Here is a 121896-nt window from a genome sequence, read left to right as displayed (position 1 = left end):
CATGGTTTGTTAGAATCAAAAAAAAATTTGCAGCTGCAAGCTAACCCTCACCCTATGTTTCTACATTAAATAAGATATAAAATAAATACATAGACAATAACATACAATAATAATAACAAGAAATGATTACCAGTTTCAATGTTGAGTTTATTGAGCTGTGACGTGATACCAAGATCCTTAGCATACTGCTCCCCATAGTAGACCAGTAGCTCCCTTCCTGGACAGATTGGTTTGAAGGTACGGTAGTATATCTCACCGAGATACTGGAATGCTACAAGGTTTTGTTCACCTTCATTGCGTGCACAGTTGATGTATCGCATCCAGTTGCCTGTCTGCTCACTGTTACTGTCAACATATAGTGGTGAGGTTTGCCTTCTGTACAGATCTACATCAAAGGGGGGGGGGGTCGGGCGGGGGGGGGGAGCATTTTAGATCTCGAACAGGAATTGAAATTGTCACGAACTGCACTTATTCCAAAGGGTATGATATATTATTCGTTTTCACTTTTAGCGGTACTAATATTTTCTATAATAATTCATGTTTAATTGTATATCTAATTGTCCTATTAATGAAAATGAACATATTGTAATATATTGCACGCATGTATTAACATTAACATTTGCTATATTCTTGATTTCTCTCTATCATGTACGTTATAATGATAACACGTGTTTACTTTTCCACACAAGATAATAGATTTTGTTAAAATTTAGAATCTTATATAACTAAACATTAAAAACTGAAATCTGTTCTAGGAAGGCCTAGAAATATGCATTTATTTGTAATAGATATTTTATATGTATCTAAGTGATAAAAATGTTAACATCTATGGGCGTTAGTATTTTGAATCAGACTCAACATAAAAGTTAATGTTTCTATGCAATAACATTTATACAACAAAAAATTCATACCTCCCATGCATATCCACTGTCATATCCAGTCTCTAAGTCCACAATGTCTCCATCATACGGACCAAACCGGTATCCTTTAGGGATAAACTTGGTAGCAAAGATCCCCTGACCAGCCCCTGGTATTGATGACTGCTTGACCACTAGACCATCTGGTAGAGTCTTACTTGCTCTGTCTTTCGAGCCTTTAGGGACAGGGTTGTCCTTGATGATGGTAAGGGGGTGCTTGGAGCACTCACCTTCAAAGACCTCATGACAGTCCTCACAATCTGAAAAAGTTTATAATAGAATTTGATTAACTATAGAATATCATTGTCAGTCAAACAATCATGTTTTTTTTCGTACAATCAGTAGTTTTTTCGAGGCTGCAGAGACAGATTTTTGTTTTCATTTCATATTTCACTTAGATAGTTAATGCTGATGGTAGATAATTGGTGCCTCTGTGTCAATGAAGGGCATGAACACTAATAAAGTAATAAAGTTGCAGAAGTTTTAATTTTCATGAGTTGATGGCTTATACACAAGTTCCAGATAATAGTAAATAATTGTCTTTGAATATGTCATTCATTTTCCCCCCTTGTTTTATTATTAGGTGATACGTAACGAAGTCTATGTATCACCTATTGATTTCGTCAAGATTTTCTTTATTATTTCTTTTTATTCTTCCTCGAATTTGTTCGCAGGATATCTCAAGACTGAATAAAGCCATTATCATGAAACTTTCAATGATGATAGATCTTAGTCTAACTTAGAACTGTGTGACTTTCCAGAGAGTCAAGGTCATCGTGACGTCATCCAGGCGCCATTTTGTAAAATTCAACTTATGATCATATCTTCATAACAGGAATCCATTTCTCATTCATATTTATCATGATTAAGAACAATATCCGTCCGGTCAATTTTAAGTCATGTCATCATAATGGCCTCCAAACTCAAAATTTAAATTTGCATATTATGACGTTTGCATATTTTTGGAAAATTGATTGTATCTCTGTAAATATTGATTGTTTTTCTTCCAAATTTTGATATGTTCTAGCTGAGATAATTTTCTACAAATGTAGTAACCATAATTTTCCGGTTTGACAAAGGTATCATGGCGTATTTTTGCGATTAAAGGAGGCATGTCAATTTTTCACATTTTGCGTGTATTGTCTATGGGACATGACTATTTCTCAAAACTGGATTCTACATTTCCGTCTTTTGCGAGCAACAGCTCCGTTGTTTCAGCTTTGTTTACGCTGAGATTCGAGTATGTTGTAGCTAAGACAATCTTTCACAAATGTGTCACGTATTTTTCAATCAGATGCCGGGATCATGCTCACATTTCACTTGCAAAGTAAGATTTCAGAATTCCATTTCCCGCTAACGTGTAATCGCTATGGGAGATGTTTTGGTATATCGGTATACGCACTTGATTTCCAACCTCGAGATCCCTGGTTCGAGTCCGGGTGTCTCCAACAATATTTTTTTTTCACTTTTTTTTCCTTTTGACCTTTCACTGTACCATCTCCTTTGATTATTAAAACACGTAGATTCGCAAATAATGTAATAAACAACCCTTTTTACTTTATTATTACCCTATTTTCACTTGATCCATTACTTTTTGCGTGTAATCCCTATGGGAGATGACTTTTTCTCAAATCTGGATTCTACATTCCTGTCTTTTACGAGCAATGTCGCCGTTATTTCTGCATGGATTTTGTTGATTTTTTAGTATGTTGTCGCTGAGACTTTGTGCTATCTAAATCAACCCTCATTTTTGTAATAAGATGTCAGGATCGCGCTCATGATCATCATCATGATCATCATTATCATGATGACAATCATTTATCAATTACATTTTCATTTCTTTGAATAAGATAAAATCGTCAAAATGTGTTCTTCATGATGTAAATTAGAGTCAAAGGTGTAACTGGTTACTGTACAGGGTCAAAGGTCATATATTGTTTCAATCTATCTTCCCTAGATCCCTGATCAAGGGGACGCAATTTAAACTTGACACTATGGATAGATCATAATAGGAAAAGCATTTTATAAAATAATATATCGTGTAAATAATGCATTATTCGTTATGTAAACCATTATCATACGTATCACCTAATTCGTCGAAGTGACGAATTAAAGTCTAGTTTAAAATTAGATTTATTCATTTTGTGAAATTTATTTCTAGTTCTTCCTTTGCTGATTCAAAGGCATATTCCAACAAAATCTCCCCATAGGAATACTACTCACATATTTCATAGCTTGACAATCTTCGCCCTTCCAAACCAAACCCAACCATAACACAACAATTCAGAGTAAATCACATCAAACAAAACAAAGTAATCCAGAACAAATTTATCTTGTGTTTACTTACAGATGTAGTGATCATCGTCAGGAACATCATCTTCTTTGTAGGACTTCCGGCTCACTGCTCTCCTCGGGTATCTAGATTGTCTTGGGGATGGTTGGGGTTTTTCCTTTCTCCTGACTGAAATAAAAATATGCACAAATTGATTTAGTTTATTCCCAGCTTATCCTTTTCAGAACAATGTAGACTTTCATTCTATAGTTTACGTTGTTGTTGTTCTCTGGCATGAATCCATATTATATGTCAAGCTTTTCAAGTTGTTCCCTTTAGTTCATCCGTTCAGTTTCAGTTAATTCTGTCAGTGCTTTGGTTGGGCAAGTTGTAACTTGATAGACAGGATACAAGAAATGTTCATTATCTTTTCAGATCCCAATTCTCTTTTCATTTCACTGCTTACTAGATGGAGATGTGTGCTGTATGAAAGGGATTCATTCGTCCAAGAGAGGAAACTTAATTTTATGAATGTACAGTGCATATAAGTAAGGCATTCACTTATAGGATACAGAAAAAAGTAAAAGTCACATCTGGGAGATGATATTGTTAAGATTTCCTTACCCGAGAGAGACTTTGCCTTTCCACCAACACATCCACCAACTTTCATACAAAACGATTGGGATTGCTTGGGAGACTGGTCGCCTCCTGATGAAGCTACTCCTGTCAGGGTTTGCTCAGTCTTCTGGTCACCCGACTGAGTGTTGGGATCACCTGACTGAGTGTTCGGATCACCTGACTGTTTCCCCTGATCACCTGATGATGTGGTATCTGTCTGTGCTTGGGTGGATTCGTCAAAGTCCTTCCATTCAAGGAGGTCAATGATTCGCTCTCCCCCTATATGATGAGCATCATCTAGTGGATTGCCGTCATCATCATACACAGTACCTGATGTTACAGTGTGCTAAATTCAAAAGATAGGAGTTAGTAGATATACTGTAGAGATCTTAAGATTTGATATAAAGCAATATGTACTTTATTATATTGTATATATACTGTTCACATTTCATGCATTTATATATTGTATGTATTTAGGCTACATGTAAGACGTCATATCAATATATTACAAGATCTTTACCAAGACTCTGTATTCAGGAGTGGGCCAGAAGGAAAATTCAGTGGCGGATACAGGGAGGGGGGGGGGGGGGCCTGGGCACCATCCCCTGGAAAAAAAAAACACATGTTAATTTCACCTTTATTTGAAGACGGGCCCCCTCACCTGGTGCTCGTGGGGGGGGGGGAGGGGGTGCAATTTTTCACATTGTTTGGGGGCAAAAAATAATTAGAACCAAGCTCTCATTCAATTATTCAATTTTACAGAGGGCTTTTAGAGCTTTTGAGAGCGTAAATGCTCACAGCTCCTGTGTATTTTGTTTTACTTACTGGTTTAGAACTCTCTTCCGATGATTGTTGCTTCTTTGCATGAACTGGCTTGGGAGCTTTCTGTTGAACCTTAAATGGTGCCTGGAAAGATCCTGGAAAAAAAAAGATGTACAACTGCATGTTCAATTTGCCTCCATCTAAATTCAGTTAACATTATGGCTATTAAGTGTTCTTCATATATACTACCATAAAGCATACATTTTCATGTACATTTAAGTTCAGTTTTATGACCTTCGACCTCACAATCTCAAAATCTGATCTCTTGTCTTTCTATGGTGATCAACACAACTAAAATATTCATTGATAAACATGACTGTTTGACCTCTAACTATATTAAAGCTAAAGGCCAGTTTTAGAAACGCCCCCCTCTCAACAAATGAAATGGAAGCTCTTATTACCAATCCGGACTTGATAGATATAGGGTAGTTCCATATACTGTACATCTTTCTGTGCATAGTGCTTGTAACTCTACCAAGCCTGGGCCTTCTCATTTTGATGATTCAAGAACCTTGCAGTTCATACTTATATGCTAGATGATCAACCTTTTCTGATCGATTCCACAAGTTTCTTTCACAATGCAATCGCATGACCAGAACTGGTCTATACCTTTAAGTCTGACCTACATATCCCAAAACCTAATCAGATCATCTTACTTTGGCGATGGATAGTGATTTAAAAAGAAGAGAGCAATTACTGAAAAAACTAGAGTTCTTTTGATTTTTAAAGATTTACTAGGTTCATATCTTCATCGGATAGCAATGATCAAAATAGACTGTACATCCTGGAAAAAAAGAAAGATGTACTGATATTACTACGTCTCCAATTTGCCTCCATCTAAATGCAGTTAGGATAATGGCTATTAAAGTGTCCTTCATACTGTATACTACCATAAAGCATACATGTACATTTAAATTCACTTTTGTGACCTTTGACCTCACAATCTCAAAATCTGATCTCTTGTCTTTCTATGTTGAACAACACAGCTGAAATAGTTTTTGATATGGTAACAAGGATTTTAAAAATAATCTCACACACAGTTGACTTTTATACCTCTAACTTTGTTAACCCTAAATCTAATCTGTTTGTTTCACTTTGTTACTAGTTCCAAGTCTGATGTAAATGGCTCGAATAGTTCTTGACATCTTGCGATAAGATGACCACAGCCTAGATTTTTAAGGAAATAGACCTTTCACCTTTCACCTGCATACTCCCAAAATCTAATCAGATCATCTTACTATGGTGATGGATAATGATTTTTAAAAAGGAGAGCAGTTACTAAAAAAAACTACAGTTCTTTGGAATTTTAAAGATTTACTAGGTTCATATCTTTGTCTGATAGCAACGATCAATTTTAACATGTACAGACTGTGTTTGGACAAATTAAATTCCTTTCAAAATAATAAATGCCTTTATACTTGCTTTCATACCAAACAGATATAAATACTACTACTACTACTACATCTACTGTTATTACTTGTAGTACTACTAATATTACTACTCCTGCTACTAGTAGACCGTCATACCCCTAAAATCTAATCTGAACGTCTTCCTATAGTGATGCGATAATGATTAAAAAAAGTATTAAAGCAATTACTCAAAAAACTACACAGTTCTACAGATTTACTAGGTTCATATCTTCATCTGATAGCAATGATTGACATAGACTGTACATGTATATATTTATATGGACAAATTACATTCCTTTCAAATAATTGATGCCTTTATACTTGCTATCATACCAAACGGATATAAAATTGCCATTACTACTACTACATCTTATCTAATACTACTACTACTACTACTACTATTAATACTACTACTCCTGCTATTGTACTACTACCTCTACTACCACCACCACTGTTAAGACATACACGTACTAACAATAAGGACAATACTAACAGCAGTAGTAGTAGTAGTTGCTGTTGTTGGTTTTTACAGCGTTTTCCATCGTCGTTGGATGATTGTCTCCAGGCAATGTGAGAGGGCGTAGTTTCTGGTCCTTTGATGATGATAGTAGACTTTATTTCATTTAGTACATGTACAAGTTTAATCTGCCATAAGGTCCTTGAAGCTTTACAGCTATGCCTATATTGGGCTATGTACAGTACATGCACATCTTACATGTACATGTAGTACTACTGAGTAGGGCCAACCAGTACTCTCTCCATCTCTCCATCTTTCAATCTTCCTCTCTCTCTCGCTCTCGATTAATATCATGCTAAATGTACATTATACATAATTGGATAAATAATTTTTATATCAGTTGACATGAACAGTGGTAAAAGATAACAAAGCCGCAATCTCACTAGATAAGATTTTGTTTGATACAGTGAAAATAATTTAGACAGATAAATCTAGACCAACCTCTTGACTTTTTCTTGGCCCTCTTTGGCTTCCACTCCTCATCCCCGCTATCACTCTCCTCTACGATCTGTTTCTTTCTTCCGCGACGAGGTTGCATGAAAGCTGGGGGACTGACCTGTAGTCCTGTATATAAAAGACATCTTATTTATTCACTTATTCTGTGTTCTTCATACACAGCTTCGTACATGCATACAAACTGCTTCGCAAGAGAACCCTGTATTACATAATACAATTAAATTACAACATGAAACAATAGCATACCTGCCAACATTTGAAAATAAGAATTAGGAATTTTTAGCACGGTATGCCTTCAAAAATAAGAAATCGCTCTTGCAGCGGCAGTGTAAATGGCAATACGCAGTAAATCTGTACCAAAAAGCGAATACAAATTCGCTGCTTGATAATAAGTTGTAACTTTTTTTTTTTTTTTATATGTTCTCTGATCATCATCAAGATGATTGGATGTAAAGTAAAAATCACTAGTTTCCTTTTAAAAGAAATAACAAATACAGTACATTGGATCATTTATAAATGGGTGTATCTTTCATTAAGCTTTAAAACTAATATTGATTAACTATCAATGATAAACTTGCTAAGTTGTCGAATAGACTTTCTTGTAAAAAGAAAGTTACCACACCTATAATATGTAGAAATCTAGAATTGAGGTTTAGATTATCGATCTAGAATCACACTCTAGATACAGGTCTAATTTAGTTCCAGGAGGATCTAATATTTGATCTTGTCTAACTTTGTTAGGCGTAGATCTACAGTAGATCTAGAAGTACTGCACAGCTTGTATCAGCTTGTAGTCTAGATCAAGTATTCTCAGACTCATTTTAAGACAAAGCCTACCTGTTTCTCATTGCATGCAAAAGTTTGAAAATGGGTTCAACTAAGGAAGTCAGTCTGAGGTCTAGGTTTTCCTTATTTAAAAGTAATCTTAGATTCAGGGACAGTTTTAACTTAATTAGTAAAATATGGGCCGAAGAGCATATCGGGACATTTACCCCCCCCCCCCCCCCTTCCCCCAGGAAAATTACCCCCCCCCCCCTCCTCTCTCTCTCTCTCTCTCTAGGACAACCAAGGAAAACCACCCCACAGACAAACTACTCCCTTTTCATTAAAGGAGAAGTCCACCCTGATGATATTTGTATGTAGATCTAAGTTGGTTTTAATAAAAGCTGATTTCGTTGTTGTTGGAGGGGGGCGGGAGGGTTGTCTTTGGGTGACAATTTTACGGGGGGGGGGGGGGGGGGGGGGGGGGGAGGGGGGTAAATTGTCCCTCCTGTAATTAGCCGGGGTGATTGTCCAGGGGGTAATTGTCCTAGAATTGCCAAAGTGACATTTAGATGATCCATGCGATCTTGTGCCCGATAGACGACTACATGTAACATACCAACTTCGATCATCATCTCATAGTTTTCTTTGATGTTCTTGAGACGAAGTTTCTCATAGTCACTGGTCTCTGCCCATTCCTTGGCTGTGAAGTAAGCCTGGACGGCTGAATAATCATCAGTTGCTGGGAGAGGCATTATGACAATTCAATAGGGTGTTCCTGAAGGAAAGAAAAGGTGGAAAAGAAAAAAGTTTCAAGTTCTAAAGACCTAAAGTAGATCTATAGATGTAACATAAAGTCAAAGTTAAGATATGGCACACAATTAACAGTAAGACTTTAATAGATAGCTAGCCTAGACCAACTAGCCCTACAATTAATGAAACCAAATGAATATAAAATACAAGGTGAGGTAGGGTGTCCGGACTCTTTGTCTCTCTGAAATTGAAAGTGACAGTTCTGTTTTGGATTCGGATTGAATGAAAAATAGTCATCGAATAGCACCGACAAACCATCATGAACATTTTTCCTTGGCTTTATGTCTCATTATTGTGTCTGACATAGCTTTTAGAATAGGGACTAGATGTAGATCTAGGCTAGTCGGAAATCTCGTCTGGTAAGTGGTAATGCCTGGTAATGGTATGGGTCATTCTTTAATAAAACTGACATTTGTCAATATTCCCCATAATAGAGGCGGTAGACTACGTCGAGGAGCCAGGTGTAATCTCAGTGGAACAACTGTCGATATCAGAGACTGAAGCTTTCGGTCTAGTGACAGTCTACTGATCGTGTTGAATGACAAAAAGGAGTCACTGCACTGCGCCTCTGCTCAAGGCCTACTCTAGCTCTGCATCGTTGGGAAGGCCAGTGGTTGGTGGTGTCCAGAGACCAGAGACTAGACCCGGTCAAGACGCTTAATTGATTTAAGGAAACTAAAGCATTGTCTTTCGACATTTTTGCATATTATGAATTCAACAAAAAATATACATATCAGCAAACACTAACCACTATGAATATAAGGCTATCTCCTTTAGTTTCGAGTCTAATATGATATTGTCCACAAAAAAAAATATAGGTCTAGTATTAGTCTACCTGTCATTCAATTTCAACAAACCCACTCAAGAACAGACACATTCATGAGAACTTTAACAGTGCGTAGACTTATGAAGGGGGCAAAGTTCTAGGACAGTTTAGAACATTTTACAAAAAAATGAAAATATGATAGGGTCTAGACTATTCGATCTAGATCTATAATTTCTCATATTCTACACAAATTTATTTATTTCAATTAGGCCTAGGCCTATAACCAAATGGACGGCAATTTTTTTTTTTTACTAGGCCTAGTCTAAGTTAGATCTACAGATTGGTTCAACTAGAAAATTTACCATCGAAGGATTTTGGAGATATCGCGATCTAAAAATTCGATGTCCAATCGTGTGTGCGCGCTGCATGCAGACATGGCATCTAAAAAAAGTCCCCCCAAAACGAGACCTAACTTCACGCACGGGGGTTTAGTATAGACCTCTACTAGATCTAGATCTAGATCTAAGTTAGACTCTAGGCCAGGCTAGACTCTAGTCTAGACCCTCTAGTCTAGTTTATCAAAAAATGTGATCCATAAAAAAATATAAGGTAATAAAAATAGGTCTAGTCTAGACCGTCCCCTATCATAATTTACGAGGCAAGATATCATACAATCAGTTGGTAGACCACATTTTACTTACAATTTTGAGGAAATCTGCTCTCAAATTAAAGATTTTCAGACCCTTATCGGTACCGTAAGTTGATAATTTTTCGGAACGGACACAAAATTAAGATTGCAAAATTTGCCGATCTTTTTGTCAATATTTTCACAATTTCGTACCCAATTCCAAAGAAAAATTCAATTCTGGTTAATTTTATGTCCTCTTTCCATTGGTGATATCAAATTTTCGAAATCTTACTGATTTCTCGAGATAGCGAACTTAGGTCACGCGCGAACTTTGGTCACACGTCCATACCACTATACATCATGACATGTAGGCCCTACCAAGTAACTTCTTCACAGTAGGAAACCGTCCGGATTTAAAACGACACTCGACAGTTGTGTTTGTGTTATTCTTGTCATTTATTTTTTCTGATATAGGGTCTACCGTAGCTTGCAATTCGCAAACGTTAAGTATACTCATAGCTATACTTACTCATATGCTAATATCACCCTGTTTTTCAGATCATGTCTGCAGTTGAAAAAACATCCAATGTCTGCTTTTACGAAAGATTTTGCTCAGGGACTTCTAATCTCACAATTCCGCCATCGCCATAAATTCAATGTTCCGATATTGATCGCAATTATTATCGGAGATCGAGATCGTTCGCATGCGCTTTGCGCACGCTAGATTTAAACATGTTAGTAGCTGAAGCTATAATTGCTGTCTGAACATTTTATTTTGCGTTAAAATTAAAGTCGAGAAACTACTAAAATCAATAAGCAGCAAAGACTGTGTTTATCATTTTTTTTTTTTTTTTTAAAGGGGTCCACTAGCTACCACCCCCTCCCGCCCGCGTTATTTTTTTATGCGGCACAGATTGGGGCATGGTGCGTGTTAAACCTATGGGAAGTACGTTCTTTCCCTTCTGAATAGTGTCTGCACGCCGAGACTAGTCATGTTTCAACTTTCGACGAATCGACACACGTACATCATGACATGCACGCTGTCGAGGGTCGCGGAGAATTGCGCCACTTTTCGAAGTCAATTGCGCTGCCGCTCTATCGCTATACGCATAGCACTGCGAAGAAGTTTGAATATCCATCGCGAACTAGATTATGTCATGATGTGTTTGGATAACGTTCCTCTTCGTTTAAGGGTAAGTTTTATTGACTAATTATTGTGATATTCTCCTTATTGACGTGCTGCCTTCTCTTCAGATTTCCAATTTCATTTTAATTGTTGATGTAATGATTTTCCATACGGTACGTGGATTACATGTAACACTATTAAAACAGACTCTAGCCTAGTCTTAGACCGAATTTTCCGTCTCTTTCGTTCGTTAGCCTAGCCTCTTATTGGGGTAGGGTCGGCCGGCTCTCTCTTTAGAGACGGAAGCCGTCTATACACATGCTCTTGACAACGCCACGGCCAACTCTGGTCGTAGCGTTTTGCCCCCAAAATCCCCCAAAATGTAATTTTACCTCATTCATTGATTATTTAAACTTAGGAGAAGGTTTTACTACCTCGGTTCCACTTACCAAATTTGACTGTATAATGCGTTTAATGGTCCCTTTTCAGGAAATTACGGGTCTAAATTGACAGCCGTGTTGAAAGTCATGCAGTGGTGTTCCGTAGTCTTCCTGCGTATGTTGTTATTTTTTATTTATCTAAATCTCATCCCTTCTAGTCTGTGCGCAAGGCAAAAATGATTATGAAGGAGATGCTGTGATAACGTCATTACGAACTCGTAGCTCGTGCACATTGATTTCCATGCAGGCGCGTACACAGGGGGGGGGGGGGTGTTTGGGGGGTTAAACCCCCCCCCCTTTGGTATTTTTAAATGTGTAAACCCCCCTAAAAAATTCCTAAACCCCCCCCCCCCCTTTGGATTTTTTTTTTTTTTTTTTTTTAATAATTAATTAGGGGGGTTTACACATTTAAAAATACCAAAGGGGGGGGTTTAACCCCCCAAACACCCCCCCCCCCCTGTGTACGCGCCTGCATGGAAATCAATGTGCACGAGCTACGAGTTCGTAATGACGTTATCACAGCATCTCCTTCATAATCATTTTTGCCTTGCGCACAGACTAGAAGGGATGAGATTTAGATAAATAAAAAATAACAACATACGCAGGAAGACTACGGAACACCACTGCATGACTTTCAACACGGCTGTCAATTTAGACCCGTAATTTCCTGAAAAGGGACCATTAAACGCATTATACAGTCAAATTTGGTAAGTGGAACCGAGGTAGTAAAACCTTCTCCTAAGTTTAAATAATCAATGAATGAGGTAAAATTACATTTTGGGGGATTTTGGGGGCAAAACGCTACGACCAGAGTTGGCCGTGGCGTTGTCAAGAGCATGTGTATAGACGGCTTCCGTCTCTAAAGAGAGAGCCGGCCGACCCTACCCCAATAAGAGGCTAGGCTAACGAACGAAAGAGACGGAAAATTCGGTCTAGCCTAGTCTAGGCCTAACTAAGTTAGAGTAGGCCTACTACTAGCAGCTAGCGTGAGGGTGGCACACATCAATGCCAATGAATGGGGTTTTGTAATAACGGCACTCAAAGAATTATGCCGACACTTCATCCCAAATTGTCCGTTAATTAGCTAAACACTAACTTAGGCCCTAGGTGTAGTGTAACCTATTTTTGTTATAAATTTGTTCATAGGCCTAGCCCTAGGGCTAAGTTTATAGATTCATAATCAATATTTACTTCTTCATTTCTTGTCTGCGTTTGTGTGTGTTTGTAAATTGTAATCATTTTATTCTTTGACTTTTGCACATGCAGGCAATATTGCCAGACGATCTAGTTCAGGACATACATGTATGTTCCTTCGATGATGATGATGGTCCCAACTTTTCGGCAACCTTTCGCCTGAAGACGAAAACAATTGATAGTTGGCAGCAGTGGCTTTCGGCTTTTCAAGAGACTAAAGTCACATGGAGGGTAAAAACAACCATGCCAGCATGTGGTCGATCTGTGATATTCAAGGTAGGACACCAACCATGTCCATTTCATTAGATTGAATTAATTATACTTTTTACCATTACCATCCTGTTGTATTTATTTATGTCTTACTATTCCTGAACAACAACTTTTTTGTTTTTTGTTTACTGTTCTTGCATTCTTTGATATGTTTAATGTCACTACATTGTTATTTATCTGTGACCAGTGAGCAACAAATTTCCATGTAATGGACAATAAGATAGATAGATAGATAGAAATGGTTAGTAAAAAGATCATCGCAGCCAATGGCTGAATTGCGATCCATTTCACAAGGTTATATACAATACAATTGCAATTCAAATTGAAATAACACAAGATATGACATAAATCAATAATCAAACATATAGACATTTCATAAAAATTCATTGATTGTATTCATTTTTGTTAAAAAAAGAAAGAGATAGGGAGAGGTGTAGGAGAGGGAGAGTTGGAGTGATGACAAAGAGAGAGGAGAAAAAGAGAGAAAGGAAGAGAGAGAAGGGGGACGAAAGAGAGAGACGGAAAGAGAGAGAGAGAGAGTGAGAGTTGAAGAGAGGAAGAGACAGACGAAGGGTACCCTATCATTACAGATGAGGGGAGATGGCAAGAAATGTTCAGTAATGCAGAAAATTGAGATAAAAACTATCAAAATTCATTCACATAGTTCAATCATGGACTGTGAAATTCTAAAAATACAATTTATATATAAGTAAAAGGTCAACTATAGGCAATCCATACTTCTTAAGGCAACAAAACATAAACAACTTCCTATTACACCTTTTTGTGAGATCGGATACATGACTATCCCACTTTAGGTTTGATTGTAAAATTATTATTAAATCAATTCAGTTCAATTTATTAAATTCATTTTTGTCAAATATTATGAACTTAAATGTTATGTTTTATGTTGTATGTTATGTGATATAGGTTATGTGTAATATGTTATTTAAATACTGTTGTGTCAAATACTTATAATATTGTAAAAAGGTTATTGTAATTGATTGTCTTGGTTATTGAAAATGAAATGTAATTGTAAAGCTAATGGAAACAAATGCTTCTTTTTTCATGTTTCACTTGTCCTGTGTATCTTTCGATATGAAGTCATTTTTTGTATTAGCGATTGCATAAATTTTGTATTTTTATTTTGACTCTTCAGAAACAGTACAGATGCCAGCACGGGCAACAAAGAAACAAACAGTACTCACATTTCCACCCAAAAAACACAAATTGTGTATCAACTATGACAGTGACCATCAGGAAAACCGAATATTCAAGGAAAAGGCAGAGCAGGTGGGTAAAACTCTAGCATTGCATATTCATTTTTACAGAGGGTCTAATTACAATGATTATCCTGTTTAATATCAATATATGACTGATTCAGTTCTATTTTATCAGTCGGAGGGGGTGGGGTGTAAAATCTTGCCTTCAGGGTGCCGTTGCATAAAACTTGCTATTATAGAAACTTTTCATGGAATACTGGATTTTGATTGGCTCTTGAGCAACGTTACCATGGTAGTTACCATTGAATCATACCTAAATGAAAGCATACCTAAATCATACCTCAATGAAAGCCCTACATAAAGTCTGTGTGGGAAAAAGCAACAAACTTAATATTTGATTTAATAAATTGATTTGTTTCTGATTTTTTCCAGCAATGAGTATTACAATACTGTAGTGGACAAATTTACCTTTAATATTAATTCTGCGAAAAGGGATTAAAAAACTTTTTAACAGAGAGTGGGATGTTTATTGAGAAGTGAATACCGGTAAGCTATCTGACCATATCTGACTATACATTACCATTCTATACTTTAAAAAAAATGGGGAAAAAATGAAAATAAAAAATAAACATTCTATGCTAATGACTACCATTTTTTTTCTTCTTTTCTTTTCATTTTTTTTCTCTTTTTTTTCTTCTGCATACAGGAGTTTAGATACCCACATGCCGGAATGGCCAACTCAAGTGGTGATAGCCTGGAACCACAACCATGTATTGGACATCCCCGCCTCACTCAAATACAGGGATGTGGGTGAGGATGCAGTGAAGAACCTTCAAGAACTGTTCGAGCAGGGGCATTCTCCACAAACCGCTCTCACCATATTGCATAGTGATATGCAAGTTGATGACCCCGAGGGATATATCACAAAATCTGCCGACAGGGCTGTGTGTCCAGACCTTCAATTTTGTTATAGGTAAACAATTTTTCCTATCATCATCATCATCATTACCATTCATTATTAAATGTTACCATTAATGATAACGCAGTTGATAAAATATCTGATTTAAAATGTATAATACAAATAAAAAGGAATAAATATTTCTCTTTGCTCAAATTTATTTCAAAATGTTTGTTCCAGTTGTAATTCCATTTAATTTCAAATGTCAAATACATTCAATTAAGACCAAGTATTGCACATAACGGCACACAGTGGAGGTGCCTTGGTCAAGTGGTCTAAGGCCCTTGACTGGAGATGCGAGAATCAGGGTTCTCTCCCTGGCATGGCACTTGATTTAACTCAAATACTCAAGTAAATAAAATTACAATTATTGCAGGTTCTCTGTGACACTGTTGTACAGAAGTTGATATGTCCAAGGATACTATCTGGCTCATGACATATATTGAAATGCTTCCTGATGGTCTTTCCTTATCGGTTGCCTGAGAAATTTGGAATAATGAATGATATGTGAGTTTGTGTATTGTGTTTTTTTCTACACTGCAGACTATACTACCACATTTTTAAACAAAAATATGGAGCTGGGAATGGACAAGAGATGATTGATGCCATTGAAGAGAGAGTGTTCGCCCCATACAACGCTGAGATGGGAATGAAGTGTGTGTCTATGACCAAAGAAGATGACCACATCATCATAGCCATTTGCACACCAATGATGAGGAGGGTGCACACAACAAGACAGAGTGGAGAGATGGTGTTCATAGATTCAACAGGTATTTCAGGCCTAGTATTATTATTACAATGATATGCTTACAAGTAATTTGAAAAGTAAGATATATTCTTTTGCCGACATGTAACCTTTTTAGGTGGCTTTGATCTTCATGACTCCAGCCAAATTGTAACAGAATATGGTAAAAAAAATTCTTTCCAAATTGACTTGAATTGCAATGGAAATCAACATTAATTTTTTCTCACTGGATGTAAAGTGGAATAAATGAGGTATACATAATTATGTATTATTATTATTATTAATAATGTAGTGAACAAAATACAATACAGTAAATCCTAACAGTCAATAGTGGGTCTGGCTTATCATGCTTATGAAAAATGGATACCTCTTGCGAGGTTGGATGCTTTATTACAATCACCATTTCATACTTAGTGTCAGTGGTCATTATCTATAGAGCCTGCTGGAGAAAGATCTCATCTTGTGCAAACTTGGCCCACATTATACATGTAATACTATAACTCTAATGCAATTCATGCAGTACAAAATTGTTGATCATGTTATGTGGGTCTGTACATTAACTGTTGTAATGACTTCAGAACTCATTTTGCAGGTAATATTGATCGCCATGGTAGCCGATTATTCATACTCTTGACACACAACAGTGCTGGTGGTCTACCTCTGGGTATTATGATAACGTCATGTGAACAGCAGAGTGTGATAGAGAAGGGTTTGAACCTTCTCACTGAGGTGATGCCTCCTGATTGCTTCAATGGTAGAGGAGCTGCTGGGCCGAACATCTTCATCACCGATGATTGCACAGCTGAGCGGACAGCACTGCGGAATGTCTACCCCTCCTCCACCTTGCTGTTGTGCATATTCCACGTCCTTCAAGCAGCATGGCGCTGGTTGTGGGATAGCAAGCATGGAATTCCCAAAGGTTCAAGACAACCCTTGTTCCAGAACATCAAGCGCATAATGTATGCATCTACCCCCGAAGAAGCTGCCACAATACACTCAGATGCTTCTGAAGACCCTCTTACATTAAGGTATTACAGTTTGACTTCAAATATTGGCCTAATCATAATCCATGGAAATAATAGAAACAAAATATATGTAAGCAGAAGTGATCTGATTGTATTTCAATGAAACCATGATGCATTATATGATGTAGTGATGAATTTATTAGATTTCAGATTTTTTGGAGTAAAGAGGTGAAAGGTCACACATCTGTTTTAATATAATTTCAGCTAATTACAGTGACAAACTGCAAACTTATATGATATTTCAGCCAAATTCGGGGCACTTGTATACTATGATGCAACAAAAAAAACTGATTGAGACTAAGGTCTGTTATATCTTAGGAACCTTTATCATGAGATTGAGTAAATTCATGCATAAGGCATACATTTGCCTGTACAGTGCAACATTTTTCATACCAATAGAAACTGTCAGAACACATTTGAAATGGACATTAGAATTGCACACACAACAGTGCCTTAATTGTTTGTAAATTTGCTCATTCATCTTCTAATTTCATTGTCTACAGATATCCGAAGTACCTAGAATACCTGAACGCATTGTATGAGAGGCGAGCCTTTTGGGCACTGTCATTCCGATCATCCCTTCTTGTCCGCGGAAACAATACGAATAATTACGCGGAAGCTGCGATGAGGGTGCTAAAAGATAACATTCTTCACAGGACCAAAGCCTTCAACATCCCTCAACTAGTGCACTTCATCTTGTCTCGCCTTGGACCGCATTATCAGAGAAAACTTGTTGCTGTTGCAAACCAGAGACCCATGATATCTACTCGAATGAAGCCTACAAGCTGCAAAAAGGAAGATATCTCAAAGGTATAAAGTTATATACTTTGGCATGATATCAAAGTTGTTGATTTTGTACCTGCACCTTGAATGGCATAAGATTTGATCCAAAAATTCAAAATTGTGATTTATATGTTGTAAACTTTTAGAAATATAAACGATAAATCATTTGAAAAATTGGGCCATTAATCACATTATATTTTGTAATATTAATGTAATTTTCAAATACTGGCATGCAGTAGCTTTTATGTTCTAATTTTGAATTTGGTAGACTCCAACCGTATCACAGATTGCTTTACAATTATCTAACTGCACTGGTGTGAGTTTTTGACCTTGTACGCTTTGATCAGCAGGTATTCATTTTCAAAAGGTGATAAATGAATTACACCTGGTAGTCAGACTATTTTTATGAGTTGTATAAAAATCAAATTCAGTGAGCAAGGCGTCGCAGTATTGCATGTTGCATTAATGATTTATGTGAATCTTTACATTATAAATGATTTTAGATTATTTGGTCAATAAGTTCATGTCAGGGTGTGCAAATAATGGACACAATTATTTACAAAATGATTGCTTGATCCTTCCAAGTGCTAATTTCATGCTACTTTTGCACATTTTTAATATCACTTCAGACTGGAGAGATGACATATGAAGTGAAAAGTAGTGATGGCTCCAGTTCCTATTGTGTGGATATGAGTGTGGGAGTGTGTTCCTGCCCTGCTGGCGTAACTGGAGATGCGTGCAAACACCAAGCTGCCATTCACTACCATCTCAAGGTTGCAAGTGATAATTTCCTACCCAGTACACCAGAAGAGCGAGCTATCATGCTTAACATAGCAACTGGAGGTGAGTTTTTTTTTAATGTGAAATTTATAGTACTCATGCATGTAATGAAGCTACTTTCCCCTTTGTTATAACTTGTTGAACTATAAGAGGATTATAACACACATTTTCCATACAGGGAGCCAAACATGCAAGCCTATATACCTTAATTAGGCTTTCATCGAAAGGGTGCGCGGCGCGGTGTGGTGTGCTCAACGCACCCATTCGATAAAAGAGGGGGGGGGGGGGGGGGGGGGGGCTTTTCTGGAAAGGGTGCGTTGAGAGCGGAGTACCGTTTTAACACACCCTTTCGATAAAAGCGGGGGGGGGGGGGGGGGGGGGGGGGGGGGCTTTTTCTCGAAAGGGTGCGTCGACTAGTCTTTCGCATCAGTCGTTTAAAATGAGGATCTGGGTCAGAAGGTAATGGAATGGTCTTGATTACAGATCGAGTGGTCTCTTTCGTTATTACTATGTTGATGGGGGAGACAGAGAGAAGGGAAAGGGAAAGGGAAGATAAAAGGAAAGAAAGAAGAATAAGAAGAAAAGAGGGAAACGGGGGGGGGGGGGGGGGGGGGGAAGGGCTCTTGCCTCCTCCCCCCCCCCCCCCCCCCCCCCCCCCCCCGCCAAAAAATAAATAAGAGAGAGAGAGAGAAGGGAAAGGGAAAGAGAAGATAAAAGGAAAGGAAGAAGAATAAGAAAAGAGGGGCTCTTGCCTCCCCCCCCCCCCCCCAAAAAAATAAATAAGAGAGAGAGAGAGAGAGAGAAGGGAAAGGGAAAGGGAATAAAAAAGGAAAGAAGAAGAATAAGAAAAGAGGGGCTCTTGCCTCCCCCCCCCGCCAAACAAATAAATAAGAGAGAGAGAGAGAAGGAAAGGGAAAGAGAAGATAAAAGGAAAGAAAGAAGAGGAAGAAGAAGAAAAGAGGGAAACGGGGGCAAAGGGCTCTTGCCTCCTTTCTTTTCTTTCTTTTCCTTTCTTTCCTATTCTCCCCTTTTTTTGTTTTTTTTTTCTTTCTTTTCTTTCCCTTTCCCTCTCTTTTTTCCCCTCTCCCTTTTCTCTTTTTTCCCGACGGCAGCGCAATTTTACCAACAATATCCTGACAAATGTCGCACCCCCACACCCCCTTTTGGAGACGCCCCTACCTACGCCACTGTTGGCGACCACAAGGCTATCAATACAAATTAAGACATATTAATGAAGATTCTTTTTTAATGTTGCAGAGAGTATTTTCTCTATGAACTTGTTTAATGGAAGGACAATAAATAATATTAAAAACATGATTACTATAGCGGTATAATGATGAGAGAGATGATTTAAGTCATACTTTTTTTAATATCTCTTATTTATTTTTTGGCGGGGGGTGGGAGGGAGGAGGCAAGAGCCCTTCACCCTTCCCACGTTTCCCTCTTTCCTTCTTATTCCTCTTCTTTCTTTCCTTTTATATTTTCTTTCCCTTTCCCTTCTCTCTCTCTCTCTTATTTATTTTTGGCGGGGGGGGGGGGGGGGGGAGGCAAGAGCCCTTCGCCCTTCCCCCGTTTCCCTCTTTACTTCTTATTCCTCTTCTTTCTTTCCCTTTCCCTTCTCTCTCTCTCTTATTTATTTTCTGGCGGGGGGGGGGGGGGGGTGAGGAGGAGGCAAGAGCCCTCCCCCCCCCCCCCCCCCCCCCCCCGTTTCCCTCTTTTCTTCTTATTCTTCTTTCTTTCCTTTTATCTTCCCTTTCCCTTTCCCCCTTTCCCTTCTCTCTGTCTCCCCCATTAACATAGTAATAACGAAAGAGACCACTCAATCTGTAATCAAGACCATTCCATTTTATTTAATACATTTCCGATTTACTTAAATTGGCAACTATTACCTTCTGTCCCAGATCCTCATTTTAAACGACTGATGCGAAAGACTAGTCGACGCACCCTTCGAGAAAAGCCTCCCCGCTTTTATCGAAAGGGTGTGTTAAAACGGTACTCCGCTCTCAACGCATCCTTTCGAGAAAAGCCCCCCCCCCCCCCTCTTTTATCGAATGGGTGCGTTGAGCACACCACACCGCGCCGCACCGCACCCTTTCGATGAAAGCCCTACCATTATGCTCGAATTATAACTTGATCAGTAATTATGTTTATGTAAAGTTCTTGTATTGTACCTCTACATTGTTTCTTTCCTTCCTTCCATCTCTTTTTCTTTCTTTATTTGACTTGCTTGTTTTTTTTTTAAAATCCCTCTATTCAATATTTGTTTTTGATCTTCTTCTTTCTTTTTCTTTTGTCTTCTTTTTTTTTTTGGTCTTTTTCTTTTCCCTTCTTTTTTTCTTCTTCCTTCTTTCTTCTTCCCTTTTTTTTCTTCTTCTTCCTTCCCTCTTCATTCCATCATTGTTGTTTTTCTTTTCCTTCTTCTTTTCTTCTTCTTCTTCTTCTTCTTCTTCTTCTTCTTCTTCTTCTTCTTCTTCTTCTTCTTCTTTTTAGGTTTATATATATATATATATATATATTTAGAAGTATTTGTTTCTGTTTCATGAAATATAACAAGAACCATTAATTTGTTTGATTATAGGTGATGCTGCTGCCCTACCACATAACTGGCTAGGTGCACTTCAAGACGATGGTATTGCTCCCCTTGAGGTTGAGGAAACAACTGACCAGCCAGATGAACAACTGGAAGAAAGACCACAGAGAGACTCCCTTGAGGTTGAGGAAACCACTGACCAGCCAGATGAACATCTGGAAGAACCTATTTCCTCACAAGGTTAGTTTTCTGTTGCATTTAATGAAATAGTAGTTGTCAAAATTGTTCCAAGTAATTAACTAATGTCTAAGGAAGGAATGATTCAATTTTGAGTTCATATCTAGATTTTAAGTATATTGTCATTGTTAAGATTTCACTCATTTTCTGGAAAAATGACAGTGACTAGATGGAAGCAGTATGTCTTTTATTCATTTATGTATTAATTTCTTCATGCCTTCCCTAATCTTCGTAATTTATTTTATTTATTTTTTTGGAGGGGGGAGGGGGAAGTAGGTAGTTATAATACTCCATCTGTACACAATTAGTTACCTCTTGATGCATGCCCCTAGACAGTACACTTACTCTCCCTCCCATATTAGCAACATATTGACTCGTTCCCAGATGAATCACCTCTAAAAACTATACCTCCCCTACAAATTTATTTGATGAACATCCCTGAAAAAAAATCAGTTACATGCATTTTTTCCTTATCCCTAGGTAGTTGTCAGCTGGAAAATATATAGGAAAGATCTGGACATAAATCCCTACACTGTTTATACATTCTGTTTGATAAAGAACCAGTACAGCTGTCCCCATCCCATAAGCATGTAGTTTATTTGGGTTTGTTCTCCCATTTTGATTTCTTCAAAAGACACAAAGTGGATGAAGATAGTCATATGAAGTTACTGTAAGAAATGGGATAAATTTGCACTTTCCTTTTTGCCTGTATTGAAAGGAGGTAGTTGTTCTGGGGGGAGGGGGGCAGGGGAGGGTAATTGATGCATGTTGTAACAAAATAATCTGATTATCATCATTTTCATTTTTCCACAGATGGTGACACGTCACAAGAATGTGCAAATCTGGCAGTGATGTTCGACACACTGAAGAGAAAGCTGGAAAATAATCCAGAGACATTCAAGGAGCCAGTCAATGCCATGTACCATACTTTCCAAAAGATGACTGATAATAATATGGTGTCAGCCATGTTCATGTTTGGAAAGTATGGGACAACTAACTTGGCTCCCCGCAGGTTCCTTGGTTCATCATTAGGATCACACGGACCAAACATTGGTGTACAACCAACTGCGATTGCACGACGGAAAGCTGCAATGGGGGGAAGGAGACGTCTGACATCTGGCAGACCAACCAAAGATGCTGCTGTAGCTGAACATGGCTACTCTAGGACGAGGTCAGAGCGTGTGCTGGGCGTGCATCAAACAAAGAGATCCAGAGTTGCCGCTCCTCACTCGCTGAGTCATGCTACAAGCATGAATGTAGCTTTGGGGAAAACGCACAGTGCGCAATAAAAGTGTAATTGGCAAATTAAGTACACTCAACTAAAAAAAGAAGAAAGTAAATTCACTTTCCCATTCAGATTTTTTACAGAAGCTTCAATGAAAATTCAATGCAGCATTATAGCATGTATCAAATTAAAGGAAATGTTATGGCCATTTAAGCTAGTAGGTGAACCAAAAGAAAAACTTCAGGAATGAGTGAGCACATTTGATTGATTATTTTTTCTTCCAAGGTACAAAAGTAAAAATTGCAAAAATTGACAGTTTGTCATTCATTGTAAATGCCCTTCTACAACAGTGGGAACGATAGATCAAACTTACACATTGAGAAACTTGGCTAAAATCACACAATTGAGCCTTTATTCTCTGTTTCTACTTCCAACCCCCCCCCCCCCCCCTTACCCTACAGCCTGCCCCTCCCCTCACCATTAAAAAGAACAGAAAAAAGAGAGAAGCTTTTGCTATATCCAAATTTCAAATATGTTTTTAATGCTACTTGTAAGTGGGTCCAATGGTCTCGTTACCAAAATGTTTGTGGACAGTGTTAAATGCAACATATTCCCTACATGTTCATTTTATTTTATTCCCACAGTGTGTACTTGGGTTAATTATGAAAATTTGATTTTCCTCCTGTCATGCTTTAAGATAGACCTGTGATATATATTAATGCTCTGACAATTTGAAATGATTTTATTTCTGAGAAATTGTAACTATGAATTGTCATAGTAAAATATGGGTCAGGCCACATTATAAATAACAATACAGGTATGACATTGAAAGATTGATGAAAAAATTATGTGATGGCCCCAAACTACTCTGTATAACTGGCTTTAAATCTCCATCTGTTCAGTTACCAGTTGCATCAAAACGTTGGAATTGATAAGATTACCATTATTTGCATATTTTCATGAATTTAAAGTGAGGCTTTAAAAATCTGTGCACTCAGTAATTTTAAAATGCCTACACAGCTGTAAAGTTTTAAAACTTGCCACTAAGTATTCTAATGTGTAATAATTGTTATGCCTCCGTTACGAAGTAGCAGGAGGCATTATGTTTTCGGTTTGTCCGTCCATCCGTACGTCCCATTCTCGTGATCGCGTTATCTGAAGAACCGATTGATGGATTCCTGCCAAACTTTGGTCATGTATGTATCTTGCAGAGCCGATGAACTGATTAGATTTCGGGGTCACAACGCCAAAGGTCAAAGGTCACAGGGCTCATTATGTATGCAAAAACAGCTCGTGATCGCGTTATCTCAAGAACCGATTGATTGATTCCTGCCAAACTTGGGTCATGTATGTTACTTGCAGAGCTGATGAACTGATCAGATTTTAGGGTCATGAGGTCAAGGTCAAAGGTTATGCGGCTCATTATGTATGCAAAAATAGCTTGTGATCGCATTATCATTAGAACAGATTGATGGATTCCTGCCAAACTTAGATCATGTATGTATCTTGCAGAGCCAATGAACTGAGTAGATTCTTGGGTCATGAGGTCAAAGGTCAAATGTCATGGGCTCATTATGTATGCAATAATAGCTTGTGAACGCACTCTCATTAGAACTGACAGATGGATTACTCTTTAACTCAGGACGTCTTGCAGAGCCAATGAACTGAGTAGATTTTAGAGTCATGAGGTCAAAGATTAAAGGGTCATATATGTATATGAGAAATTGCTTGTAATCACAATATTCTGAGAACCTGTTAATGGATTACAATGAAACTTAAATTTGACAAATTTCTTCTGTTTTGGTTTGTAAACTGCTATGACGGAGGCATCATTTTCGACTGCGCGCAGTCGAAGTTCCATCTAGTTAGACATACATGTATGACCTATCCTGAAACTATAAGGTTCATAAATGAACTTATTAATCACTTTTGTAAATGGTACGGCTTTTAGCGATTCATCCTTGTTTTAAATGAAACTTTTAGATATTCATCAACTTGACTCACAGTGTTTGTCAGATGAGCAAAAGAGCATACTTGTATGGGGTTGTTTCCTTAAGTGATCTGTATTATAAATCACAGCCTATATGATATCATTAACAGTCAAATCAGTTGGAATGTTTAAGACAAAATCTTAAAACTTCATACTGTTTGGTTTATAATTATTATTATTATTATTATTATTGATAATATTTGAAGTAGTAGTAGTAGTAGTAGTAATACCATTTTCATTATTATTATCAATATTATTGTTGATATCGTTCTTGTTATTACTGTTCTATTAATATTACAATTGTTCCTATATTTGTTTTTAAATTTTCTTAAATTACTTAATTCCTTTTTTATTTATTATTATTAATCGTATCAGACATCTGAGCGGGGCAATTTTTAAATGTTATTGCCCTCAAGGTTTAATTTGTATCATTTCTTCAAAATATAAGATCACTGCTAGCTATAGCCTTGCAATTTTGCAAATGGGGTTTGCATGGCACTCATTCGTGCGATTATACGAAGACATAATTAATGTCAGACAGTACAAGAACGACAATTAAAGGAAACACAAGAGTCAGATTTTTGTTATAGTGTTTTATGTCAATGAACAAGAGTGAGCATAAGAGAGAGAGAGAGAGAGAGAGAGAGAATGTGTGTATGTGTGTGAGCGAGAGAGGGAGAAAGATGGGGGTGGGGGGGGTGGGAGAGGAGTGGATGGATGGCGGTGGGGAACTTTTGCAAGGAGTAGTTGGGCATCATGCCATCTGAAAGACCATTAATTATTTTCCTTTTCCATGTGAAAAACGAAATAAACAAAACATTAGCCTAAACAAATTCTTGATAACATGAGCCCCTTCTGTTTTATAGGAAAGAATAAGACAATTAATAGTATTCATAACAGAATTTTTTTTATTTTTTATTTTTTTTATTGGACATTGTGCTGTCATAAAACATGAAATAATGAATTACATAGCTGTCTGATGATGAACCTTAATTTACATTTTTATAAGATCCAACCCATTGACAGAAATTCAATTACAGTATCGTTCAAAACGTTTATCAAACAAGTAATGCAGCATGGCCAACATGATGCATGATGTATTTGAAAGGTGTTGTGGAAAAGTCACACTATACTCAGGGATACCCTGCTATACTCTTGCATTACAGCCTTACAGGCATAACATATTTTGTAATACATACACACAACCAAAGCAATTAAAAAAGCATCGTGATATTGAAATACTGGTACACTGTTTAACATGTACTGTGTGTGCATGCGTGCAGCGCTACTTCATCACGCACACGACCACTATTAGTCTGTAAATCAAGACCCCTTTTTAAAAAAAGCCCCAATCTGTGCCGCATAAAAAAATAACGCCTCCCGCCCCAATCCGTCATCTATAGCCTATATAGACTCTACTTACCTGTTGGCTCGGGGGAATTCAAACTTGAAGGGGTCAAGAAAAACATCTACAATATACTGAGTTTTTATTGTAATTTCAGTGGGCCTACATTACAATATGGGAGTGGGGGCTGGGCCAAAGGGCTGGGCCCTGGTGGCGTATATTTATTTACACGGCAGCGAGGGGAAAAGCTCGATTAATTCCAATGAAACCGCTCGCAGAGAGTCTAGTCTGTAGTGCGTGTACAATGATGATGTGTACTGATGACTTGTGTTGTCGATGTACAGTGTTGTTGGTAAGTTGGCCGAGGGCATGTATGTTCACGCTCTCTGTGCCATGGTGTCGCATATAATATCATACTGCCGTCTCTATTTATTGCATAAAAAATCCATCTATTTAGTTTTCTTGTTTTCCTTTTTAATTTGATGTATTTCTTCGTTTCTTTCTCTAGATCTACATGTTAAGTACAATTCCCGTTATAACTGCACTGCACTGCTGTGTACTCGTACTCCGACTCGGTCTAGTCTAGACTCTTCGCGAGCGGTTTCATTGGAATTAATCAAGCTTTTCCCCTCGCTGACGTGTAAATAAAAAATACGCGCCCCGGTGGGGTCACTCAATGCGACTTCCGGACCGCATGACCGTTACCAAAATCGCGGAAAAAGGGGTAAATTTCAAGCAATGTCCGCGGATAAAATATTCCTCGAAATATAGAAAATAGGGGTGCACAGGCCGTGTCCTCGAAATTGATAAATAGGGGTCAGGAAAAGGGAAAAGAGAAAACCCGGAAGAAAAATTCTCGGAGCCGAGTCTTGTCCTTGAAATATGGTAAAATAGGGGTTAATTTGCGACAGTGTCCTTTCAATAATTATAAATAGGGGTATTCCAAAGTACGATTTTGTCCTTGTTTTGACGTAAGAAAGGGGGTTAAATATCACAAAATGTCCCTGAAATTGACCGCAATAGGGGGGTATTTGCGTTTGTGGTAACGGTCATATGCGTCACCTTCTGCGGAGGAGTGACCCCATCGGGGGTTGGGCTTACTCATGGGCTGCATTTAGGCTTTTTGCTTTCGATCTCAGAGACGTCAATTCATGACGTATCAAGTCAAATCAGTATCACGTTCAAGAGCCTTTTCTTTGCTGTTTTGGCAATATCATGTCAGAATGGTTTTATATAACAAGGCGATGAGGAGCAGCCGAGTCGTAAATACCTGACACTCATGAACAGGGGCGTCGCTAGAACTTTTTCAGTGGGGGGGGGGGGGGGGGGGTGTAGAGGCCAACGATTACCGACAAAACTAGCCACCAATTACCGACAAAATCCCAATATCTACAAATTTAACCGAAGGCCAAAAATGTTTCACCTATGAACTATCTATCATACTTGCCGCAGTATGCGCAAATGGTCATTTTCCTCGACGACATAAATATACGAAAGTGTCGTCAACTTGAGTCAGCATCATAGCCATAGGCGCCGGAAGTGGGAGGGGGGGGGGGCCCAAAACAAAACAGTGGGGGAGGGAGGGGGCAAAACGCAGTTTAAAAAAAAAAAAAAAACGCCCCCCCCCCCCCCCCCTCAAAAAAAAAAAAAAAAAAGCAGTAAAGGAGTAAACATGGTTTGTATTTTTAACCCAAAAGAACATAACAATAATAAAACCTGAATTAAATCACATATACAATTCCATTCAAAGAAAAGGAGAAGTTCACAGGAATTGAATTTCATAAACATTGCGCATGCCACCTATACGGTATTTTATCAATGGAGGTCTTCCTATACGCGCATATCGTGGACTTATTGTGCGAGAATGGGAAAGCGTGTCTGTTTTTTGTTATAGGGGTGAGAAGACATGAGCCCCCGAACACTGGCGTACTGATGGGGGGGGGGGGGTGTATTTCCTTTTCGATACTAGTGATTTACAAATGTTGCTGTTATGACATGATTTTCCGGTATTTTTTCTCCGTTATTTTGTAAGTCATACCTTTGTATGAGTTTGTTGGAAAATAAGAAATTCCCAAATTACAGTCGGGCGAAAAAACGCTTATTTAAAAGCCTTTATGTGATGGTCTGCAAGGCGGCTGGGTTCGAGCCTCCCCCCTAACTTTTCGAAAAAGTATGTTTAAAGATGAGAAGGTGAGCCCCCTGGAATGTTTGCCCCCCCCCCCCCCCCCCCCATCCCAAACTGCTTCCGGCGCGCCTGATCATAGCTATATATTTGAATCTCTTCTCTTGGAGGGGCTGTACTGAGTGAGCAAGCGAATCACCAAGCTTGAAGCGCTCCCTGGGGGGGGGGGGGGGGGGTGGGGTGGAGGGGGGCTGAAAAAGCTTTAACGTTTCATTGAATTATTATAGAAAGAAGACGATTCATTGTACTGTTCTCAACTCTTAATCCTTATCTGAATTCAGTTCTCCCCCTCCTGCGCAAGGAGCGGAAACGAAGACGTTTCAATAAATTATTAGAGAAAGCAGACGGTTCGTACCATTCGCGACTCTTAACCCTAATTTGTCTGAATTCAGTTTCCACCTCTCAAAGCTTCCGCGCTTCGCGTGGGAGGGGGGGGGGGCAGTGGCGGATCCAGGGGTGGGAGGGGGCAGTAGCGGATCCAGGGATGACTCGGGGGCGGGGGGCCCGGCCCCCCCCCCCTGGGAAAAAACGTGTAAAAACACGTGATTTTTACCTTTTAGGGGGGGGGGGGTTGAGCCCCCCCCCCCTCCCCACTGGCGCGATTTTCAAATTTTCGGGAGCAACAAAAAAAAAAAATTGGGCCCCCTCCCCTAAGAAATCCTGGATCCGCGCCAGAAGGGGGGGGGGGGAACTGAATTATTATAGAAAGCAGACGACTCGTTGTATTGTTCTCGAATCTTAATCCTTGTCTAAATGAAATTTCTTCCTCCCGCGCGAAGCGCGGAAGCTTTGGCGTTACATCAAAATATTAGAGAAATGAAGACGATTCGATATACCGTTGATGACTTTTAATCCTTGTTTGTATTTAGTTTTTCCAACTCTGATTTCTTTAGCTGATATAATAGGAAAGTGAAAATTGAGAAAATACAAGTATTGCAGTTGTAGTCACTCTCGAAGTCGTCACAGCGGGATAACAAGTCACAGTTCGTAGGGAAAAAAAAATTGCCGGCCGACCGACATTATAAATCTCACCGACTTCAAACTTCTGCATATAGTACACGAGGATCAAGCAAGAGTACCGACACAGCTGACCCGACACAGCAAAAAATTTATCCGTGTCTTTCTTGCACCCTCGACAAGACGACTCTACAACAACCTCCCCCTCTGACTTTTACTCCCATTCCTCCTCTCTCAGGCTCTTTCATCCCCCGTCTCTTTTGTTTCCCTTTTCTCTTTTTCCCCCTTTTTCTTTCTTTTATTTCTTTTCCTTTCTTTCCTCTCCTCCCTCTTTTTTTTTTCTTTCTTTCCTCTCTTTTCTTTCCTTTCTTTCCTTTTTTTCCTTTTCTTTTTTCTTTTCTTTTCTTTCCCTTTCCCTCTCTTTTTTCCCCTCCCCCTTTTCTCTTTTTGCCCGACGGCATTACAATTTTACCGACAATATCCTGACAGGTGGGGGTGTCGCACCCCAACCCCCCCCCCCCCTCCCGAGGATAATTACCCCTGAATAAATGAAGACAGTCTGCTTTTATTAAAACCAACTTAGAGTCTATTATCAGACTTTCCCTTTAATGAACAGTTGGGGGGGGGGGGTAATTGTCGCCATGGGTGGTTTCCATTGGTCGTCCTGGGGGCGGGGGTGATTGTCCTAGGGGGTAAGTTTCAGGGTTGAGGGTAATTGTCCTCAGGTGGGCTTCTCGGTGACAGTTGTCCTTGGGTGGGGGGGGGCGAATTTTCCGGGGTTATTTCCTTGGGGGGGGGGGGGTAATTTTCGGGAGGCAATTGTCCTCGAGGGGGTATTTTCCTGGGGGTAATTTTCCGGGGGGGAGGGGGTGATTGCCAAGGGGGTAATTGTCCGGATACGCTTATAGGGGTAGTTGTCTGAGACGGTGATAGTTAGTGTCCAGGGGTAATAATAGTTTGTCTTAAAGATATTTATCGGGAGCATTATTATAGTCCCGGGTGTTGTCATGGTTTTCCTCCTGATTGCACGCAATCTAAATATAGTCGATTAACTATAATTAGGTCAAGTTATCTATTTTCAGTAACCTATTCCCGAGCTAATATACGCAGATTGTAATGTTTGTTGTTGATTTTGACTGCGATCTTTTTAGTGATAATCGGTGGTGCGATAGATCAACAACGAACTTCAAGAAGTTCCAAAGGTTCTTCAACCCAAATTCTGACCCGAGAAAAGAAACTTATACCTCAGGCGCACCACGAACCCCGGACGCAAAGCCGATCTCTCTCTGATCAAGTCCGATCACAGCCACCACTCTTCGTGTTTTCGGGATAATGGGATTTGTTTAACTTCTCCTTAAGGTTTTAAAAAAGAGGGGGGGGGGGGAGGGAGGGAAATTTGCAGTGAAGTTTTATTTTTAGTTATAAATTTATGTAATTCAAGTAAGCTGATTTTGTTTAACTTAACTAGATTGGTTGGTTGCTTTTATTCATGTTCCATGCAAAATTAACAAAGCATTATACATTTTGCAAAGCATTAATATTTGTTAAAGCAATATGGAACTGTGATCAAGATGTACCACTTATCTGCCATCATAATGAACAACGTAGAAAGTACTAATAAGAAAGAGAAGCGTATAGACCTACTTGTGAATCCGTGAAAACTGTTGTTTTTAACTTGTTCGTGATTGTTTCATTATTCATGCCCGCACACACCCCAGTATAGTACGATCATACTCTGTAAAGAGGTATGTACTCAAAATATAAGTATTGATTTCACTGAATCATAGAGAGAAAGGAATAAAAATCCTAAACGATGATAAATGAATATAACTGATCCGAGGTAAGGTGATTTTTGTTCAATGGAAGTCGATGTGCCATCGGACTCCTCGGTGTGACCGGGTTTTTTTCTTCTAGTTGTTTACTTTAATTAGACGCTTTATTTAATCCCAATAGTTAAGGCGATATGTGATTACGATGGGCATACACGGTGTAACATGGTAGCCAATTCTGTCGCGGTTCATAACAAAAAGGAATAACATGAATGTGTTTGTATTGTGCGCGATTATCGTTCTTATTCTTACACCTGTAGTACGATGTGTGTACGATGTGCCGGGATTTAATTGCGATTTTGAGACGGGTCTGTTTGATTGGCGAAACGAGAAGGATAATGGGGATTTGCTTTGGACGAGATCAAGCGGAGTGGTGACACCTGAAGCCCCGGCCAACACGAACGCTAAAAGTGGTAGGAATTTAGAAGCACATATACTACATTACGTTATTTCTCTTCTCTTGGGCGGTTCTACATTCTTTTTAATATTATCTATTCGTTTATTTTTATTTACTTATTTATCTGATTATTTGCTTATTTATTTAATCATTCATTTATTTATTTATTTATTTATTTATGTATTTACTTATTTATTTATTTAATTATTCATCTATTTATCTATCTATTTATTTTTTATTTATTTATTTATTTAATTATTTTCCTTTTTTTTTTTCTTCATAATTTATTTTGTGTGTAGGGGAGGGGGGAAAGTTTTTTTGGAGCTTTTTTTTTTTTTGGGGGGGGGGGCTTTGTGGAGCTTTGTGTGCTTGGGGTTCTTGAATTCATTTCTACACATGCCTCGCTTGAATTCATTTGTAATCAAGACATTGGGGAGGCCATGGAGAATTGGGCGTTCTCTCCCTCATTTTACCTCAAAATGGACAACAATGTGAAGAAACTTTAAATTGCCTTTTCTTAGATATATTAGTAAGACTAAGTAATTTGAAAGAATGGTAATGTGACGATTTCTCTTCTGAGTTTATGTTTACTTTTCGACAAAATGAGGGGATCAGTGCGTTGGAAAGAAATTAGGAAATTTCCTTTCAAATTTGTTTTGGTCAATAATAGTTCAATCATTAATTTATGTTCCGTGTAAAGAATTCAGGCAGACTGAGAGATGTATTGTCAAAATAATAGTCTTCATTTTCAAGCCAAGGAGTGTTCTTATTATGTCTCTCTTTTTTTTCTCCTCGTCTCCCCCATCTCTCTCTCTCTCTCTCTCCTTTTCTCCCCTTATCTCTTTCTCCCACCCTCTCTCTATATACCCTTCTCTCCAAATCTCAAATGTCTCATGTCTCAGCAGAAATTGGCAATCATAATCATTATACATTATGTTCAAGTCATTGATACCCCTTTTGTTTAACTCTTACATGGTCAGGTTGGCATCTGCAAATAAAAGCAGACGGCTCTAATGGCAACACAGGACCAAGCACCCTGGTTTCCCCTGAAGTTCCGCTTATTGGAGGCAACGGGGCATGCCTGTCATTTCGGTATATCATCCAAGGCGACAGCAAAAACGCACTCTCAGTCACCTCTGCTGGTTCTACATACCCGGATGTCAAACTGTGGATGAAGACTGGTTCACATGATGACCAGTGGATGCAGGGAATGCTATGGCTGGCACAGAAGGACCATTCAAGTCATGTGAGTATATAAGACCAGCGGTAGTTTTCCGGAGGTCTTTGACCTATGTGTAGTGAGTGGTCAAAGGACTGTCCGGGAATTGCGTTCCGGGGGGTAAAGTTGTCCGGTGTAATTGTCCTAGTGGTATATGGAGTAGCATGGGATGACTTGATTACAAGAGCAAGATATATCTTTACCTTTTATCTTCTGTAAAACCCATTGTAAAATATTATTGTGATAAACAATACGCAGAGTAAACAGAAAGTATATTGTATTACGGTTTATTGCAATCTTTTGCAAATCAGTGGTTCTGAGAGAATATGGGGGGAGCTTGGGGTCGGGGCTTGGGGACTCTGTGGATGGTGCTTGGGTCTCCGCATTATTGTTTTCTACATGTGCCCTCGTTTGTATTAATTTATAATCAAGAAATTATTTGTTTTTGTGTGCGCTTGAGGAATGGGGGTAGAGCGCGCAAAGCCCTCTAGAACTACTCCTGTTGTGGCGTACATTCTGAACATGAGTTGCAATTTTCCATATACAGATCTTATTTTCTGGAGAGCTGCACGGCCCCTCCTCGATTATAGCATTGGATGACATCAGAATCGAAGATGGGCCCTGTGAATCTCACTCAGGTATAGATATTACCCACAAAACAATTTAAAAACATCAATAATATAGAAGAATTAATTAGAAATTAAATAAATACATGTACACTAATTTCTCCATAATACATTACAAAATGCTTACTACAATATAATGCAAGAGCCTGCGACTTTAATATTTTTACAGAAATATGGTACCATATTATAAATGCTTTGAAGACTATTACTTAGGTGAATACAGTCACTTAAGTCGATTTGACAACTAATGCTCGTTATTTTCCCACTAAAAGCCATTTTCAAGCCCTTTCGTTTTGAGGAAAGTTCTAAATTAGTATTGCCTTTCAAATGCCGTTGGAATTTAACTTTTTCATTTTGTTTGCCTGCAATTGAGACCTTTAATCTACAAATGCTATTCCTCTACCGTCAAATCTTTTTCATTCTTTTTTTTTTTAATTTATGTTTTTATTAAGAAATCAAATCACAACATATACAAACTTTCCAAAAAAATACAAGTGCTGTGTTACAAAAGAAATTAATGACAAATTAAGATATTTACAACGAATCTTTTTCATTCTTATTCATATGTACTGTCGTACGTATTGCAAAGTACATATAATTCCATCTTAATAATGTATTTATATTATCTAAGATACGCCACCAACTGCACCCAACTATGCGACAACGATTTGTAGAGTGACAATAATCAACACAGCAGGAATTTTAAGTGATATCTTTATCACAAAGTGAACTTCACCTCGTTGATTTGATATAATATCTTAAAGCATGAACAGTTTGAAATATGTAGTGCGTTATATGCTGTAGATAGCATTATCATTTACAATGAGACCGTATCTATCACTAATTTTGTTGATGGTTTATAAATAAATATTTTTATCTACTAATCAGTAATTATCTCCGATCAGAGAATACAATGTACAAACACTAGCTCGAAATAATCTGCATGTCAAAACGAATTTCTCGTTTGTTTTTTTAAGACAGTCATGCTGTAATTCAATTATAATGCACACATAAATTTGTTTGTTTACTTTAGTAATTCAAAATTATTTTTAGATCATGTTTTACTCATTAGCGTTTGTTTAATAAAGGTTAACACGGAGCCCACTTTCGCTATATATTCATCGCAATGTTGGCATAAAGGGGCGCCTAAGAATATTATATAGGCCTACATCGTAACATTTCTTCTTTTTTTTTACTTGGGTAGTGTTTATAGAAAGAATACATTCTCAGTTAATTAAAAAAAAAATCTTTTTGAAAAGGTAGTTTTACTTCATTTTTCTAAAAATGAAGTGAAAGTTTTACTCAGAATACGTGTACGAAAGTCAAATTATAATTTTTGACCTATTTTTGCATTGATCTAAACGTCGGCCCTAATTATTCGCTTATTTTAAGCAATCCAAACAATCGAGTGAAAAGGCTTCTCTCTCTCATGTTCTGCCTCTCCGTCTCTGTCTCTCTCCCCCCATCCCTCTCCTCTCTCTGTCTCTTTTTCCCATCCCTCTACTTTCTCGCTCTCCTCCTACCTCATCCCTCTCTTATCTCTTTTATCCCTCTTTTTTTCTCTCTCTCTGTCTGTCTGTCCCTTTCTGTCCCTCCCTCTCTTACTCTGTGTCTTTGTCTTTCTCTCTGTATCTCTGTCTCTCTTTCTCTTTCTTTCCAACCCTCTTCTTTTTCTTTCTCTCTTTCCCATTCCTCTATTCTCTCTCTCTCTCTATCTCTTAGCATTGGCAACATTACCTCCATTCGTTCCCCTTCCTTGGGATTGCGACTTTGAGGAGGACGATTTGTGCTCGTGGGTACAAGACACCAGCGACGACTTTGATTGGAGCATTCAAACTGGAAGCACCTCAACCGTCGGGACCGGACCCCCCGCAGATCACACCACTCAGACTAAGAATGGTGGGCCTACACATTTTATTCATGTCTTTTGTAGAAAGTGGCCACATGGCTTTATTATTGTTGGCTAGTAGGCCCTACTTATCATGGCATATATAAGGTTTGAGGGATATGTCATTTTTGTATTCTATTTGTATTATGTGAGTACAGCACTTTGATATAGGCCTAGGCCTACACTATGTTTTTGTTAGCTATTCACATATTCACATGAAGGTCTAAAAAGAGTAGATGTGTTTTTCTTATTACAAGTTGAGAAGATTTAAGTGTTTTTAATACATTAAACATGAATATACACTAAGGACAAGTATAATTATTAAAAAAAAGAAAATCGATTCAACGTATCTTCACGCGGAATCTATGTACATATTGACCGCTACTTTTCTATTTACGAAATCGTTATTAAAACTATATCCCTCTGCCATTCCTAGATTATGGTCTTAAATATCATAGGAGAGCATTTAGCCCTGTTTCCAAATCACAGTGTTCTTTTTGTTCTTTTGTTACCCCCCCCCCCCCCATTAAAGGATTCAATATTCATGTATTTTAATAGTACATTTCTATTTTAAAGAAGGCTTATACACACAAATAACTGTATTGACCCGAGGTCAACATGTTCATGTTCATTAGGTCACTACATGGCTATCGATACCAGCTCAACTATGCAGGAGCAGAAAGCACGCTTCTATAGTGACGTCATTGACGAGGACCAATCCATGTGTCTCATCTTTTGGTTCCACATGTACGGAGCACACGTCGGAACGCTCAACGTTGGCTATGGGGACGTGACCGGAATTCCAGGTAACGAAACAGTGTTGTTTCATCCTGGTTCGTTCTCATGCACCTAATATTTGCCTCCTATTTCTTTCTGAAGTGATTTGCATCTCGGGTTATGTGGTTTTGCGAGTGCTTGTGACAATGTATGACCCCACCCCCTCCCTTTTTAAAAATATTTGTTCGTGGGGGTAATTTCGTCAATTTTGTACTCGAGACCTGGGGGTGTCTTATCATAGCAATATTATTTTTTAACCCGAGAAAGCCTCATTGGCTTCAGTAATTTTCTTCCCGAGAGCCCTGTAATTATCATTACCCCAGCGATTGCCAGGTACCCATTTACACCTGAGTGGAGAGTGGCAAATGTGGGATTAATGTCTTGGCAAAGGACGTTGGTACCGGGCTGAGATTCGAACTCCAAACTCTTGGATTGAGAGTGAAGTGAACGAATCAGTGAACCACTATACCACGATGTTTTTTCCTTGTAATCCTTGTGGTCAAATTTCATTTTTATATTCATTTTTTTTAGTCCTGGTAAAAAAAATGATAAAAACCAGTGGCAAATCTGCTGACAAACAATCAGAAGCAAGGATTTCAGTAGCTTTTAACAATCTTTTGTCACTGATGACAAGTTTTGTGAAACGGGTCCCTGGTTGGCCTTGCAATCTGGACCACGTCCAGGGAACATAGCTACAACTGGCTGTACGGCCATGTAGCCATCGCACCCACCTCAGTACCTCCTTCTCTTGTTATCTCTTCTTCTCAGTCTCAGTTCGTCTCTTCGTCTCAGTTCTTATATTTCTTTTCTTGGTCCTATAGTCGGGCCTGCAATCTGGACCAGGTTGGGGGAACAGAGCTACAACTGGCTATACGGCCATGTAGCCATCGGACCCACCCCGACCAATCCTCGTGTCTTCTTTGAAGGGATAGCAGGAGACGGTAACCAAGGTGATATCGCCATTGATGACGTCATCGTTGTAAACGGTTCATGCCCTGCATTGCGTGAGTTAAACTTTCCTAGTGAATCGCTGTATAACTACAAAGAAATCTACGACATTATATTAAGCCGTTATCTAGAAATTTTAATCTTTAAGTCATATAATTTAGGTATGACATATATTTAAATAATACCTGATGTTTAAAATGGTGAATTTCAGTGATGTATTTAGCCTGGAATAATTTGGTTATTTATAATTTGCAGAATGTCTTCCTCATCCATTTTTAAATGTGAGATACGCATAAATTTCCCCTTCATTTGTCTTAAATCTTTTCTGAAGCCCTTGTACACCGTTATTATAGTGCTCTTCTCCCGTTTTAATTCGTATTCTAACATTTCTCTTTGTGTTATTCCCTTTTTTAAATTGATATTCAATTGATATCTTTTTTTTATACACGGTTAAAAAAAGCAAGACTGGTTTCCATTGGGGCCGTGTGAAACAATGTAAATACATCAAATAAACGTATCTCTCTTTCTCTCTCTTTCTCTACCTCTCTTTCTCACTCTCTCTTTGTCTCTCTCCCTTTCCCTACCCTCTCTCTCTCTCTCTCTCAGTATACTGTGACTTCCAGTCTAGTGATATGTGCGGGTACACCAACGATGATGAGGCGAGATTGCAATGGACGAGGGATCGAGGTCTCTCCGCCGTCTCCGGTCCGTACGTCGATCACTCCACCGGCACAGCTGATGGTAGGTCTGAAAAAGCAAAACCAACAAACGAACAAATACAAATAAATTTTAACTAAAACCAACTGCTCTGTATGTTTGGGGTTCCAATGCTTATTTCAACACGGTCTTCTTGAAACATTAGTTCTGCAAAGAAGAGAGCTTGAATAATGTAACTGAGCAAAATCGTGGCAATATCCGTTTACCCATATTCAAATCCATAACTATTAATGTCTTTGATATCTGATATCGGTGGTGAATTTATGCATTCCAACAAAATGTAAAAGTCATTGTTTTCCGCGATCGGTTTTACCTTGCAAAATGTGGAGAAAGTTCAGGGATACTAGATGAAGCGAAAAAGATAAATATAAAGAGTCCAGTTAAGAGAGATGGTGAGAGATCGAGGGAAAGAGAAAGATTGAGAGAGGGAGAGAAAAAAAAAGTGCGTTGGCATTTCATACTATATGACGTAGCAATATCAGAACACGTCACAAGGAATTTTCAATGCGCGCAACACTGCATGGGTACCAGATTGAGAGAGAGAGAGAGAGAGAGAGAGAGAAAAGTGCGTTGGCATTTTTATACTATGACGTAACAATATAAAAAAAACACGTCACAATGAATTCTTCAATGCGCGCAACTCTGCATGGGTACCAGATTGAGAAAGAGAAAAAGAAGAAAAAAGTGCGTTGGCATTTCATACTGTGACGTAACAATATAAAAACATGTCGCAACTCTGCATGGGTACCAGATTCAGAGAGAGAGAGAGAGAGGGGAAAAGTGCGTTGGCATTTCATACTATGACGTAACAATATAAGACAAACGTCACAATGAATACTTCAATGCGCGCAACTCTGCATGGGTACCAAACAGGTGCCAGATAATGTAAACAAGCATACTCAACATTACTATGTGTGCATTCAGCGTGTCCGAAGCCATTGCAAATCCGTAATGATTTCTTTAATATGGTTAAACCATTCTACAGGATGAGTAACTTTTTTAGGTAAGATAAAATATTCAATATCAATTATAGACACGCCAACGATAATTTTGTTGGTTTTTTTAACAATTCGCCAATAGGCCTATGCAGGTTTATCATAAAAGAGCATGGCCAACATAGTAACGTTGGCTTTCAATTTCCATTTTTTACAAGACTTTCCTGCGGAGTGTTTTCTGAGCAAGTAAATAGGCGATACTACATTTATCACTTTCATTCTTCATTCGAAAGTTCAAGTAAGAAATGCTTAGTGGCCAGAATACTTTCTTCTTCAACTACAATTGTATTTATATATTGTGTTCTTTAATAAAGATTTCTACATACAACTGAGAACCGGTCAATTTCCAAGGACATGTTACAACGTTGGCTACCAATTTTTAAATCTTTAACAGATTTAGCTTCATATCATTTTCTTAGCATGTAAATTAGAAATACCCCCATTTCTTATCTTGTGTATTCTGTATACGTCACTTCTAGTATAAGAGGCTCGGTGGTCAGAACAATCTGTCCTTCGACTCCTTTTTAAAAATTTATTATTTATCTTCTCTGAAGGTTTCTACATAAGAGTAAAATCGGGTCAGTTCCCACGGAGGGGTGATCAGGGGATCTTGACCTCTCTGTCTTACCCAAGACCAATCAGTGGATATAGGTGTTTGGAATTCTGGTATATGATGAATTGTAAGTAAATAACAAACACTGTCAATATCATCATTATTTATGTTTGGGGTGGGAGTAACTAACCCTACCCTTCCCCTCATATTCTCCCTTTCTATCTCTCTGTCTCTCTCTCTGTCTCTCTCTTTCTCTCTCCCTCTCTGTCTTTCTTTGTATATGTCTGTCTATCTTTGTGTGTATATCTGCCTGTCTGTCTGTCTCTCTCTCTCTCTTTCTCTCACTCCCTCTTTCTCTTCTTCCATCTCCCTCCCTTCCCCCTCTTTCTCTCTCTCTTCTCCCCCTCTCTCTCTATCTCTCTCTTCTTCCTCTCTCTCTCTTCTTCACTGTCTCTCTCTCTCTTTTCCACTTCCTCCCTCTCCCATTTCCCTTTTCCTTCTTCCTCACTTTCACTCGTCTTTTTCTCTTCTCATGTCTCTCTTATAATAACTAACTTTATCGACTTTTTCAAGGCCGTATTACTTTGCCATGTTTGCCTTATTCTCTGTCAAAGTGTAGTCCTTAATCAGATTTTTTTAAAAATACTTCAGTTCTTTTGATTGTTATCGAATTATTAAATTAAACAATAAAACGAGATTTTTGTATTGATTACACGACCTATCATTCCTTTTATTATGTCAGATGATGTGGGCGACTTAACAGTCGATGCGATATTCTTGGATTTGAACCTATTTGAAGTATCAACTGTATCTCAAACATTTACGGTAAGATAATAATTTCGATAATTCTCTTTAACCACAAATAGTATATAGTGCTAATGGTTTTATGGCGAGTAGATTAATTTTTTTCTCTCTCTCATTTCCCTGATTTAAATAATTTCACTTCATGAAAATTGGGGAAAAGAAAAATTTAAACACCCATGTTTTCTTTGCACTTCTTTCAATTTATTGAATTATAAGGTATATTCGACACTATCATGGGACTATTCTTAGTTTTGAAATTAAAGCTACGATTAGTAGTTATACATAAATTATGAAAATTCAAGGAGAATAAAACGTAGGCCTATAGTTGATAAGAAGAGAGAATATTGCCCCAGGAAAAATCAGGCTACGCCAATAGGTAATAATCTTGAAGTTATGCATTCTGTCCACAGATTAATGTTTCCGACAACAATTTTTTTACTGAAATATATTTAATTAAAAAAAAGAGATGTGTTACAAAATAACAAACTCGCATATAATATATACTTCTCGCAGGGTCCAACAGGTGGCTTCTGGCGGAAGGGATCGATGGAGGTCGAGACCTACCAAGAGAATCTCTTCCGGTTCACATTGACCGTTCAAAATACGCTATCCGGGGCCTATGTTGCTATTGATGACATTTTCGCTAAAGGGGAGAAGTGCGCGGGACAGCTAGGTATAAAAATACATGTACTAATAAGTTACAATAATATCATACACGTACGGATTCAGTCCGAAAATGATAATAAGTCAATGATACCGTGGCACCATTTCGGGTACCTTCTTTAAGGTCTGAGCCCAGTTGTACAAAACTTACCATTGATGGTAACTTTGCCATCAATGGTATAACTACTATGTAAACCTTGATTTTGATTGGCTGTTGAGCCCTGTTACCATGGTAGTTACCATCAATGTTAAGTTTTATGCAACGGGACACTGCATGGGCACGGTTTAAAACCTTTTAGAGGGAAATAATATGAAGATTTATTTTAAAAAAACGGATTGACCCAGGGCGCCTCACTCATGATAATCCATCAATTTAAGTTACTACTCGTCTAGGGGTAAGGACTAATAACATTAAGTACCAACGTTTTGCAAATAAACATATGATCATGATTATTTTTTGGATCATTTGAACATATATAGGGTCTGAATGGTTTAGGGGATCGATGATCGCGAGTCAGCAGATCCATAGAATTGTGTGACATCTTCATCTCAAAAATTGTAATATATACATAATTATATTCCTGTTTGGAGCCATCTAAGCAGATGTAGAAATCTATCGACCCGTTCTCCCAGGCCGTCAGTAAATTTGTCAATAAACATATGTCTTGGCACTCACCTGCCCCCCCCCCCTCAATGACTGACATACCCAAGATAATTATTAACATGGTTGTAGGCCTTATATTTTCAATATGAATAACAAATAAAATTTAAAAAACGCTGTTCTGTTCAGGTGTTCGTTTGCTTCTTGGTTTGATTGTGTAATTATTTCTTTGTCATTATCTTCTTTCCATGAGGGTCATGCGATTTCGAGATCGACACGTGTGATTGGTCGAATACGCAGAACCATGACGAGATTGACTGGCTACGACACAGCGGCTCTACGGGCAACGAACAAGGTAGCCCTGACTACGATCACACCACCGGCACTCCGTCGGGCTGGTACATGTTCATCGACTCGTCTCTTAGCACCTTCGGTTCACGGGCGAGATTGGAATCGACGGGACTGGATACGGGTTCGTCCTCGGTCTGTTTCAGTCTGTGGTACCATATGTCTTGCGGTGGGGATAGCCAGAATACTTTGAGCGTGAGTGAAAGTAAACCGAAGCAAGAGCGCTTTATACCTCAAAGAGGTGACCGCTCTTCAATAGTTCATAAAACTTCAGTCAAACCTGTCTATATAGCGACCGCCCAAGGGAAACACAAAAAGTCGTCTTTGTAGACAGGTGGTCTTTCTTTCCTTGACCTTTGAACATGTTTCAATGAGAAACCATTTTCAAGAGAAACAAAAAATGTGGTCTTTGTAGAGAGGTGGTCACTAATGTATGTTGGCAAAAAAAAAAAAAAAAACACAAAGAAAACGATATCAAAGTTCACTTTTCTGTATATTATATTACTCGTTTTAATAGCTTTTACTGTCTGGCGGCGGGCCTATTACCGAGATTTTTAAAAGTTATCTGCATGTCAATTTACGAGACTGACGGTCAAGGAGACCAACACAATTTTGTCTGACAGGCCTCATGAAAATTACCTGATACTGATAGTTAACAAGACGGAAATGCCAGAAGACCAACAGCTCTATGAGAGCGATTAATTCTGGCCTGGTCGGCCGTGTCTAAATTTACCTGTGGGTTAGTTTAAGTTTACGAGACTGAACGCCGAGCTGACCGAAAGCCCAGGAGACCGACAACATTAATGTGCGTCTGACGGGCATGTTGAAACATTACCCACTTTTTTATGAGACCGACGGCCTCGAGGTCCCAAAACCCATTGGAACGACACGTCGGTCACGCGGGACTTCTGACAAAATTTTGTTAGGGTTTACGTGACCTCGTGGGCAATCGGTCTTTTGGGCATTTGGTGTTAATTGTCAGTCGTCGGCCTCGTCAGCTGTCGGTCTACTGGGAGTTCCTGTCTATCGGCCTTTACGATCATCATCGAACATACCATAATCATTCTTTTTTTAAATTTAAGGTTGCCGGGGAAACTGCATCAGACTCGTTCAGCCTTTGGTCATTCACAGGTGTTACGAATGCAGAGTGGATTAATAAACAAATTAGCTTCGTCCATTCTATATCGTACAGAGTAAGTAGTAATAAGATGTTAAATTAACAACTAAATTATTCATACCCTTTGCGAATTTGATGGGGGGGGGGGGTATCGTAACTCATTAATGAACTATGGACTGGTTGGATCAGGGCCTTTGCCTTATGTTTTTAGAAGTAATCTTTAATATGTCACATTCTGAAGAAACGGGACAATTCAATTTTTTCACATACTTAAAAACGATACAAAACTTGGTAAGGGTATGAATAATTTAGTTGTTATCTGAACGCTAGCTGTGCCTCTGCATACTAATAACATAGGTTTTAAAATCTTTGCCGACATCTTCGTTGTACATGAAAAAGTAAAGTAAATCCTGTTATTTGTATATAGAGAAGAAGATACAGGACTATATTAAAATAATTAGTTTATAATTATTCAGCTGATTATTTACCTGTCAAAAGGTTAAATAACAATAATAATGCAAATAAAAGAACTAGAAACATCATGAGGGTGGGGGAAGAGAGAGCAAGCTTTAAAGGTATTACAAAGGTTTGGTATGGGGTCATGAATTTGGTTCAAATTAACATATTGGAAGCGTATGCGTTCCAACAATATTCATTGTTTCGTTGTCGCGGTTGAAATCGAGTCTAAAGTTATGAAATTGTAAATAATAAACTTCTTATGTTGTATAGCTCCCTCTCAAGGTCAAGATATTAATTTGGCTATGAATGTTCAATGTTTCTTGACTAAAATTGACCGATTAGCTATTCCTATTTCGAAATTATATATCGCAACTACATATTCTGAGATTTTCATGGTCGCAGCTACCATTGTACGGCCATAGGCGCTATTTGAAATTTATCAAAATTTACTGGGAGCACCTGTAAATTTTTATATTTTTCTCGAAAACAGAAGTGTTTTAGGGGCTAAATTTTCTAGTGCTTATAATACATCCACAGGGGAATCCAAATATATCGAAATTGTAAAGAATCACTATCCACCTTATTTTCAAAATTTCCGAAAACTTTGTAGTGTTTTAGAGGATAATTTTTTTATTGCTTATAAGACATCCACAGGGGCATCCAACTATATCAAAACTTCCCAAAACTATGTATTACCTTTAATAACGGTTTTATTCATTTCTCCTTCCCAAAACAAAGTGTAATTGTTCACAATTATTATATTGATGATTAGACTAGTCTCTTTGTAATCCGAAGATTGATAAGGGCGGCTTTGGGCCAAACTTTGACAAATAGAAAATAAAAGGGATTTCTTATGTATTCCGTTGAAAGATATACAAAATATACTTCAAGTATTCTTACAAATTAAAATGTGACCAGGCGAGCCTGAGTAATAATCAGTACATTGTCCAAACTTCTCAATTTTCAGTCCTCTCTGCTTAATCATTAATTGTTGAAATATTGCCCTTTTTAACCATTTTGAAAGTAGCTTCTTTCATAACTTCTCTTGATTCCGATAGCTTTTGATTGAAGGCACACTTGGAGCATCCTCTCTTTGTGACGTAGCCATAGATGACCTGTCCTTCTACGAGGGCGCCTGCGACGGTGGGGGCACGCCAGCCCCGCCTTTCGAGTGTACAACAGGCGAGGAGGTGATTAACAGTCAAAAGATATGTGACATGCATCCTGATTGTGCAGACGGGTCGGACGAGCTCAATTGCGGTATGCAACTTTTACTGAACTTTTGACATCCACTCCTACCGATATCACTTTACCACTATCACCTAAACGTAGTGCTTTGTCGCTATTGCGTGACCATGGGCGATGAGGGCGAGAAAGTACGCTCGACTTAAAAGCATCCTCCACCATCAAACATCTGTGGAGAAAATGCTTGCCCTACACTATTCAAATTAATCTTTAATCATTTACTGTCCCTCTAATCTGTGATATAGTGAAGTTTTCATAACGATAGAAATAGTGAGATTTTCATTACGATAAAACTCCCTTGATTCTTGCGATTAATTGCAAATTTGCAATTACTGTCCCTCTAATCTGTGATATAGTGAGGTTTTCATAACGATAGAAATAGTGAGATTTTCATTACGATAAAACTCCCTTGATTCTTGCGATTAATTGCAAATTTGCAATTGACCGCAACTCAAATTTCTTGTAACGCCAAGAGAGAGAGGGTGGGAGAATAACAACTAGATCTATTAAACTTAATTGAATTGTTCAAACTTTAATTCTAACAAAATCCTAGGAAATTTAGGAGACTATAGTGTGGCGTTGCAAGAAAGTTGAGTTGCAATCGATTGCAAATATCAGTTGCAAATTTTGAAACTTGCAATCATCGCAACTTTCTTGCAATGATATCCCACTCCTGACATTAGGGCCCCGTTGCATAAAACTATAACTTTGCCATCAGTGGCAACTACCATGGTAACGGGGCTCAACAGCCAATCAAAATTAAGGTTTCCATGGTAGTTACCATTAATTGATGGCGAAGTTACCATCGATGGTAAGTTTTGTGCAACGGGGCCCAGGACATTAGATTTAGGATACTTAGATACAATAAGTGTAAATTGTTTTCTATTGATATAATTATGCCATAATGCGACCTTATCACCACAGGAATCTGCAACTTTGAGGAAAGTCAATGTGGCTATACAACCGATCCCACCGGTCTCTACCCATGGATGCGCTATGGTGATAATGTCCCAACCACCCCACCCCCAACCCTTGTCCTTCCGGTGAAGAACCCGTTGACTTCAAACCGAACGTACATGATTGTTGACAATACAGCGATGCCAGGCGATGGGGCTGAGAACTCGCGATTGGTCAGTCAGGTGATTCAAGAAGTCAGCTCTGAATGCATCATTGAGTTTTCCTATTACCTCTCCGGGTTAGGTTAGTATTGTGTATTTCAATGTTCCGCAAATGGAAAGTTTGGGCATCGCTTTGTTTATAAGGAAAAGGTTTTTAATACATACGTCGGTTTACACTGTTAGTTCGTTTTTTCAGTATATATATGTATATTGTAGATCTAATCGCTATATCTTTACACCCGTATCCGGACACCTACCCCCTGGGCATCTACCCCTGGATAACCACCCCCATCAACTGATAACACAAAATGATTAGACTTGTCCTCATTTGCCGCGGTAAACCGCAGCGTGTTTTTGTTGTTCGTGTACTAAATACATTTAAAAGGAATATTAGTGAAAAAAGTGGCTTGTGCGCACAAAATTAATGGTCGTACGCCTATTACCTTTTCTGTGTGATATTAAATGAATGTTAAAATCCGCTGCGGTTTACCGCGCCATAAGATTGTAAACCAGCCTTACCAGATGTAAAAACGCTCCTAAACTTGTTTAAACTAAATGGAACGGCTATTCGATCGTCCATGTATCTATACAACCTGTATCTATCTATACTATCTATCTTGATACAGATACTCTGATGGTATCCTACACGACGAGCCGTGAGGAGGAGACAATCCTCTACCGAGCTGCTCGTCCTCGTACTGGCTCCTGGCAGCTAGCCATCCTATCCGTGGGACGGATCAGAAACCCATTCCAGGTATCGTCGTAGTAAATCGTTGATTCTTGATTATTAAAGGGGTGTAGCATGACGAGACTACGATGTGGCCTGACTCGGGGTCAATCGGGCATAATACGACTACGGACGACGTGACCGCAGTAATTACGTGCATGTAACTTACGCGAAACCGAAGCGTGAGGTGAACTTCGGTCTGTTTCGCGAACGCTAGCGTGCGCTGACCGTTAATCAAGTCCATTCTTTTACGTGCAGTTGTCAAAAAGAAGCCGTAGATGGCGTCAACCAGCAGATAATACAACCCCTTTAATATATTCACCCGGATATTCACATTGTTATCATCAGACCTATAAGTTTTAATTTTATAAGGCCACTTTGGCCATTCAGTAAATGGAAATCGAAAAATACTCCCTGCATTCATCAATAGTAATGTTTCAATGTTTATTTTCGCTATTCCTCAGTTCAACTTCTTAGCAACGCACTATATCGGCGGGAGCCCAGGAGTAACAGCCGTTAGTGACGTCACACTCGTAAGATGCGAGTTCCCTGACACGCAGGAGACGTGCATTGGCGAGTTCAGCTGCTCCAATAGGGCTTGTGTTTTCTACGATACCGTGTGCGACTTCACTGATGATTGCGGCGACTATTCGGATGAAATCATGTGCGGTATGTTTACCAATCCCACTCCTGACACCAGTATATAAGCCATAGCTTAAAGATAAACTTGAGTTCTGTTTAAAAAAGAAAGAAAATGAATTCTCCCAGAATCAAACGAAGCTTAGACTGAATGTTCAAAAGTACAAATAAATGTCATTTGTCAAACAATTTTGGTAGAAAATGTATACTGGCTGAGTAATTAGTATAGAAAGATAAGGAAATCAAGGTTAGTAGCCCCGACACCATTTGTTATGATTTCTATGACTCCAAAACCTTGCAGTACACACCAATACTTACATGCTAAATGATCAACTTTTTCTAATCCGTTCCACACCTTTTCTTTCACAATGCAATCGCATGACCAGAACTCAACTTTATCTTTAAACACGAGGTGTAATTTGAAGTTGTTCAGCGTCAGGAAATGACGAGGCCTTTGACGCAATGCGAGAGAGTGACATCGAATATGAAATGATTGCAAATAACACATTGTGAACATTACGTCTATTCAAATCAATTCAAATTAAAATTTACTTTTTTGGTTTTCTTCTTCATCTTCATATTAAAAAAAATCTTAAATAATAAATGTACACATACACGCATAATGACATGAACAACTCCATGAGCAAATTTACAGTTTTAACACGCGTACATGACTTGTGACTTTTGTCGAACACGTCTCTAAAACAATACTATTTTGGCTACTTTCTCAATAATTGTTGATTGGATGCAAATGATGTGTTAGTTATTTTAGTTCAAATCGTCATTTATATTAGCGTATAGGCTACGACAATACTATTTTTTTTTAATACAGTCCCTATCTCAAAAGGATATAAGGGTGGACAAAATTATAATCAACTTTGAAGTGGAAGATACAGGGATTGTCTTCATGGCGCGAAATTCAGTAACCACTCGTTTGGGAAAATGCTGACTTTAAAGCTCCACTGTACTACTTGTAGCTCCTTGCGCCCTCTATATAGAAAACGATTCCTAATCGGTGACCATTGGTCCCCCACGATACTCTTTTTATTACGTTAATTGAGAGCTGAGTTGATGAGATAGGCACCTGTCAGTGACCACCCTGGGTGGACTAATCCCTCCTAGCCTAACTAGTACAGACGGTCTTTAATGAATGATGATGGTGATGATTATGGTGACGATTCTGTGTTTCGTACTAAGATCCTGAGAGGCACATGGCCAGATGCGACTTTGAGACCAGCCTCTGCTCCTTTACCCACCTAGCCAGCGACTATCCGTGGATCCGAACTGCCGGTGTCCATGTACCCGATAAACAGTACGCACCAACCCGAGATCATACGACCAACGCTAGAGGGGGGTACTACATGCTGGCCGAGGCCTTCGGGAGAAGATCGGGGGAAGTCGCGAGGCTCGCTTCGCCGGTCTTCCTAGAAACGGGCATTGCGTCAACTTGCACTGTAAGTGCTTAAATTTCGCTCCAAGAACAACTAGACACTGTCGAAAAATACTTCAGTTATATTACTTAATCACACACTTTTTATTGTTTGTTATAGGCAGTGTATACTCGATTGAGAATAAAATTTTACATAAAGAGATTAATTTCACACAGACATCAATCGTGTCTCCTTCAAACAATCGTTAATTTACAACAGATTCTAACTTACTATTAATCTTATGATACAAGAAGATAGGATACATGGTACTATTTACCAAATGATACAATTGCAGCAAGATTAGAGATACCATAGACTTTTTGTACCATCGGCTGTATATTGATATTTATAATACAAAAATCAAGGATTGAAAGCATAATTACGGACAAAATATCTTAACCATATATTATTGATAGGACATATCATTATTCCAATCACAAGCTGACAGTACCATCCTAGTGTCGAGATAAAATATTCCTCAAACAATACATTTCTCCCCTCAGGTTCGTTTCTACCTGTTTGGTAATGGACCAGACGTTGGAACCTTAAACATCTACACCAGAACGACCAATGGGGGCGCTCTAAACCTCGTGCGGAGCTTAGCGAACTTTGCAATTGACAGTTTCACCTTTATCGAGGAGTTTCTGATTGTTCTGGATAATTTCCAAGTAAGTTCTGTTATCTGGCTTTTGGGCGATTCATTTTAAGGTTTAAGCGTGTGAACACGACCGAAGAGGTAGTGTTACAAACATCTTGAAAGCAGTCATTTATTTAGCCATTGGTTACAAACTTCGGGTGCCATTAATGAATACTCAGTAGGAAATCTTTTGTTGACAATGAACCATGTCAAAGTCTTTTGATGTCTGAATTTGAATGGAATTCACATTTATTTCCATCATCATGACAATTGTGACATGACAAAAGACGGAATATCATAACAGATATTGATATCGAAATTACATATAAACATTACTTCAAAATATAAAGAAAATATGAGAATATAAACTATAGTACGAAAAGGAAATGCTGCATCCGTAAAAACCAATAAGGCTTCAATGTTAAATAAAGATTAACTTGGGAATATTCCTCTCTTTTCAATTGTTTTCGCACAGCATGGTGATTTTTTTATGTTCAGTGGGGTTCTATTTGTTATTCATTTTTGGGGGGTAATATATCCCCTCCTTTTCTGTAATATCTATTCTAATTAAATAAGCATAGGCTCATTAACCCACTGCTGACACCAGTAATGTAATAAGAACGCCTGAAGAGTGTTTAAAGAAAACACCAAAAGAAACCAATCGAAAAACCCAGAGCGAATTCATAAACCGCTACAGGGGGGTGTTTCAAAAAGATCCTAAGTTGAACTTAACTCTATGTTGTTGTTGTTGTTTTAGTCTTAAAGGCGTGTGTCATTCAACTGTGAATATTTACGCCGAATCAGGTTTTATTAATAATTTTAAATGGGAGCAGAAAAGAGAAGGAAAAAAAAATCAACGCTGTTCAATTTTTCGCATTTCGCATTATGGAGAGCCATTTGTAGCCTTAAACTAAAAAATATTCAAAAACAAAAATTCAAGTATTTTAGACTTGATATGGATTCCACATCAAGAACATGAAATCTCCTTGATAATACAAAATATGAATGATTTTAATCAACATTTTATGCCTTTAAAAAAGAATTACAAAATATTTTCATGAATGCTAACGGTCTTCCATAAATGTTAAAGGCACACTGTCCTACTTGTAGCTACTTGCTCCCTCTATATAGAAAACTTCCCCAATCGGTGCCTGTTGGTCCCCCATGATCCTCTTTTTCTTATGTTAAATGAGAGCTGAGTTAATGAGATAGCCACTTGTCACAGTGACCTCACTGGCTCACTGTGTGGTCTAATCCCTTTTAGCTGAAGTAGTAAAGCCTGATTTAAGTCCAACTAAGAGATAAGTTCAACTAAGGATTTTTTTGTGAAACACCCCCCCCCCCCCTCCCCAGGTCGTCATTGAAGCAAAGGTCGGCGAAGGTCCCGAAGCTGCTATCGCCATCGATGACATCAGTTTCTTGAACTGTGACCTCTCCGCTGAGCCTCTCCCCATCGGGTCGACGACCCCCGGCCCGAGTACGCTGGCACCCTGTCCAAACGAGGACGACTTCCAGTGCGGTGACGGGCAGTGCGTAGCTGGCGATGACGTGTGCGATTTCCTAACGCAGTGCTCTAACGCTATGGACGAGAGATTTTGCGGTAGGATTTGTTAAAGTGTCTAGTTTGGGGGCCAGAAGGGCGTTTATTCTGTAGAATCATAATTATGAATTTATGTAAAAGCTATTAATTAAATTGATAGTGGAATAATCTAATTAAAGCGATTTTTCTTGCGATAACTTTTATAAAGACGAAAAGCTAATACCCTTGGAAGAAAAAAAACACACAACGGAATTGAAACGACTGACATCTTGTTGTCAATATTTACCTCATGTATTAAGGTCTCATTTACATAAAAATCTAATAAAGATGCAGAGACGTAACTATGATATATGTAAAAATATGAATAGCTTGATATAGTCGCTCTATATTCTTCTATGCATATCATTTTTTCGAAATATTTATGAATTACCATGTCACTTTTATCATTAATCTTGTATCATGCATAATTCTGAATTGAATGTTTATGATGAGCAGAATGATGTGTATCAATGGCATAACATATAAACAGTGAAATGCAATGGATGAAAGATATCCGTCTCTTATGACATTAGTCTTTAAGCCACTTGCTCTTAGATTAAAAAAAGGAATTTTGATCAATTGGTTCTTTCAGGCGATTATGAATATAATTTTGATTGATGTGGTTCAAATAGATGGGCTTCGAAGGGAAGCCGGTTCGGATCCGGATTATCTGCCACCCGATCACTTTGGTTACTCTATTTTTTTTAATCAAATATTGATTCTTCCAGGCAATTGTGAGTTTGATGTGGATTTATGCGGTTCGACTAACTTCGGTTGGCGTCGAAGGGAAGCCGGATCGGATCCGGATTATCTCCCAACCGATCACTTCCTGAACCCGACAGGTACAGTACCGAGATATTCCTTAATCTTGTACAATAGAGTACCGAAGTGTGACGTCATACTGGGTAAGCTGTCAAGGTTGCTAATCCAAAGAATGTTGTGCTGAACATTGGCGTGGTGGTCACACTAGCGGCAGCATCATACAGAATTTGCCCTGCTGCAGCCTGTTGCTTGGATGATTTTTCCCCATTTTATACATAATAGTAAGGAAATATGATGGTACGAAATTTCTAAATTAAATTCAAAATCTCTAAAGCGATTGTGTTTAATACTAATAGTGGGTTCTTGTATATAGGGATGGCTTCTTCTGAATCATCGGATCATCGCGTCCGATCTGCTGGTGGCGTTACCCGACCTTTCTTGAAATGAAAGCGGAAGATCATGTAAAGATGCAAGTTAAGGTCAGCTTTCGTAGTTTTGCCTTTAGGGTTTTCCCATAGTGTCGGACACATTATTTCACAAACATTACCCCAACTTTTCGTGATAAAAGGAGCAAACACCCGACCCGATGCGTAGACCCGATGATTCGAAGGAAGCCTATAGCGGTCACAAATTGTATTACCCGGCTTTAGCAAGGTTGCCAGTGGCGCTCTTGCATTTCAAGAAATCAATTCCTGCCAGGTTCATATTTACCTCATCTTCTTTTTTTTCTTCACCCCCTTCCCCTTCCCCTACCTCTTATTCGCCCTTCTTGCCACCGCAGAACCCGGGTACTACTTAGAAAGCAGCTATGGAGTCAACACGCTGACCACGCCCCTGATAGGCCCAACCGGTCCGAACTGCTCTGTCGAGTTGTATTACTATATGAGCAACTCCTCCGCCCAGCTAGAGCTGAGAGTCTACGTGTTATCTGGGCCTTCCCTCGCCCTCTTCACCGGCCGAGATTCTGCGAACCGATGGGAGAAGGCGACGGTGGTTGTCGGGCAATTCACTTTTAGCATAAAGGTGTGCAGGCTATTTAATTATGATTTAATGTGGTCAAACTATTGTATCCAACGAAAGATTGTTATGTAAATCTTTCATCAAGCTTTGTGTGAAACTTATATGTCTCAGTCATGTAGAAATAATGTAAGCATGCGTGACCACAGGTTTTCCTGACACCCCCTAAACGAGGATTTCTTCTGAAGCCAAAATACACCCTAAATGAGGATTTCGCGTGGTTTTCCCTAAATTCACACCCTAAACGGATATTTCAGAAAGGGGTCTCTATTCTACTTCTCGCGGCCGTCGTGTACACTATAACCAAGGAGTTGGCACTCCTTGCTATAACCAAAGATGACAGACTGCCGCACGTCCTATGATCTATTTTTGATATTTTATGAAAAGAATAGAACAGAAAGTCTTCACTTTGAAATTATTCTTACCTTGCAGCTTGCTTTCGACCATATATATCTGCTGCCTCCTAACGGGGAGTTTATGGCCCTAGACGGTATATCATACATACAATGCGAGGAACCGCAATTCCCAACTACAACGCCCAAAGGTGGGTTACTTTTTTTGATATTTTTGTCTGTGTTTTGTTTTTGTTTGTTCTGTTTTGTTTCTTTTCTTTAACAGTTCAACATTTTGGGAGCCTCGACAAAAAAAAGTCATATCTCATAATTTTAAACAACTTATTTTCAAACAAGGTTTTTCGTATTATACCGCACTTCCGTTTCTTTGGGTTTGTGTTGTCTGTGATGTTGTTGCTTTCCTTGTTATTATTTTATTTTCAGTTGTTTTTGTTTTGTTTGTTCGTATGTTTGTTGACCTTTAAGAATAATAAGGTTTTTTTTTCCATTAAGCTAATGGCCTGAATCTTGTCGATATCTTGTTGCCTCATTTCTTTGTACAGCGACTACTACCCCCATCCTAATATCACCTAGTCAGTCCCTTACAACCAGTGGATCTAAACCCACAACGAGAGGCATACGACCTACCACACGACCTACCACCCAGTCAACTAGCAGTAAACCCGAACGTACAACTAGCGGTGTAGAAACAACAGTGGGAGAGAATCTGCCGTCAAACTCTCCGAATAGTAAGTAACTCGAATTTTAAACTTCCATACAAACAAATAAAACTTGCCGAGTTCCAACAACTCGTCATCTCGTCTTCTCATCGCAAACAAGTCGACTTGCCGAGTTCCAACAACTCGTCATCTCGTCTTCTCATCGCAAACAAGTCAACTTGCCGAGTTCCAACAACTCATCATATCGTCTTCTCATCGCAAACAAGTCAACTTGCCGAGTTCCAACAACTCGTCGTCTCGTCTTCTCATCGCAAACAAGTCGACTTTCCGAGTTCCAACAACTCATCATATCTTCTTCTCATCGCAAACAAGTCGACATGCCGAGTTCCAACAACTCATCATATCGTCTTCTCATCGCAAACAAGTCGACTTTCCGAGTTCCAACAACTCGTCATCTCGTCTTCTCATCGCAAACAAGTCGACTTTCCGAGTTCCAACAACTCGTCATCTCGTCTTCTCATCGCAAACAAGTCGACTTTCCGAGTTCCAACAACTCATCATATCGTCTTCTCATCGCAAACAAGTCAACTTGCCGAGTTCCAACAACTCGTCGTCTCGTCTTCTCATCGCAAACAAGTCGACTTTCCGAGTTCCAACAACTCATCATATCTTCTTCTCATCGCAAACAAGTCGACATGCCGAGTTCCAACAAGTCATCATATCGTCTTCTCATCGCAAACAAGTCGACTTTCCGAGTTCCAAAAACTCATCATATCTTCTTCTCATCGCAAACAAGTCAACTTGCCGAGTTCCAACAACTCATCATATAGTCTTCTCATCGCAAACAAGTCGACTTGCCGAGTTCCAACAACTCATCATATTGTCTTCTCATCGCAAACAAGTCGACTTGCCGAGTTCCAACAACTCATCATCTCGTCTTCTCATCGCAAACAAGTCGACTTGCCGAGTTCCAACAACTCGTCGTCTCGTCTTCTCATCGCAAACAAGTCGACTTTCCGAGTTCCAACAACTCGTCATCTCGTCTTCTCATCGCAAACAAGTCGACTTTCCGAGTTCCAACAACTCATCATATCGTCTTCTCATCGCAAACAAGTCAACTTGCCGAGTTCCAACAACTCATCATATCTTCTTCTCATCGCAAACAAGTCGACATGCCGAGTTCCAACAACTCATCATATCGTCTTCTCATCGCAAACAAGTCGACTTTCCGAGTTCCAACAACTCGTCATCTCGTCTTCTCATCGCAAACAAGTCGACTTTCCGAGTTCCAACAACTCGTCATCTCGTCTTCTCATCGCAAACAAGTCGACTTTCCGAGTTCCAACAACTCATCATATCGTCTTCTCATCGCAAACAAGTCAACTTGCCGAGTTCCAACAACTCGTCGTCTCGTCTTCTCATCGCAAACAAGTCGACTTTCCGAGTTCCAACAACTCATCATATCTTCTTCTCATCGCAAACAAGTCGACATGCCGAGTTCCAACAACTCATCATATCGTCTTCTCATCGCAAACAAGTCGACTTTCCGAGTTCCAAAAACTCATCATATCTTCTTCTCATCGCAAACAAGTCAACTTGCCGAGTTCCAACAACTCATCATATAGTCTTCTCATCGCAAACAAGTCGACTTGCCGAGTTCCGACAACTCATCATATTGTCTTCTCATCGCAAACAAGTCGACTTGCCGAGTTCCAACAACTCATCATCTCGTCTTCTCATCGCAAACAAGTCGACTTGCCGAGTTCCAACAACTCGTCATCTCATCGCAAACAAGTCGACTTTCCGAGTTCCAACAACTCATCATATCGTCTTATCATCGCAAACAAGTCAACTTGCCGAGTTCCAACAACTCATCATATCGTCTTCTCATCGCAAACAAGTCGACTTTCCGAGTTCCAACAACTCATCATATCTTCTTCTCATCGCAAACCAGTCAACTTGCCGAGTTCCAACAACTCATCATATCGTCTTCTCATCGCAAACAAGTCGACTTGCCGAGTTCCAACAAGTCATCATATTGTCTTCTCATCGCAAACAAGTCGACTTGCCGAGTTCCAACAACTCATCATCTCGTCTTCTCATCGCAAACAAGTCGACTTTCCGAGTTCCAACAACTCATCATATAGTCTTCTCATCGCAAACAAGTCGACTTGCCGAGTTCCAACAACTCATCATATTGTCTTCTCATCGCAAACAAGTAAACTTGCCGTGTTCCAACAACTCGTCGTCTCGTCTTCTCATCGCAAACAAGTCAACTTGCCGTGTTCCAACAACTCGTCGTCTCGTCTTCTCATCGCATACAAGTCAACTTGCCGAGTTCCAAGAACTCATCATATCGTCTTCTCATCGCAAACAAGTCGACTTTCCGAGTTCCAACAACTCATCATATCGTCTTCTCATCGCAAACAAGTCGACTTTCCGAGTTCCAACAACTCATCATATCTTCTTCTCATCGCAAACAAGTCAACTTGCCGAGTTCCAAGAACTCATCATATCGTCTTCTCATCGCAAACAAGTCGACTTGCCGAGTTCCAACAACTCGTAATCTCGTTTTCTTATCGCAAACAAGTCGACTTGCCGAGTTCCAACAACTCACTATATCGTCTTCTCATCGCAAACAAGTCGACTTTCCGAGTTCCAACAACTCATCATATCGTCTTCTCATCGCAAACAAGTCGACTTGCCGAGTTCCAACAACTCATCATATTGTCTTCTCATCGCAAACAAGTCGACTTGCCGAGTTCCAACAACTCATCATATCGTCTTCTCATCGCAAACAAGTCGACTTGCCGAGTTCCAACAACTCATCATATCGTCTTCTCATCGCAAACAAGTCGACTTGCCGAGTTCCAACAACTCATCATATCGTCTTCTCATTGCAAACAAGTCAACTTGCCGAGTTCCAAGAACTCATCATATCGTCTTCTCATCGCAAACAAGTTGACTTTCCGAGTTCCAACAACTCATTATATTGTCTTCTCATCGCAAACAAGTCGACTTGCCGAGTTCCAACAACTCATCATCTCGTCTTCTCATCGCAAACAAGTCGACTTGCCGTGTTCCAACAACTCGTCGTCTCGTCTTCTCATCGCAAACAAGTCAACTTGCCGTGTTCCAACAACTCGTCGTCTCGTCTTCTCATCGCAAACAAGTCGACATGCCGAGTTCCAACAACTCATCATATCGTTTTCTCATCGCAAACAAGTCGACTTGCCGAGTTCCAACAACTTATCATATCGTCTTCTCATTGCAAACAAGTCGACTTGCCGAGTTCCAACAACTCGTCATCTCGTCTTCTGATCGCAAACAAGTCGACTTGCCGAGTTCCAACAACTCATCATTTCGTCTTCTCATCGCAAACAAGTAAACTTGCCGAGTTCCAACAACTCATCATATCGTCTTCTCATCGCAAACAAATCGACTTACCGAGTTTCAACAACTCGTAATCTCGTTTTCTTATCGCAAACAAGCGGACTCGCCGAGTTCCAACAACTCGTCCTCTTGTCTTTTAGCTAGCCTTCTTGTCTCAGATTCTGAAACAAAATCGTGGATTTAGCTCATGCTGCAATGATAATTATAAACCTTTAGGTCAGTCAGGAACCCCATGACTTTTACAAGCCGATCACCTGTCTGATTATCAAGATATTTATGATTGTAAATCGAAATCATATTTTGCATTTTCCTAACGGTTTTCATAACACCACAGTCTCTTGGGGGAAAACGAGTAGGGTCTATGGTAAAACCGGTCTCTCAAAGATTTTTACTTTTTTGAGGCACTTCATAATCATTTTGAAGCGCGATTTTTTTTTAGGGCTTCAATATTACACGATATCACAGACACTAATAACACGTTGGGCCGTGCATCTCAGATTTAAGATGGTTAAACGACGCCTACATTATTCGACTGTATTTTGGATTAAAAAAACATGGTACCGAGGAGAACGCTAAGGTGCTAATGAGGCATGTTTGCTTTATGTTTTCAATCTAGGGGCCCATATCCACCCCCTGCTGCCTTTTGTAATGCGGTCACTTTAATATCCCGTTTTTTTTAACGGGTCTCTATATCGTTATCTAACATTCATCTGACATCCTCTATTTCTCTCTCTCTTTCTTTCTCTTTAACTCCCTTTCTCTTTCTCTCTCTAGCTCTCTCTCTCTCTCTCTCTTTCTTTAGTTTTAGTGCCCCATTTCGTTTTGAGGAGTCTCAATATAACATATGACTATATATCATTCCTTTTATCCTCTTCGTTGTTGTCACTCTCTCTTTATCTTTTTCTCTTTCTATCTTTCTCTACCCCTCTCTTTCTCCATTTCTCCCCTCATTTTATCTTTCTGTATCTCACTCCCCTTTTCCACGGCCTCTCCTTCTTTTTCTCGCGTCATTTCTTTATTCATTATCAGTATTATTAGTACCCTTTATCTTATATTTATATCTTTATACAAACTTCTTTTCCTCTTCTTTTCATTTCGTCTCCTACCCAGCCGCACTGATCGCCTCTCTGTCTGTTGTTTTCGGAGTTATGCTTTTAGTGCTTGTCGTTTTATCTCTCATTTTCTGGAAGAAAAAGCGAACAAGGTAAAGGAGAAATTGTCTTATTGTAGTAAGTAATTTCATGCATACCAACACGTCGTGCGTCCGGATAGGATAGTTATCCAATCGATTACAAGCATTCTTTTAAAGGGATTGTGTATCCTGGATTTAGCTCAGGCTGCAATTATAATTATAAATCTTTAAGTCAGTCAGGAATCCCATGACGTTTGTCCGTCTGATTATCAAGATATTTATGATTGGCAATCGAAATTTCAAAAACCGTTTTCTTAACGGTTTTTATAACACTACAGTCTACTGGGGGAAATGGGTACGGTAAAACCGGTCAATCAAAGATTTTTTCCTTTTTTGAGGCACTTCATGACCATTTTGAAGTGCAATTTTGTTTAGGGCTTTAATATTACAACATATCAAAGACGCTGATGACACGTAGGGCCATGCATCTCAGATGTTGCATTGTTAAACAATGCCTTTAAAGAAGTGTACATGAAGTATATCTTTTAAGAATGATGTCGGGCAATATTATAAATGACAAATATTTAAGTGCTATTTATTTGATATTTTTCAAAATAAAACATCTAAAAATAGGCCAAATTATATATAGAAATATATTTTTTTTAGTGACAAGATTAAAAATTTAAATGTGAAAACCTAAAGCTATTACAAGAGCCTCGTTCATCAGCTGAAATTGTGAACAGCTTCATGAAGTTCAGTTAATTCTGAATTGATTTCTAACGGATGCAGTAGGGTCTGAAATTGTTGTTGAGTTAATTTTGCGAAAATCTTTGGAATAGAATTTTTAGAGAAATTGCCACTTTGTTGAGCAGACGATACTTGACGCCATTATCTGATGTTAGCTAGTTGTGGTTTTGATAGTGGTTTAAATGAAGACAAAAACGTATTTCTATATTTTAGGAATATTTTATGAATAAGTGTTTTGTTCTTGTTTTAAAATTTTCTAGTTTTTCAGAGGGCTTGGACAATCCTAGTTACAGCAAAAATTCTGATTCCATTCACGTAAGTATATGGGGAGGGGTCGTGGTATAGTGGTTCAGTCACTTGACTCTCAATTCTAGAGATGAGGGTTCCTATACTAGCTCGGCAGTAACGTCATTTGGCAAGGCATTAACAATAATAATATTCCGCTTTTATATAGCGCTTAATACATCGACGATGTCTCTAAGCGGTTTTTAGCTTTACTACAGCCCCGGCCATTATTCAGGCTTGCCTGCACACAAAGTATGCACATTCTCCACTCCCTACGGAACATTCCAGCCAGGCGACATTTTACAGACCCTCACTAAACACTCATTAATCCACATTTGCAACTATCCACCCAGGTGTAACTGGGCACCTGGCAATGGCTAGGGTGATAGCAATTGCAGGGCCCCCGGTTAGAATTGCATTGATGCCGATGAGGCTTCCCTGTAACTAAATCATTATTATAGGGACACTGCCTATAGCGCATAGTTACAAATGCAAACAGATTAGTCCGCTGAATTATTCTGAAAAGAATAACTAAAAGTGAACGGTATAATGGTCCATTTACCCGTCATAAGCGGGAAAAAGCACACACACCAACTCTTCCGTTAATTGTCTTCGTCCTTGTCTCTAACTTATGTTTATGTTCTCTGTTTACAATCTACTTTTGAAAATGATAAATATTTTGGTAGATATTACTTAAGATTGAGAAAGTCTCCCCCGTTCGACTTACATAATGTGGTTGAACAGGCGACTAATTATTTCTATTGATTAACTCGTTGGCTTTCGATGACCAGAGGAGTGTTATCATTGCTCATGAGAAATTATGTTTATTCATTTCCATATACATTCATATTTTTTTCAAAGGAATATTATTTTTATTTTTATTCTAGCAAGAAATTTAGTTATTCTTTTGTTATTGTTATTTTGTTATTCTTTCAGTTCGCCACAAATGCGAACAAGAGCGACTACGAATTATAGCCGCAGACGCAAGGCATTATGACGTCATCTACACCCTTCTCCTCCATGAAGCCGATGACTGGTCTAAGCCAGTGCAGTTCGTAGATACTATCTGCGCATGGGCAGATGAAAGGTCGTTTGCATAAAATTGTAAAACCCACCGAGACGAATATTGGATGCGTGTACACGAAAGTGACGTATAAATTGTTAATTTATGCACATACGGTACATTCTATAATACAAAGGTAGAAGTATATTCTTCTCAAGAGGGCAAATAACAGTTGTTGATGAAGCATCTCCATCACTTCCCTGGCAGTGATTATTATTTTAAAATGCGCAAAGCGGAACTTCTCCAGGATTGAAAGGTCTATAGATATTTGGAGTCATTTGTACCATGAGTTATCTACAAACTGTTCTATAACGAACCTTCGACTAAAAAAACATACTGCATGCATCTATAATCATCCGCATGTATGTCATAACTGAAAAGATAAAATTAATGCAATGATTCATTCCTTGGCATTCTACGAAGAATATATTGGTAAATGAAGAATGAACATATTCAAATTGAAATATGATTATGTCAAAAATCTTCACCAAACGTTGTTTCAATGAAACCAAGCTCCCTTTAAAAGGGCAATAATGAGTACAAAATGCATCTTTACGCAACCTGTATTAAAGAAACCTTGAGAATTAATATTTCATAATAGAAATATGATATGTCAGCCACAAAATAAAAATGTGCAATTTGCCGATATCAAAATCAGGGGTTTCATACTGATCACATAAGGGATTTCGTATAAAAAAGGGAAATTTAGACAACATTTTTTAGCCTACGACAATAATACTATATGGATAATCTTTTTTTTAAAGCTTCGCCACTCTTGTACTACCTCAGCATCACCAGTGTAAGTTTTGTATTTGTTGTTATTATTATGATTATAACAATTTTAGATAGGCTTATTACAATAATTGTTGGTACTATGAACATCATCATTATTATTACTATAATTATTATTATTATTATTATTAGTAGTAGTAGTAGTAGTAGTGATAGTAGTATTAGTAGAAGTAGTAGTAGAAGTAGTAGAAATAGTAGTAGTAGTACTACTATCGTCATCATTGCTTTTGTAATAATTATTATCATTAATATTATTATTATTATCATTATTATTATGATTATTACAATTATTACATATTTCAAAGATTTGTCATAGATCTGTTGTTATGGATGACAAGTTTTACGGAACATTACATAATTAATTTTATGATTATAATGGAAAGATGTTAATTAAAAGCATGTGAGATGTTATACCCCATTAGTCCATGGGCCAGACAAGATATTGGTACCACCAGAGGTGGCAAAACCATTGTACTTTTTTTTTGTTTGGTAGGCATATATACGTGTAAAAAGTTATGATAGCATTTCCGAATGTACAGCTTAGTCATATAATCAGCAGTTTCCATGGCAACACTACACTAAAACCGGTATTATTCAAAGAAACAGTTAAAGTCATTTAAAAATTATAAAAACACTTTTGAATGCGTAAAAATGTACAGTTTAGAATACCTCGCCATAAAGGAAAGTAATGAAATGCAAATTACATTACCATTTATAACGGTTGCCATGGTAACGACCCCAGAATAGCCTAAAATCAAGGATTTTTGAGTAATTTCAGTAACATATTAGACAATATGCCCTTTCAAGACAAGTTAAAGTCCCCTTTCCAATTTAATGAAAAAACTATATGACTAATACATCATATAAGCCATGAATATGCTATTTAGTACCTTCCCATTGTTACCATGGCAACATGAATTAGAGTTAACAAGATGCCCTGTATGGTACTATATGCCATATTTTGGCTATATTTTGGCATTGGAGAGCTGTTGAAGGTTCATTTTGGTGTCTATAAACCGGTTTTCAGGCCCACAGATAAAAGTTTAGAATACCTCACTATAAAGAAAAGTAATGAAATGCAAATTACATTACCATTTATAACAGTTGCCATAGTAACGACCCCAGAATGGCCTAAAATCAAGGATTTTGGCGTATTTTCAGTAACATATTAGACAATATTCCCTTTCAAGAGAACTAAAAGTCCCCTTTCCAACTTAATGAGAAACTATATGAATAATCTATCATATCAGCCAAAAATATATATATTACATTCGCATTGTTACCATGACAACATGAAGTAGAGTTAACAAGATGCCCTGTACGGTACTATATGCCATAATTTGGCTATAATTGGGATTGGAGAGGTGTTGAAAGTTCATTTTGGTGTCTATACCCAGGTTTTCAGGCACAGGGAACACAGCTGAAGCATTATTTTGGACATTAACATAATACATCACTGCTATTTTTCATACATTTGCATAAAATCAGAGCAAAATGACCATAAATGTATTCTGCCACTGCATATTACAAGCTGTTTCTTAGGGTTTAGAAAGATATAACATTGTGATGACTACATTAGATGCTAGAAAACTTCATTTGATTGTATGCAATGTTGGAACCAGCACAGATTCATCACATTAGTGACCATTTGTTTGTCCCTGGGAAGTCCCTGGGATGTATACAGGCGCGCCGGAAGCAGTTTGGGATTGGGGGGGGGGGGGGGGCAAACAATCCAGGGGGCTCACCCAGTGTCGGATCCAGGGGGGGGGGGGGGGCCGGGGGGCGCCCCCCCCTTGGGAAACAAAAGTTTAAAATCACGTTATTTTAACATCTTTTTTTGGAGATGGGCCCCCTCCTCTGGCGCTGAAGGGTGGGGGCGGGTGCAATTTTTTAAATTTTCAAAGAACAAAAAAAAAAAAATAGTGCTCACTTTTGTAGGCATTGAATTATGGTCAGATAGGCATATTTACTTAGATACCTTATTTGTGACAATGGCAGTTCACTAATTGGCGGGGAGCTCAGGGGTTTTAGTTATTTAATTACGGTCAGATGAGCATCCAGGGGCCCGTCTTAGGGCCCTTGGTGGGGTCCAGGGGGCAGAGCACCCGGAAGTTCAGGGGTTTTAGGTATTTAATTACGGTCAGATGAGCATCCAGGGCCCGCCTTAGAGCCCTTGGTGGGGTCCAGGGGGCAGAGCACCCGGAAGTTCAGGGGTTTTAGGTATTTAATTACGGTCAGATGAGCATCCAGGGGCCGCCTTAGGGCCCTTGGTGGGGTCCAGGGGGTAGAGCACCCGGAAGCTCAGGGATTTTAGGCATTTAATTACGGTCAGATGAGCATCCAGGGGCCCGCCTTAGAGCCCTTGGTGGGGTCCAGGGGGCAGAGCACCCGGAAGTTCAGGGGTTTTAGGTATTTAATTACGGTCAGATGAGCATCCAGGGGCCGCCTTAGGGCCCTTGGTGGGGTCCAGGGGGCAGAGCCCCCCGAAGCTCAGGGATTTAGGTATTTAATGACGGTCAGATGATCATTTTTATACCTTATTTGTAACATTGGTAGGTCATTTATTTTTTCTCTCCGTCTATCTTTCTTTTTCTCTTTAACATACTTTTTCAAAAAGTGACGGGGGGGGGGGGGCTCGAGCCCAGCCACTTTGCAGACCATGACATAAAGGCTTCTAAATAAGCATATTTTTCGCCCGACTGTAATTTAGGAATTTCTTATTTTCCAACAAACGCATAAAAAGGTATGACTTACAAAAAATGGAGAAAAAATACCGGAAAATCATGTCATAACAGCAACATTTGTAAATCACTGGTATCGTACAGATATACCCCCCCCCCCCATCAGTACGCCAGCGTTTAAGGGCTCATGTCTTCTCACCCTATAACATAACAAAAAAACAGACACGCTTTCCCATTCTCGCACAATATGTCCACGATATGCGCGTATCGCTATTATAAACCGTATAGGTAGCATGCGCAATGTTTATGAAATTTATTTTTTGTGAACTTTCCTTTTCTTTGAATGGAATGGTATATGTGATTTAATTCAGGTTTTTATTATTGTTATGGCCAGAGATTTTCTGTACAACTTGGTAGGACCTCTTTGGCAGAATCCCAGTCGACCAGAAAATTGAAGAAACCATCAACAAGGACACACAGACCACTGGGGTGGGGGGACAAAAGGTTCAGCCTAAATCCAGGAGCTGACATCTGAGTACAGAAGGTCAGGAGCTCATATTATTTTGAGGGAGTTGAGAGACATGGTCAGCAGAAACAGTTTACAGCACTTCAACCATCTGGACCTGCAACTAAGCCGGATAAGAAAAGATGAGGGTCAACTTGTCTACTGTAATCCCGGCCCCACTAGATATTAAAGACCTGCTGAAAGTTCACAAAGTAGGAAAAGAAGCATACCGAAAAGATTGTTTGGAAAAAGAGCAACCCATGGTAAACTTTCATGACAAGATGAAAAAAGAGAGCCTGAAGACCTTCCTCAACATCAATAAAAAGCAGGCTGGTTACAAAGCTAAAGGGAATCAGGTAATCGTGCAGGCAGACCGAAACCTCTTTGGGCGCATGCATGATCATCATTGCTCACAGCAGAGCGCTATATCTATTATAGAGGTTCTAGGACGCCCACTCGGACCAATACCGTGGACACTGGCAACAGCATTGCTCTCTGCGCAAGACAAACAGAGCTGGAGAAAATTGTGTCACCAGCAGATCTCACTCCGAAGCCTTCAGCTTGTATCATTGATAGAATGAGCCTTGTCCATAGACTCAAAGGGGGTGACAAGTCATTTGCACATCTAGCAGATGCTGCACTGACGCTAGCTCTGCACGAAGGCACTGATAGTGCCAGGACTGATGTCGTGTTCGATGTCTACAGGGATGAGTCCATCAAGAATGCTAAGAAATACAACAGAGGTTCCACCGATGAAACACAATGGAAGAACATTGCACCTTGTCACAACATTTTGCAGTGGAAAAAATTCTGAAGAAACCCTGAAAACAAAAATTAGCCTAGATTAAATTTTTGGTCGATCAGTGGAAGCAGCCTGCAGAGAGGGAGAAGCTTCATGGTAAGTCACTTTATGTAGCAAGTGGAGAAGCACTATGAAGAAATCATAACTCTGAAAACAACACAAGAGGAAGCTGACACACGAATGCTTCTTCATGCATGACATGCTGCGGAGGATGGATACAGATCCATAGTAACCACAGCCGAAGACACAGATGTGCTGGTAATCTGTGTTTGTATTATCGTGCTGTCCCATGGTGTTACATTTTTCCGCTGTGCCCTCATCGTTTCCATTCCGTCTGCATACTGGTCCCTTACCACTTACAGCTTGCTCGTGCCAGCTAGTGTCACCGTGTTGGCCTTTCCCTCCCCGGGTCTCACTAGAGCCCCACCGGGTGGGTACCTGCTGCTTACCACCCGGAACGCAACCATAAGTGCCATTCGCTGAACATTCGCTTGGCCTTGAAGACGTCACACACGGTATATGAAAGCTGGACACTCACCCTAGCTACCGCGGTCACACTTCAGTTCTCAAGTTCACGGATGTACGTCCTCATTGTTCTTCTCAACAATTAATCATAAATCTTCATAATTCTTCATAATGCCTACACATGGAAGCAGGGGCGGCAGAGCGACTAACAAATTAGGTGCACTTGTCAAAGTAAAAGGGGCAATTTTCCAATGTACAAAGGGGCACTTCTGGGGTACTTCGAAACTGGGGAGGGGGCTGGTATACAGTAACAGCCCGTTGGACAAAATATGACACATCGTCACGTCACCGTTCTCACTGCCCCACGAACGGATCCATGATCGATGGCCTCGTACCAGCCCACCGTCCTTTTACCGTCCTCTTATAGTCCTCATACCGGGTTCTCGATCATTGTGTGCCTCCGCTTGTGCCCACACGGCGAAAGTTTTGGGCATGCCCATAACTTTTGCCGGTTCTCGGCTGGTCTCTTTGGCCACTCACAGGCCCTTACCGTGCATGTTCACCGATCACTCAAAGCCCCGCCGTGTGCCCTCATCGTTTTCCACCGACCACACAAAATTTACCACACGGTGGCACACGGTAGGCCTAGCCGGCGCAATGGGACAGATACTGTAGCAAGAAACTGACCTGCTTTCTGAGAAGTCTGGCTGGACAAAGAACCGCATCGGGTACATTTATGTGTGCAAATTGCAAGCTTTTTGGGTGAAGATGTCTGCCAGGCTCTAACCCCTGCCTTTACTGGCTGCGACATAGTGCGTTTGCAGGACGTGGAAAGCTGGGTGCACTTAAGCTCCTGACTTTAAGCATCTTGGTGAAGAATGGGATGTTTCAACAACGTTAATAGACCAGATTCAAGAGTTTGTGTGTCGAAATGTATGTATTCACATCCACAATCTGATGAGACCGGATCAATGAACTCCGCTACCACCCCTTCTTTGCAAAAGGAGGAGAGGTAGAATCCAGCCAGCTACCTCCAAGCAAAGACTCTTTGCGCATGCATGTTCTTCGGGTGAACTACATGTACCAGGCTGCAATATGGCGACGCTGCCTTGTGAGTTAACCCGTAGTCAAATATCCAACGAACTGTGGGTGGAACACAGATGGCAACAGCAATCTGTCCATAGAATAGATAGCACAGCACCGGAATCTGTGTTGCAATTGATGTCCTGCAAGTGTACTGTGCCCGTGCCTGCAAAATTCCTGCCTCGTGAACCAACTGAAATGCACTAACATTTGCAAATTAAAGACCTTCACAAACCAGCAGGAAGATGATGAAGATAAAGAAGTGGCAAAAGTCAAGGTAGACGATTCAGACACAGACTCATGATAAATTAAAGTGAGATGAATATAATTTTGTTCCAAGAGAAATGTAGGAAACAACTTCGGCGTTCCCTTATTAACGTGTTGACTGCAGGAGTAACTTTGAGAAAGTTTGCCGAAGTGAGGATGAACATACATGTAGTAGATGTTGCTTTCTTCTCTCTTGTCAATTCAGGATGAAAACAAAGAGAGGTGTTGCAGACAAAAGAAGAGTCGGTGACCTGTGATTGTGTGTGATCTATTTACCACAAGTCACCAGTATCTAATTGACAAATAAGCTGCTATTATCAAAGTCATGGTGACAACTTAGGGTAGGCTTAAAATTCCAGATCACATGGAAAGGACACTTGTAGTTTAAACTCGAAGATGTACTAGATATATTTTATCAGTTACATCATTTCGAACAATCAATGTAAAGTTTAAAAGGCATATACATGTTTTTTTCTGGCGTTGAGAATGTGAATTAATTTGTGTCCAAATGGACTACTTAAATTCAATCACACCTTTCTTTCAAAGAGAGTAAACAAAAACATAGGAAAGAGAGGGTGTGACAAAATAGTTTCTGAGACTTCGTGCAAACCGCCTGTAATATTTCTGCCCAAAGAAGGCGTGTTGATAAACAGACACACATTTTCTGGCATTCATATTTACCTTTGACTCATTTATTCTCATTTTGCTCGTAGTATCCTTCGGGACAGTTTTGATACAATAGGAAGCAAATGGTCATAATGTGATGAATCTGTGCTGGTTCTAGCATTGCATACAATCAAATGAAGTTTCCTAGCATCTAATGTAGTCATCACAATGTTATATCTTTCTAAACCCTAAGAAACAGCTTGTAATATGCAGTGGCAGAATACTTTTATGGTCATTTTGCTCTGATTTTATGCAAATGTATGATGTCCTATGTAATGTCCTAAATAAAGCTTTAGCTGTGTTCCGTGTTGCCTGAAAACCTGGGTATAGACACAAAAATGAACTTTCAACACCTCTCCAATCCCAAGATATAGCCAAATTATGGCATATAGTACCGTACAGGGCATCTTGTAAACTCTAATTCATGTTGCCATGGTAATAATGGGAATGTACTATATAACATATTATTGGCTTATATGATAAATTATTCATATAGTTTTTCAATAATTTGGAAAGGGGACTTTAACTTGTCTTGAATGAGCAAATCGTCTAATATGTTACTGAAAATACGCCAATATCCTTGATTTTAGGCTATTCTGGGGTTGTTGCTATGGCAACCGTTATAAATGGTAATATAATTTGCATTTCATCACTTTTCTTCATGGTGAGGTATTCTAAACTTTTATTCTGTGGGCCTGAAAACCTGGGTATAGACACCAAAATGAACTTTCAACAGCCCTCCAATCCCAAGATATAGCCAAAATATGGCATATAGTACCGTACATGGCATCTTGTTAACTCTAATTCATGTTGCCATGGAAACAATGACAAAGTACTATATAGCATATTCTTGGCTTATATGATGTAATAGTCATATAGTTGTGTCATTATTTTGGAAAGGGGACTTTAACTTGTCTTGAATGAGTATATTGTGTAATATATTACTGAAATTACTCCAAAATCCTTGATTTTAGGCCATTCTGGGGTCGTTACTATGGCAACAGTTATAAATGGTAATGTAATTTGCATTTCATTACTTTTCGTTATGGTGAGGTATTCTAAAGTTTTATTCTGTGGGCCTGAAAACCTGTTTATAGACACCAAAATGAACCTTCAACAGCTCTCCAATGCCAAAATATACCCAAAATATGGCATATAGTACCATACAGGGCATCTTGTTAACTCTAATTCATGTTGCCATGGTAACAATGGGAAGGTACTAAATAGCATATTCTTGGCTTATATGATGTATTAGTCATATAATTTTTTCATTAAATTGGAAAGGGGACTTTAACTTGTCTTGAAAGAGCATATTGTCTAATATGTTACTGAAATTACTCAAAAATCCTTGATTTTAGGCTATTCTGGGGTCGTTACCATGGCAACCGTTATAAATGGTAATGTAATTTGCATTTCATTACTTTCCTTTATGACGAGGTATTCTAAACTGTACATTTTTACGCATTCAAAAGTGTTTTTATAATTTTTAAATGACTTTAACTGTTTCTTTGAGTAATACCGGTTTTAGTGTAGTGTTGCCATGGAAACTGCTGATTATATGACTAAGCTGCCAGTCTGGAAATGCTATCATATCAAAATATTATGTATAGATATAGGGCATTTCAAAATGCATAAGTAGATCTTGCCACCTTGAGTGGTACCAATAACCCAAATTTCTGGTCTTGGCCCATGGACTACATGGTGCGTAGGAAGATTGCATTATAGTCTCGTCTTTTCAAAATATCTTCTCGAAATCTTAAAAAATATTCAAGGTAAACATTCAAATTCAAATTCAAACCCATTTACATGTATTTAAATAACGCTGGCAAGATAGGTCAAAATGCATTATAATTTTTTCGTCTCCATCTTATAATTGCATCTCTCATGTCTGTGATCTCGTTTCTCTCTCTCTCTCTCTCTCTCAATTCCAAAAACTACTCATGCACTTCAAATATTCAGTTATTTTAACAATCTTATACAAATTGATAGAGGTATTTCAGTAACAGATCATCTGTATTTAATATGCGAATATATAATCAGCATGAAATCGTATTATAGTAAACATTACATCAACATCATGAACGCAAAGACTTATGAGAAAGAAAACCATTACGCAACTAATATAGCAAAGTTGGTAAAAAAAACACATTTTAATGAATTGCTTTTTTTATTAGCTCATATATTCTGTTCTTAACAGTGATATATGATTTCAAATGAAGCATTCAAATTAGACATTCATCAGTAAATTGTGAAGAGTTTGCATAGGAATACCATAATTACATTGAATTCAAGGGAATTCACGAGGAGAATTTATCAAGGAATCAATGGAGACTCATGAACTGAAATGTAATTCAAACAGTTGGATATGATTTGGAGCATATTACAGCATTGTAGGCTTCATCAGATTTGGCGCTTTTTTAAAAAGGTGTAACTGAATGGCAACTGCGCGCAACAAAGAACTTGCGCATATTCACTGAATTCTGTGTTATAAGATACATACAAATTTAAAGGGTATTATACTTTACGTCACATGAAACGAAACAAAATATCTGAATGAGTCTTTAGTCAAATAAATATGTAGACTTACATGTATGCACTCATGCGATATTCTGAAATTTGTGTCCTGATTTTACGCACAATAGTTTTCCGTCATTCAAAATACAATTGTACAGATTAATGAACATAAATCCAATTTAAAAAAGCTACATGATGTCGAATAATACATTTACAACAGAAAATTATCATGAAGTGTGCAGATTCTTGCACAAGAATGCAAATCCGGAGAGATCGAAATATAAAACAGAAATGCATCGAGATATGGTACGTACCCTGAAAAGATATACATTTTCAAGAGCTGCAGATTGTATAGAACAACGGGTATTTACATTATAAACTTCGCTTGAACATGTCAGCCCCATATTCACGGTCACATTCAATTCACGATGGAAAATCAATATCATAGATTTGCGCAACCATTTGCAATCTGTACAATTCTATATTTAGAATCAATCAAATATAAAATACAGGAGAATAAATGATGGAATTGTGCAGTGCTTTGGATATAGTTGGATATGATATAATGGAAACAATACGAGTAAATGTGCAGACTTTTGTAATCTGTTTAATTCTCTATTTATAATCAATCAAATATAAAATTTTGACAATTTTGATATAAACGTTTGACATTAAACACTATGATGTGCAGACGTATGTACAAAAAAAAAAGATCTCAGTATTTTACATGAAGAATATATGCATTGGACATTCACCATTATAATTTGCAGACTTATGTACAAAAATTCAATCTCAGTATACTATTACATGATAAATATATGCATTGGACATTCAACATTATAATTTGCAGACTCATGCACACCAAATCTAATCTCAGTATAATATCATATGAAATAAATGCAATGGACATTCACCATTATAATGTACTGACTTATGCACAACAATTGTAATCTCGGTATGATGTCATATGAATTATATATAAACGTTTAACATTACACGTTATGATGTGCAGACGTATGCACACAAGTTCAATCTCAGTATATTACATGAAAAATATATGCATTGGACGTTCACCATTATAATTTGCAGACTTATGCACGAAAATACAATCTCAGTATGATATATAATATATATGCAATAGACATTCACCATTATAAAGTACAAATGTATGCACAAAAATCCAATTTCAGTATATCATGTGAAATATATATATATATATATAAATATACATTGGATATTAAATATTATGATGTGCAGACTTGTACACAAAAATGAATCCAAACTCAATATGATATATATATATATATATATGTATTTGATGTTCACTATTAGACATAATTGAATCCAAACTCAATATGATATATATATATATATGTATTTGATGTTCACTATTAGACATAATCGAGCCTAAAGCATTTAATTAGAATGGATAATGGCGTTATATAAATCTCATGTATTATTATTATCATAACAATGTGCACATTTTACGCAAAATAGTTTTCCGACATTCAAAATACAATTGTACAGAATAATGGAAATAAATCCAATAAAAAAAGCTACATAATGTCGAATAATACATTTACAACAGAAAATCATCATAAAGTGTGCAGACTCTTGCACAAGAATGCAAATCCGGAGAGATAGAAACTGTGCTACAGAAATGCAGACTTTGTAATCTGTACAATTCTATATTCAGAATCAATCAAATATAAAATATAGGAGAAATAAATTATGGAATTGTGCGGAGCTTGTTGCTAGTTGGATATGATATAATGGAAACAATATGAGCAAATGTGCAGACTTATGCATGCATAACAATCTAATCTCAGTATGCTGTCATATGAAAAATATATACGCAATGGACATTCACCAAATTATGATGTGTTGACTTATGCACAACAAATGTAATCTCAGTATGATGTTATATGAATTATATACAAACATTTAACATTAAACATAATGATGTGCAGCCGTTTGCACAAAAATAAAATCTCAGTATGATATCATATGAAAAATTTGCTATGGACATTCACCATTATAATGTACAGACTTATGCACAAAAATCCAATTTCAGTATGATATCATATGAAATATAAATATATACATCGGACATTCAATATTATGATGTGCAGACTTATGCACAACAAATCAATCTTAGTTTATTATTACAAATATATGCATTGGACATTCGCCATTATAATTGGCAGAATTATGCACACAAATACAATCTCAGTACGATATCATTTAAAATATATATACATTGGATATTCAACATTATAATGTGCAGACCTATGCACAAAAATACAATTTCAGTATGATATCATTTGATATATATATATATATATACATTGGATATTCACCAATATATTGTGCAGACTTATGCACGAAAATCCAATCTCAGTATGATATCATTTGAAATATATGTACATTGGATATTCACCATTATATTGTGCAGACTTATGCACGAAAATACAATCTCAGTATCATATCGTATGAAATATATGCAATGGATATTCACCATTATAATGTGCAGACTTATGCACAGTAATCTTAACTCAACATTGAGATATGATAGTATACGAGATTTAATTACACTAAACATTCAACACATCAAGACTTATGCACAAAAATACAATCTCAGTATATAATATGAAATATATGCAATGGATATTCACCATTATAATGTGCAGACTTATGCACAGTAATCTTAACTCAACATTGAGATATGATAGTATACGAGATTTAATTACACTACACATTCAATACGTGAAGAGTTATGCACAAAAATACAATCTCAGAATGAGATGATGGACAAATATGAATGTAATGAACATACATAATTACATTTTTTAGACTTGTGCATATAAAAATCTAATCTTAGAATAATGTAATAATAAAATATGTATGCAATGAACATTTATTATTCCGATGTGCATCTATGCATACAAATACAATCTTACTATGCTATCATATACAATACATCAGACTTTCAGCAATATGATGTGCAGACTTATGCACAATAATCTAAACTCATCATCGAGATAAAGTATTTTACGTGTCAAAAATACACTGGACATTCACCATTATAATGTCCAGACTCCCGCACAATATCCTAACACAACATTAAGATATGATATTATACGAGATCTAAATACACTAGACATTCAACATCTGTACATTAATGCACAATAAATCATTCTCAGTATGATATCATATACAATATACACTGTTGCTCATAACGGTGGAATATTTTTTTTTATCCCAATTTATGGAATTATTTTAAAAATAATTTAAAAATACTAGATCTAGATAATAGTATACAGTCTCAGATTTTATTGAATAATATGTGTTTTGCGTGACTGCTAAAGCATGTATATTATGCTACTATGTTTATCAACTAGGGGACCTATGCCCTTAAGTCATAAAGGACAGTAATGAGGATTAATGCCTCACAAAAGGGCTCTGATATAGCACATCGACACGGTGTTGATCCTGGGGCCTCACAGTTACGAGGCCATTGCTTTGTCACTGAACCATGACTGTACGCAGCGGGGGCTATGGTAGGGGGCAGTTTCCATAAAGTAAAAAAAAAACAGAAAATGCAATAAATTTTCAATAATTTATTGCATTCTACCCCGGTCCCCAACATAAAAAAATCCTCTGGACGGCCATGCATTATGGCTCAAGGCATGGGCACACAGAAGATTTTTTTTATGTTGGGGACCGGGGTAGAATGCAATAAATTATTGAAAATTTATTGCATTTTCTGTTTTTTTTTTAATTTATGGAAACTGCCCCCTACCATAGCCCCCGCTGCGTACAGTCATGGTTCAGTGACAAAGCAATGGCCTCGTAACTGTGAGGCCCCAGGATCAACACCATGTCGATGTGCTATATTAGTGCCCTTTTGTGAGGCATTAATCCTCATTACTGTCATTTATGACTTAAGGGCATAGGTCCCCTAGTTAATAAACATAGTAGCATAATATACATGCTTTAGCAGTCACGCAAAACACATATTGGCAAATTATTATTCAATAAAATCTGAGACTGTATACTATTATCTAGATCTAGTATTTTTAAATAATTTTTAAAATAATTCCATAAATTGGGATAAAAAAAAATATTCCACCGTTATGAGCAACAGTGTATATAAAAATCGGAAATTCACCATTATAATGTGCAGACTTATGAACAAAAATCCAATCTCATCATCGAGATAAAGTATTTTACGTGACAAAAATACATTGGACATTCACCATTATAATGTCCAGACTCCTGCACAATATCCTAACTCACATTGAGATATGATATTATACGAGATCTAAATACACTAGACATTCAACATCTGTACATTTATGCACAATTAATCATTCTCAGTATGATATCATATACAATATATATATATATATGTAAATCGGAAATTTACCATTAAAATGTGCAGATTTATGGACACAAATCCAATATCAGTACGATATCTTAAAAAATACATTGGACTTTCACCATTATCTAACAAACTCAACGTTGAGATGTTGTATTATACGAGACCGAACTTCATTGGACATTCAACATGTGTAGGCTTATGCATGAAAATCTCATAAACTCAACATCGAGATCTTAAATTATACGAGACTGAACTATATCGAACATTCAACATGTGAAGACTTATACACGAACATCTAAACCGAACGTCGCGATATGACGTTATAAGTAATCCAAATACAATGGACATCCTCCATATGATAGTTGACGTTTACTATAATTCATCTTAAGTTGGGTAATCTGATATATTTGTATTTCCAGAAGTGTTTATTGCAAGCATAGTTTGTTTCACGAAAGTTGAAAATGGTATATACAAGAGGGACCGAGCTGCTTGATAGCTTTAAACATTAGATGTGCAATTTATTCTTTCTTTTGCCTCTGCATTTCAGCCCCTTACGTTTTTATTTATCTATGTATTCTCTACCGAGTGATAACCAAGCTGATTGAGAACATTTGAAAAGGATTAGCATAATTATATGTATTTCATGTTATTACGTATCCAACATAAAACATATTAATTTGTTCGACTTAAAACTACAAATACATATACATTTTATACAAATTGGAAACATTTGTCTTAATATAACAATTGTTAACTATTGCAAGTTTTTATCGAGACCCATTATTCCATAAAATAAACTCGGAAAACTAGTATCCGTGATTACAAAAACAACACCATTGAATTAATGCATTATTTGTTTGCATATTGCATCCATACACCTCCTAAATGAACAATATAACAAATCCTCTTCAGCTCGGCGAAGCTTCCGCCATTCTCGTTTTTCCATTTAGAAAGACACTCCCTAATCGCTAGCTTGGAGTCCCTACCGTGTTGACTCAGGATACTTGATGCCTCATTGTACTCAATACCGAGTTCGTAAGATAGCTCATGGTATTTATCGTGAGGAAAGTGGCCTGCAAAAGTATTCAGTAGTCTTTCTGATACCGTGTCACTATAAGGATTTAAACAATAAGGACATATTATGTAAAGTATGTATGAATTAAAAAGCCTAATATTTCCTTGATGTGTGTGTGTTTGTCGACCACAAAGCATACATCAGTCTTATGGATGTTATTTTGTACATCAGATGGACATGGATTGACTGGAAAAATTCTCCATGAGAGTCCACTAGTCTTTAGACAGTGCTAGTCCACTGCGTGGTCCGTTTTTGTGTAGCGAATCCGCTTATCGAGAAAAATAAATCACCCTCAACGCATAGTTTAATTTCTCGACGAAAATGTCCTTATTTTCGGAAATCGCGCGATTTAATAGTGGAGACACTGTGTTCTGTAAGGGATTTGTGTAGGAAGCGGGGGAGGAGGTAATTACAAACCCCCCAAAAATTTTAAAAAAACGGACAGAATCTTAACCAAAACAGTGCTGGTTCACAGATGAGGACAGAAAGGTGCTGAAATAAAATAATAACCTTGCAGCTATACTGTCCATCCTTCCGGTATTACGGCATTTTTCATTCCTTTTCTCATTCCAAATTTCTTTCTTGCTTCCCTTTTTTTTCCAGCTTACCTTCCTTCACTTTTCATGTTTTTGTTACCTTCTTTTTCCTTTATGTTTCCTATTTCCGCTTTTTTTTCTTCTCTTTCCTCTTTCTCTTCTCTGTCTCTGTTTCCCGCTTTCTCTCTCCTTTCTCCACATTTCCCCCCATTCTCCCCTTTCATTTCTTTTAAATATTTTTACTTTGTTTTCTCTCTCTCCTGTATTTCATCTCCTTTCTTCTCCCTTTTCCTTCTTTCCTCCTTGAGTACTCTCTTTCTCTCGTTCGCCCCCTTCTCTCTCTGTCTCTCTCTCTGTCTCTCTCTCTCTATATATACACACAAATCCCCCATTCTATCTTTTTTTCTCTCTCCTCCTCTCCCTCTCACCGCCTTTGGGTCGTTTTTGTTTCTTTAAGATTTTGCGCCATTTGCCTTGAAAACAGGGGATTTTTTTGTGCGCATTTTTAAAATGCACTAGTTCATAACAGTATGATAACCTGAAGAAGCCCTATGGGGGCATAAATGTTACAGCATTAGGTTGTCTACAGAGTTTTCCGGCTTTTTCAATTTTGTGTTGAATCTCTTGCTAACATATCGGTTGATATGTCCACTTGACGGCGTCAAATCAACTTTAAAGAGAAGTAAGTTTGTTTCATCGTTTCGCCTTAATACATCATTATACGACATTTTTTTGTTATATGTATTACATATATATGTCAGAGTTGAGAATTCTCGCACTTTTATATATATATATATATATATATATGTTATAAACACCCACCCGCCCTACCGCCCACATACACACACACACATGCGCACGCGTGTGCGTATTTTGTAGTTCTACTCACCTTTGATCGGTGGTTGATGAAGAAGCGTACCTTTCTGTAAACATTTCGCCAAATCCTGCCAATTACACAAAATTAACGGGTTACCAATAGAGTAATAGACTCTTTGTTATGCTATGTCTAATGGATACAGCCTACACATATTTCCTGCATGTACATGCATATACCTTGACAAGGCTTTTCTACATGAACGCATTTCTTCACACCTATGACGTAACTAATAATTGACTTTCGATCAAAAGCCACTTGGTCCAATACCCAGATCATCTATCTTCTTTCAGTCTAGACAAACAAAATCTTCACTATACACATGGTCCAGTCAACGTTTCATACAATCATTATTTATAGTATTAATAGCAAGTAGGGCTTATCTATAACCACGTGGTTCTAATTGCCAATTCCTCAAATCAATAAATTGTAAGTCTAGATCCAACGTCGATTTGGTTCATCATTATTATTAAGTCCATTTCTCTTTTTTTTTTCTCTAATAAAATTGTCTAAACCTCAATCACTACAACAGCCATTTGGTCCGAGCACATTTTGTCCATACCTAAGTTCATCTACAAAAACAGGACTGGTGATCTATCTTAATTTCGTCTATATATTAATTTCCTCTTCAACGTATCATCGAATGAAATACACGACGTAGTGGCGGCCTTTATTATTATTAGCGTTAAACAAAACAAAAGTCAATAAACAAAGGCCTGGCTACATTTACATCATGATATCAAGTTTTGATGGTAAAGTCGCTTAACCTTAACTTCTAGTTATTTCAATAGAGAGATCATAATGGATGAGCGCATAAGCATGTTGCACATGCTTTTTGCTTGCTCTCCAAAAGATCTCTTATTTGCCTGTGTTTACTTTGTTATATCAATTTGTGTTGTTACCAGTCATTTATATATGCCTTCTGGATACCACTAGTCGAATTGTAGTCGATAGTTATGTGATTTCACACCGTATTTTGATGTCAACATTTTTTGGATTCATGTGTAGTAGTACCAGCTAAGAAGGCATTTTCACTGTACATCTCTATGTAAGTAAAAGTACCCTGGTACTCTATTATGTAATGTATATGCCTATTATGTATTGTATGCCTGGACGAACATGAATCACTGGATTCACTACCAAGCACAATGGGACCGTTTCAACTTGGACTTTTGTTCACACTCTGCCTGTATGCTACTTTGAATAGGAATGTGTACTGCAGTGAGCAATCCTTCATTAAACTGTCAATTAATGAAAACTTCATCAGAAAACAATATCTTAAAAGGAGGATCCCATACAACCCGAATAGTACAGCATCTTTTCAACTAGAGCTACTACATGCGGGTGATGTACATCCCAACCCTGGACCAGATCGGGATCAAGATGGCACTGTACTATCTTTTGCCATTCATCGTGACCCTCCCCTTCAGCGTAGAATTCACTACTCTCCAGGGGAACTGTTACAGTGGAGATCTACAAAGCTTCGACTGTCGTCCGACGTTCGTGATGTCATCCATTCTTTCGGAATACAACGAAGAAAGACAAGGAGAGGTAGGCGCGGTAGCCGCAGAAGAAACTGTCTCCGACAATCAAAAGTGTCAAGATCATCATCATCATCATCATCTCCAAACCTTTTACTTTGTTCCATGAACGTTCGCTCAGTGCGCAATAAATCAGCCCTGATCCACGACTTCATCTGCGACAGTAATGCTGATCTTATTACAATGACAGAAACCTGGCTAACGGACAATGACTCTACAGTTCTAAATGAATTTGTTCCTTCTGGCTATAAATTAGTTCATCATCCTCGTAGTATCCGCCGTGGAGGGGGAACTGGACTTGTCTACAGAGAAACCATCAATGCTCTTCAAGCCACAGCTGGTGAGCATAACTCTTTCGAGTATGCAGAGTACCAAATTTCATGTAAATCCTATCAGTTATGTGTAATTAATATATACAGACCGCCTTACTCTGCATTACATCCTGTATCTGTATCATGTTTTCTATCAGAACTTAATGATTATATTCAAAGTCATTTATTGTTCCTTTACTAATAGTTGGAGATTTCAACATACATGCCGATAGTTCTAGTGGAGACTCACAGTCTTTCGTAAATCTTCTCGAGTCTCTGTGTTGTACACAGTTAGTTGATTTTTGTACCCACATACACGGCCACACTCTTGATCTGTTAATAAGACGGCAATCTGATGATAACATAGTCATTGGAAAACCGCTAGCACATTCATCTTTAATCTCTGATCACATCCCTGTAATGTGTTACCTTAATTCAAGTAAACCTCGCCTTCCTGTTAAAGAGGTTTCATTTCGCAGACTATCTGCAATCAATACTGAGTTACTTAGAAAAGACTTAACTGAAAGTCGTCTTTGTGATGGAACACCTAGTGATGTCACTGAATTGGCGATGTTATATGACACAACTCTCAATGACATCTTAGACAAGCATGCACCAAAGGCAACAAGAACTTTTGTTTTGCGACCTAAGGCGCCATGGTTGACCGATAGTATATTAGAAGAAAAGAGAAAACAGAGGAAAGCTGAACAAATTTGGATGAAATAAAAAAAAGACAAAGACTGGAAAGCATTTAAGTCAATTCGTAACTCTTACTCCTTCTCATTGTATGAGGCACGGAAGAGTCACCATAAAGATTTAGTGTCTGAACACAAAGAAAACACAAAAGCGTTGTTCAATATTGTAAAGGGTTTGCTAAACATGTCAAATAAACAACCCATTGTACCTTGTAACGTTGATTCGAAATCCTTTGTCAACAACTTGGGCAAGTTTTTCTTGGATAAAGTTCAGAAAATTCATAACGACATAGATTTAAAACTTGGCAATGCACACGTAGACAAACTGATCAATGATGATGTTCCAGTCGATTCGCAGATAGTGACGCTGACAAGTTTTAAATCACTGTCCGAACAAGACGTCAGAAAATTGATAATGAAGCTCAGTAAGAAGTCCTGTCCATTGGACCCGATGCCCACAAAATTATTGCTGCAAAGTCTCAATGAATTGATACCTGTTATTACTTCTATGTTGAACTTGTCTCTATCAGCAGGGCAATTCCCTGCATTGTGGAAGGTCACTCTAGTGAAACCACTATTGAAAAAGCCGGGCCTCGAAACAGAATTGAGTAATTTAAGGCCCATTAGTAATCTTCAGTATATTTCTAAGTTGGTAGAAGGTGCTGCTACTCAACAGATTGTTGAGCACATTGAACATCATTCACTGTTGCCGTTCAATCAATCAGCATACCGAAAATTTCACAGTACTGAAACAGCAATTCTTTATAGGATAAAAAGTTATCTTCTTATGTCAATGGACAACCAGAAGATAAGTCTACTGCTTCTCCTTGATATGAGCAGTGCTTTCGACACAATAGATCACTCATGTCTACTGAAAACTTTAAGAAGCCATTTTAGGGTTGATGGCAAGGTTATCGAATGGATTGAATCTTACTTGTCAGATAGAAAACAGAAAATTGAAATTGAAAATGATATTGTCTCTGATGTATTCAATGTGCCTTTTGGCGTTCCTCAAGGGTCGCGATTAGGCCCTCTGTTGTTTACCTTGTATACAAGCAGACTCCTTACAAATATCCATACAGAGTTTCCTAGTATTAGTTGTCACTGCTACGCAGACGACACCCAACTATACCTATCTTTCTGTCCTAACACATCGGCTGAAGATCATTGTATTTCTGAATTAGAATCATGTGTTGTTTATATTAAGATTTGGATGTTGCAAAACAAGTTGATGTTAAATGATAACAAAACAGAACTTTTGGTCATTGGTACTCCACGCCAGGTTTCTGAATTTAGGTCGCGTAGTGTATCAGTTGGTGACTCCACCATAACCCCATCTGATACTGTTAGAAACTTAGGTGTATCTTTTGATACCCACCTGAATATGGATTCACATATCACTAAAATATGCAAATCGGCCTATTTCATGATTTATAATTTGAGACGCATTCTAAAATACTTTGATCAGGACAGCATGAAAATTATCATGCATGCATGTGTTACTAGTAAACTAGATTACTGTAATAGTTTATTGTATGGATTGCCAGACTCACAAATTTCTAAGTTGCAGCGGGTCCAAAATACATGTGCACGACTAATTTGCAGCCTCCCAAAAATCTCTCGAATAACCCCACTTCTAAAGGAACAACACTGGTTGCCAATTCGCCAGAGAATTACATTTAAAATATTATTGATAGTCTACAAAGCTCTAAATTGTCAAACTCCTAGTTACGTTACTGAATTGTTGCATATCAAGTCTCAAACTCATGGTCGTAACCTTCGTAGTACACAAGACACATTTATGTTGCAAATACCCCCATATAAAACCAAAGTAACCCTCGGGGACCGGTCATTTCTCTGTGCTGCCCCTAGATTATGGAATAAATTACCACTAGAAATAAGGAAAGCCCCATCACTAGATAATTTTAAATAAAAACTGAAAACTCACTTGTTCATATAGTATGTATAGCACAGCATTTACAAGCTCTTGCAGCGCAATGGCATATATCCACATAGTTATTGCGCTTTACAAATGAATATTATTATTGTTATTATCATTTCATTTCCGTTTGGTGTTTATGCACCACTGTGCATATTACCTATAGGATGTCATATTGCCGCAATAGGTCCTTTGTGATAAGTTATGAAATGTTGATACTCTAGGATTAGAACAAGCTTATCCATAAAATGATTTACCTTGGAAATATATGTTGAATATGATCGTCTTTGTATTGGTTTGAACCAATTTAAGTGTCACTAATGTCTCATCACTCTCATCGGGTAGATAGAGTGTGAAGTACTCTGTCACTTTCCAATCCGAGCTCATTTCATTGCGCTGAATCTCCTGACGGAAATAACAGATGTAATAATTAGTATGCACGCCCAACTGTATGAACAATGCGCTGTAAAAAACAGATGGAGAGATTACTGATGAAAATACTGAAGACAAGCTAATCAAAGCTCAATCCAATCGATTTCACCATTTTTGATTCTACTTTAATCAATTGCAATTAAAAGTTCCTTCGTTTGAGTTGATTATAATGGCCAGACAAAGTCATTCAATACATTAAAAGAAACGCATGTACATGCGTTATAATCATTATTATTTGCAGATATTCATTTACTTTTGTATTCGAGCAAATGTGCCATGAAAGACCAGCTGGTGTAAATACTTGAATAAAAGTACAGATGAAAAATTGGTTGCATGGACATAATTGAATTGTTCCCGTTTCCAACTAGCCCTTTGTTTTAATATATTTTAACAAAGCATAGTAATGCCGAGACCCGTTGTAAAAAAAAACCTTACCTTCGTCTCGGAACTCTTCCCACTCAGCTGGCAAGAGACGGCTAGTGTGCTTCGCCGAAACACAATTTCATCGTCATCGGTCTTCACAGGTACGACATGGCGGTCATTTAATACATGCACGTCGTTCTGAGAAATCAAGTAGATAAAAAAGGATTCTGATCAAGTACTCTGGAGATTATCAAGAAAATATAATTGTTGTTTGCTAATTTGTTGTTTCTTCTAATTTACAGACAATGCTTGAAAACTGTTAATTTGCATTAGAAAGTGTTGAATGGGAGTGTACAACATCCCATGCATCGACCCCAAATACGCCATAAATATTTGTTTTCCTTCAATTTGTGAGCCCTCTACAGGCTAATTATTAATGATCTTCACACAAATAAACAAATCAAATATATGTGCATGTTTAAACAAACTCAAAATAATCTTTCTATACAAACAATAATTGCAGCAACTGCCACATTACAGCAAAATGTCTTTCCGTTCCAGATAGACATACAATATATTTCTCATCTTTATGATATTGTAAACATTATTATACAAAACTTAACATATCAAAAAGTGGAACAATACTATTCAGTTTACAATTAAACATCTTTGTAATTTAGGGCATCATTTCTCTTAACTTCAAAGCCAAAAATAATATTTTGTAAAGTGAACACAATTCTAATTTGAGTACTTTCAAAAATCCAGTTTGAGGTTTCATTCCAGATCTGTCTACCAATCTCACATTCATAAAAAAGTACTACATCTTATATTTCATTTGTCGTTGTTTACAATTATCATCCTAAATAGTTGTTTATTTAAAAACAAAATTCTATTTAAAATGTTATACTGAAGGTATTTCAGACTAATAAATAGTGTGAAACGAAATATCATAACGTTATATTTTTGTATAAATAAATAATAGTATAGTATTAATGACTGCTTTGAGAGAAATAGTTGTTTTATACGCTCAGGGGAAGGTTAGAATTGTGCTATTGCCCGAGGCGTGCCGAAGTCAATAGCCCAATTGTAACCTTCCCGAGAGCGTATAAAAACAACTATTTCTCGAATATTAAAGCAGTCATTAATACTTTTATAAGCCGAAAACAAAAGAGTCAACTTATGACACCACCTTGGCCTTTCTCTAGTTTATCTGCACGGCTGTTTTTTTTTTGTTTTTGTTTTTTTATCTTTGAGAGTAGACTAGATCTAGATTCTAGTCTAAGCAAGATATGTTTACAATTTTGGGGGTGGGCCGGCCCTGTGGGGAATATGGAGAAGAACCTGCGCTTTCATATGACACCTCACTCATTGAGGAACCCCCTTATTGCAGAGCTGCCTACCTTGTGCAACCAAAAAAAGGAATCATGATGGCAGAAAAAAGGAATTTCAAGCAAAAAAAAGGAATTTCAAGCAAAAAAAAGGAATTCATAAAAACGAAACTTACAACCACTCGCGACACACTTCCAATGCAGAAATGTTTATTCCTCATGCTGATTTGTCCATACAAGCAGGTTTTTTTGTTTTGGTTATTTTGGTATTATCGGCATTTCATTCTTTTTGAGAATATTTTTCCCTTCAAGTATGTTGTAAAATTAGTTTTTTTTATTGAATTTGTGATCAAATCGCCATTTAAGGTCAGTTGTTTGACGTGTGGTATGTCCAAAAAAAAAAAAAAAAAAAAAAAAAAAAAATTATAAACAAATATAAAAAACGTATTTTATGAAGAAAAAACGTATTAACGTAATTTGGAGAGAAAAACGGAGTAATTCCGCCAAAAACGGAATGGTTGGCAGCTCTGTTATTGAGTATCACCTTCAGAATCACGAGCAATATTAGTTTGCAAAGCCAATGCATATTGCAATGCAATGCCAGTACGTGCGCAATGCCGATGTATAGGGATGTGTACAATCTGAATTCCGTGCAATCTCTACGTGAAGAATTTTAGCACTACTAGACCTACTTACTAGAATCTAGGCCTAGACTTTTGAAAAAAAAATAAGGAGAATTTAACCTACCCTTTTTGGTGCTCTGTCTAGCATTTCCCTGCTATCAGCAAGTCTTGCATTTGATCATCATCAAGAAGTTGAAATCTTGGGAGAGTTTCATCAGCCATTTTTGCCCTCGGTTTGAAATCACCGACCAATTCTTCGCACATGTACGGTATCCTCGATCGCTCAAACCAGTTTTTAACATGTGAACCTATGGGTATTTCACCAAGACTGAACTATTTCCCGGTAACCATGGTAACTAGGATTTTAGAACTATTATTTTAGAACTATTACATGGGTTTGGAATTTTACAGGGAATTTTACAGGAATAGTTAAAGTTTATGAATGCAATTTCGACCAATCAGAAGGCTGAATTTCATATTAAAGTGAGGTATATAATGTTTAATAAAAAATGGTGTTAAATGTACGTTTACCCATTTCTGGCCATGAGGCTTCTTGACGAAACGAACCTCCAAAACAGGTTCTCTATGTGAAGGCAAAACCCTTGGTAGAAACGACATGCATGACAGTAATATGCCCTTCAGAAATAGCCAGTCCCAATATATGGCAAAGAATCCTCCGGAAAAATGGGTGATTGAAATCTCTAGCCACCGTTCTTGTACTGAACAAGTAATGTCGGGAGAATGTTGAAGCCGTTTAGGTGTACCTTTCAAATAAATCAAACAAATTCATTTCATTAAAAAAGACGAGAAATAACTTAAATCTTGGACATTTCTCTTAGCTAATTAGGCATCGCATTGTTGCGACTGGAGTACAATTTAAAAGGGTAAAATTACAAATTAGAACAAGACTAACTGTATTGTTCATACTCCAATAAACTCATTTTGGCGAATATGAGGGCTTTTTATTCATCTATTTTTCAATTCAATTCAATAAAATCCTTCACAAAACCAAAATGAAAATGTCTGTCAATTATTCATTTTCATTAACAGTAGAAAAAACAATGTGTATATAGGCTTTGATCTGTTAATGGCTTAATGGAGGAATTGAAAATGTAATTGTCTAATGACTGTGATTAATCTGCCCTTATACCAAGTATTAAACCCACTATGACATTTTCTGTGACATTTTGTTTTTTCTAAAGTATTGCATTTAAATTGGAAAATTGAACTGCCGTGCAAAGAGCCCCCGAAACCACGGAATCGGTTTATATTTGTCGATTTGGTTGGAGATGCAAACATTACCATTGTACGTTACATGTAATCCATCAGTCATAATGCATGATAATTAATGTCAAAGGCTTCAATCAATTAATGCCTCACATAATGCTATTTGTTGGCAACTCCCATTCTTCAGTCCTTATTTGTTACTTTTGCAACGACAAAAATAGGAGAAAACACAGCAAACTAATTAATGTCATGGAGGGAATGCTGAATTCTACAAGTTATTTTGTTAACAAATTGTCAAATTACGTAAATATAAAGACATGTATAGGGCAAAATTTTATGAATTTTGTGAGAACAATTGTTGACGTATTTTTAGTTCCTGACTGGTATTGTAGATATTTTGTGAATTTGTTATATTTTCCGCCAAATCATGGCCATAGCTGATATCGCCATCCAGAAATTTAAGAATGGGCGTTGATCTTCTGTAAGTCTTTTTTTCTACTAAATGTTGTGAAAGTATTTATCAAAGCCCAGTTAAATGGTTCAGAGACTTATATATCTCCAAACATGTACAATGATGTACTATCAGTATTGCCAATGATGATCTCTATTTGCAGAGGTGAGTGCCCCCCCCCCCCATCACCCTCCAAAAGTAAAAATGCATGAAAACTAAAAAAAAACTAAAAAAAAAAAAAAAAAACAGCTTTCAGAAAGCAAAATAGCCCATTCCTCATTCCATAATTATTTTGCTTGATTAGGTATCGGGCGCCAGACATATGTCAATGTGCGGTAAATCCAGTAGATTATGTGCCAGATTGTTCACAAAAACCAACGATCTGCCTTTAAAAAAAACCATACCAGCCTGAACATGTTTATACTTTCGAAAAGGCTGAAAATGTTATGATATAGTTACCTGACTGATTCCAGGAATACAGTATGGTCTGTACTTTGTTAGGAGCAGTGACTAATGCACAGTGAGGTATTATCAGCTTTGCCGGTTTCTTAAAACGTAGCCCGGACGGGTAACACTGAAAGCCATGACTGACTAGAAGCTCGTCTTCTTTAAGGCTGAGGTCCTTTGGAATGTCGGTCAGTACTTTAAGGCTGATCTCCTCTTCTTCCTCAAGGGCACCAGGTGGGATGTGGAGTGTAAACCCATGGGATTTGGTGGACAGCTTTCCTCCAAGGGCCCCAAACTTTTCAGTTGCAGAACTATCATCTGATAATAGCAATACATATATATATATATATATATATATTAACAGCATACTGTACAGTCAATATATATTTTACAAGCTCTGACATCACAGACGAGAACCTCATGCTAGACATACAGTGCATGTACAAATGAACATGTAGTCTCAATTCCCAGACAAACTTCATTTTTGGTTGTATTTGCCAAAATATCAGCGTCAAGAGGATACATGAAAGGCAAAGTGAATTAACGACTTGATGTTTATGATGTCAATAGATGATTACTTTTGAAAGAAATTGTTTAGTCTCTCTATATATTTTTTTTACCGTTGATCTGACGTCGTGTCGGAGATTCTTGCCTGTGACCTCAGATATATCAAAATAAAAATGAATAAAAAAAATACTTAATTTGGAGGTGAATATACCTATGTGTTCTAGCAGAAAAAAAAAAATCACCTGCCTCAGATGCATAATACGTATCTCACCTAAGCCGTGGTCTCTTTGCTCTTCTCTGTGTATTCCATCACTTTGCGCCTTTTCCTGAAGATTGTCATAATCGTTCTCCTCGGCCTCCGTAGTTCCTCTTTTAAAGAAAAAAACAACAACAACATACAAATAAACAAACTTTATACAGTAAACAAAAAAAGATTAATAACCTTTGTGAATTTGATGTATTTGGTGTTTTTCCGTCAATAACGAATGAAAGGTGGACTGCTTGAATTACGTGTTTGTTGAATACTTTTAGATGTAAGCTGTAATATGTCATATTCTCAAGAAACATACATCTGGACGAGTCAATTTTCCACATACTTCAATGATGGCAAAACTTGGTAAAGATATTTTGAATAATTCAGTTGTTGACTGTTCATTGATTTACGTTAAGAGCACATTTTTTTTTTTGTCCCGAGAATTTGGCAAATCGATATTTCGTACCGTTGGGGGGGGGGGGGTGGGGTAAGGTCACCTATTTTTGGTCACCCATTAGCACAATTTAAAAAAAAAAATGATTTTTTTTTTTTCTTTTTCTTTTTGATTTTTTTTTTGTATTAAAAAGAAAGAAAGAGGGAGGTTTCCTCCAAATGCACACACACACACACACACATTGAGGGGGGTTCGACCCCCCCCCCTTTGTATGCGCCTGATTATACAAATATGTCGGATCGTACAAAGCAGTGAAAAGAGTGATGTTGGCGGTCGAGAATCGTGTGGAGAAAATTTGCAGATGAGAATTGTTCGAGAGATAAAGTATCGATGGAGATTAACCCCCATCACACCAAACTAGTTCTCTCTACGTTCTCGAAAATGTTGCCAAACGGGCTCAAACTGTGTGTAAACGGAGTTGAACGTTTAGTAGCAACTGTTTTCGATCTGTTTTAGGACTTCATGGACGGGCTCGGACTGGACTAACGTCTACAATACGACCCTAGTTTGGTCATAAACAGTCCACAGTACGTCCAACTCGTCTGTACCCCGTCCACACTCAGTTCATATCTAGTTCAGCTCCGGTAAATTTGCCATTTCCAAGCAGTCCAAGCCCGCCCGTAGTCAATTTAAACCCTTTGTTAACTACATACCCCTTTCCCAATACGTCCAAAGCATTTTTACTATTCTCCTTGTGTTTCGAAATTGAAAGCTTGTCATACACTTCGAAATCAAATGACCCTTAATATGATTAAGCCCTCATGTGATTTCACACGATACTGAATTAACTGAATGTTAATTTGCATGCTGATTTTACGAAGTTGGGCGGGAAAAGAAATGCCGCTGCAATACAATCATTAGCACATGCAATTAAATTGCGAGATAGACTTATGGCAACTTAAACTTACTGATCTGATTCGTCAGCTAAAGCTTGAGATGTGCCAGCTGTTTCCATATCCAAGATAGCAATGCCTTCTCCACTATCTGAAAAGTAATGAAATGTATTGAGGCAGTATTGACATGTGGTATTAACAGGTTATAATGAAATGTGAATGATACCATTAATAATACCAACAATAATTTCTATCCTCATCAATTAAGAAGCCAATACAATAAATGTACACATTGAAATCAATATTGAATGATACCCCTGCCCTCAGCCCCCCCCCCCCCCTCACGCAATGCCTAGTATTTTACGTAACTTACAAGTCAGGGAGCAGGCTGACCAATCGGTGGATATTACCTTTCTTTCACTTCCACTTTCAAAAACGCAACTTTTAAATTATTTTAATCGTTTTAATCTAACATCCTGAAAATACAGAGGCTTGACGTTAGAAAGTTATCCATAACATACAAGCAAAACTTGTGATGAAGCAAATATAACATTTATGATACGACAAACACACAACATAAAACAACATGAAATAGTTTTTTTTTTTAAGTTCTCTGAAATTATTGTTGACTATAGGTGCGAGGTGTACGAGGAATTGACAGTGATCATAGTTTGGAAATACAATATAATTAAATGTTTATTTCACATAGTAGCCACTCTTTATTCATTGTAGCTAACAATCGCAATAAACGTGAATAGGGCAAGAAAGTATCTTTTTTTTTATTCGTCTTGAATTTATTTTAAGCTTTAGGGAAAAGGCGTAACAATGTATTGAATGTTGAATTAGCGGGTTTCCATAACAGCATCTTTATTTTGCGTGTTTAGATTTAATTACTCATAAGGCCTATCCATGGACTTACTAGGTCCATGGCCTATCCAATGGTTGCTCTCTATTAAATGACTGACTTGATTGTTTAAAGAGACCAATAGAATAATGTCCAAGTTAGTTATTTCTTGTATGTTTTATGTTTTACAAGGCCGATAAATTTGATCAAGTTATAACTGTTCCAAAATAATAAACTTGAATGATTCCTTCTTATGTTGTGCTTAAAAGCAGTAGACTATAATTGCATGGTTTATGATACCCTCGGTTTTCTCTGCTTTCGATGCGTCCTGCACAGACTCCCAAACCAGCTTCAGCGTCTGCTTTGCTTTAGGCCCTGACGTCTGAGATGCTATCCAACGTGAGAGCATTTGAATGTTGGCGTATTTCCTGTTGTACAATGTCCGATGTTCGAAGTGTTCCAGCTCTGACTTGTTGAATCCCAGCTTCTCGCCAATCTCATAGAACTTCTTTGGTCTGATCTGACGGGCGAACGCAAGCAGTGTCCTGTCAGGAATTTCTCTGTATCATTAGATAAAGTCTAAGTCAAGAAACCCACAAGTATATTTTTACGCTTCTTCAAATAATTCAAATCAGCGAAAGGTTATAATGAGTGTTTCAAGGAACTATATGTGGGCGTGCGTGTGTATAATTTTTTTCTTTCTCTCTCTCTCTCTCTCTGCCTGCTCGTTTACATTCCCCAAGTCATATCATCATCTTTCCTTATCTTCTTTTCCTTTCGATCAATATAATTTCCCAATTGTATTCATTCAGGCTTTTGTGTAAACATTTATGTTCTCGTTGATTTGGTTTTAACGCATTTCATATTATTCAACTATCTTCCTGTTCGCTCCACCCACATACCTATGATATGCCTTTTGTATTCTTGGTTCCTTCCTCTTTTAATTTGTTTCCTTGTTTTAAATAGATATTCCCATTATTATTTTAGGATTTTTTTTTGTGTATTTTGATCATATTTTGATTTGTCACAATTGTTCGTCTTACAGATTTATCCATGTGTAAGGAATTTATTTACTTTATTGTAAGTTCTGGAAAAAATTGAGGTTAGAACATACGACTTTTCACCACTTTTGGCTTTTCATGATAGTTTTGCATTAAAACTTATGCCTCACACTAACCGTCTTGGTAATACTGCAGCCAGTTTATTTTCATTGGCGGAAAAAAATAGTACTGAACGGACGTTCAATATCAATTCTATCAAGGCTTAAGTTTGGTATAAAATAGAATCTTACCCAGTAGGTCCAATGCCTGATGCATGTAGATGAAGCAAACGCAGAACATAAAGATATAAACATAAACACAAATAAGAACAAGAATGAAATGAAATAAAACTAGTTGTTAGCCCTTCTCGTTTAATACGCTAAGCCAATGAATTCATGTACTACTCTCACACTCACTTCTGCATGTAGGTATATGATGTAAGAATACTAGATAAGTATTTTTTTAAAGTATCCCACCCCCTATTTATTCTATTATGTCTGTTGTAGAATAAAATGACATATATTTTGTAGTGTAAGGTCCTGAAATATAAACTCAAATACCTAATTTTCACTACAATTCAGCCCTTGGTCCGACGCACTATTAACTAACAATCTAAAGCCCTAACATTTTTTTTTAGTGTTATGTGCCATGAGCATCTAGAAATGGATTTACTGGACCCTGCTCTTAATTCTATACTCAACCATTAATTGTAGCAGCACACGACAAGGAATTACAACTTTAATGAGGTGCCAATATGCCATACACATATCAATTAGCCCAAGTTATCCTGATTATAGAAATTGATGACTCTAAATTGCTTGAAAAAAAACTGGAAGTACTGGTGTGCATTCGTCCCTAGACTTAGCAGAAAGGTTGAAGCCTAATCCTTTACAATAATTCAAGTTCAATGTGGGTACGATTTAAAAAACAGTGAATAATTACTCCTTTTTCTCTTATATTTTTTCTACTTTATCAAAGGTAAGTAATTATCTTCATTTTAAAATGGACATCGACTAGAAAGACGAATCGAAACATTGTTCAAAATTCAAACCTGAGATGGCAATTTCTTCTGCTGGTGATTCTGCAGATTCAATGAGTGAGAGAAGCGTTGCCTTTGCTGCTTGGCCGGACGGTTGTCTCTCTCTCCATGTCACCAACATGTCATAGATGACCTGCTCCCTGTCAAAGAACCTCCTGTATTCTATGACATCCAGTTGTTGGATGGTGAAACCGAGAGCTACTCCCAAATCATAGAACTGGTCCACTGTCATTGTTTGGGCTATTGTAAGGACATCGATGTTCGGCAGGTCACCTCTCAAGCTTTCATCCACTGCCCTGCAAGACAAAGTGAAGGTGTTCTGGTAAATTTGCTTTGTCATTATTATTATTATTATTATCTATTTCACAACTTCATACAAGTAATGCATGCAATATACATGAAGTGAAAACGTAATTATAACAAATTAAAAGAACACAATGAATACTTATTCATTCGCAAGGGTGCTTCCCCTACCTGCCTGGAAGATACAAAATTACTACAACAAGTAGGTCTTCCCTCCCGATTAGGGGAGGGGGAGCATTCTGGGGAGCTCTAAATTCATTGTGCCTGCAACAGAAAAACATTAAAGTAATTAACTCATGGAACAGTATATTGTTATTATGTTTTGTCATTGGCATGGCAAGTACAAAGCAGAAAACAATTATAATATGATAGTATAAACTTCCGTTCACTTAAAGCTGATATATATGTAGTTTTGTTCAAACGAAACAGCATTATCTCATTAGATGTATGGTTTGAAACTTACCGAATAAATGATGTGGGCTCAGAAGGAGATAGGTACTCCTGTCCATCTACAACTTTTGGAAGAAAGGGCAAATTAAAGATAAAATACGCAAATTACTTTTGCTATTTTAATGTTATTATTACTACTATTATACAACTTCTTTTGCCTACGGTCTCTATTTTTCAAACAATTTGCTGAACCTTTGTCTTATGATTAAACGTACGGAAGAAGTATATATATAAAAAGTCAATTGAAAATGAACATTACAAAAAGCGAATGTACATATGCTCACATTTCATATTTCATGACGAACTATCAAAAAAATCATGCCAAAAAGGTAATAAATCCCATTCTGAACTGTAATTTCGCTTCATTTTTCGGATTTATCTTGGGTATTCATTGCTCATTAAAAAACATTACACTATGATGCAATTATCTTCAAGCGCTATAAATCATTTCTCGTGAGATTCTCCAAATTTGTCACATTCTTTTGTTTTTAGTATCATACTCTTGAGTTATTAACCACGAAATAATAATAATTTATCATTAAGTGCACAAAATATGATGAAAAGACTCTAAGTATACCTGTGTGGTGTCTGATGATAAAAGCAATTGATCGAGACACTCCTAGCCTTCCAGCCTGTGTAATCGTAATGGTTATCTCTGTGAATTCTTCATCAGTAGGAGTCACGGACAACAACATGTTGTGCCTCATCTTGCCACAAAAATCCTTTACAGAGAAAACCTGTGATATTGAAATAACCAAAAAAACAAAAAGATCTAAATTTAAACGATGTCATTACAAGGAAGATACAACATTCACATCATCTCGTGTTACCAACACGATCACAACTATTTTCGATAAATCAGCTCAAGGGCGATTTCAATCATAACAATCATGTTCAACTACGTACGTCATTGTCATAATTTCACAATTCACACATTTCAATAAGTATCACGCGAAGATATTAAAATTGTTTGTAACTGTTTGTTTTATTGCGTTTACCATGGATAAATTCCCCCGGAGAAGCAAATGCACCAATTGGGGAGTGAGTATGGTTAGCATTTAGTTCATATGATTGGTGGTAAATGTCCCTCTCTCCCTCATTGGTGTTAACTGCATTTCCATCAAACCTTAGTCATTAATAGGATGATGTTAATGTAAGATAACTTCATCAAACATGGAAAGGGAATGTTTAAGTAACATTGCCCGGTAAACGTTTTGCATAAAAAAAGGTCAGAGGCCAAAAAGGTCAAAGGTAAGAACGTTAAAACGTAAGAATACCAGAGGATGATAGGAGTAAAAATGTCAGAGGTAAAAATGGAAAGTAAAAGGAGAGGTAGATGCAGAAGTTAAGAATGCAAGATGTAAAAATGAAAGACCTACCTGACATGTTTACATCTCACATTTTTCATTAAACCCGGGTAACTTGTAAAAAGAAAAAGAAAGCTTGATCATCAAAGTAGCCTTTGATACAAAAGCACAAAATTGATATTTGCTAAAGATTATTATAGTAAACATTGACACGTCATATAACTCCTTTTGAGTTTTGATTACCTTGCTTTCAACTTGTTCGCCCTCTCGATGACACGTCACTGCGACGTCACCAGACTTAGATTCAACACTGAAGGGAACGGAGCGATGGCACTTGTGGTACGACTGCTGCTTCCTCTCCTCTCGTATATCCTATTACAGAGGAAGAGACCAAGTACCGTCGATAAGAATGCATGATTTCCTTTCGATAAAAAGAAGTTTATTCAGTGAACCTCAATAGAAAACTAATAACTAGTTTATCATCTTTAGAATGATATTTGACCCTGTGTATTGAATATAAATGAATTTCTATATAAAGGGCTCTGTGTAGATGGTGAAAGACACGGACAATTGAATAAATTAATTTGGGATAAATTCAGGACAAGATATGATAGCATTGCAGTTTTTGATTATATCGTTTAAAACGAGTTAACATTAGATATAATTCCTTTATAGTTTCATAAGGACTTTGATTCATCGCGTAGACGGGCTTCCCCTAAAACAGAAATTAGACTGACTAAAGAGTCCAGTAGATCCTTGTGAAACGTCGCGGAGTAGTTGTAAGTAATACATTCCGACAATTGATTGCTAATAATCAGGTGCTTTTTACTAACCGTTTCCGTCCCAGGAAGGTCCGCATGTATCTGCAGGTGAACTTCAAACTCTTTGCCTCTCTCTATCTTGTCAAGGATGTACGGGGTGCACATAAGTTGGTGTCGGATCACCTGTTGTTCGAGAGGAATAAGAACCCACCACTCAGCACAGTAACCAATGTACAGCTCAAGATGTCTCCTGTACATTCTGCAGAATGGTGGTTCGGCTGGTGAGCTTGATGATCTTTTTCTTAATGTTCTTGGTAGATCTGGTGTCAGTGGGTAACAAAACAAAAATGCGTTTTGTTATTGTTTTGAGAAATGCTATTTCGCCATAGGACCGATTTGTCCTTTTAACAGTAAAACATCAGATGTATACTGACATCAAACATTTATAACTATAGTTAGTATTCATGTCAAGAATAATTATTTGAAATGGTTTTTAATTTAAGAAGCCATATTAAAAAGCACCAACTCCCCCTTCACCCCTTCAACTTTAAAGAGATGGTTCATTGAAATGTGGAAAATGGGCAAATTACACCTCTACAGATTGCTGAGAACATTAACAAAATGAGCAAAGTACCTTTGAAGCCCTCACTGTTGTGAGGAATAAATTAAATGCAATTTTGTTACCCTTTCCTGAACCCACTCACAAAGTGAATTGACGGCGTTATTTTACACGCGAAACGATGACGTCACAATATGAACAACCTACATCACACATTCGGGACAATGTTGGATACCCATTGCAATTTCCAGATATGGGTTAACGTTGTTCGTATATTTACCGCCAGTGGTGATATTTCCTCTGTTTTTGGCATTTTTAATGAGATACACTGAATAAATGATACTTTCTACAAATTTTTGTTTAATTTTTATATTTTTTCCGTCACATTTGAGCATAAAAATCGGAAAACTAATCACATATTCTGAGGGCACTTCAGCGTGTATGTGTCTGATCTGGGAAGGCAAAGGACATTTTGCATGCTAACCTAACGACTCTTTTGGAGTAAAGTAGGCGACAAATTTACATAGAATTGTCCAGATATTCATTACAAACATGTGTGATTAGGCTGATTAATTTACATTTTTGATAAATTAAGTCGTAAGACCTGATAAACCGAGAGAAACAGATCAGTCCGGTTCGCAATTCACGGGTAGCTCGAGCGCCGGGCTACGGGCTAGGCTGGCTAGCAAGCTGCGCTAGATGTGATGCACGCATACTACGTAGCCTACGTGCGATATTGCACACACAGAGTACACACGCACAGCTACTAGGTGCGGGAAACTTGAATGCTAAATACATCGACGATATATTCACTCGCTTTTTGGAAGTTATATTTATACCATTTATCTAGACTAAAGTCAGGTTAAGAACCAAAACCATGCCATGGAGGAGCCTTCTTCTATCTCCTGAAAACTCAAATCAAGTATGTTTTTGTCCATATCCATATTTCCAGGGGATTTTGATGAAGGTAAACAGCGTTAGGTATAAATGGGTACGGTACTCGAGAGTCAATGCAATACATGTGAATAGCACGCAAACTGCATCTCGCACCGTCGTCAATCATTTCAGCTGAGCGGCCCGCTGTTCATATTGTGGCGTCACTTCACAAATCAGCTGACTTACGATGTTTTCGGGGCGTTGAGTGGGTTGATTTTTCGTCAAGCTCAATCAACTTTTATAAATTTCGCTCGAATGTACAAGTTACACAAATGTAATGATTTTACTCAGTGTAATTTTTCAATTGCAATGATACCAAATTCAGTCAAGTTTGAAATCAATAAACCATCTCTTTAATACTGAAAGTTTCCTCAGATACATGTTAGTTTCAAATAGTTCCTCGTGACGTGATAACACTGTGATGAGGACGATACTTAGAGCTTAAACTCCTAACTCCGAGATCACAATCAGAAGTTAAGATTCAAGAGTCAAAATTGAGTGTCTTTAAAAATACATCCGATGGCGGCCTGTACTACTAGCAAAGAGGAAGAAGAAAATAATAGGTTTTAAAAAGAATCAATTGGTTTAACATGATGATGATGATGGTGGCTTCTTTTCTATTGCGCCGATGTCTGCCTCGGATGGGCGTTCATGGTGCTTGCTTTATAATGTCTTACAATTTAAACATGCTTTGTTTGGCATTCTAAAAGTGGATCTCATTCTCAGTGCACAATTTGCTTTTTATCCCAGCATTAAAAAAGGTAATTTTCGTAATCTGACGCTTTAGACTTACCTGAATCCCATACACAGGAAACGATGTCTGGTTTCACTTGATCAGGGTTCGTGACCAATGAATAGTGTGGTATCCTGATCTTAACAGGTTGGTGGAAGATCATGTTTGGAGGATCACATCTGATCCCGTAGCAGACCATTGATTCATCATCTTGGATGTCAACACTGGGAGGGTCTCGTAAGATGGTTAAAGTGATCTTGCACGGGTCACTCTGATGAACAACGTCCGGAGGAATATACAGTGATACGCCATGGTCTTCTAATTCGATTTCCTGACTGGTATCCATTTCGACTTCAACAGAGACGATGGAAGGAGTTGATGGTTCATCTGTTAATTATTTCAAACATAAGCATATATAATCGACAAAGTTACTGTAAATTCAGATCGGGATTGTTATTGGAATGATATACCAATATATACATATAGTTGTCATCGCATTTTTGTCGACAAAGAGGATTTAATTTATTACAACTAAAAACGGTTTGAGTTAATAACCAACACTGATATTTCCTTCTGGTTTGTAATATTCAAATTAGTTTCTATGGTAAAATCTTTAATTAAGTATCGATATTTGGGGCTCATTTAACGTTCATTTCTCGTATTTTGGGCATTGATGAAAACCTAACTCTTACTTCTTCATACATGAATACGAATGCAGTTTTTGTAGGGAGTACGTGAACGAGTTGTGTTTGCGATTAATATGTAAATGGCCCTGTCGAAGATTCATTGAATTCTTTGTTCTTCGGGATGGGAAACTAAAAATAATCATCGCTAGACTTTAATCTGTGACTTAATGGATAATAAAGCAATGGACGCACTAGTTTAACATTTACATTTAGAAAATTTGTTTGTGTTTGAAGGATGTTCTTACCTCGATAAGACTGGATCTCCTTTAAAGAAGGTAATCTGAAATTAATCAGTGCAAATGTAATAAAGTCGATTAGTCATTCTATACAATTTGTGCCTTGAAACGGTTATTTGTTTCAACTTATGACAAATTACCATTTAATGATATTAAAAATGAATCAAACAAGACGTGTTAAATGCGAGACACTTATCGAAGAAAATCTTATCTAGAAAAAGAAGAAGAATACAGATTTCTTGACCGGGTAATGCGGTAAAATACAATTCTCACAAAATACAAACATTACAAGAACGACACTTAGTAAATATCTTTTAAACGAATTCGCTTAAATAGAAAAATAAAGTTATACATGTACATGTATTTATATATATATATATATATATATATATATATATATATACTGACTATCTGAGTAGATAAGAAGAAAACAAGGATAAGGTGGAGTTTACGACCGAGTAGGCTTAACTTAGTAGCCCTGCACAAAGTCATAGTCACAGTTGTTAAAGATATGTAACATTTATTGTTTGAACCACACGTTAATATTCAACTGGATTTACAACAAAAAAAGGCTTGATTTTTTGGTCAAAAAATCCATTTTATTACCAAATCTCAAAAATGGAAGATGAACATAATTTATTCATTATTTCCTTGGGTTTTGACAAATAGTTTGTTTGACAACTGGCGGGGATTTTTTTTTTAAATTCTGTTAGACTTGAAAGTATCACCTCGACAAAATCATCTGTTTGACCACTTCGTCCTTGGCATATTGGATTGGAAGGTTGCCTATCTTGTCCTTCACATCTGACTTGGCTCCATTCTCTAGGAGATAAAACACCAAAGCCTTCTCAGGAGATAATTCGCCCTTGTAATACTCATCAGAGATCTGAAACATGAACAAAATATATACCTTTTTTTTATAAGAACAGTATCGTCCATCAATAGCCAGGGTGGATGAGCATCATACGCATAGTTTAACTTTGTATCTTGGATTCACAGTACTCGAAATCCCTAGTTACGTTGTAAGCATCCCACACACATAAACACACGCACAAAGACACGAACATACACATTTTCCTTGGCCAATCACGGGTATCAAAATTTAGGATTCACTAATGACTTAGAGGAGTAGTATATGTCAGTGACACCGCAATTGACTCCGTATAGACTCTCAAACTGACCAATATATTTAGCCGTTTCGTAATTTGTTGTTCAGACTCTCGTCGGTCTGGAGTCGATCTCATTTGTGTTACTGGGGTACGGCTCACCTCTTTTAGTGTATCCGTGTCTTGCATAATCTTCTCGCTCTCATAGCAGAGTTTAATGGCTTCATGGAGACACGTCTGGCCGTCAGTTGACTGGACATTGAGATCAGCTCCCTCAGAAACTAACTTCTCAATGATGGAAGTGTGACTGTGTTGTATGGCGAGATGGATGTCAGTTAAATCATTCTTGTCGAGCTGGATATAAGAAAATACGTGGCAGGAAAACTCGAGAATTTGTTTTTTTTTAATGCTAGGAAGCCAAATTCCTGAGAACTAAAATATTGCAAGGTGACCAAGTAGATGCAAATGATTCGAAAACATTTAAACATTTTAAACATTTTTATTTGTCTTTTAAGTCTAAGTAGAGCAGCATTGAAGCCTAACTAATAATATAGAAATGTTTGGTTATTATTGGTGATACAAAACCAAGCTGATAAAATCGTTAAAAAGTAATGATAGGTAGCCTATGCCTAATATTCAATTCCTCATGTATGTATTAAACACAATGAGGTAGATCCATTCGACATAAACAAAAATTGTATATGTTTACCTTGGAATTTAAAAGGTCGATGAAGAGATTAGCGATGCCTTGGTACCCGAGAAATAAAGCCAATTGTAGGGGCGTCTGTCCGCTAATGCCTTCTGTGTCAGAACGTGCTCCTTCTGCCAGAAGGACTTTCACGACATCAATGTTACCATTCTGAACAGCATAGTGTAAAGGCATCGAACCGTAATTATCTCTCATATTCACCTCAGCTCCTTGACTGATGAGATATTTGGTGAGATCAAGATGACCCTCCTGAGCAGCAATGTGTAATGCAGTCATACCTAAATTATATCCATTATTCACGTCAGCTCCCTGACTGATAAGATATTTAGTGACATCAAGATGACCCCCGTGAGCAGCAACGTACAAAGCAGTCCAAGAGCCATTATGTCCCTTATTCACCTCAGCTCCTTGACTGATCAGATATTCGGTGACATCAAGATGACCACTGCAAGCAGCATCGTGCAATGCAGTCCAGCCGTCATTATCTCCCTTATTCACCTCAGCTCCTTGACTGATCAGATATTCGGTGACATCAAGATGACCACTGTAAGCAGCAATGTGTAATGCAGTCCTACCGTCCTTATCTCCCGTATTCACCTGAGTTCCTTGACTGATCAGATATTCGGTAATATCTAGATGACCCCCCTGAGCAGCAATGTGTAAGGCAGTCATACCACCATAACCACCCTTATATATCTCAGCTCCTTGACTGATGAGATATTTGGTAACATCAAGATGTCCCCCCTGAGCAGCAACGTGAAAAGCAGTCCAACCGTAACAATGTCCCTTATTCACCTCAGCTCCCTGACTGATGAGATATTTGGTGACATCAAGATGACCCTCCTGAGCAGCAGCTTGTAATGCAGTCAAACCGTCATTATCTCCCTCGTTCACCTCGGCTCCTTGACTGATGAGATATTTAGTGACATCAAGATGACCTTTCCCAGCGGCACTGTGTAATGCAGTGCTACCTACATTATTTCCCTTATTCACCTCTGCTCCTTGACTGATGAGATATTTGGTAACATCAAGATGACCGTCCTGAGCAGCAACGTGAAATGCAGCCAAACCGTCAATATCTTCCTTACTCACTTCAGCTCCTTGACTGATGAGATGTTTAGTAACATTAAGATGACCATAGAAAGCAGCAACGTATAATGCTGTCCTACCGTCATTATCTCCCTTATTCACCTCAGCTCCTTGACTGATGAGATATTCAGTGACATCAAGATGACCTTTCCCAGCGGCACTGTGTAATGCAGTGCTACCTACATTATTTCCCTTATTCACCTCTGCTCCTTGACTGATGAGATATTTAATGACATCAAGATGACCCTCCTGGGCAGCAGCTTGTAAGGCAGTCCAACCGTCATTATCTCCCTCGTTCACCTCGGCTCCTTGACTAATCAAATATTCGGTGACATTAAGATGACCGTGGAAAGCAGCGCCTCGTAATGCAGTCACAACAATATTATTTCTCCCATTCACCTCAGCTCCTTGATTGATCAGATATTCAGTGACGTTAGGATGACCCTTCTGAGCAGCAACGTGAAATGCAGTCCAACCGTCATTATCTTCCTTACTCACTTCAGCTCCTTGACTGATGAGATATTTAGTAACATTAAGATGACCATTGAAAGCAGCAACGTATAATGCAGTCCTACCGTCATTATCTCCCTTATTCACCTCAGCTCCTTGATTGATCAGATATTCAGTGACATCAAGATGACCATTCCTAGCGGCACTGTGTAATGCAGTGCTACCTACAGTATTTCCCTTATTCACCTCTGCTCCTTGACTGAGAAGATACTTAGTGACATCAAGATGTCCATTATGAGCAGCACCGTGTAATGAAGTTATACCGTAATTATTTGCCTTATTCACCTCAGCTCCTTGACTGATCAGATATTTAGTGACATCAAGATGACCATTGAAAGCAGCAGCTTGTAATGCAGTCAAACCCTCATTATCTCCCTCGTTCACCTCGGCTCCTTGACTGATGAGATATTTAGTGACATCAAGATGACCGTCCTGAGCAGCAAAGTGAAATGCAGTCCAACCGTCATTATCTTCCTTACTCACTTCAGCTCCTTGACTGATGAGATGTTTAGTAACATTAAGATGACCATAGAAAGCAGCACCGTATAATGCAGTCCTACCGTCATTATCTCCCTTATTCACCTCAGCTCCTTTACTGACGAGATATTCAGTGACATCAAGATGACCATTCCCAGCGGCACTGTGTAATGCAGTGCTACCTACATTATTTCCCTTATTTACCTCTGCTCCTTGACTGATGAAATATTTAGTGACATCAAGATGACCCTCCTTAGCAGCAATGTGTAATGCAGTCCTACCGTCATTATCTCCCTCGTTCACCTTAGCTCCTTGACTGATGAGATATTTAGCGACATCAATATGACCACTGAAAGCAGCAACGTGAAATGCAGTCCAACCGTCATTATCTCCCTTATTCACCTCAGCTCCTTGACTGATGAGATAATTAGTGACATTACGATGACCTTTTTGAGCAGCAACGTGTAATGCCGTGCAACCGTCATTATTTCCCTTATTCACCTCAGCTCCTTGACTGATGAGATCTTTTATGACATCAAGATGACTACTGAAAGCAGCAATGTGAAATGCACTCCAACCGTCATTATTTCCCTTATTCACCTCAGCTCCTTGACTGATGAGATATTTAGTGACATCAAGGTGACCCTTTTGAGCAGCAACGTGTAATGCCGTGCTACAGTCATTATTTCCCTTATTCACCTCAGATCCTTTACTGATTAGATATTTAATGACATCAAGATGACTACTGAAAGCAGCAACGTGTAATGCCGTCCAACCGTCATTATTTCCCTTATTCACCTCAGCTCCTTGACTGATGAGATATTTGGTGACATCAATATGGCCTTTGTTCGCAGCACTGTGTAATGCAGTCTTGTCGTCAACATCTCCTTTATTTACCTCAGCTCCTTGACTGACGAGATTTTTGGTGACATCAAGATGACCGTACCTTGCTGCAATCTTCGAAGGAGTCATGCCCTTCGCATTGCCCTGATTCCCCGTTGTATAATGCTGAGAAGCCGTCCTTGTCTTCTTTGTCAATATTCGCTTCATGACTGAGTAAAACTTTCGTCGCTTTAAGACGTTAGAGTGAGTCGTTAAGATGTGAGGTAGTTTGTCCATCTTAAGTTGCCTTCTCCGCATCCGATCCATGATTTATGAGATACTCAGTGACGGTCTCTTGTGTAAGGGTGTGTTTCCGTCTTGGTCTGTCTGGTTTTTGTTAGAACCCTGTTCTAGCCATTATTTCACGCTTTTGATTTTACCCACAATGCTGCCTCATGAAGCTTTTGATGTATGTCCTACATACTTGAAGAAGCACCAATTTACCAAACATCCTAATCTAGCACAGTTTCTTGTAATAGTCTGCTCTTCTCATTACACTCTAGGCCTGCTCGAAATGTTACGATAAAGAACAAGTGTAGCAGATAAACCAGTTGCATTCTGCATGCTACAACCATAACCATACACCACGTACGCTGTTTTTATTCTCTCGCAACATGCAGTTGTTATTTGTATCGTTTTCGACAAGTTCCAAAGTCCTACGCAGTGAACTAAATCGTAATTGTCATTCCTATTATATTGTTAGGCTTCTCTCTTTCATGCTCTTTTTGTTGGGGTGATCATCATCATTTAATTAAATTTAAAGCGAGTGCATTTTTGACCCCCCTTCCCTTTTTCAAAAAAAAAAGAAACGTTTGTTCTGTTCTTCTTTTCAAGGAGACATCATACATTCACATGAAACAACGTAGAAACATTTTCAAAGAGTGAAAAAGTCTTGACCAAAGAGGAAGCAGTCTACGTTTTACATGTTTTATGACACCATTCGGAGTAAAGAAGCATAAATTTGCTCCCTACTGACGTATCCGTTAAAACAATAACTATGCTTGAAGGATGCCGATTCATATCCTTTATTAGTTGAATTACTCCTTTAAAATAGCTAATATTAACTCTGATTATTGCACTAGGAATGGTAATGATAATGCGGTGAAGGTGAGGACAAAAATCCGACTGACGATAATAAAACGACGACGACGAAGACGATGACGATGATGTATCCAGTATTTCAATGATTATGGTGATCACAGTTAAGGAGGTGAAGATGATGATGGTGAATTATTTCCAGTCAACGGTATTTATCCGTTGCATTGCAGTCCATGGAGAGTGCATGTCTGAGCAAACTATTGTCTTATCCAGCTTCATCTACTTCAATGGTCAGAGCGCTAACATACTTCTCATTGGGAAAGACTTGTTCTTACTGCTAAGTTCTGTAGTAAATAGGGAATTTTTTAAGGGATTTTGTATTTTGGTCAGAATAACACACGTCTTTTTCCTTTGCCAACTACTGATATATTCAGCTTCAGCGCTTGTAGACTTACTTATTTTCCGCTTACATGATGAATGCTGCATCTTAGTAAAGGGTTGCCGTACTTTTATTATCTATGATTCCAGCATGAAAGGAAACTGTGGACATTGTTTGGAAAGAGTGCAAAACACCTTTCAAGTCTATTGTAGATCAATGAACTTTTTTGCATGGCTCGGTGTGATTTCATACACAATGTTGTGGTGATAAACCATATAGTGCCATGAAGGCACTGTTATACAGACCCTGCACGTAAATCACGTTCATACTCTGCCTAGTATTAAGTTAGAGTTAAATTCTTTTGGTATTCCCCTTTTGATTATATGGATCCTGTTTTTGGCATCGCTTCGAATACTGAAGGGCATACCATAATTGTGCGTGTGTACACTCCATGAATAATATCTTCTCTGTTATTCTATTTGTGACAAAATAGAATTCACGAGTGAAAGAGACTTCATAGCTGATCTCTTTACCACTAGGCAAACAAAGTATTGAATTCTATCATTTCGAGAAAAAAATGTCGTTATAAGTAAAATGAGACTTGATTATTTTCCGCTTACATGATGTATGCTGCATCTTTAAATAGTAAAGGGTTGCTGTACTTTATTATCTATGATGCCAGCATGAAAGGAAAATATGTCTATTGCTTGGAAAGAGTGCAAAACACCATTCACGTCTATTGTAGATCAATGGAGTTTTTTGCATGACTGGATGTGATTTCATACACAATTTTGTGGTAATAACCCATACAGTGCCATTAAAGCACCTCTATACAGACCCTGCACGGAAATCCTGTATGCATACTCTGCCTAACATTCTTAGAGTTAATTTTCTTTGGGATTCCCCTTTTGATACAATGGCGCGCCTGTGTCTGGCATCGCTTCATATACTGAAGTGGGTACTATTGTGGATGTGTACACTCCATGAATTGTAACCTCTCTGCTATTCAGTTTGTGACAAAATAGAATCCACGAGTAAAAGAGACTTCATGGCTGATCTCTTTACAACTAGGCAAACAAAGTATTGAACTCAATCATTTCGAGAGAAAAAATGTCGTTATAAGGGGAATGCGAATTTAATGTAGACAAGGCTGAATTAAACACCGGATGGTTTTACATTCTATAACAGTATATAATCATACAGTACGCAGACTCCTTACACCTTTATCTTACAATTAGGTAACAAGGAAATATGAAGAATTCATGATGAAAAAAGAGAAACCAATCGATAGACCAATCCAATTCAGGATTTTTTAGAGCGCTCATATATAATTGCCTAACCAAACGTGCTAATAACCCAAGAGCAAATTCGTAAAAACCGCCTCATCGCACAAGTTGTTAGTAAAGCAAGCGTCGGCGAAGGCCCTCACGCAGTGGCGGTTCCAGAGGTGGGGGGGGGGGGGGGGGGGGGGGGGCAACTGAGCGAATTATCGGCCGGCGCGATTTTCAAATTTTCAGGAGGAAAAAAAAACAACAACTACCAACCCCCTAGTTGGCTGGCACAAACCCTGGTCAGTCGTAAAAGAGAGTCTGCACTATAAGACCATAGGACATGTAGGCCTACTATAGCTGCTCATGTAGGTAGTTGGGCTAGGCTTCTCTCAAGGCACAATGATTTTTTGAGAAAGTGTCAAATTAGGATCTGTGCTTGCAAATTATCGGTCGGCTGTTTCGCCGCTAAATATTTTCTCACGAATTAAGCCCCCTCCCCTGCCGCCGGCCGGATCCGCCCCTGCCCTGAAGATGGCAGTATCGTGAACTGCGGCCTCTCCGATGGGCCTCTCCCTTTGGGTCAACGACGCCCGGCCCAAATATGCTTCGACCCTGTCCGAATAGAGTACCGAAATGTGACGTCATACTGGGCAAGTTGTCAAGGTTGCTGGTTCCAAACTATTGTGTTCTAAACAATGTCATGGTGATCACTCCCGCGCAAAACACTGAATTTGCCCTGCTAAGCCGGTTGCCTGAATGATTTCACGGTGAACCTCATTCACATGCTCTGTTGTTTGGAACCAGTAACCCAGACGACAAGCGAATTATGATGTTAGCACCTTTTACCCGTGACCTATTTTTCGACTCATTCGCTACGTGGTCATACCTACATGTATTTCCTCTGCGACTTCAATTTGATCCCAAAGCTATAAACCTGTAAACAGTTATTTTCATATTTAGTTTCGTTAACTAATCTTCCTGAAGTTATGCATTACAGCATAAATGGTTGTAGCCATGGTAACAGGTAAAGATAATTATCTACTTCTTATATAACGCACATCTTCTCTTCCCGATTTTGAATCGTAATTACCTGGATCTCTATCTCTCTGCGATATCTTTATATTCTGTTCCTTCTATGTAACCCCCCCCCCCCTCTCTCTGTCTCTCTGTCTCTCTCTCTCTCTCTCTCACTATGTCTTTTTTTTCTCTCTTTGTCTACATGTTTTATTCTCTCTTTCTCTTTTTATGTATTTTTCTCGATCTTTCTCTCTGCTTTATTTCTCTTGGCTATCACTCCCGCTCTCCCATTTTGCTTTCCCTTTAAAAAAACCCCTCTTTCCTCTCATCTTTTGTATTCTACCAAGCATTTTTTTCCAGGTTTATCGGCTCCTTTTATTTTCTATGTTAACCATTTTAAAGATAATGAGAATGAAATACAATCGTGTGAAACTTCAAAAGAACATTATGGAATCTCTCTAACGATTAGCCTATGTTTAATAATAATGTTCTTGTGTATAGCGCTCATGTTAGTCAGACTTGTCTCTCCTGACGCTCCACAATAATTATTTCCCGGCTTTAGCATATGGCTGCCATTATGGTGCTCTTGCATTTCAAGGAATTAAATCCTGTCAGGTACCATTCACTCATTCATTCATTTCCCCACCCACCCCCCCCCCCCCCCCAAAAAAAAAGAAGACAAAAAGAAAGAAAAGAAGTTAAATTGTATTTCAGCATGACAATGATTATACATTTGCTAAATGGAGCAAACAAATAGCAAGAGCTTGTCAAGGTTGGCCGCGTTCAATACAATTTATGACAATAAATCAATCACTAAAAGTAAACATTGAGTTTATACATAGAAGGAGTTTTGTTTGCACTAACTAACCTTAAGACAGCTATGCTGTCATGAAAATACAGGAAACTCAAAGACATCTACATTTTGTATATTTAAATTATTTACACAATCTGATTGAAATGACCATAGTAATTCTATTCATATTGTACCCCTTTACCTCACCTTTTCTTCTGTGTGGGACCCCCTACACATTAGTGGCTTAATATGATTCTTAAAGCCATATTGCACTAGAAGCACTGTTCTATCTAGCGCCATCTCAGGTCAGCTGTAGCTGTATGGTCCCGTAGCTCGCTACTTTCCTAGCTGTGGTATTGGTTCGCTTATCTGCGAAGAGGGAATAGGGCATTTTTTCAAGTACCCCCAAAGTGCCATTTTTACATAGGAAAAGTGTCCATTCTACTTTGAAAAGTGACGTTGTTACTTAGTAAAGTGCCCCTTTCCCTGTTCAACTGTGATGTGTGATAAGTGCCCCTTTTGTTTAGACACTTGACCCTTTTCTTTTGACAAGTTCCCACTTTTCTTTGTAATAAGTGTCCATTTTCTATTCTCATAAGTGCCCTCTTTAATCTCTAGTAAGTGCCTCTTTTTAGGTGTAAGAAGTGCCCCATTTTCACCTCTGATAATTAGTCTTTGTGCTTTGACACGAGCTCCTTTTTATACTGATAGGCATTGGGACAGCTGTGCCTAAATATACGAGTTGAGGAATTATCAAACATTTTATAATTATTATTTGTCCATATTTGAACAATATAAACAATATGAACATCAATACATAGTAACATATAACAGAAAATAAGTCAAGAAGTCTTAAGAACTATGATTTTATATCCACTGTGACGACTTCGAAAGACTACAACTATAATACTTGTATTTTCCCGAAGTTTCACAAGCAATCATTACAAATCATTGTCAAATGTCATTGTCAACCTTACTATAATATCAACAAAAGAAAACAGGGTTTCAAAAATCGCCACATCGAGTATCGAACCCGAGATACCTGTAATGTGTTCGATCGCGCCACAATAGTCGCCCAATTATTTTATGTAGCTACGATGCTGACTAGTCTTGACGAACTACACTGTATATTTATGAGGTTGAGGAAAATGACCATTGGCACATTTATGCGCAGGTATAGGTAAATTAGCCCCCGGCCCCGGGTTTATAGGGTTAAATTTGTAGACATTGGCACATTGGCGTTAACATATTTTTCGGTAATCGGTGGCCTCTACACTGCCCCCCCCCCCCCCCCACTGAAAAAGGTCTAGCGACGCCCCTGAGCACCAGGTATGCTGCGTCTGAGTGAAGCGTTGCCTTACTTTATTATTTATGGTTCCAGCATGAAAGGAAAATATGTCTATTGTTTGGACAGAGTGCAAAACACCTTTCAAGTCTATTGTAGATCAATAGAGTTTTTTTGCATGACTGGATATGATTTCATACACAATGTTGTGATGATAACCCATATAGTGCCATTAAAGCACCATTATACAGACCCTGCACGGAAATCCTGTATACATTACTCTGCCTAGTATTCTGAGAGTTAATTTTCTTTAGGATCCACTTTTGATACACTGGCGCGCATGTTTATGGCATCGTTTCATATACTGAAGTGGGTACTATTGTCGATGTGTACACTCCCTGAATTATATCCTCTTTGTTATTCAGTTTGTGACAAAATAGAATTCACGGGTAAAAGAGACTTCATGGCTGATATCTTTACAACTAGCCAAACAAAATATTGAACTCAATCATTTCGAGAAAAATAATGTAGTTATAAGTGGAATGGCAATATACTGTAGAGAGCTAGGGATGAATTAAACGCCGATGGTTTCACACTCGTTATGCTCAACAAAAGGCATAGATAACATTAGAAATCTATTTATATTGTACCCCTTTACCTCACCTTTTCTTTTGTTTGAAATCCCCTACACATTAGTGGCTTAATATGATTCTTAAAGCCATATTGCACTAGAAGCACTGTTCTATCTAGCGCCATCTCAGTTCAGCTGTAGCTGTATGGTACCGTAGCTCCCTTTTTTCCTAGCTGTGGTATTGGTTCTCTTATCTGCGAAGAGGGAATAAGGCATTTTTTCAAGTACCCCCAAAGTGCCATTTTTACATAGGAAAAGTGTCCATTCTACTTTGAAAAGTGACGCTGTTACTTAGTAAAATGCCCCTTCCCCTATTCAACTGTGATACGTGCCCCTTTTATTTTGACACTTGCCCCTTATCCTTTGTCAAGTTCCCACTTTTCTTTGTAATAAGTGTCCATTTTCTATTCTCATAAGTGCCCTCTTTAATCTCTAGTAAGTGCCTCTTTTCAGGTGTAAGAAGTGCCCCATTTTCACCTCTGATAATTAGTCTTTGTACTTTGACACGTGCTCCTCTTCTTTTCTAATATAAATGTCTTATTCCTTTCGACAAGTGTCCCCTTTTCCCTCTTATCACTAAGACCGATTTCCCCCAAAGCTCGCTCGCATTTATAGGTGATATAATTAGGTAACTTATCCAAGGTCTTTTCAGTCTTCAGTTATGAGAATGTGCTTTTACCCCCAATCAGGATTGAGTTTTTTTCTCTTTATAAGATGTAATTTTTTCTACTGCGACCTAACAAATCTCAACTTTTTCCTCGCTCGCTTGCAAATGAATATTCAGACCATCACACCCAACTGCAAAATATGATGCTTAAGCAATATCTTGCTTGATGCATATTGAAATCGTCCCTGATAATATAATCACAATGTATAGGGGTAAATACACTATTGGTCATAAAGGTGGATTTTTTTTTAAAAACCCGATTAATCGAATGATTTCGACAATGATTTATTTCTAATAGATCTAGCTTATAGTATAAATTCTCAGATTTTATTGAATAATAATTTGCCAGCCGTGACTGCTAAAGCATGTGTATGCTACTATGCTTATCAACTAGGGGACCTACGCCCTTAAGTCATAACTGACAGTAATGAGGATTAATGCATCATAAAAGGGCACATTCAAGTAATATAGCACATCGAAACGGATTTGATCCTGGGGCCTCAAAGTTACGAGGCTATTGCTTTGCCACTGGATCATGAATGTACGCAGCGGGGGCTACAGTATAGGGGGCAGCCCTCACAAATAAAAAGCAATGAAAGAAAATGCAATACATTATCAATAATTAATTGCATTTTCCCCCGGTCCCCGGCAGAAAAAAATCCTCTTTGTGGCCATACCTTGAACCATAATGCATAACCCTGAAGAAGCATGATAAATGTGAAAAAAGGGCAAAGACTTGTCCAAAAAAGAAAAAAGAAACAAGTTAGTGTCACACTCTTCTTGAGTGGCCAGATGTGACAGATGTTTAAATTTAAATCCGTTTTTGATGCTGACACACATAAGGTGGTCTGCAACTGGAAGCAGGATGAATAAATAAAACTATAGAAAGAAAAAGAGGGAGAAAGAGAGAGCAGTAAAAAAAAGAAAAAGAAAAAAAAAAGGCATAGAGAGGGAGAAACACTAAGTATGTGGACGGCTATCATGACATGTGAATGAAAACCATATTTATAATCCTCGAGAGTAAAGAGAAAGCAAAAGCTTCTAGAAATATTCGCGAAAAACAGACATAGTAAGAAAACAATCACCGACTCCTCGGGCAGTGGGACGAACCTTCTTCGTGTAGGTGATAACGGGGCTACTCTATCTTCACGAGACCAAGAGGAGGAAAAATGATAAACTACTCTCTAAAAAAAAATCGAGTGATCACGGACGTCACTCCTCTGGAGAGTGAAAATGTAGTGAAAATAGAGTGAACATTCACTCTTTTCTTCTTAGAGAGCACTCTAAAATCAATCAATTTTCACTCCTAAACAAGGGATTACGGACGTCACTCCAAAGAAAGTGAAAATAGAGTGAAAATTCACTCTTTTTTTTTAAAGAGTAGGAGATTCGTATACATTTCCTGCAAAATAAAATGTATTAGATTAGGAGTTTAACATAAAAAGGGACTTAGTTCCATTTTTACTGAATTTAATTAAGTAATATATTTTCACGTTTTAAAAAGATATTTCCTTTATTGTTGTAAATCATGAACATTTTGCTCTGTCAAAGAAATTTATAAAATCTAGATACATTACTTGACCAAAATACTTGCTTATCTGTAGGTCGGCCTACGCAACAGGATGGAGGAAGCATAACATTTCATGACATCATAATAAGAATTGTTCCACTTGGCGCGCATTCTCCTACGTCAAACGCGTTCTCACAGAGCAATCACAAGCTGTAAAAGAAGAATGGTGTATGGAAATCATCATGCATTGCTATTATAAAAGGGGTGGTACACCACATTGATGCGCGAGTGGGAACTGTCCCATGCATGCATACTAGTACTGCACACATGCGTGCGCATGGGAGTTAGTGTGCGCGCATCCTTATTCCTCCATGGCAACGCGCAAACTGCATCACAAGTGCAATGCGATTGAAACAAAATACAAACAATAACAATGCAGCTTTCTCTAGCAAAATACATGCACTCTGTGAACGTCTGCGTCTACATTACTCAAAATAACCGATATTAGTTTATTATTTGCGATGAAATTTGGCTTTTAAATATGGGCAAGGACACCACAGGTCATAAAAAGGGGAATTCTGATGACGAAAACTGGCGAACTCAACACAGGAGCAATAGTAGGGCGTTTTCCACCAAGAAACTGACCACGGGAACATCTCGAGTCCCGTCTTCCTCTTCATCGTCGTCGTCATCTTTGAGCAATGGTCATCGACGAGAAGCAGGAAATGGCTCGTCATCTTCATCGGCGTCGTCGTCCAGATCATCTTCAACGACGTCGGTAAGTGATGATTATAAATAGGGAGCGAGAGAAAGAGAGAGAAAGAGAGAAATTAAACAATTAGGGCCTAACATTTGAGAGAGAGAGAGAGAGAGAGAGGGGGGAGATGTGTTGGAAATGATGATGAGAGAAATAGAAAGAAAAAGAGTCGGATTTTGAAGAGAAATAGAGAAATAGAGAGAGAGAGAGAGAGAGAGAGAGAGAGAGAGAGGCAGGGAGAGACAGAGCCAGCGACAAAGAGATAGAATGGTAGATCTAGGTCTAGATCGTTAAAGTAGACTAAACATTGTATTTACAGAATAGATCTAGTCTAATTGGATTTTAGAGAGAGAGAAAGCAAAGGAAAGGGGAAAAACTGAGTGAGAAGGGAAACAGTCATGAATGATGAAGGAGAAACAGAACAAATCAGAGGAATAAACTAACCGAAACAGATGGGGAAAACAAAAATAGGTCTAGAATCAGAGGAGGCCGGGGGTAGTGTATTAATTATGTGAGAGCTTTTGTTTGGATAGTTCACAAAAAGTAAGTTATCACGTACATTTGCCGTCGGAAATTTCCTTTTGGAGAACTATTCACTAAACTACGCTACACCCGCTGACTATTTGCTATTCACGCTGAGAAATTATAATAGGTCTAGGTCTAGTAATAATAATAATGACAATAACAATAATAATGATGATAATGATTATAGACCTAATGATAATGATAATGACAATGATAATGATAAAAATAATAACTAGATCTACATGTAGGTCTAATAACAATGATAATATTAATAATAACAATAATAATATTAACAGTTGGTTCTTGTAAAGCGCTCATATCTGTCAGACATAACTCTAAGGTGGACTTAACTATTGTGGAAAGCCGTAAACATCTATGAAAATATTTTGTAAAATTTATTTCAATAGGCATAACATGTTTATTAATGGAGATTTCATTTTCTTGATGTGATATTTATAACAAGTCAAAAATACTTGAAATTTCGCTTTTGATTATATTTTATTTTAAGGCTACAAATGGCTCTCCGTAAAGTTTAAGTTAAGTTCGACTTAGGATTTCAGGGGCGTTTCACAAAGACTCAAGATCGACTTTAAGTTGGATTTAAATATGGCAAGCCATTCACGCCACTGTTTGCTCTCACCATTATGATCTTTAGATAACATTTTTTCCTTCAATAATGAATTATTTTTTTAAAAAAATTCTGTAGATTTTTTACCATTATTTGTATGTCCCTTGAGAGACAAATTCCAGTAAATGTTGAGAGCAAACAGTGGCATGAATGGCCTACCAAATTTACATGTATGTCTAACTTAAAGTCGATCTTTGTGAAACACTCCCCTGGCCTGGCGCTCCGTACATTTTACTCCGGATTTAGCATGGCTGACATTTATATGGTGCTCTAGCATTTCAAGGAATCGATTTCTGTCAAGCACCACACATGTTAGCGCTGTGGCCGGGATTCGATTTCTTCCACTTTTACTGCTATACTTCCAGTACTACTTTTTCTAATTTTACCAAATCTACTTCTACTGCTTCTACTTCATTTACGGTACTTCCAATTCTAATATTTCTACATCTACTTTACTTTTTCTTCTTCTATTTGTCTTTCTTCTAATTCTTCTACTTCTACTATCTCTACTTCTACTGCTTCTACTTCTACTACTTCTACTTCTACTACTCCAACTTCTACTACCTTAACTTCTTTTTACTGAGTCTTCTTTTTCTTCGGCTACTTACTTTTCTACTGCTTCTACTTACTGCTTCTCCTTCTACTATTTATACTTCTACTACATCTACTACATCTACTTCTACTGCTTCTACTACTCCCACTTCTACTAGTTTAACTTCTACTGAGTCTTCTTTTTCTTCGGCTACTTACTATTCTACTGCTCCTACTTACTGCTTCTCCTTCTACTATTTCTACTTCTACTACATCTACTTCTACTGCTTCTACTACTCCCACTTCTACTAGTTTAACTTCTACTGAGTCTACTTTTTCTTCGGCTACTTACTTTTCTACTGCTTCTACGTCTACTGCTTCTACTTCTACTATACTTCTTCTTCTACCACCCCTACTTCTACTACTTTGTGTTAGGCCTTATAATATGTTGTCCTAGCATTTCAAGGAATCGATTTCTGCCAGGCTCCACACACGTTAGCGCTGTGGCCGGGATTAAATTTCTTCTACTTTTACTGCTACTTCCCGTACTACTATTTCTAATTTTAACAAATCTACTTCTACTGCTTCTACTTTATATACGGTACCAATTATAATATTTCTACTTCTACTACTTCTACCTTCATCTCTTCTTCTCACGCTTCTTCAAATCATACTTATTTAACTTCTACTGAGTTTACTTTTTCTTCTTCTATTTGTCTTTCTTCTACTACTTCTACTGAGTCTACTTTTTCTTCTAGTATTTCTTTTTCTTCTACTACTTCTGCTTCTACTATCTCTACTTCTACTGCTTCTACTTCTACTACTTCTACTGCTTATACTTCGACTTCTACTACTTCTACTTCTACTATTTCTACTTCTACTTCTACTGCTTCTACTTCTACTTCTACTTTTACTTCTACTATTCCCACTTCTACTAGTTCAACTTCTACTGAGTCTACTTTTCCTTCTACTACTTCTTTTTCTAGTACTTGAGTTTGAGTTGATTGGTTTCACATTTCGCATGCAGATATAATACAAATAACAAAATATATATAAAAGACATATTGTTTCATAATTATAAAAAAAAAATCATTATAGTAAACTGTAATTGGCAAATTAATCAGACTACAAAAGTTGAATAATTTATCATCAGATTTGTTTGACAACTATTATCATTTAAAGGAAACGCAGACAAGACACAAACTGTGAAATGCGCAGGAACCCATACAAAAGCAGAGCTTGTAAAGAATAGGTTCCTGGGAGACTTGAAAAAATGACAGGGACAGAACATGTTAACTTTAGAGAGAAGTACATAATTACTTCTACGTCTACTGCTTCTACTTCTACTACTTATACTTCTACTACCACTTTTTTAAAGGCCTTATGGTGCTCTAGGATTTCAAGGAACCGATTTCTGCCAGGTACCACACACGATAGCGCTGTGGCCAGGATTCGATTTCTTCTAATTGTACTGCTACTTCTATTTCTAGGCCTACTACTATTTCAGATTTTACCAAATCTACTTATACTTCTTCTATAATCTACGGTACTTCTACTTCTACTACTTTTACTTATATTGCTTCTACTTCCACCTCTACTCCTCATACTTCTTCAAATTATATTCATTTAACTTCTACTGAGTCTACTTTTTCTTCTACATTTTCTTTTTCTTCTTGACTACTACTATTTCTACTACTTCTACTTCTACTTTCTCTACTTCTACTGCTTCTACCTCTCCTATATACTCCCACGTCTACTAGTTTAACTTCTACTGAGTCTAATTTTTGTCTACTATTTTCTTTTCCATACTGCTTCTACTTCTACTGTTTCTACTTCTACCACTCCTACTTCTACTACATCTACTTCTACTTCTTCTACTTAATCTACGGTACTTCTAATTTTAATATTTCTACTTCTACTACTTCTACTTCCACCTCATTTCATATTTCTTTAAATTATACTCATTCAACTTCTACAGAGTTTATTTTTTCTTCTACTACATGTATTTCTTTTTCTTCTACTACCTCTACTTCTACTGCTTCCTCTTCTACTACTTCTACTACTCCGACTTCTTCTAGTTTAACTTAAGTTCTACTGAGTCTACTTTTTTTGCCTACTACTTTTTTGTTTACTACTTTCTTTTCTATACTGCTTTTACTTCTACTGTTTCTACTTATACTACTCCTACTTCTACTACACCTACTTCTACTTAATCTAATGTACTGTACTTCCAATTCTAATATTTCTACTTCCACTACTTCTACTTCCACCTCTTCTCATACTTCTTCAAATTATACTTATTCAACTTCTACAGAGTTTACTTTTTCTTCTACTATTTCTTTCTCTTCTTCTACCTCTACTGCTTCCACTTCTACTACTTCTACTACTCCGACTTCTTCTAGTTTAACTAAGTTGTACTGAGTCTACTTCTTTTTCTACTACTTCTACGTCTACTACTTCTACTTCTACTATTTCTACTACATCTACCTCTACTTCTACTACTACCGCTATCTGTAGGCCTTTTGGTGCTCTAGCATTTCAAGGAATTTATTCCTGCCAGGTAACACACACGTTAGCTCTGTTGCCCGAATTCGATTTCTTCCACTTTTACTTGGGGTTGTTGTTGTTGTTTGTTTGTTTGTTTGTTTGTTGTTTTTTTTTTGGGGGGGGGGGGAGATACATCCCTGAGTGGGATTTTAGAGTTCTTATTGGAATTGGAAAATTGTTTAGAAGTATTACAGGATTAACATGTAGATAGGGGAAACACTCAAAATATTCCTTTCTTCAATTATGTTCATTCCACTAGGTACCGAAGTCAGTATTAAAGGAAAGCCACGTAAGTAGCGGGAACTCCCATTCTAGACGAAACAAGCGTATGCGAACCAAGTCGGGAAGAAAGCACCATGACGAAGCGGTGAAGACGACATCCTCAGAGACCTGCGGTGATCGACGTCATTCGCCTAACTCCAGTGGGCCTAGATCGAGACGGAAAGGTGAGGATGACAAGTCCAAGCACCGACATGGGCCGAAGGGACATAGCGCCGACGAGGATGGTTCATGGCGCAAGAGCTCATCAAAGGGAGGAACATCATCAACAAAACAACTACGTAGAGATAACAGTCCTAAGGACAACAGCAAATCTGGGCATGAAATTCAAAGAACAAATCAAAGAGAAAGTCATCAGACGGTAGACAAAGAATCCGGTGACAAAAACGCTAAGATGCAACCCCCAGAGAGGAGCATAGATGCAAAAGATCAGGATGGAGGCTCCGAAGGGTCGGACGAAAAGTTCGATTTTGCGTCAGATATATTCAAGAAGAGCGAGCTGAGAAATGCAAAGAATATCAAATCTTCTTCGGCTAAGAAAGCAGACCTCATGAAAGACGCTCGTTCACAGCGTTTGCTAAAGCTCTTTGATGATCGAAGGAAGAAAGAATACGTGGGTTACCAGCCAACATACGTCCATAAGCTCTACTCGTATGGAATCGACAACAAGGGAAAGAAAGAACCACAGAAGACAGATCTCAGCAAGAAGGAGGAAGACATGATGTTCCGGAAGAGGGCGGTGTACATGATGCATCTAGAGGAGGAGCGAAAGAGGAAAGAAAGAGAAGAGAAGGAAGTAGAGCGCAACGGAATCTCAAAATCACATGCAAAGAATATGAAGAAAGTTAGTGAAAACCTGAAAGAAGCTGTGAGGAAAAGGATTGGCGTGCATGATTGGCAGCGAAGCATCCAGGAAGGTGAACCAGCGAGAAGAGAAACAATGGTTAAAGAAACAAATCGTTTGCTGAATGACATGGAAGCAGCTCTCCCTGATACAAGTGAAATGGAAACGATTCCTGAAGCTATCAATGAAGGAGTGTGTTCAAGTGACTGTGACAGCGCCAATCCAACTAAGCATCAGTTTGCAGAAGCATTGTCCTTGCGCTCAATGCCAGATAAACCGGGCGACTGCGAATCTTGTAGCTCATCCACAAACATGCATCTTGAGCCAGAGAAAATAGAACTCAACTTTTACCAAGTGCAGAGTGACACTAAGGAGTCCCAGCAAGAGAAAGGCAAAGAAGATAAAACTACGTCAAGTGTTCTAAAGATCTCTTCTACTTTTGATGCCTTTGAGACTAAGGGAGAATCAGCAAATGCAAATACCATATCCGACCATGACAATGACTTGATTGAAGAGGATGTAGTTACAGAAGGTGGTGAAGGGAAATCAAAGACCCATGCAGCTACGGATGAACGAATGGCAGGCCTAAAGACCACCGAGGTGAAAAGAGATGGAAAACATGGTGGTCTTCCACCCGTAATATCGGATCTTCATCACAGAGATAATGGAAAGGTTTTGGCTGCATCGCGGAAGGAAAATATCATTCGTATCTCTCCTGAAACCGTTCGCAAGGATCAACAGGATTATAGTTCTGGTGAGGGTGCAAGCGGCGCTACACAGCAGTTAGAGAACATTTCAACAGTCTGTGACGAAACGGCAACGTCATCGACTGACGTTTTGGGAGCGACATGTGTCCAAGGAGGTGATATGATCAATTCATCAACAGAATCCCAAAAGGAGAAAGTGCTAGAGACAAGGCAATCTGAAATTACATTATCACATGGTAGCACACTGCTAAAACCTCATGTTGATCCTAAGGTAGTAGAAGATAAAGTTCCTGTGGTCTCAGTGAAAACCGGGACCCTCGCTTCTGGTCCTTACCTGTTCTCTAAAGTGACGCCGAGTAAACAATACACCCGGATTGCACCAGCTAAGATTGCTACAGGAACACCGACATATGTTTTACCCCCTGCATCAGGTTATGTCCAGGCATCACCTAACCAAACGTTCATGGGAACACCGACTGCTAACATCACACCAACAGGAAATATATTGCCTGTGTTTGGAAATCAAAACCAGAGCAAGTTCCAGACAGGCGGCGGTGTCTATCTTAAACAGGTGGCGAGCTGCTTAGAGGTGAAAGCTCCGACGATACAGCTTTCTCATGGAAACAGATCTCTTGTCAGTCAGGTCAATAATGCTACTTGTGTGTCAGTTCCTCCTCTCTTCGTTGTATCAAATAATATCCTTCCAGGAGTCTCGACCCACCAAGATGTGTATGGACATAGTGTGAATTCCGATCGTAATGCATTCACCGAGGTGGGCGGTATTAAAAGTCGTATGGCATCTGGAATTGCTTCGAAAACTGCTCACCATTCTCAAGTTGATCACAAGTTCCATCTTGATCAAAGACATTCAACCTACATCAAAGCTGAAAAATCAGCCTTTGTGCCAGGGGCCGATGGAGGAGTTCAAGCAACGAAGTCGAGACAAGTCGAGACTGCAGGGGTGCACTCAACGCCACATGGGCTGCTGGGATACATCAATGTTCCTGTGATCAAAGACGACCAAGGACGTTTGGTGATGATTCTCCCCAACGACAAAACCATCATGGGGTCGACCATGGGATCGACACAAATAAAAAAGGGCGAAGTTGGAAAGGTGCCATCGAAAGATGTTGAGGTGGTCCCAAGAGAGTCAGTGGTTCATCGGGATCTTACACAAACCAAGCAGTCCATTGGAACAAATGTGAGGCCAGAAGTGTCAAGACATCAACAGCCTTCTGGCTTACAGAAGGAACAATGCACACCTCAAATCATGACGCCCCAACTAAAAAATAATGTCAGCAGTGTTGCAGCCCACCCTTCCCTCGATTTTTCGAAGGCGATTGAGGGTAAGTCCGTTAGATCTGAACAGAACGTAAAAGCTACGAATACAGAAAGACAGAGTATCCAGGTACCATCTCCAATTACTGATGCAAATGATGATCAGGAAGTTCAGAAGAAGACCGGTGACGATGCTGAAAAGAGTTCTACGAGCACCTCAAAGAAAACTCTCGAAAAAACTGACGTCGGAAATAAAAACGAGGGATCGTTCCAGAGTAAAAGCACCGACGACTTACGGGCTCGCCAGAGAGCTATTACGGCTAAACTCAGAGAACTGAGGAGCGTTAGAGTCTTGATCGCCAAACATGGTCGAATGGAAGAAGTTGAATGCATGAGGATGGTTGAGCGCCTGAAGCAAGTTGAGGATCTCTTCTTTCGGCAACTAATTGCGACTTCAAAGGAGTTGGATGATAGGTTCAAAACTGAGAACCAAGGTAAGAAAATGGATGCCAAAGAAGTGAAAGAAAGTGCTGCATTTGATTCAGTCCAGACCAAAGGTGACAATGGATCGCTTTCGTCCGACCAAAATAACACAACTTCCAGAACCGCTGCTAGCAAAGTAAAAAGATCAGACGAGACTGTTGATAAACTTTTCAACACTGCTCATCTTCTACGCAACTGCATCAATGCAATGGCAAAGAAAAGGCACACGAAACATGGAAAAGTAGATGTAAGTGCTTCAGTTGGAAACAGAGAAATGAATATTCATGAACGACGAGAACAACGAGCTACAGAAGTTGTGAGGGAATCAAAAGGAGTTGCATCGAAGGAAAGGGATTCGGAAACGCCCCAAGATACTCAGATTCACAATGCAAGCTCAACCTCGACTGCTTCGACAGGGCAAGAGTCAGACATGAGTATCGGTTCGCCCCAACGAGACCAGTACCACTTACAACTGCCTAATACCAACACAGAAGCGTCAACTGACAAGATCGTTCTCAGATTACAAAGGGTACGCAACCGAGACGACTTGTCCTCGACATCAATGGAGGATGCCCAACATACAAAGTTACCAGGGAGTAAGAATGAAACCGTGAACAGAGACAAGACACCACCGCTGAAAAAGGGGCCTTCGAATCCGACCGGATACGAAATAAATGGCATAAGTAACACAAATTCCAGTGGACACGCTCATGTTAATGATGATAGCAATCAGTCTCGAACTGCTACGAAAGTGGACGAAAGCAAAAGCACTTTTCAAGTCGCAAGGTCAGGCAGTAAGGTAGAATGCTCCAGAAATGAATCAAATGACAGTGGTACATTTTGCCGGAACAAGGTGGGCATCAAAGACGACTCCAGCACGGGGTCAGAAGGACGGCAATCGAAGGCACAGCATGTCTCCATCAAACAAAAGAAATATGCCGTTTTCACAGGGCCAACAAAGGAACAGCTCAGAGAAGAAGATATACGGGAAAGAGAGATGGTGAAAGAGGCGTGGAACCGGGTGTTCCCAAGCCCTTCCCCAAGCGAAACAAGATATCCTTGCAGCAACAGAGAAAATTCCAGTTCTAGTGAGAGCGAGCAACACACGGTTTGCTCCAAGCCAAGAGGACAGACGCTACAAGTGGGTGGTAAGGATAAACATGTGAAGCATGTTCATGGTAATCCTGTAATACGAGGAAATCTCGCAAGCATTGGCAACATCAATGTCACCAGACAAGTTGGAAGGAGTTCGGAGACCAAGTTCCAGTGGCTGCTAAAGCAATTACAAAAGAAGAGAAGCGGAGGAGCGCAATTGAACCAGAAGGACCAACGGAGGATGCAGACACCCGTCGACTCAAAAGTTGAAGATGGCAGAGAATATGTGTCTCTGATTTCAAGAGGTGTCCAAACACGAAGCAGTAAAATAAATGGCAGCGGCTTCGCAAGCATCTCCCAGAAAGCTAATGTGACCAGACAGGAAAAGAAAGAAGACGATAAAGAAAATTGTATCACTGATGCCTTGCTTCCTGCAAATCCTAATCGTTCATCAGGAAATCAAAATATAAACACGAAAAAGAGAGGACGAGAGTCGACCGGAAGTGGTGGAAAGCCACAGGAAAAACTGCCTCGCATCCGATCTCCCACATCCGATGTGGAATCAACAGGACTGGCAGATCAGAATGATGACCTGCAAGATTTGATTTCGCTTCGAGAAGAAGTCTTGTCCCGCCAATCCACCTCAAGTGAGGACACAGTTGAGTACAACGACAACTTGATTTCTGTAGAAGAAAACGTTCGACGGCTGAAGCCTTTGGAGAAGGAGAAGAAGAAACTAAAGAGCACCGGGACAATGACAACATCAGAATCAGTATCGGATGAAAAATCGTCGATGAAGCCAAGTAAAGCCAGCACTAGCCAGAAATTTGCTACCAAGACACGAGGTCATGGAACGTATGGCTGGTGCAGGAAAAAGATTGCAAGTAAGATATCGAAAGAAAAAGGAAACAGAAAGAGCACCAAGAGTGCAACAGCTAAAACGAAAGCAAAAGCAAAGACGACACCTGCGAAAAGTAATGCTGTCTTCCTGATATCGGATGATTCGTCTCAAGAGCAGTCGGAAGAGGAAAGTCTAGAAAAGGAAAAGTTTCCACAAAAGACAAGGAGGAATACTCTTGCGTCGTTATCTGCCCGGCTATGGGATGAGTGTTATTGGTCCACGATAAATGACACCAATAATCCTGATGTAGGCGCTGCAAAGAATATTTGTCCGTCTAACAAAAGTCCTCCTACCACTAGGCGGACAGGCCTGGAGTCGAAGATGCTTGGACTATGGAGTGACCTTCTAAGATACTCAGGGAATCACCACGAAATCGACACTTTACCTGCTACTTTGCATGACCTCGACAGGCTGGACCTACCGCCGGCAATTGCCAGTTCCATGAAGATACTTCTTGAGGGATATGACATGGTGAAACAGGGCTCGAGTCTTGCGAACGAGGATTCAAAATCAAGCATCGACCCTCAGATCGAGGCAACTCTCAATGAAAACAACTCTGCAGGGATTCATGTGATGCAGCACAACGAGTCGGCTCAGAAGCCCTGGGAAGGACCAAGAACAGAAGAAAAAGACGACATGACGGACACTTCTCCAAGTTACGACGAAGAGAGCCATGTATCCTCCAGCACTTGGGAAGCTTCAGTGAGTACCCAGTTTACATTAGATACCTTGACGTCGCACAGTGCGGACACAGTTGGATCTGGTCCAACCTATCACTCTTCCTCGGCGACAGAATCTCCGCCATCGCTTAGCACTGAAGATGAGTACGTCCCGATGGAAGAACCTGAGACCAACCTTAGACGATGGACAACTAGGATAGAACTGACATCTGGCACTGGCGTTAATGGCTCCATCTCCCCTGACTATTCTGCAGTCATCATGAATAGGAATGATCTACACGAAGAAGGGGACAGCGGCCGATCAGGTAATAACAATAGTTTCTTTGTAGTGCTAACAATCATTCACAACGGAGAATGCTTAGTAGGTCTTAATGTAGAATAATAACAATATGAATATATCACAGTTAACAAAGTTGTCGCTTCAATATATCTCTTAAATAAATCATCTGAGGCACAAGAACACAATTTACGCGATGACTTATTCCATTTAAACGAGCCTCTCATATCCTTTGATTTCATCTGGCAACTCGATTCAAAAGCTTTTGTGACAGAAGTTGAACAATCTTTGTTGGACTGACGTACTAGGAGTTTGTAGCATGAGGATAAATCTTGAGGGGGCAA

The 121896-nt window shown here is 38.3% G+C and overlaps 3 protein-coding genes across 3 annotated transcripts; 2 read left to right on the top strand and 1 right to left on the bottom strand.

Moving 5' to 3' along the window:
• Nucleotides 1-204: 204 nt before the first annotated feature.
• LOC105443953 (histone-lysine N-methyltransferase PRDM9-like) lies at nucleotides 205-8618 on the bottom strand. Its single transcript, XM_030993459.1, has 7 exons — nucleotides 8393-8618; nucleotides 6997-7119; nucleotides 4633-4724; nucleotides 3814-4153; nucleotides 3265-3378; nucleotides 912-1177; nucleotides 205-385 (listed from the first exon to the last, which is right to left on the bottom strand). The coding sequence occupies exons 1-7, from the start codon at nucleotides 8526-8528 to the stop codon at nucleotides 272-274; spliced, it is 1185 nt and encodes a 394-aa protein (XP_030849319.1). The 5' UTR covers nucleotides 8529-8618; the 3' UTR covers nucleotides 205-271.
• A 2520-nt stretch (nucleotides 8619-11138) lies between these two features.
• LOC105447500 lies at nucleotides 11139-22616 on the top strand. Its single transcript, XM_030993458.1, has 10 exons — nucleotides 11139-11173; nucleotides 12813-13016; nucleotides 14167-14300; nucleotides 14937-15203; nucleotides 15732-15958; nucleotides 16526-16961; nucleotides 17462-17768; nucleotides 18371-18584; nucleotides 21100-21291; nucleotides 22102-22616. The coding sequence occupies exons 1-10, from the start codon at nucleotides 11141-11143 to the stop codon at nucleotides 22575-22577; spliced, it is 2490 nt and encodes an 829-aa protein (XP_030849318.1). The 5' UTR covers nucleotides 11139-11140; the 3' UTR covers nucleotides 22578-22616.
• Nucleotides 22617-35589: 12973 nt separating this feature from the next.
• On the top strand, nucleotides 35590-59626 carry LOC100892800 (MAM and LDL-receptor class A domain-containing protein 1-like). Its single transcript, XM_030993994.1, has 22 exons — nucleotides 35590-35752; nucleotides 36545-36727; nucleotides 37278-37412; nucleotides 38938-39063; nucleotides 39679-39761; nucleotides 40254-40413; nucleotides 41258-41547; nucleotides 42435-42545; nucleotides 43987-44188; nucleotides 45098-45373; nucleotides 45918-46045; nucleotides 46483-46687; nucleotides 47855-48111; nucleotides 48591-48755; nucleotides 50078-50324; nucleotides 51032-51145; nucleotides 51847-52088; nucleotides 52515-52626; nucleotides 52978-53163; nucleotides 57598-57691; nucleotides 58627-58705; nucleotides 59588-59626. The coding sequence occupies exons 1-22, from the start codon at nucleotides 35590-35592 to the stop codon at nucleotides 59624-59626; spliced, it is 3597 nt and encodes a 1198-aa protein (XP_030849854.1).
• Nucleotides 59627-121896: the final 62270 nt, after the last annotated feature.

This window comes from Strongylocentrotus purpuratus, unplaced genomic scaffold (genome assembly GCF_000002235.5).
Source record: "Strongylocentrotus purpuratus isolate Spur 01 unplaced genomic scaffold, Spur_5.0 spur5_scaffold_20, whole genome shotgun sequence".
NCBI classification, from domain to species: Eukaryota; Metazoa; Echinodermata; class Echinoidea; order Camarodonta; family Strongylocentrotidae; genus Strongylocentrotus; species Strongylocentrotus purpuratus.
The sequence above is the reverse complement of the archived record's forward strand: the minus strand, read 5'-3'. Positions and strand labels throughout refer to the sequence as shown.

Coding starts and splice junctions, on each gene's coding strand:
- LOC105447500 (XM_030993458.1), top strand. CDS start 11,141: ATGTGTTTGGATAACGTTCCTCTTCGTTTAAGG. Junction 11,174..12,812: donor ACGTTCCTCTTCGTTTAAGG/GTAAGTTTTATT, acceptor TTGCACATGCAG/GCAATATTGCCAGACGATCT. Junction 17,769..18,370: donor AAAAGGAAGATATCTCAAAG/GTATAAAGTTAT, acceptor ATATCACTTCAG/ACTGGAGAGATGACATATGA.
- LOC105443953 (XM_030993459.1), bottom strand. CDS start 8,528: ATGCCTCTCCCAGCAACTGATGATTATTCAGCCGTCCAGGCTTACTTC. Junction 4,725..6,996: donor GGCCAAGAAAAAGTCAAGAG/GTTGGTCTAGAT, acceptor TTTTTTTTCCAG/GATCTTTCCAGGCACCATTT. Junction 3,379..3,813: donor AAAGGCAAAGTCTCTCTCGG/GTAAGGAAATCT, acceptor TTTTTATTTCAG/TCAGGAGAAAGGAAAAACCC.
- LOC100892800 (XM_030993994.1), top strand. CDS start 35,590: ATGGCTATCGATACCAGCTCAACTATGCAGGAGCAGAAAGCACGCTTC. Junction 39,064..39,678: donor ATTCTGGTATATGATGAATT/GTAAGTAAATAA, acceptor TTATTATGTCAG/ATGATGTGGGCGACTTAACA. Junction 52,089..52,514: donor AATTCACTTTTAGCATAAAG/GTGTGCAGGCTA, acceptor CTTACCTTGCAG/CTTGCTTTCGACCATATATA.